General features: G+C 45.1%; 2 protein-coding genes across 15 annotated transcripts; one reads left to right on the top strand and one right to left on the bottom strand.

Annotated features, from left to right (window-relative positions):
- The first annotated feature begins 2015 nt into the window (after window positions 1-2015).
- Window positions 2016-71719, top strand: NRAP (nebulin related anchoring protein). Of its 14 annotated transcripts, none has more exons than XM_082407921.1 (41): window positions 2017-2262; window positions 2579-2673; window positions 3247-3334; window positions 7947-8051; window positions 10489-10593; window positions 11908-12012; window positions 12724-12828; window positions 13609-13716; window positions 14007-14111; window positions 17540-17644; window positions 18616-18732; window positions 20938-21042; window positions 23365-23472; window positions 24821-24925; window positions 29026-29124; window positions 30379-30483; window positions 31854-31961; window positions 32203-32304; window positions 33945-34142; window positions 34750-34854; window positions 37255-37353; window positions 38446-38550; window positions 39700-39807; window positions 41410-41721; window positions 42847-42951; window positions 45051-45149; window positions 46787-46891; window positions 47619-47726; window positions 48246-48359; window positions 50038-50235; window positions 51965-52069; window positions 53331-53429; window positions 55339-55443; window positions 55786-55893; window positions 56742-57053; window positions 62536-62640; window positions 63457-63555; window positions 64837-64941; window positions 68298-68405; window positions 70789-70920; window positions 71467-71719. In XM_082407921.1, the coding sequence occupies exons 1-41, from the start codon at window positions 2191-2193 to the stop codon at window positions 71569-71571; spliced, it is 4881 nt and encodes a 1626-aa protein (XP_082264047.1). In that variant the 5' UTR covers window positions 2017-2190; the 3' UTR covers window positions 71572-71719. The 14 variants fall into 14 exon arrangements, with proteins under 14 accessions (XP_082264046.1, XP_082264047.1, XP_082264041.1 ...); XM_082407915.1 differs by having other exon boundaries at window positions 17537-17644; XM_082407924.1 differs by lacking the exon at window positions 7947-8051 and having other exon boundaries at window positions 17537-17644.
- HABP2 (hyaluronan binding protein 2) lies at window positions 71715-108869 on the bottom strand. The gene is made up of 13 exons (XM_082407976.1): window positions 108712-108869; window positions 96743-96779; window positions 84856-84966; window positions 83302-83409; window positions 81961-82077; window positions 81089-81208; window positions 80421-80592; window positions 79131-79228; window positions 77462-77717; window positions 76913-77055; window positions 76064-76198; window positions 74558-74703; window positions 71715-72320 (listed from the first exon to the last, which is right to left on the bottom strand). Exons 1-13 carry the CDS (start codon window positions 108778-108780, stop codon window positions 72156-72158), a joined length of 1677 nt encoding a protein of 558 aa, XP_082264102.1. The 5' UTR covers window positions 108781-108869; the 3' UTR covers window positions 71715-72155.
- Between the last annotated feature and the right edge of the window lie 2611 nt (window positions 108870-111480).

Genomic DNA, 111480 nt, shown 5'->3' with positions numbered 1-111480 from the left:
GCAGAGTTTCCTCAGAGCCTTTTCTTTAGGCCACAGATCACTAATTGGTAACCTGCCGTCTAAGTACTGCCCATGTTTCTGTTTTATTGTTTTATTCCCAGTGTTTTACAAAAGAGAGAATTTCAGGTGCAGACGCAGATATCTGGCTTTTCTGGAAAAATCATAATATTTGGCAGTGCCGGGTACCGATTGCCTCATGACAAATTGCTGGGGCGGAGGAGTGGTTCAGATGGGGCCTGTGACCTATGGCTTCACCTCTGTCCCCTGTAGGTATTTTGATGTGAGTATTAAGTTGATTTCTTTGACTTGATAAATACTTGTTGAGCACCTTTTCCATATCCGACCTTGTTCTAGGCACTGGGGATACAGAAAGGACAACAAGGACCAAGGATCCTATTTTGATGGAACTCATATTTTGATGGAGGAGACGGATAATTTTAGATATAGTAAGATTTAAGGGGTCAGGTGGTGGCAACCGCTGTGAAGAGCATAAAGCAGGGGGAGGGTCACAGAAGGCAGTGAGCTGAGGAGAGGGACACGTGTGGTGCCATCTTTTGTAAGCTGTTTCTGGAAGGTCTGTTTTAAGTGACATTTAGGTAGATCCCTGAAGGCAATGAGGGGCTTCACAAAGCCAAGAAGAGAGCTTGTCTTCAAGCTGCTCCCTTTCAAGCCTGGAAGGCAAGGACTTCTTGGAACGGTCCAGGATAACATACAGAAGCCGGCATTCAAAGAGTTCTCATCTGTTCTTAGTTTTGCATTCTTGCAGAAGCTACACACGAATTGATATCTTAATAAGTTTGCCGTCCTACTCTTATAAACATCTTTATTTATTTTTTTAAGTTTTATTGAATTATAGTTGATTTACAATGTTATGTTAATATCTGCTGTACAGCAAAGTGACTCAGTTACACATATATATACATATATATTTTTCATATTCTTTTCCTTTATGGTTTGTCCAGGATATTGAATATAGTTCCCTGTGCTATACAGTAGGACCTTGTTTATCCATCCTATATATAATAGTTTGCCTCTGCTAATCCCCAACTTCCAGTCTTTTCCACTCCTACCCCCCTTCCCCTTGGCAACCACAAGTCTATTCTCTATGTCTGAGTCTTTTTTTGTTTCATAGATATGTTCATTTGTGTTGTATTTTAAAGGATTTTAAAAATTTTATTTATTTATTTATTTATTTTTGGCTGTGTTGGGTCTTCGTTTCTGTGCGAGGGCTCTCTCTAGTTGCGGCAAGCGGGGGCCACTCTTCATCGTGGTGCATGGGCCTTTCACTGTCGCAGCCTCTCTTTTTGCAGAGCATAGGCTCCAGACGCGCAGGCTCAGTAGTTGTGGCGCACGGGCCCAGTTGCTCCGCGGCATGTGGGATCTTCCCGGACCAGGGCTCGAACCCGTGTCCCCTGCGTTGGCAGGCGGATTCTCAACCACTGCGCCACCAGGGAAGCCCTGTGTTGTATTTTAGATTCCACATATAAGTGATATCATATGGTATTTATCTTTTTCTTTGTCTTCTTTCACTTATGTGATCATCTCTAGGTCCATCCATGTTGCTGCAAATAGCATTATTTCTTTTTTATGGCTGACTAATAGTAAACATTTTTAGTAGACAAGGCTAAATTTCAAATATGGTATTTACCCTCCTGTGGAGTGAATCAATCCTGTTTTATTTTCTTTTGCGGGGGGAGCTGGACTTTCTGCTTTAGTCACAGGCCTCACAGAGCCAGCTTTCTCATTTGGTCGTTGGATGAGGGTGTGGTGAATGCCTTCGAGTTCTTTTCTTGGGTTATGATCACAGCTAGTGTTAAACGACTACATGCTGCCTGATCATACACGAGGATTCGGTCATCCACATAAACGTGATGCTGGTGTGAGTTCACTTTTCTATTTAGAGAAGCGTGTCAGCTAGGAATACCTCCACCTCATTTCCCAGGCGCATGCGTGCTGAGCAGAGTTGCCAAAATAGCCCTTTGAGTAAGTGGCAGCTTTAAAAACCATCCAGCTGCTGACTTCAAACTAGAAGGTCAGCAAAGGAAAGTGGAAGTTGGATTCTGAACGGTCAGGGTGCCCACAGAAATTTACTAGGGGTCGGGATTTTGGAGACTTGAACAACTAGACTGGGGCTTCTCCTTGGATTTCTTCCTTGTTACCTATCTTTGTCTTCTCTCTTCGGACTTCAAGATGAATGTGCAAGCTTGCTCCAGGTGTGGGTACGGAGTATACCCTGCTGAGAAGATCAGCTGTCTAGACCAGGTCAGTAGACTTTTCTTGGCCTTTGGGAATCATAACAAACATGAGAAATTTATCTTCTCACATATGGACATGTGGGTTTTTTTAAACCACCAAAATAAGACGCTTTCCCCACCTTTCTTCATTTCTACCCATTTCTAGCTACATCTCCTGTATTGCCTCAATTTTTTTTTATTCATTTATGTATCGTAGCCGTGTGTGTGTGTTTTATCACCATTTTATCCCTAAAGCTCATTTTTTTTTACCCTGAAATATATTAAGAATACTGAGTCTGAAAAAAAAAGGTAATTTTGCTAAATCTTTTCTGTTTGACTTCTAGATATGGCACAAAGCATGTTTTCACTGTGAAATTTGCAAGATGATGCTGTCGGTTAATAACTTTGTGAGTCACCAGAAAAAGCCATACTGTCATGCGTAAGTGTTTGACGCTTCTTCCCACCACCTCTTGAGTTGTGTTTATCTTTTTTTTAAACAAGTAGCCAACCAGAGGTTCAAATCACACACTCCAGGGTTAAATCCAAGAAATGCCTTCTCAAAAGTTTTTACTTCCATACAATCATTACAGAGACCTAAGACGGGATTTTATGCAATGGACAGAAAGTTGAAAATTTCAGATTTCTTATAAGTAAAAGATCAAATCTATCCACTACAACCTCATGTCAAAGTATTAAATATTGTGCAGAACAGTGTAATTTCCATGAATATGCATGAAGCTTTAAAACGTTTTCTTTTAAAAAATTTCAGAATCCTTTTTTATTTCTTCAGAAAGTTTTTAAGTGATCATTTCCAGTTAAATTTGGTCTTTAAGTTAAATAGGTTGAATTTATTTGGTTAGCCTTTGTTTTCTTTAGGACGCATTGCCTGGAAAATCTTGAATTTAATTATTAAGTTTTATATTTTTGATAAAAAATGACTCTGCCTTTAAGAATAGTCAGTCATCTTGGATAAAGTACAGTTCTAATTTTGGTTTATATCTACTTTTTGTAGCCATAACCCCAAGAACAACACTTTTACAAGTGTCTGTCACACTCCATTAAATCTAAATGTGAGGAAATCTCCAGAGGCCATTTGTGGGGTAAGTTACTTAATTTTGAATTTCAAAATAGCCTTTAAAGAAGATTTCTTAGCTCAGGAACCTGTTAGGTTTTTAAGTGTCTCTGCCTAGATGTGAACCTGCCCATTTTCTCCACATATACAAGCAAAGTATATTTAAATAACAAATATTGCTATTTGCCCTACCACAACATAGAGGCCAATACACAGGATAATCTAGCTTGAATATCTGAGATCCTTGTATCTATTTTAATCTCTCTGTGTCTGCTAGCTCTGGACACCTTGATGCAATAGGCTGTGCATACACTAGGTGCTTAATACATAAAACAAAGTTTATATAGTTGGAAAGTATTACAAAGGCCTTTCCTTTCTTTCCCCATGATATTTTGGTACAGACATTGAAACTTCTAGTTCCGTACTCTTAAATCTCTCCGAATTCAGTAGTGTTTCAGTTTATTTGCAGTGTTTAAGATCTCTTTCCCTATGGGTAGCGGTAGGTCAAAGATATTTTGATTTGGAACTGATGTTTGGATAGACCAGGAGGCCATATTGATAAACCAAGCTCTTTTGAAAAACCAACAGTAGAGTTTTGTCAAATAACTGTTGATTAAATGCCTGCATTTATTAAAATGATGAGTCATTTCACTTCCCTCCCCCATGCTCCACAACAAGTTGTTTTTTGGGATGGAGCTAGCAGCTTTCTAAAATTAGAAAATGACACATGAGGTGGAAGGCTCTCTAGTAATCTGCCTTCCTCATGTTACCTTACCTCATCCTGACTCTCCGGCCTGCCCAGGCCGTGTCCTCCTCAAGAAAATGGTTTAGATTGAGCTTATCATTATCATGTGGCTCTCTACACAGACTGCCAAGTAGCTTATTTCACTAAATGCTTTGCACCAATTGTGAGTTTATTATTTTTTTTACAAGCTTATATAATATTTACTGTACAGTCAGTTCATTTAATACATTACGTCCAATAAAGTAAATACTATTTTTATCCCATTCTACTGGTGAGGAAACTGAGGCTCAGAGAGTTGTTCATATGTCATTGATTTCTAAGGATTAACAAGCCTTAAGAATTCACAAGCCATCCTAGATTACTGAGAAGGCTAATTCTTTTAGGATTTTGCTTTCATCTCTGTTTGTTTGGTTTTTGTTGTTGTTGTTGTTTGTTTTCATCTCTTTTTGTCTAAGGGCAACTACACAAAATTACAATCAATACTGAATTTAGCTCTCAGTTCGATAGAGTGCCAGACACTCTTTGAGGCCCTTTATCTGTGTGATCTCACTTTTTCTTCACAAGAGCCCTCTGTAATATTATCATATTACAGTTGGGGAGGCTGAGGCTCAGAGAGATTAAGTAACTTGCCCAGTTTTACCCAGCTAGTTCAATGGGCACAAATCCAGGTCTATCTCACTCTGGGACCTGTATCCTAAACTGCTCCATTGGTCTACTCCCATGTACCTAGGGGGTGGCAAACTCTCTAGGAGGAAAAAAAAAAGCACTTACTTATGTTTACAAACATCCAGAGTTTACTGCAGTTCTGGGGCCAGAGTTTGACAGACTGAACACAAGGAGACGTACTTATACATCAGAGTACTATTTGTATTTATTACAAAAAGATCCATAATATCTGTATCTTTCATCCTATGTGAGGTGTCGACTGGCATGTCCCCCTTACGCTCTTACAACAGGTCACAAAGTATTTACCTTTTTTTGAGGTGGTAGTGGATTCACTTTCTTTTGACTTGTATGACAGGCCCGACCTGGAGCAAGATCATTGCTGGCTCTGTTTCCAGCCACAGACAGTGATGTGAGCTTCTCAGGAAGCCTGTGTGTGTGTATTTGTTCGCATCTATGTAAATATATGTGTATGTGTATAAAAATGTATGTGTGCATATGGAGAGTGTATGTATGTGTGTATGTAGGTGTGAATATGTGTACACATGTATACATATGTGTGTACATGGTGCATATGCATGTGTGTATGTATATGTACATGTGTATACATATCTGTGTGCACATCTGTGCATGTGTGTGGTGTGTGTATGTGTGTATGCGTATATGTGTGTTATCTCTGTGTGTATGGTGGATGTGTGTTTACATGCATGTGTATGTACATGCATATGTGTGTACATGCGTATGTGTGTACACGCATATGTGTGGGTGTGTACATGCATATGTGTGCGTGTGTGTGTGTGTACTGAACAATTGACTGCTGAGACCCCTTTCTCCTCCTTTCCCACCAGGGAAAAAATCAAATGGACAACGATGTCCGTTCTAGGCCCCAGATCTTTTTTTTTTTAAATAAATTTACTTACTTATTTATTTTCGGCCACGTCGGGTCTTGTTGCTACATGCGGGTTTTCTCTAGTTGCAGCGAGCGGGGGCGACTCTTCGTTGCGGTGCGAGGGCTTCTCATTGCGGTGGCTTCTCTTGTTGTGGAGCACAGACTACAGGTGCAAGGGCTTCCGTAGTTGTGGCACATGGGCTTATCTGCTCTGCGGCATGTGGGATCTTCCCAGACCAGGGCTCAAACCCATGTCCCCTGCATTGGCAGGCGGATTCTTAACCACTGCACCACCAGGGAAGTCCCCACAGCCCCAGATCTTATAACCATTCTAGGGAGTGTGGTGGATTACTTTCTTACTCCCTTTTCTTCTCTGAGAGACTTTGCCAATTGAATAAAAAAACAGATTCATGGTGCACATGCTAAAAAAAAGGAAAGAAAGGGATGCTTCAGTAATGGTGATGAACGACAAAAGTAAAGATTTTAAGTTGGCATTTGAAGGAGGTTGACATTTTTCTGTATTTTAAATGTCATTCTTTAAAAAGTAAATGAATAAATAAATATTTACTAAGAAAAAATTTCCTGTTTGGTAGGTGTGAATGGAACTTTTAATAGAATAGAACATCTGGGTTCCCTTCTATTTGGAGAATGAACTTTAGCCCTTAATGCTTCCTTACCCCACTATTAACAGTTACGGCTTTTTCTCTCTTCCTGCTTCCTCTGAATAATCACGAGTCCTGTGAAAGGTCTCTGGGGAGGCAGGCACGGCCCCCACCGCCACCCCCCGCCCCATGATGGATTTGTCCTGTGAGACGGGGCAGCAGATATGGCTTCCTGTTTATTTTGGTCATGTGATTCTGATTCCGTAAGTCAATGGCTCTCAAGGAGGGCAGTTTTGCCCCCCAGGTGATGTCTGGGGACTTTTTTTGGGTCAGAACTAGGAAGGTAGGAATACTATTGGCATCTGGTGGATAGAGACCACCTATCCTGGTCAGCGTAGTGCCATGTACTAGACAGTCCCCCCAACAAATAACGAACTGGCCCCAAATATCAGTGGAGCTGCCAACAAGAAACTTTGCCTTGAGTCTGTGTAATGTTTGTGGTAGTTTCTCAAAATCCAAGGGAAAAAACATGTTAAGCTCTCTCAACTTATCTATTTTAAAGTATACGTATTAGTGCAGTGTTAAGCAAGCCCAGACAAAGTGCCCTTGACAGGGAACTAGAATTCCTGGATTGTGAACCTGGCTCTGCTAAATCATTGAATGATTTCAATAAGTTCATTTCTCTTCTCTGAGCTTCTTTCCTCACCTGTAAAATTAATGACTTAAACTTCAACTTGTTAAAGTTGCAGGTTTCTGGGCCCCATCTTGGATCTCATACGTTATGATATCTGGGTTTGGACTTAAGACCTGATTTTTTTCTTTTGTTATTAGTTCTTTTTATGTTCTCCTTAAGAAATCTTTGCCTATTCCAAAGTCATGAAGATATTGTTAGATGTCAGTTCTCCTCAAATTGATCTACACATTCAATGCAATCCCAGCCAAAATCCTGGTGTTTTTCATAGAAATTGACAAACTGATTCTAAAATTGATATGTACATACAATGATTCTAGAGTGGCCAAGAAGTCTTGAAGAGCAAAATCAATGGACTTAGGTTACCAGATTTCTAGACTTACTATAAAAGTAGTAGTAATTCACTCAGCATACTATTGGTGTAAGAATGGACAGACAGACCAGTAGAAAACAATACAACATCCAGAAATAGAGCTGCACATATGTGGTCACTTGAGTTACAACAAAGGCACCACTGCATTTCAATGTAGCAAGAATGATCTTTAAATAAATGGTACCGGAGCGATTGGACACTTGCGTAGAAAAAAATGAACCTTGATATCTTATTCATACATAAAAATTAACTCAAGGTGTGTTATAGATCAAGATGTGAAAGGTGAAATTATAAAGCATAGGAGAACACCTACATGAATCTGGGGAGCCAGCATTTAACAAGCTCCCTGGGTGTTGCACAGGCCAAAGTTAAGAACAACTGCTCTGATGTCTAGTGTTTTCTAAGCTGAACACTTGGTGTTGTGTGATTAGCTCGTAGAGATGTTGCCTTTTTAATTGCACTGCTAAATAGAGCTTTGCACACAGCAGGTGCTTTCTATGTGCCCTTTGGCTGGTGGTACAGATGAAGCTGTGGTGACACTGACAGCTGTGGCTTGTAGTGCAGTTAAGATGCTTTGCAGTTGAGACTTAGGATCCCCGCCCCAGTTTAGCTGTATATCATTTGTTTCCTTTCTCTTTTCTGATGGAAACATTACTGATAATATCTTCATTGTGCAGATCGATGACGAAGACGATGGCAAACGATTTAAATCGGTTTTTCACTGGGACATGAAATCCAAGGATGGGGCGACTGCACCTAACAGGCAACCATTGGTGGATGAGGTGAAGGAAGAGTTATAAATGGCTTTGGAAACAGAGAAAAGAATGACACACTATGCAAATGAAATGTATTATCAGTATTACTTCTAGAGGGCATTGGTTACACTTTCTTTTATCCAGTTTGTAATTCCAGCTGTCTGCAGAAGACCCAGCATCACCCCAGCCAAACCTGCTCCAGTCCAAGCTCACTGACTTCTCCCTTCCAACCACTGTGTTTCTGTCACTGGGATCAGCCACCAGGCTGGAAACCAAGGCTGCCCTTTCTTCTTCTGACCCTTCACTCAGCTCCACCCCTTCCCTCCCATTTCACTCTTCCAGCTCTGAGCCCCATCATCTCCTGCCTGGACCTTTGTGAGGACCTTCCCTCTCCTGGCTTTGCCCCTCTCCAGCCTGTCATGTGACATCGGTCACACACATCTTCCTGCTTGTCTCTGATTTACTCTTCCCATCACCTGAGAATTTGTGGTCATTCTCCATTGACAGCCTCATCATTTCAAAATTCCCCAGCCATTTGTTTTTAACGATCCACATAAAACAGTCCAAACAGTGCAGAGCCAACCCTTTGTCCACTATCTCCAATCCCAGTTCCTTCTGTAGAGGTACCCACTGCTGTCAGTCTTGTGGGTATCCTTCCAGACTCTCTCTCCTCATTTACAGATTAATATCCATATAATTTATTTTTTTGTTACTTACATTTATATATGACTACTGCCACTTATTGAAGGACCTTTAATGAGTTATTTAACCATTCTTTTCTTTGGCTTTCTTTAAGTTCAATTTTTAAGTGAACTTCAAACAGTTCCTGATTCACAGAACTATTGTAAAAATTAAAAGAGTATATAAATGTAAAGATCTTAGAACACTGGTCGGCACAATAAATATCAGCTAGCATTTCTTATGGAAAATTATAGATGTATATTTCTATTGAAATGTATAATTTTGTTTTTCCGTGAAACAATGTGCATTGTTTTACAACTTGCATTTTTCGCTCAACAAATACCCTGGAGATGTTTCTATGTCAGCAACCTTTTAAGCTGTTGTAGGTGGGTAGATCATGGGTGCAATCATTAAGAGAGGATGTATCATGCTTTCTTATTGATGGGCAGGGTTATTCCCATTTTTTTTCTGTTATGAATTTGCAGTGAACACCTTTGTGCAAGACCTCTTTTGGACACAGTGAGTGTTTCTCTAGAATAGATAATGGAAAATGAGGTTGCTAGATCAAGAGTCTGTGCCTTTTTAATTTTCATGGACAAACTGTCAAATTTCTGTCTAAAATGGCTGTACATTTTATATTCCCACAGGCAGAGTATGAGAATACCCGTTTCTCACAGACTCACCAACACTTGGTATTACCAGATAAAAGTTTTAACAACCTGTATTTTGTTGTTTGAATTTAAACTTCCCTGATTGGGAGTGTAGTTGAGCTATTTTCACATGTGAATTATCTGTCTTTCCAGATCGCCAAAAGATGGTCTGTGCAACTTGCCCCACCTCCAGCCCACTTGGTTCCTCATCCTTACTCCCAATTCCAATCAAACCCACCTCCTCATGGTCTTTCACATGAAGCCTATCACTGCCTTCATGCTTTTATTCATGGAAGTTCCCACTCCGAGAATTTATTCAACATATATTTATTGAGTATTATATGCCAGGCATAGTTCCAGGCTACTGGAATACATCAGTGCACAAAACAGATAAAAATCCCTGCCTTCATGGAACTGACCTCCTAGAGTAGATGTTTTTCTTTTTCCCTTTGCATCATCTGTCAACTGACCTTAGCCCTGGAGGACCAGCTCAAATTCCTGTCCAAAACAGGGGCCATCATATACAGATTGCTTTTTCAAGACTCTCACTGTGTTTTATCTTCAATACAGTACATTTAAGCACACAAATGTTCTCTAATAGCTCATTGTTTCATATGTTAGTTTTATCTCCATAGATAGGTTACAAGTATCTTAAAAGAGAAACTTTGATTTCTTCTTCTTTTTTCTTTTTTGATTTTCTTTTCCTAGTGTTAACTGCTTAATCTAATGCTTGGCACGCAACAGGTAGCAGGTTTTTGAAGCTTGGCTGAATAGCGCTGATTAGTCTCAGATGGCCTGTCCACAGCAACTCCCCGCTGCCCATCTTGGTGCAATAATGAGCAAAGAAATGTTAAGTTACATTTGGAACTCTTCTATGATATAAGTGAATCTCAGAAAGTTTGGTTATTTAGGATATTAGGTTATTTTCTAGTTTGAAAAAAAATGAACATTCTGGTTAGGTGAGACCTACCATAAAGCAAGAGGAGTTTATAGCTTTTAGAGAATGTCTATTTTTTCTATCTTATATTGACAATGTATGTGAGTGTTGCCGGGAGGGTGGGGTAGGTAGGGGGATCTTACCAGGCAAATGTGTGGGGTGTGTGTTTGTATACATTTGTGTTTTTCCTCTGTAGAGAGCCTATTGGACTGGATATGGGGAAGGGAAGGCTTGGCGCCCAGGAGCTCTGCCAGACGCTGAAGTCGTAAGGATGGCTAAGGCTCGAAAGTCACTGGGTGAGGTAAGGGTCCTGGAAAGTTACTTTAGCAATTAGTTTGAATATTCCTTTATTTTAAGATTGTGGTAGACAGAATACTGGCCCTCCCCGAAAGATTCTCATGTCCTAATCCCTGGAACCTGTGTATATGCTACTTTGCCTGGCCAAAGGGATGTTACAGATATGATTACGGTAAGGAATTTTCTTTTTTATTGAAGTATAGTTGATTTACAATATTGTGTTAGTTTCTGATGTACAGCAAAGTGATTCAGTTATACATATACATACATTTATATGTATATATATATTCTTTTTCAGATTCTTTTCATTATAATTTATTACAAGATATTGAATATAGTTCCCTGTGCTATACAGTAGGACCTTGTTGTTTATCTATTTTATATGTAGTAGTTTGTATCTGCTAAACCCAAACTCCTAATTAAGGTGAGTATAGGAAGATTATCCTGGATTATTAGGGTGGACCGAATGTAACAAGAGTCCTTATAAGGAGGGAGGCAGGAGGGTCAGAGTCAGAGAAAAGATGATGTGACAACAGAAGCAGAGGTCAAAACTGTTTGGGGCCATAAGCCAAGGAACGTGGACAGCCTCCAGAAGCTGGAAAAGGCAAAGAAATGGATTCTCCACCAGAGCCTCCAAAAAGAATCAGCCCTGATGCCCTATTTTAGATTTCTGACCTGTAGCACCATAAGAGAGATCTTAGTAGGTTTTCATCGTAGAAAAGGCAATCTTAGCCCAGATTATGGAAATCCTTAGTGATCTGCATACAGTACCCTCTAGTCCTCTCCATATACCCAGGGCACCTACCCTTTGAAGAAACCACTCTGGAAAATATTGCTAGTCTTTAGTAACTTTTCTTTAGCAAATGGAAAGAAGACAACAGAAATATAATTGCTAAGGTGGAAAACAGACCATCAGAGATACTCAAAAGTTAGGAGCAAAGAAGAGCAGACATTTCACTTCCAGTGCTGTAGAACTGTCTCTAGTACCAGAAAGTCTTCTGCATAATAATTGCTGCATTATCACACAAGCCTTTGAGTTAAAGGGCATCCCTTGGGTTGTGCCAGGTTCCACATAGTTGAATATAAACATTGAAGGAGAAACCCTTTGACCTGGGAAATATGCTTTCTTCAGCCTTGAAGGTGTTATTTAAATCACCAAGTGAATAACATTTTCAAATTTATTCCAGGTGACTGCAATATTTTCCAAGTATCTTATACAACCAATTGCATTGGTTCTGATGATGCTTGCTGTTGCAGTTTTATTCGTTCTCATTGGATTTCCTATTGGTTCTCATGCTGACGTTGGTCTGACCAACAGGAGTACACAGAAGACTATGAACAACAGCGGGGCAAGGGCAGCTTTCCAGCCATGATCACACCTGCTTATCAAAGGGCCAAGATAGCCAACCAGCTGGCCAGCCAAGTGAGTGTCTTAGTGCTTATTCACCACTGATTACGCTAATGTTTGTCATTAGTCAACCCCTGGGATTCAGATAAAATCCAAAAGGAGAGTGCTTTGGGGCAGTAGGTACCCTTAGTGTGATATTATGGAGAAAACTATGTTCTTATCTTTTCCCTATCATTCACTCTCTGTGCCTTGTTTGGGCCTCATCTATCACATGGAGAGAAGACCCTGTAGCTCACCCTAAGACTGTCCCAAATAATTTCTTGTGGTGGCGTCAGCATTAAGGACACTGATTTTTATTAAGTGGATGGTAGAACCTCCTGAAGAGTAGCACAACTTGTTGGTTAAGAGCTCAGATTTTAGAGCTGGAATGTTGGGATTTGAATCCTGGCTTTCTCACTTAGTACCTGTGGGACCATGAGCAAATTACTTAACCTTTCTGTTCCTCAGCTGCTCTTTTGTAAAATGGGGAAAATCATAGTCCTGCCTTATGTGATTGTTATGGAGATGAATGAATATTTGTTAATGTTTAGAAGTTCCTGGCACTCTCTTGGACTTAACACAAGAGCATTGATGCTTTTTGGAGAGGAGCCCGTAGAACAAACCAGAAAGACTTGCCATATGTTTGCGTTGAGTGTTGCCCGATGGTGTAGCTGCCGGACGGCTGCAAGGAGAGGTCCTATAAAGGCTGTTGGGTGTGACCTTGACTCTATGCTGTCCCCTCACCAGGTGGAGTACAAGAGAGGGCATGACGAACACATCTCCAGGTTCAGCACAGTGGCGGATACCCCTGAGCTTCTCCGGGCCAAGGCGGCAGGACAGCTTCAAAGTGATGTAAGAAATGATGGAGGCCAGATGCAGTGATTCTCGTTTAAGGTTCCCCATTCTTTCCTTATGTGGAGGAGGAGGCAGGGAGAATGCAGGCGGCATCTCAATCCTGTGCGGGGGCCAGGAAGAACTTTCTAAGGTCAAGGAGGGTCAGGTCAGATTTGGCAGCTAGCACAGACCTTGCAAAAACTTTTCCTTAGAGAGGAAAGTTTACACGGTATTAGTAACAAGCCAGGTATATCTGATTAATCTTAAAGAAGTCTCTCCTTGTCACTGCAAATTGTAGAAGATAACTTCTGAAGAATTTCTTCCATTTGCCTTTTCATAGCCCAGTTGCTCCATGGCATACTAAGACTGGGAACTTAGTATTGCTCTGAGTGGGAAGTTTAAGCACGAATCCAGGTTCAGCTTAACAAGTGGCTTCCACTTGACTTGGGTTGAGAAGCCTCTTTCATCCCCCAGACTTGACGGGCAGCTCCTCGAGGGCAGAAGCCTTGTTGCTCTGCCTGGCCTCACCCCTTGGTCCACAGCAGGTGCTCACAAGTATGTGTCGAATTCTACATTGAGCATCTCCACGTATCAGGCAGTGAGCTGGGTATTGGGAATAAAATGGTAAATAAGATACACAGGGTCCATCAAGCTCTAAGCCAACGACACTGCATAAGAGCTGTGACGATGTGAGATGTGCAGGGTGCTATGGGAGCCCTGAGCAGGGCTTCTCCGTCAGATTGCCTGGGAGATGGTGGGATTGTGGCATGTGATTCAAAATTTGTTTTCATTTTCCAGGTGAGATACACAGAGGACTATGAACGACAGAGAGGGAAAGGCAGTTTTCCTGCTATGACCACACCTGCTTATCAGATAGCCAAAAGAGCCAATGAGCTGGCAAGTGATGTAAGTGTCCAGGGCGATGTTTTCATGGGAGGGAAGGAAGCAGGAATTTACCTGGGCCTGGCGAGTCCAACTTCCTGTCTCCTTGTCTCCATTTTTTTGCACCGTGGATACAGGGAGTAGCTTTCCTACATAGTTTTCAATCAGTTTTACCAGGACAATGATGAGGCACTTTTATGTCTAAGACACATTCCCTAGACCCAAGCAGAAAAAGAACATTCCACAAGACATTCATTTTTACTGTTTTGGCCCCTGTGCATAAGAAGCTAAATTTGTCCTTCCCCTTCAAATAGGTGAGGTACCATCAACAATATCAAAGAGAAACGAAGGGAACGGCTGGTCCAGCTGCTGGAGCTGAGGGCGCATTGACAAAGGAGTATGTGGACCAGTATGGCCAGGTATGTGATAAAATGACGTCCTGCGAGACCCTTTTTGATGGTCATTTCTCAGTTTGGCAGCCCTCTAGCCCGTGACACAACCTATGACTATTTAATCAGGGGTTGGGCTGTGATTTTTTCTTTGCCCTATTTATGGAAGGTGGAATTTCCAAGCCAGAAAGTAGCGAACAAACAATTACACAGGGCTCAACTTGACTCACTTAGGAAAACAGACTCTAAGCACTTTTTCTTTCCTTTTTTAAAAATAAAGGACCAATATCAAAATGGTGGGTTTGCCAGGAATAAAGCATCCTCATCTATTCATTGAAGAAAAGTCCCAAGGACTAAGACTGGCTGTGTTTAGCCTGTCACTGCATAGGCACAAAAGGGATCAAAATGCATGTCTTGAAAAATATTGAGCACTTCACTGAGTAGCAGGATTCATTTTCTTAGAAAATGAATTTCTTATCTAGGTTGCTAGATAAAGCAATATGCCAGAGAAAGTAACCCTTTTTCTCAATTTCACTTCTTAAATGAACTACATCTTGGCAGGATGTAAAAACGTTGAGTGACAATTGCAGCTAATTTTATTTGCACATCCCTCTGATTTTCTGATACTAGACAGGTGTTGTAAGGGAAAAAGGGAACATTATTTTTTCATGGTTGTAAGTAAAGAATGTTGGAAGAGCAAGCGTGTGTCCGGAAGGGTACATTCAGTGGGCTTGGGTGATATTTCTTTCTTAATTTGACAGTTGTTTAAATTTTTTGGCACTGGGTAGACTTTACAACATATGTGACATTCAATATACATAATTTATAAAAAGAAACAAATAACTTATTTCTCTTCTTCAGAAAACCTAGTTGCTTATATTGGGGATATATTCATGTGAAACTTAAAATGCACGTGAAGATAGGTTTTGACCCTTTTGCAAATGTCTATCTGAGCAAAAATGTTTGGTTTTGAATTTAAAAGGCCATTTTATTAAATTTCATGATAAGTCAGTTAAATGGTCTCTCAGTGCTTAAAACTCAATGAAAATACATTCTTATTGGTTTCATGTTGTAAATATGTTGTTTAGAATGCTCAGGACAACTTTTTTTTTTTTTTCCCTATTTTTTTTTTTTTTTTTGGTTTTATTTATTTATTTATTTTTATTTATGGCTGTGTTGGGTCTTCGTTTCTGTGCGAGGGCTTTCTCTAGTTGCGGCAAGCGGGGGCCACTCTTCATCACAGTGCGCAGGCCTCTCATTATCGCGGCCTCTCTTGTTGCGGAGCACAGGCTCCAGATGCGCAGGCTCAGTAATTGTGGCTCACGGGTCTAGTTGCTCCGCGGCATGTGGGATCTTCCCAGACCAGGGCTTGAACCTGTGTCCCCTGCATTGGCAGGCTGATTCTCAACCACTGCGCCACCAGGGAAGCCCAGGACAACTTTTAAAAGTCTGTTTAAAAAATATTTGGCTTCCATATTTAGCAAAAAGTATTTTGTTCTAAATTTGGACTATCCTATCTGCCACTAGTTATAACACATGCATATAATTTCATGTGTGTATCTAGACCTGTCTATACACAGTGATGAAATGTAACTTCATAGTATCATAGTGGAACCTTGATTATTAGGACATTTTGATTGAAGTTTCCAATCATGATAATAACAAATACAAGAATCAAAGTGGGTGTCGTTCGATAGCACTGCCAGCAGCTGTCAGTTGAGAGGACTCCATATCCTGTGGCATTTCACCGTGATTGACTGTGACTCACCAGGGCGAGAGTAGGAGGGAGTGATAGAGAAGCAGGCGGACAGTCAGATACACTATAAATATCTGTAGTGCCTAAAAGACCAAACAATTCATTCTTCATTTTTTTTTTTTATAAAATTATTTTATTTATTTATTTTTGGCTGTGTTGGGTCTTCGTTGCTGCGTGCGGGCTTTCTCTAGTTGCGGCGAGCGGGGGCTACTCTTCCTTGCGTTGCACGGGCTTCTCATTGCGGTGGCTTCTCTTGTTGCGGAGCACAGGCTGTAGGCACGCGGGCTTCAGTAGTTGTGGCTCACGGGCTCTAGAGTGCAGGCTCAGTAGTTGTGGTGCACGGGATGTGGGATCCTTCCGGTCCAGGGCTCGAACCCGTGTCCCCTGCGTTGGCAGGTGGATTCTTAACCACTGCACCACCAGGGAAGTCCCCATTCTTCTTTTTAATGAGTAGTTTTTTAAGTTAATGGACTATACCGTGTAATCTGTTATTTGTAACCTGTCAACTCCCCAATAGGATTAAGGGTCTCAAAAAGATTTACATACACAATATATATTCACATAAGCAGAGAAGTTAAAATGAAGCTACAAGCCAACTCCAAACCGTAAAGCAGAATGGGCAAAAGGAGGTTACCAAAGAATTTGAGAGTCTTTGTTGTTATTATTTTTTTCACTTACTACATTTGGCCCAGAACATTCTGGCAGCCAAGCATAAAGGAGCACTCAGGCTAAACAGTTGTCATTATTGGATAAAACGGAAGCCTGGACATTCTAATTTGACCCAACTATTTCATTTAAGAGAGTATGTGTGCTAGACTCTGAGCCATGATGCTGTAGCAGGGCAGGCCCCTGCTTTGGAGGAGGCCAGAGAGAGATGGAGTCATGAGCCCAAGGAGGCACACTAAGGGCTGTTCAAGATTTGTGGGAACACAGATGAAGAAGCGGCTGATTCTGCCTGGGGTGGGGCTGGGAGTGAGGGAGGAGTTCCCTGGAGAGAAGGTAGCATCTGACAGGGTCTTGAAGTACCTCCGGTTGCTGGGGAAGTTTTACACTAGTAACGTGATGACAGTTCCGTGAGAGAGAAGGTTCTCCTTTGTGGGAGAGCCTGGGTGATGTGGGGAGGAGGATGGAAGAAATTAAGACTCAGATTGTAATACTTAGTCTGAAATATACATTTGGTCCCAGCTGAGATCATCTTATTGCAATTTGAAGTCTTTTCAGCCAAATTACAAAAATTCAAATAGTTACATAATATCTCTTTCTTGGTAAATGAAATGAATCCATCACTGGGGGAGACAGTATGTGGAATATCAACGTGTCTTTGCATAGATCTGCTAAGGGGCCTGAGAACGGTGGCATTCGAGACTACTGGAAGACAGAAGGACTTTCCAGGTGTCATTTAAGAAATGAATACTCCAAAATATATGAGCCTAGGAGACTCATAGAGTATCTTGATTTATCTGATGGAAATGATGATGCTAGTGATAACAGTTACCATTTATTTAGTGCTGACTGTGTGCTGGGTCTACCTCTAGTGTCTACCACCTTAACGACCACGTGCTACTGCTCTTAGGGGTGATCACAGGAATTTCCAAGGTGGACGGGCCTCCATGGGAACAGGCTCTAGGAGAGATCATTGCTAATCCCCCACCCATTCCAGGAGTGGAGCATTACTGATTAAACTTTTTGATTGACCCAGCAGGGTTACTCAGAAGAGTATGGCGAGCACAGAGGAAAGGGCAGCTTCCCGGCCATGATCACCCCGGCTTATCAGAATGCCAAGAAAGCCAGCGAACTCGCTAGTGATGTAAGTACCACATCGTGACGACCCACAGAGTCACAGAAGCAGAGGAGAAATGAGACTTTGAAGGCTGTGCTTACTGAAACCTATATACAGTTAAATTTATCAGAGCTGAGTCAAAGCAGAATGTTAGCCCTCAATTCCTATCCAAATTTCTGACATCTGCATTTTTGGCTCATGCTGTTAGGTCACATTTATCTGCTTCAAAGGAGACTGACATGGACAAACCACACAACTTACTTGAAGTCAGCTGAAGCAAGTGCACATACCGGTCCAGCTAGATAAGCTGGGGTTAGGAGAGTCTTTGCAAAATAACCCATCTTAGAAATTGAGCACTTCAGAGGAATAGCTGATTAAAATAAATCGTATGATTATCAAACTCAGTGTAACCCAGTTGATAAAATGATTTTTATTTGCAGAATGTTAGCCAGTTGGCAGTCCTTGAAAGATAAGCTATAATTAAACTTGGTAAAGTGACAAGCACACTGCAGATCTTACACCAACTTGAACTTGATCTATAATCAGAAACCCAGCATTCATTTCATACCCCCTTTGCCCTTCTCCTTTACTTTGTTACTATTCAGTTATTACCCATTTCCTTAGAAGAGTGCACTTTGCCCTGAGAGGGGAAGTAAAAGACACATTCATCACTGGAGGCTGGAAGAGAAATGATTGTTAAAACCAAGAGCAGAATGGGTTTTGGATTATACCTTTAGGTATGATCATTTTGAGACCTTTCTTCATGCAGAATTAGAATGTAAAGTGTAAAAAATGTGAAAGGGGGCAGTAAAATTTTAATATAAAAGGCACTAAGTGGTTTATGGACTTTAGTGGAGGAAAAACCCATGTGATTATTTTTTCCTCCAAAAAATTCTATGAAATAAATGTTGACATTAAATGTGAAGTAAGTGTGGAGTAACTTCTCTCATGGAGCGTGAAAACAACAACTCCAGACGCTCCTTGTGTGCTTCTTTCAGATAAAATACAGGCAGGACTTCAGTAAGATGAAGGGCACTGCACATTATCATTCCCTCCCAGCCCAAGACAACTTGGTTCTTAAGTGGGCTCAGAACGTGAACAAGCTTGTGAGTGAGGTACGTATGGGGACAGTTTCACCTGTGTGCTGTCACCTCCTTTATCTCCGACAGACAGTGAAGGGGCGACCCCAGAATGAAAAGTTCCGTGTAACACCACATAAACTACACATGAGTTACCAGTTCCCAAAGAACGAATAGTCAGTAAAAAGCAATTCACAAGACAGCCTAGAATCAAACCAATTAAATCTTTCTCTGATGGTTCAAAAGTTTCTTCCCAGAATTCTCACAGGGCTGTAGGTATTCCAAAGTTCCCAGCAATAGATTTCTAGTTGCCAGAATACTGGAGGAGACATGCTTTATAACAATATGTCATTCTTATAGAGTGGAAATCAAAGATAGGAGTGTTTTGAACGTGGAACCTCCCTCATTCTCTTATTATTGTAGTCAGGTTTCTGAGAAGTTGTGTGTACCGCCGTATGAATTCCCCTTGCCTTAGAGGCTGACCTGGCTGCCAGAGACTGTGTTTTGTTTGGCCTACCCAGTGGTTACGATTTTTATAATTGCTAGGACTGTTTGGCAAGGAAATCTCCCCTCTGGCTTCCCATATCCTTTTTAAGTCCTGGAGTTTCTTCATAGTAGCTTCTCTGTTTGCATTGCCTATTGGGACCCTGAAGGCATTTGAGTTGTCAGCCTCTTGGCAGGCTATTCATAGGACTCACCTAGCAAGTTATCTGAAACTCAAAAAAGGATATGCAAATTTCCTAAAACATTTTTCTTCTCTAACCCCTAAGAGTCAGTCTTTTACCCCAAAGTGTTCCTTAGCCTGTGGTGCTCTAATTGCTCAGAATCACAAGGGTGACATTTCCTGGGCCTCATCAGCAACCTCAGATACTTTGAAGTAGTAGATGGGTGCCGAGCCCTTGGAACCTGCATTTTAAACAAATATTCCACATGATTCTGATGCTGTAGGCCAGAGGTCAGCAAACTATGGCCTGAGTGCCAAATCCAGCCCAGAGCCTGTTTTTATAAATAAAGTTTTATTGAAACACATCATATTATCTATGGCTGCTTTTGAGCTACAAGAGTTGATATAAAGATGGGATGTCCCACGAAGGGGCAAATATTTACTATCTGGTCATTTACAGAAAAAGTTTGCTGAACCTTGCTTTTGACTCAGAGAACGTTAGATCTAGATGGGATCTTTGCAATCTTAGGCCCTCGCTTTGTCATAGGCCTGGAAAAGTAAAGTGTCTTGTTCTGGTTCAGATAGACTTTTAGGGACAGAACTAGAACCAGACTGCTGATAATGTAGTTCTACCCAAGAATAACATTGTTACCATTTTGACCTCTTTATATGTGAATATATCATAAACTAATATATGAATATAAAAACATACATTTGTAGAATTAGAATTCAACGTATATACAGTTTTGTATACTTTTTAAATTTTATATCATATTGTAAGCATTACAATGCATCTTGCATACTTTAAAAGTCATATTCCCACCAAATGTTTTATAAGATATGATAACAAGTTGTATTTCCTTTGGGAAGCGGTCACAACGGAACCTTCCATTTCTTTTTGCTCTTATGTTTCTCTAGTAAGACAAACCAGCCAGGCCTCTATTAATGGTAATCACCCTTCAGCTGCCTTCTCCAACTACCTGGGATGACTTGCAGTCTATTTAGTAACTATGGCCTCACATCTTATATCTAGCTACCCAGGGGAGCTCAACTAGCCATTTAAAATTAGAAGACACTTTGCATCTATGAGTGGTCTCATTTATTACACTCTTTTGTAAAGTAACTTTTTTGGTTAAATTCTACTTCAGTATACATACAGAGAAGTGCGTATATCATAAGTGTACAACAGGAAGAATTTCCACAAGTGGACACATCTGTGTAATTAGCACCCAGATCAAGAAACAGGACATGACCAGAAGTCCAGACACCTGTCCCCAAGAGTATCCACTGTCTGAATTTCTAAAACCATTTTGCCATTTTTTTGAGCTATATGAAATCTTAAAGTATTTACTCTTGAAAGTGGCTGTATATTTTTAACATTCAGAACCAAACTGATTATTTACTTATCACTATTTGAAAGGAAAAGACATATTGTTAACCTACAGTATCCTATGCCTGGTATTTTAAAATCTTGGGTTGAAAGTTTTCTAAAAATATCCTAAGTCGAGTCCTGGTGACATTTTCAAGAGTGACTTCGGGTTTGGTTCTCTTGTGCATGTGGTGTTTTGGTTTCCAAGGTGGAGTATAAGAAGGATCTGGAAAGTAGTAAAGGTCGTAGTATCAACTACTGTGAAACACCTCAATTCAGGAATGTGAGCAAGATCTCAAAATTCACCAGTGATGTGAGTTTTTAATGCCTACACGTCTGTTTGGGCTTTTTTTTTTAATGACCTTAATTTCTAGGTCTCCTAAGAGACAGTCTACGTGAATGTATCTGGGTGTCTTGGAGAAGCATGGCGTCTTAGGCACAAATACTATGAGTTTTGATAGAGATTGCCTGCTGGGGCTGGTCCATGGAGTGTTAAATCCCCTGGCATGCACTTGACCTTGAGCCCTCAGGGCTGCACTTGTCCTCTTGCATCCTTCGTGTATAGTAGTATCTGGCTCCTACTGGTGAATGCTGGCGAGGGAGCCTGGCTGAGTGTGCAACGTCCCCTCTCAACTTGACTTTGTGCTTCTTAAATTAGTACAAGATCTCAGTTAACCTGCACAGTCACCTAGGGAGCCAGGTGTTATTTCCCCATCTTACAGGTGAGCAGATATATGCTGGAGTGGCATTTGCAGATTTGGAAATTCTCAAAGTCTGGGGATGTATCCTTGAGAACATCAAGGACTAGTTTATATGATTTTACTTCTTTTTGTTGTTGTTGTTGCCCTCATTTTTACTAATTCCAATTTTTTTTTTTACAACTCACACACACACACTGTATTTTATTTTTACAAGAGATAAATAAACTGACACCAAGCATTGTAAATGGATGACCGCAACAAAAGCAACAATGATTGCAATTATCAAACCTGAAACACACTCATACTGTGTCATAATATTGACATTCAGTCCAGTAATCCTCCACTGTAACAGCTCCTTTACTTTGCAGTGAAAATTGATTTGTATATTTTTTGCCTCTGAGTCCTTGTGGGATTTTTTTTTATTCAAACAGAAAGTCACAAAAATTATAATCATCCTCATCAGTTCACTCAGTCCCATGTAATTAAATTTTTTTTTCATCTTGATCTTTTGTTAGCACTTTTATGAATTCATCAGTTTTCCATTAAGGTTCTGAAAATGCTTATTCATTCAGTTCAGCAGAGTATAGTCAGAAACCTGTACTTGTCAGAGTCTTTTCCATGAATTCCTTGAAGATGAAACCCTTTTATAGGAACATTTTTGCAAAAGCATCAGAGTACACCCAGAACTGTCTGTAAATGACAAAAGACTTAAAAATGACCACGGTTAAAGATTTGATGAAAGTTCATAATAATGCAATTGACAAGGAAATTTAGTTATTTCTGAGATATACATTTTAAAGTAATAACTAGAATTATGACTTATAACATTATACCAGAACATATAAGATTTTTAGAAATTTCATGTAATGTCTGAAACATTTATATTAACATATTTCCATACAAATAACCCAAAGAAAGTTTAGTATTAGTTGTTTTTTTTTGTTTGTTTTTTTATACTGCAGGTTCTTATTAGATTTTACTTCCGCTTAGCTGCGTATAATAGTAGAATTTAAAATCACTTGGGACTTCGTGAGGCTCAGTAAGGAATGTCTTCTGCATAAATGTCATGGTTAAGAGCACCAGCTTTGGAGCTGACGAACCTGGCTCCACAATTAGCCAAGTGGCCGACTTTGGGCACGTTTAGTTCTTGGAGCCATTTTGCCCTCTGTAAAATGGGGATGATAATAATTCCTTCCTCCTCATAGAGTGCTTGTGAAGATTAACAGAGATAAGTAGAACTGTGTCTGATGCAGAGTAATAGTATTCTGTTGGAATACTCTCAGTGCCTGGAAACTCCATGGCCTCCCAGGGGAGGTGATTTTAATGTAGCTTCATTAGAAGCTACCCACCTTTTCTTATTTATGACTTCTTGTCCTCTTGTTTTGTTCTTTGTTTGGTAAACTGCATTTGGGACATAACATCGTTATTTCACATGGTTGTGGTAGTGACCAATGTGTCATGTATAAGTCACAGATTTTGGCAAAGCTGAGGTTTTATTCCTCATATATTTAGAAATGGAGATCATAGCATGCAGTGATGTGTACTAACCCCCAGCATGGGGCTTGCGTGCAGCCCCTGTACGATCAGTGGTTGTCCTTGGAAAGCTCCACACCTGTGCAATGGGTTTTCACATTGGAAAAATCTGGTATATTTACAACTGAAGATGTTAAAAAAAAAAAAAAATCAGGTCCGTTTTGTGCTGTCTGGGTGCATCAGATCTTATGTTTGCTTGTGTGCTTGTCTCACCCCAACTTCTTGAATTTTAAGTTATTTTTTTTTAAGTTTGTCTTACTTTTAATTCAGAGACACACTGAATACTTAAATAGGTTCTATTTAATCATTTAGGTTTTGGATTAGTGCATTAAGATGAGTAGTTTATCTTCAACGAGTTGGGGAGAGAATGCTTTTGTTGAAGGCTTTGTGTTCCCGTGTAGAATAAATATAAAGAAAACTACCAGAACCACATGAGAGGCCACTATGAAGGAGTTGGGATGGACAGACGGACGCTGCATGCTCTGAAAGTTGGAAGCCTGGCAAGCAACGTGAGTCCTGTTGTGAAGGGCCTTCAGGTCCTGGGGGTCTGTTGGCGTGGAGAGTGGTGGGGCACAAGGAATTCAGCCAATTCTTTTTCAACCTCCCCTTTTTAAAAAATCAGTGTTTTGTTGTGTAAAGATTGACCCAAAAGAGTTTGTAAATGTTAATCAGTGCAACCAAGGCTAGGTAAAAAATCTTTGAAAAATTTTAAAAGCTTCAATTTAGGGCTTCCCTGGTGGCACAGTGGTTGAGAATCTGCCTGCTAATGCAGGGGACATGGGTTCACGCCCTGGACTGGGAAGATCCCACATGCCGCGGAGCAACTAGGCCCGTGAGCCACAACTACTGAGCCTGCGCGTCTGGAGCCTGTGCTCCGCAACAAGAGAGGCCACAATAGTGAGAGGCCCGCGCACCGCAATGAAGAGTGGCCCCCACTTGCCGCAACTACAGAAAGCCCTAGCACAGAAACGAAGACCCAACATAGCGATCAATCAATCAATCAATAAATAAATCTTTAAAAAAAAAAAAGCTTCAATTTATTAAACTCAACTTTCTCTGCTTTGAAGAGTACTTAGATCTATTGTAATTGATCCAGTGTGAGAAAAACTTTCAGTTTCTGAGAGATAAAGAGAAATGGACGAGCATAATTCTCATTTGAAATGCTTCAAATTTCCAAAGCATTGCAATTTATTTAGAATTGGTTGGTTGATTGGTTCATTCATTCATTCAATCTTAGTGTTCATTGAAGACTTCCTGTATCCAGGCACTGCTCAAGATACTGGCATAACAAAATAGATCAGGACCCTCTTTTCCCAATAGCATGTGATCTATTAATCTCTCTTTGGCTTTGTCAATTCAGTTTACAGGTTTGCAAATGCCAAATTGTAAATCTTGGAGGTAAAGGACACTGAGAAGGAACTGATTTCGTTATTAAAACATACAAACGTCAAATTTCCTGTACTTGAGAATGTCAAATTTGACCTTTAAAAATCTTTTTAAATACTCTGAAGACTCTTGACTTTTCATTTATTTTCTGGGGGTCAGCCAAGAAGCTCTTTTGCTATACACTTGTCTGCAAATGCTTCTTTTTAACAAAAAACTACAAGGGGTTCCATGATTAATAAGAAAGATAAAATAAATGTGCTACAGATGACGTTAACTAATTTTAGATTAATTAAGAAGAAGAATTCAAATTAATTAAAAACAAAAGTGTGAACATAATTTTCCTTGGAGGTGATGAAACTGAATTAATTTTGTTTCTGGTTATTTTTAAAAGATGCTTTTATGACATTCAAACAAGGTCAAAAGAGAGAGGAGACTAATTTCTCTTTTCTTGTTTTTTTCTTTGTGTTTCAGATTGCCTACAAGGCCAGTTACAAACATAATGCTGTCGACTACAACTACCCAGCCACCCTGACTCCTTCCTATCAGACAACAATGAAACTGCTTCCCTTGAAAGATGTATGTCCTTTTCCAATAGTCCTTTCTGCTTTATTCCTGTCACTTGAATGACATTGGCTGCTTTGGGTCTTCATTGCTGTGCACGGGCTTTCTCTAGTTGCGGTGAGCGGGGTCTACTCTTCGTTGTGGTGCACGGGCTTCTCATTGCCGTGGCTTCTCTTGTTGCGGAGCACGGGCTCTAGGCGTTCAAGCGTCAGTAGTTGTGGCTCGCGGGCTCTAGAGCGCAGCCTCAGTAGTTGTGGTGCACAGGCTTAGTTGCTCCGTGGCATGTGGGATCTTCCAGGACCAGGGATCGAATCTGTGTCCCCTTCATTGGCAGGCGGATTCTTAACCACCAGGCCACCAGGGAAGTCCCAGTGGAGTGATTCTTAGGCAGCAAGATGGAAAGAAACAAGATACAACAGTTCATAGGAGATGGAAGGGATTGAGAAAGGGGAACTCTTTTCTGATAGGAAGTCCGTATATACACGTTTGGAAACTCTTAGATTTCCAACATAAGGCGGAGACAACTCTGGTTTCATCTTGAAAATATCCTAAGGTTCCATTTCACCTCTTAGAGTTTGGGGACTATGTCTGCTGCTGAGCACATTAAAGTAATTATTCCCTAACAATGATGATCTTTTTTTTTTAAGTTTTGGAGTGTGGTATGTTTAAGGACCAAAGGGAGTAAACTGAAATAGCTGTAAGTTGAGAGGAAATGGTAACATTGACTTAAATTTTTTCCCCAGGAGTGCTCGGGAAATATGTGTGGAATAATATGTATCACTAATTTATTGCAGCAGTGATTTTATTTATTTATAGTTTGGCTTGTCTCCAATGAAATATGTATAATTAATTACATTTGTTGTTTTCTAATTATAAGAATTTTGCTACATGTTTATTACAGAAAATTTAGATAATACAGAAATGTACAAAGAAAAAAGGTAAAAGTTATCTACTATTTTAAAAAGTACATAAGGTGGTTTAGAACTGAGTTGGTATCATGGTTGTCAGTGAAAGTTATCTCCAATCAATCAAGAATTTAATGTATCATTCGACGTGCTAATTGAATGCTCAGGGCTACTTTCCTTCACATTCCTTTTGGATCAGCACAGTTTCAGCAGCTGACTTGGGCTTTGCTATTGGTAGATCAGTCTTTGCATCTCTTTCCCTTTCGCTCAGAGTAGGAGCAGTGTCAGGTTCAGCTGGGCATCTCCGGTGTCTAACAGTTTACAGGACAAAGAAGGCCAATCATTGGCAAATGATAGTTTGATGGATGAAAGGGGCTTATCAAACGTGTGATAAAGCAAGGGATGGGAAGTAGAAGAATACAAAGGGCCTACATTTTGCTTTTCCTTTTCCCAGAAAGTTTGCCCGAGTTGACTTATTCATTTCACCTTAATGAAATTCAAGGTTAAACTTGGCTACCAAAGCCAAGTTTCTTTTTTGGCTGCACACATTACCTGGGAAACTTGAGGGATCAAGAGCACCTTGTAAAATTTGAATGCCAATTTTCACAGTAGAATTCTAGAAAAAACGCTTCATAGCACAAACAAAACAAGAGAGCGCTCTGCAATTTTGTATTCCCACTATAAAATGACTTGCTGTTACGTTTGTCTGTATAAGACAGTGGATCAAACCAGGCACCTGAAATATAGTCAACTGTCCTGGGGAAGTCGGAGAGGTGAATTAAACTAGACTGGATTAGAAATATTAATTGGAAGCAGAGGTAGGTTCCACACTGGCAACGCATGAGCCAGATCCAGGCTGCAGAGGTATTTTGTTTGGCCACACAGTGTTAAAAAAAAATTGTTTTTGAACCAATATGTAGAAATTGTGAGAGTTCACATAGGAACTGTGGTCCTAGTTCCTGCACGGCAGCAATTGCCTGGGGCTGAGTGGCAGCTGCTTTTATCACCTTCATCTCCTTTATTTTCCTGGCTCCTGTGTGAATTTGAATTTACCACCCTTAATGAAGGGACTTTAGTATTCAGGAAGTTTGGGGAATCCATTTACAAGAAGATTTGTGGTCTCTATTTCTGTCTGGTAGTCTTAAAGGTGGTCAAGTAGCTATGAAATTAAATAAACAAGCACAGGTCCTTAATTAGAGAGCATTCCCTTCAGATGGATTTTATAAACACTGATAGCATTAAAAATGAGACTCTACCCTCAGCAAAGGGACCTTTCAGAAAGTAGACTGAAGCAATGACCAAGCATCCGTGATGTTGCAAAGATATGATTAATCATGCAGAGTGTTAATTATGTCCTGCAGAGGAAAGTAACTGTACTCTGCAACATACTTAACGTAACATTATCAGGAAGGAATGTACCATTTAAAAAGTACAGTTTTGTGACATTTTATCGTGCATAATTCTGAATTCTAATAGACTCTATTATGAGATGATAATTTTCCCTCTGACTTAATGCATTAGGAAGCTACTGTAGTGTAATCTCATTAATGATTAACATTGAAATGACTTCATATTTCCTAGTTTTCTTAAATACCCCATGTCCAAAACTCAGAAAGTGCAAAAACTTTTCTCCTTGAATCATTAACTAAAAAGCTTGAAACAATGCTGTCCTTTTTCTCCAAATCCAACAAAAGAGTCTGTGGCCCAGTATCTGGAACACTCTGCTTTTCCTAGATCTTGTTCTAGAAGCTAATTTGTAAGTCTTTTTCTTTTTTTTCTAATTTGTCAGTCAGAATACATTTCCCTCTCTAAACAAAGTTAGCTCTGGCTATAGGGAACACCTCGTCCATCTGTAAGATAACAAGTAACAGTTCCAAGCACACCAGCTTTGGCAAACCACATTTATAGTGTGTAGGCTGGGAGCCACTTTGGGAGGCCAGCTGCTGGGATTTAAAACCTAACTCTGACACTAGCTGGGTGACCTTGAGCAAGTCACTTCAGGTCTCTGTGCTTCAGTTTTCATGTTGTGAGGTAGGGATAATAACAGTGGTTATTATCTGGAGTGGTTGGGAAGATTAGATGCATCAATATGTGTAAAGCACTTGAAATAGTGCCAGGCACATAGTAAGTACTATTTTTTAGCCATAATTATTATTAGCTGATGTTGGGACAGGCAAGAATGGAGTGAATACAAGGAAGAGATGCAGTATCAACTGGTCCTTGGGTCTGTTTCACTTGGGTCACTGGGTTTTAAAATACTGCACTATTTTCCAGCATTTAAAAAGTGTAAGAATTTATATAATAATATAGATTTCTGGTTTCTTTGGAGTAATTGGACTATCTGTCTACTCTGAACCCCACTTTGATGCAGGATTACCATCTCCTAGAGCTGAGTGGTAGCTGCTGCCCTTCGCCCCAGTCCCCACCACTCCTTACTACTTCCCCAACAATGAGGCCAAACACTGACTAGTGCCAGCCTAGTGCCATCTAGCTAGTGGTCTGTGACTCACTGAGGTGGGCTGTCACCCAGGGAGGTGACAGCAGTCAGATAGAATGGCAAAGACATCAGAGTCTAGTTTAGATAGACAGAAAACGGTAGGAAAGTGCAGTGCTGGCTGTAGTACTACCCCCGTGAGGGCAGAGCCAGCTGCCAGAGGAGTATGGCCAGAGGCAGTAGGTGGAGGTCTGGACAGAGTTGGCAATAGCTAGTGGGGATGCAGGGAAGGGGCATGGAGGTCTTAGGCAGAAGCTAGGCCTAAAGAAGCTGCCACACTGTGTGGGATACTGGGAGAGGCCTTGGGCTTTGGACAATTAGACAGAGGCATGAAGACCATGCATGGGGTGTTTGATGGTGATCCGACTGCTGCAAACAGAGCCAAAGCCTAGTTGACTAAAGGGCCTAGCCAGGAGCCTGTTGGTTTTAAAACACCTTTCTCTGATTTAACGATGTGGATGAACACATTTTCCTCTGTTCACCAGCCATTTAGTTGACCTCTTTTATGAGCTGCCTGTTTAAGTCACTCAGTCTTCAGTGGACTGTTTTTCCATTTGTTGGCCTGGAGTGTCTTTTGGTCTCCAATTGGAATCTGATTCTTTCTCTGCTAATTTGAGAATCATGGCTCTGTAGGGCTGAGCGGGAGGGAGCTAAGTAAATCTTAGAGAAAAGTACAAATGACGTCTTCTTGTGTCTCTTTGCCTCTTTGCACCCAGGTCAACTACAGGCAAAGCATTGACAAGCTGAAGTACAGCTCTGTGACCAACACCCCTCAGATTGTTCAAGCCAAAATCAATGCCCAGCAACTGAGTCATGTAAGTGACCTGCCCCTGCCCAGCGGGATATGGGACACTTGTAATTGCTTTGCAGGGTCTGGATATCTGGTTCCCCAAAGATTTGACTTTCATTGATGGTGACATGTGTCCTATTACAACCATGAGATGACTCTCTTTGATTTAAATGTTTTATTATACAAAATTTCAAATACATTCAAAAGTAGAAAGAAGAGCATAATGAATCACCAGGTTCCCATCACTCAGCTCAACTACTACTAACTCATGGCCAGTCTTGCTTCTATATGCCTATCCACTTCCCCCCTCCATATTATTTTGAAGAAAATCCTAAGTATTGTATAATTAAATCTATAAATATTTTAGTATGAATCTCTAAAAGATAAAAATGATTTAAATTGTATTCATACAATTTTAATATATCACACCAAAAAACTAACAACAATTCTTAACATCACCAACGTCCAGGTGGCATTCAACATTCCAATTGTCTCATAAGGTTATAATTTCTTTTTACAGTTTGTCTGAATCAAGCTCCAAATAAGGTCCACACTTTGTGATTGGTTGATATGTCTTCAAGACTCTTTTCATCTTGAAGTTTTCCCTTTATCACTTTTCTTTTCTTGCAAGTTGTTCGTTGAAGAACTTTAACTGTTTGTCCTATAACGTTTCCCACATCTGAGCTTTGCTGACTGCATACCATTGTGGACTTCATGTATTCCTCTGGCCTCCAAATGCCTGTAACATAGTAGTTGGAGCTATAGGTTTGATCAGGTTCAGGTTTAATTTGGGGGCAAGACTGCTTCTCAGATGATGCTGTGTTCTTCCATTGAGAATCATATAATGTCTGGTTGGCTGTTTTTGTGTGTGATTTAAGATGGCTTTTTTCCAATGGGGGCAGGCATTTGATAATTACTCTTTGAGTATCTACCCTGCACATAGCAAGAGGTTCAGAACTGCAGCAAGTTAAAAAAATAAGTTTCATACCCTCAAGTGCCTCAGAGGACAGTGGGTGAGGTAGCCACAGGGAAATCTTTTGCAAACTCATAACTTTGAGCATGCCTTTGAGTTGTCTGACTTTTCATTTGGTCTTCAATCTGTTAATTTAAAACACTCCTAAAATTACAGGCTTCCTTGTAAAAGGCCTTTTCCGGAAACTCCTTCTGGGCTACGGGCCTACAAAAAGAAAGTGAAAAAGAGAGTGTTCTCTCCAAAGTTCTCCTTCTGCCCATGTAAAAACCATGCACTTACCCTGCAGGTTTGTTTTAAATCCAACAGGTGAATTACCGTGCTGACTATGAGAAAAATAAGTTGAATTACACATTGCCACAGGATGTACCTCAGCTAGTGAAGGCCAGAGCCAATGCCGAATTGTTCAGTGAGGTAAGCAAGCAGCATGGGTGAGAACGTGGTGAGGGTTATGCACAGACGTGAAAATGAAGATGCAAGGATGGTCCAGCAAAACAGGGACCAGGGGCTCTTCTGTCCATGGAGAAGTTCATCAGAGGCACCCATCAGGTTATAATTTTGAATTTTGCTGTCTCATGGCATGTGGTAGTGCACGGGGCTAAATTGATCATAGCAATTGAATTCTCACTGTGTATGCACATGTATGATGTGTGCTGGGACACACACACACACACACACACACACACACACACACACTCACTCATCATCAGTATCATCATCATCATCATCATCATCCTGATGACTTCTAGCTGGTGCTTTGCTGTGTGGGTAAAATTTAAATTTTAAGAAGACCAATCTTAATCACCAGATTCTTCCAGGAGTCACAACTAGGCTATGATTAGGCTTCTCATTCTAGATGGGAATTGTAGGGCAGGAGAATGTAAAAAGGAACTAACCTTGGATGGGGAGAGATCAATTAGGAGTTTGGGATTAACATATATACACTACTATATATAGGATAGGTAAACAGTAGGGACCTACTGTATAGCACAGGGAACTATACTCAATATCTTGTAATAACCCCTAATGGAAAAGAATATATATATACACACACACACACACACACACACATATATATATATATATATATATATATATATATATATATATATATATACATCTAAATCACTTTTCTGTACACTTGAAACTGGCACAACATCGTAAATTAACTATACTTCAATAAAAAAAAATAAATAAGAAGGAATAACCTTTTCCGTATGCTTATTTTGTGCTGGGCACTGGGATAGGCACTTTACATATGGAATTATTCAGTTGTTATAACCCCTTGGAGGCATTTACTACAGAGACACAGTTGGTGGCATGGGCTTCGGTATCAGATAGACAGAGAGAGTCAGGTGTTACTACCATGGCAATAATAATAACTTACATCCGTGTTGCACCTTACGTGCTTAGGTTATCTGTTTTCGTGTATACAATTTATTCTCACAGCCACCCTGAGACAGATAATATAATATTATTTTTTCAAATGGTAAACTGAGGCCCAAAGAGGTAAAGTGATTTGTCCAAGGTCACATGATCAGGAAACAACAGCGCTAGGATGAACCCATGGGTCTTCTCTTTGCCCCCTCCCATTAGCACTGCCCCGCATGACCCTACAGTGAGGGAATCAACTGTATTAATAATTGATGTTATCACTTTGATAACAGCCAAAATTCTGGTCTGTAAACAGAAGAAGACTTTGTTATTGAAAAAACAAAATTCTGTTCAACTTTTGGCAGGACTCTGGATAGTGACTCCCATTCACCTGTGTTCTTATTTGTCAGGTTAAGTACAAAGAAGGCTGGGAGAAGACAAAGGGGAAGGGATTTGAGATGAAGCTGGATGCCATGTCTCTGCTGGCCGCCAAAGCCTCTGGAGAGCTTGCTAGCAACGTAGGTTTTCTCTCATTAACTCAGAAATGCATAAGAAATTGTTTCAGTGAAACGTCAGTGGTCCCGCAGAAAAAAATAATGACTGTTAACACTGTAAACATCGCTATACTTTAATCTTCCACTGGGTTCAAGAAAGACTGGGTGTTGTTTTCTTAGATTTGTTCCCCTTGCACCTGTTAAACCACAGCCCCTTAGATGGCAAAGTTTCTCTCTCACAGTCGACTTTCCTCTTTCTCTCAAGATTAAATACAAAGAAGATTATGAAAAAGCAAAAGGCAAAGTCCTGGGAACTACAGACACGAGGCTTCTGCACTCCCTGCAGGTTGCCAAGATGAGCAGTGAGGTAAACGCTTTTCTACTCCCCAAACCTTCACTTAGCGCTGTGCTGCTCTGAAAGTTTTTCCCTGGCCTGCTTCGCCGGACACTGTTATTTTTTCCACTTCCACTTGTAATTTCTTTCTTGGCTTACATGAGAAGTGTTTTCTCTTTCTTTATTTTGGCAAAGGATACTGTTCTTTTAAAGTAGATGAGAAACATGTGGTCCCTAAGGGTGACCGGCATCTACTGTTCACGGTACAAGATGTTCGGCCACATCTATTCACTCTGCAGATGTTTACTAAACAACTACTCTGCGTGAGGTACTGTGTGAGACACTGGGGCTGTAAGAACAAACAACACATAACTGGTTCCTCCCTAATGGAGCTTAATTCTACTGGGAGAGTTAGACAGGAAGCATCCTGTTTATTGAGGTAATGTCCTGGATGAATCCTCTCGTCCGAACACACGTGATATTCAAAATGTTTAGCCACCAACTGGGGCAACCAGGCTCCAACCACTCAAAATGACACCGCTTGTAAACAACTGTAATGGCTGGAGGTTAACCTTGGTAAATGTCACTTACCAGAAGCCTTTGGGGAAGGAAAGTTCTGCCAGAAGGTCAGACTTGGTTTCTAATTAAGACTTCGTTGTCAATGCCAAACAGGCAAAAAGGAAGCACGGGCATTGGTTTTCTGCTTTACGATGGTCTGCTCTAAGCTGTGAGGTCAGCTTATGCCACTTTGATGATGCAGTCAGATATAATTACCTAATGAGTCATTAAGGACCCAGGGCTTGAAATAGAATAAGAGTGTTGGCATCTGGGTCACCATTTTGGTTGTGCCTACAGAACAAGCCTTATGATGTGCATAGTCATGAAGCATTTGGCTTCAGTTTAGACAGAGAACAAATTGGTATTATTTCCTATTTGCAGTTGGAGCAAATGGGGCCAAAAAAGATGGACTTGCCCAAAGTCATATAGTAGTCAGTGGTAGTGGTGGAGGAGTGGAGAATTAGACCCTAGAACTCTTACTTACTGGCACCATGCTGCTTCTACTGTACTACCTTTCCTCACCATCACACCATCACCATACCACCATCATTATCACCATCATCACCAGAAACACCATCACCACCATCATCACACCATCCATCCTCATTGCCATCCTCATTGCTAACATTTATCAAGTGTTTGCTATATGCCATCCCTGCGCTAAGTGGGTTTGAGCTACTATTTTGTTTACTTATCACAATAGCCCTCCAAGGAAAATGAGCCATTAGAGAGGTAATGTGACTTTCTAGAGGTCATCTAGCTGACAAAGGGCTGATCAGATTTGAACTCAAGCTTGGCTGGCCCTGGAGCCCAAGCTTTGTTATTTTGCCTCTTAAAGTTTCTACAGAAACCATGGGTAGGGTGTTCTCTTCCTGGAGCAACTGGGGAAAAAAGAGTTAGGAGGCATTCCTCCCAGAGACAAAGTAGTGTGAAACCTCAGTTTCCAGGTGCCACCACCTTACAGAGCCAAGACTTGGGTCACATCCTTTGGACAGACAGGTGCCACTGTCCAGAGTGCCAATTCCTCATGGAAACCTGGCCTTCTTTCCTGTGTTTTCACATCACTCCTGCCAAGGCAGGCTTCAAGTAATACAGCGTGTTTTGGTGCATTCAAGGTTGAATACAAGAAAGGCTTCGAAAAGAGTAAGACCCACTTTCACCTGCCCATGGACATGGTCAACATCAGGCATGCTAAGAAGGCCCAAGCTCTGGCCAGTGACCTGGAGTACAGGAAAAAACTGCATGAATACACCGCGCTGCCTGAAGATATGAAGACTTGCTGGGCCAAGAAAGCCTATGGGCTCCAGAGTGAGGTGAGCCCTGGCTCTTCGCCAGTTCTACCCACGCATCTCTTGCAACTGGATACAGTGACAGTTTCAGAGTGATTTAGAAACTGTGCCTGAGTCTATTAGGTGACTCAGAGGACTAAGAAGAATTTCTGGAGATGTGCCAGGCCCAGGGAGGATGGATGGGGAGGTAGCGATAGAGAGTGAGTCAAGACAGTGGAGACTAGAGGGTGGAGGACTGGGGCTCAGAGCTATTGCGAAAGTCAAGATGTTGCTGGCCATGGGATGAGCAAAGAGGAAGCAAGTGTTGAAAATGGTAAATCTGGTAAGTGTTAAAAAGTAAATCTGGGAAGTGTAGCAGGTTGGCAGATGAGATCCTTAGGCAAGAAGTCTGAAAAGCCCTCTTTTTGGTAAGGCGGTGGTGTTTCAGAGTTAAGGTAGAAGAGCCTCTTCTGAGTACAAGGTGAGCCAGTGGCTTTACCCCCAAGCAGAGTTCTGCTGCCCGACTATAACAGAATGGAGAGCAGCTCTTGCACGGAGACAAATACAGGATCGAGGGCTTTCCTAACTCTCCCGTTAACTTTGCCCCATCCGCATCCATGTGTCTGATTAGAGCGTGGTTTTTCTCTCGCAGCTGCAGTACAAGGCCGACCTCTCGTGGATGAAAGGAGTTGGGTGGCTGACGGAAGGCAGTCTCAATCTGGAGCAGGCCAAGAAGGCTGGACAGCTGGTCAGCGAGGTAACCTGAGCCCAGGCCCCCCAGCCTCTAATCCTTCTCAGCCCAAGTCACCACCGAGAGCCATCTTTCCCTCTGATTCCTCCCCCATCCCCAGGCTTACTTTGAGTGAGACTCAGAAGAGAACTTCTTCATTTTGCACGCATAGCACACCCTGAACTAACTTTCATACCCTTAAGCTTCCCAGGGAGGTATTTGTAAGAAGCCAACTAAGAGCAGTAGTTGGATCCAAAGCCTCGTTCAGAACAGTTGTGGTATACAATTAGTCACGGAGGAAACATGTTTGTTGTGTAAGAAGTGTGTGATTCCTTCTGAATCAGAGGATCTGGTGTTTGGAGGTCAGCGTTCTCATTGTGCGCGTGCCTTAAACTCACTGCAGACTTCGGGCAAGTCACTCAACCCTTCCGATCCTCTTTCTCTTATAAAAATGAGAAAGTCGGAAAGGATACTCTACAAAGTCCCTGTGGCTCCAAGCCTGTGCTTCTCTTTATACCGTGTAGAGCTGGCATGGGCAACAGGCAGAGGAGGACTTTTGAAGGACATTTCATTTGGAAATGGGACTATTTCGGGAGCTCTGTTTGGGATCTCCAAAGGGGTTTCTTATTTCGGTGCCAGGAAGGCTGAGTTGGCATTTCTCTTTCATATGGTAATAATAGTGATGATAACAGCTGCCATTTATGGACTGATACTAATTATGTAACCACTGCTATCATTCATGGATGACTTTGAGTGTATTACATACCTATTGATCATTTATTGCTCACATTTATTATCGCTATGTGACTAGACACTAGTAGTATTCTATTAATATCCCCATTTTACATTTGCGAAAGGTGAGAGACAAAATCACATTTCAGTAAGTGGCAGAGCTGGGATCTGTACCCAGTATTTTGGTCCAATGCCCCAGCTCCGGACTATTAAACAAAATTGAATCCCCAAAGCACGTTTTGTAATTTATTCTCGTTTTTCAACTGTACTCATCCTTCTCTCAGATACAGACACATTGAAAGTTAGAGTGCATAAATAAGGAGGGTTCTCATTACTTAACTTCTGTGAGACCAACTGAAATCCAGGTGGAGCAAGCCGAACCCCGTTTGACTTGGATGGGGTGCAGTAAGGGGACCTTCTGCCTTAGGAATGCCCGTTCCTGTCTCACTTCCTGTACTGACTAATTTTCAAGCTCCTCAAGGGGCAAGAAGGTATCATTTCCTTTGCCTTTTTCATATCCCTGCTCTGCCCTGGGCAGGGTGGGTTCTTGGCTCCTCCCTACACACTTATGATTTGACCAATGCAGAGGCTGGGATGCCATGGAAGGGGCAACGTGACTTCCTTCAATTACGTAGTGAAGGAGTTTTCCCATTCAACACACTGGAATGAGAAAGAAAAAGTACAAGTCTCTTTGGAATTTTTTTTCTAGATTTTTTTTTTCCCGAAGGGAGGAAATTTTGGAGTTTTCCATATTCCAATTCCAATCCCTATTTTGGGTTCGACTGGCATCGACAACCCTCTTGCTGACAGCACTGGGGGCTCTGCTCACCTCTGATCTCCCCACCACGTGAAGTTTTGCTTCCATAAGCCATTCTCAGCAGCTTCCTTTCCCATCAACTTTGCCAACTCCAATGGAAAAGACAGAGGAACCAACCTCCGGGAAGGACAAGAAGTCCCCGTGGGGGGACAGAATTAACACATTCGAAGTTGCATTGTGGCCATGAGATGGCAACATGATGAAGACAAGCCCAGTGATCTGGAACACGGAGAGCTGGGAGGGCAAATACCACCTTGCCACCCACCTTCTGAATGTGACTCTTGGCGTTGCCCTTCATTAGAGCTGATACTTCCTGGATCATCCTGATGGCACCGTGAATAACAGTGATGGCGAGCTTAGTGAACACTTACTCTGCCCAAGGACTCCACTCGTGGGAAGTGTGGCATTGAAGCCTCCGCACCACCCTCAGTGAAGCAGCTTCTATTGTTTTCCACATTGTACAGTCCAAGCCCGAGGGGCTCAGGTGATCCAGTGATGTGCCCAAGGCCGTGAAGCCGAAAATAGGTAGAGGGGAGATTTGGACCTTGGGATTCATGGTTGTAAAGTCCAAGTTCCCTCCACCTCGCTCTCCTATGTCAGATCTAGGTTTATAAAATGGATCCATCCCAGGGCTCATGGTAACATACAGGGTTCACTGAAGGGAAAATTCAAGTCCCCATTCAGTAGTAGCAACTAAAACAAGCTCACCAGGGCTGGAAGTCTCAGGTCTGCATGGTCCTCTTTAAGCTATAGGACCAGCTGGAGCATCCCCCCTGGGGAAATGCTTGGGTCAAAGAAGGTATGCATGTGTGTGCATGTGTGTGATGGTGGGGACAGCCCGATCCTAATGCTATGGGGTCCCTTTTCTTTGGAAACAGAAAAACTACAGGCAGAGGGTGGACGAGCTGAAGTTTACCAGCGTGGCCGACAGTGCCCAGATGAAGCACGCCAAGACGAGCCAGGAGCTGCAGAGCGGGGTGAGTCCCAGGCTGCCCTCTCTCCACCGGGCTGCTGTGTCACGGGCCTGGGAACCTCTGGGGACAACAGCAGGTGCTGCCCATGCACGATCCAGGGACCGAAGAGCCTTTCCTTTAAATAGGCCGGACCCGGCTTTCTATGGGCTTCCAGGCCTCCCTGCCTCACCCACTACACTTCTCCTCTGGTTGTTAAGGACAGATGTCAACTGACATTATTCCTTCTCAGCTTTCAGTCTTTCCTAGTTCCTTCTTTCTTTCTCCTTCTTTTCTCTCTTCTCAAAGACTCCATAATTCTGGAGCCAGGAGAGAGGAGGAAAACATTTGCTTGCAGGATGTGTGCATTTCATGCCCACTTGAGCTCAAATGTGGAAGGTGGGACAACGAAACACCACATATGCTATTTACATTTTAGTGGTCAACAGCCAAACGGGTGTAGTTGCTACCATCTGGCCAGGACGTTCCTACCTTTCCTTCCTAAAGGTCCAGGTACACCTGCCAGAAAGCATGCAATCAACATAATTCAGAATCAGCAGAAAGCCACTGCATGGAAACTCAAGCTGGGGAGTGGGAGAGGGCGGAAGAGAGAAAGAGCGGGAGGGACATGGTTTCCATAGAGAAGATGTGCCCTCATGTTGCCTTTTGGGTTACCGTTCACTCTCCAGGTGTCAGTACCTGTGGAAACATTAGGTCTGGTTATGGGGTGCAGGTGACAGGGGATGCTTCTTATTTTTCCCACCTGGAGAGCCTGTGCTCATCTGAGCCCTCAGGTGGGTTATTTTTTGTGGCCATGGACACTGTGGATGGGAACAGCTTGGGGAAGTCGACGCCTCCTCAAGGGAAAGGTGTGAGCGCGAAAACCGTAGAGGGGTTCTCAGGTTGGCCCCCTGGCTACATTCTCCTCCCCGCTCCTCACTGCTGCTGCTTCTTCCTGCATCACCTCTCCTGCTTTAAGCCTCGTTTCCTGCACGCTGCCAGCAGCATCTGGTCTGGGTGGCCTGGTGACGGACTTTCCACGTAAGACACAGAGAGCTGAGCAGCCAGCCACCCTCCTCCCTTGCCTCCTGCTCCTGACCCGGTGCTCTCTCCCAACAGGTGGCCTACAAGGCAGGGCACGAGCAGTCTGTCCATCAGTACAGCATCAGCAAAGACGAGCCTCTCTTCCTACAGGCCCAAGCCAACGCTGCCAATCTCAGTGAGGTACAGCCAGAGGGAGTGAGCAGCCCAGGGCTCTGCTTCCCTGCGTGTAGGCGCCTGGTCCACAAAACCCACCGGCCGTGTTGGTGTGTCTGTGTCACTTGAGGCTGCATACATCTGGTCATTGTAAACAGCTCGTGAGCAGTATTTTAGGGGGAGGGAAGGCCAGCCTTTGGTAGGAATGAGCTGGTGGGAGATTTGAACCACTGACTATATGATGGGGTAGGAGGAAGTGGTTATTCCGGGACTGGAGTTAAAACAGCGTAAGAGGGGAGTAAATAAGAGCTCAGACGTTAGCTTCAAACTGCCTGGGTTTGATCCTTGTTTCTAACACTTACTAGGTGTGCAACCTTAACCAATTTCTTTGCTCTCGGTTGTCCCGTTGGTAAATGAGGGCACTCCTAGTCCCCTCCACATTAGGTTGCCTTGAGGCTTCAACGAGCTGATATATGGAAAACACTCAGAGGAGTGTTCACAGGGCAGTTATTCCTTAGATGCGAAAGCTTGCACAGTTCCAACTTTCCTTCTCTGTCTTCTAAGGAGGGGCCTTTCTTGGCTCTTCTGCTTGGCTCCCAGGTCTTTAGGGCCCTGATCCGAGGAATGGGTAGAGGGGAGAATTAGAAGGAGCAACAGAAGCTAAACTGATTCACATGCAGAAATGGAGGGAGCCTTCCAGAAGAAAGAACTTGAAATCTGGAAGTGGGGGGCGGGACAGAAAAATGGGAGGAGCAAAGAAAAGACCCACATGGACTAGGGGCTGGGCTTGGAAAGAAAAAGGGCTGCAGCTGGAGCAGCTGCTGGGCTGGTGGGGTGTGTGGACAGAGACGGAGAACGGAATTTTCAGAAATGCTGCTGTGTGCTGTGCAATGTTATTCCACCCGTGACAAGTCATTAAGACTTCCATGAAGACGCCTAGTATTTTCCAAGTCTTCTGGAGTTCAATTTCTGCCTCTTTTGGCCGAAGCCCTATGTGGCAAGAGGCCTTAAGGCAGGAACAAGAAGGCCTGGTTGTACTCAAGTTACAGGTTTCTCTGGCTCTCAGGGTTTCTATGGAAGGATGTAATAGGTGTTTCCCTCTTGGAGAGGTCATTAAAGAGTCTAATTGAAGCCCTCTCACATGAGGATGATCTCTTTTCTCCCGAATCCCCTTAGAAACTGTATAAGAGCAGCTGGGAAAAGCAGAAGGCGAAAGGGTTTGAGCTGCGTCTTGACTCCTTGGCCTTCCTGGCAGCCAAAGCCAAGAGGGACCTGGCCAGTGAGGTAAGCCAGTCCCCAACTCGTACTCGACACCACGAATCCCGACATTTACATCTGGGAGAGTCTGAAAGTGTCCTGGCAGGTTTTTATAGTCTCTCTGAGCCTCAGGGTTCTAGTGTGTAAAATGGAGATAAATATGACCACCTTGCAGGGAGATAATCGTGTAACTGTCTAGCACACTGCCTGCTGCACACTGGTTTTTGGTAAGTCGTGACTGTTATTATGAGCGGTAGTAGTGTGAGTGGTAATCCAAATCACTCATTTTACAGATAAACTGATGCCCAGAGACATTCCGTGACTTTCTAAGGTTGTAGAGGCCTGCTGATGGTTAAGAGTACAGGCTCTGGTGTTGGATAGACTTGGCATAAAATCCCAACTCCGTCACCTACTAGTTTGCGATTTGGGGCAGATTGTTTAACCTTTCAAAATCTCAGTTAACTCATGGGTAAATTGGTAATTGCAAAATGGTTATGAGGAAATGAAATGAATTGATGTATGTTAAGTGTTCTGTAGTCCAGTGCTGTCTGTTATGAGTCTGATGTGAGATAAGGAGCCTAGGACAGAATGTAAGTCAAACTCTGCTTCCCTCATCGAGAAAGTCTTGCTTCCAAAAAAAACCCCCAATATATATACATGTATATATATTCTGTATCTATTGTGTATATATATATATATATAGTACATATATATACAGAAAATATATCTGTAAATGTATATAGATATCAGCTGAGCTAAACAGTGGCTTGGCAATGTGGTTGATTTCCGTTATGACACAAGCCCCTTATCTTATCAACTGGTAACATTTTACAAACCAGCACTTGTCTTCAGATGCACTTTGAGTGACACAGATTTATACCACGCCTGGCTCATTGTAAGTGTTCAATAAATTGTGGCAGATATTGATACCGTTGTTCTTGCTGGCAGATTTGAGAGTAGAGCCCAAGTCTCCTGATGGCCACGGTAATGATGATGTTGAAATGATGCCACACACCAGTATTCTGTTACAGTTTTCAAAGCATTTCTATATTTATTCTTTTTTTGGATCCTCATTACTTTTTGCCTAGTGCTTTTTCAAGCCAATGTGCTCCCTTTTGCTCCCTGTAACTGCTAAATATTTATATGTACCTCAGTTGTCTTTGAGCTTCTTTCTGAAACAGCAGTTGTATTTTAGATACTCTGTGTCTTTTTCATTTTGTGATAACTTTCTATTTATAATATTCTCACTGTTATCAAAAAAGATTATAAAATGGCTTTCATGAAAGCAACAGGCCACTTAAAAATAAACCCAGAAAGAGTAATCTCAAATAATATAGAGACAAGATAGAATTTCACCAGGAAATTGAAAAGACTGTTCTATAGCTGAACTTTCAGTTTAGCTCTGAGCTTTCTGGCAGTCCAGGTGTAAAAGGAAATAATGAGTAGTAATAATTTTTTTCACTGTTTGATCAAAGGAAGTACATCAGTTGTTCTAAGGAGGCAAGCTTTTTATGACACTAATTCTGATAGGATTCTGCTGTATGGCTTTGTTTTAACTTTCTTGCATGGCTTGATACTTAATTCCTTTAGGAGATGCTAATGTACCGCTGCTCTCTTCCTCTCATTTAGGTGAAGTACAAGGAGAATTATGAAAAGTCCAGAGGGAAACTCATTGGGGCTAAGGGTGCCCAGGGGGATTCGCAAATGAGCCACTCGCTGCAAATGTCCAAGCTGCAGAGTGACCTGGAGTACAAGAAGGGATTCGAGGACACCAAATCCCAGTGCCACGTCCCCCTGGACATGATCCACCTCGTGCACGCCCGCCAGGCTCAGCACTTAGCCACAGACATAGGCTACAAGACGGCATCCCATCACTTTACAGCTTTGCCCACAGACATGAAGGTGGAATGGGCGAAGAAGGCTTACGGTTTGCAGAGTGATGTAAGCTCTGTGTGTGCGTTTATGTGTGTGTGTGTGCTGGTGTTGGCGCCAGGGTTTTCCCAAACCCTCCAGGACATCGTTTATTCTCTGAGATACCTGTTTCTGGATCCCTAAGTGGAAACATTTTAGCTTCCTAGTGCTTTAACTTTTACTCAGACTATGCCCATTTTAGATTCTATACTACCAAAGAAAATCATACAGCTACTCCTTTCTTCTTGGAATTCTGATGTACATACGTTTTCCGTATTTCTGTTTCTTGCAGGGCGGTGGCGACGGTGGGGCGGGAGGCATGTATTTGTGACCTTCTTAACTGTGGCCTGCTCTGGGAGAGCATCCCTGGCACTCATTCTAACGTTGGTAGTCCCATTTTTAGAAAGGGCACCTTGCTAATCGTCAACAACCCTCTCCCCTTTCTCGTTATATTCTTTCATCTTCGGTTGACTCTTGCAAGAGAAAGTGGGTGAACTGATCAGGCAGGTCAGTTGCAACCAGACTGGCACACGTGGGCGTGGGGTGGAGGCAGCACAGACACACCCTTCCAGGTAGAGCTCTTTCAGGATCGAGAGGTGATACGCTAGTTTTAGAGACGTGTCCATTTAAATGGCTTTCCCTTAAAAGTACTCCTTCAATGGCAAGGAGAAAAATGAGAAAGACCCCCCGCCCCGCACCGAGCTTCCTAAGAAGGAATTGGCACCGTGGGAAGCCTCGAATGTCTTGTGATATTCCCTCAAATAGCTCCCCACCTGGGTTCTGTTGTGAATTCTCATTTTCTTCTCCCCTGCATGTCATTTTAAACAAGAAACCAGGGAAAGCAGACAATGAGGACGGGCTCCTTCCGGAGGTCTACGTGGCCTGTAATGAGGGATGCGGCTGATTTGGCTCCACCCCCAATAGTGTCGGGCGGGGCCAAAGCCGCTGTCAGCAGGTCGGCTCCAATTAAGTGGGAAATTAATTTACATTTTGGAGCCCTACCTGTGACTGTGCAGAAATAGATAAGACAAAAGTGGCATCTAATTCGACTCAGCTGGCACCAAGGCGACATTGGGGAGCTGTTAACAGCCCTTTAAATGTCCGCACACCAACAATGGCCTGCCTTTTTTTTTTCTTTCCTTTCTCCTTTGTCAGAACCAATACAGGGCAGATGTGAAGTGGATGAAAGGCACGGGCTGGGTCGCCACCGGGTCATTAAATGTGGAGCAGGCGAAGAAGGCAGGAGAACTCATTAGCGAGGTGAGATTCCCTGACAGCGTGCAGCAGGCCTGGCTGCATTAGGCGTGCGGCATTTCTGTATAAAATTAAAATAATTTCCACTCAAAAGGCAAAGAAAAAGGCAAAGCTACATGAAAGGCCTCAAAACCCAGACTAAGGCTGGTAATTAGAGGGAAACCACATACCAAACACACCCCAGTAGGGGCCCAGAGAGCCCTGGCAAAAACAAAGTGGGTGACAAATGATATTATGAATAATAATGGCAATCAAACAGAGCTCAATTGCTACCCACCAACTTACCTTTTTAATGAAGCAACATGGGACAGATGATAAAAAGATACATTTATTGCACCTAGAAAGCCCTTTTGTGACTTAAGGCACATTTTCTCCCTCTTTCTTTCCGCAGCAGGCAGTGTATACACTTTTTGAATATTCATGTGGTGTCGAACATGTGACATGGTTCTGGTTCTTTTTTGTTGGAGGGTCTCACTTCTATTTGAATCTCACTCCTGTCTACTTGCAGCCACCCTCGCTGGACCCGAAGGCTTATGAAAGGAGCCCTTTCCTCGCATTTTAGGGCAGTATCCTTGAGCAGATCTTTTAAAGATTAGATCAGGGTTTCTCAACCTTGGCCCTGTGGACATTTTGATAATTCTGTGCTGTGGGGCTGTCCTGGGCCTTGTAGGATGTTGGGCAGCGTCCCTGGCCTCTACGCACTAGATGCTAATGGTACCGTTTCCCATTATACACATCACTTAGACTTCGAGATGATTCCTTCATGCATCGAAGTCTGGTATCCAAGGGATCTTTTTGGAACCATTTTTCCCACGGTGGTCTTAATCTTCTACCACATTTTGCAAACTTATTCAACAGATTTGCTTATCTTCCGTGCTTTATACTAGTCCTCAAACTTCAGGAAGGCAAGACATCTTTCAGCAACTTTTCCCAACCATCTCATTCCAGTTTGGCACATTTCCAGTTTAGTGTCAAATTGGATTGGCCTCTAAATTTTCAGACAGAATGCCAGGCACCGTGAAAGAGCCACAAATGCACACACACCTGTCATTTAAAGCAGGAGTTAGCAAACCTTTTTTTGTAAAGGACCTGATGGTAAATATTTTTCGTTTTGTGGGCCACACTGCTTCTGTTGTAACTGCTCACCTCTACCATTGTAGCATGATGCAGCCATAGACGATACGTAAATGAACGAGCACGACTGTGTTTTAATAAAACTTTATTTACAAAAACAACTGATGGGTCAAATTCAGCTGGATATTGAACTGTCTTCTTAAGACAACCCAGTATACAAATATCTAACCCAATAAATAAGGAAGTGTTTCTAAAATAATTGTTTGATTGGAGAAAAGATATACTTCATAATTCCATTAAGATAGCAACTGTTTTCAGTCTACTGGAACTGTAGTTTAATTAAAAAAAAAAAACAACAGGAATGAATTGAAGCATAATTTTCAGAATACTTCAAAATTGGGTATCTAGGACTTTGTTAGCATTTGAATTTCTTGTAATTTTTTTTTTCTCAGTGTCTTTCAAACTGTATGATGACTCCTTTCAATAATAGCACCCTTTTTCTTATAACATTTATAGAATTATTGTGTATGTTAACTGAACCGGTTTCTAAAGTGATTAGATAATGTACAGTCACTGACTTAAATGCAAGGGTTTTGACTCTGGTAATCTCTGCCCAATTCTTTTGTGGAGGGAAAATAGAAAGCTTCAACTGATAAATGTAACTGTGAGTGTTCTTTCTTGCTTGGGAGACCCGAACTAAAATATGTAAACAACTGCAAAACAGTATTTGAAGGCTATATAAAAAAATCCTTTACTAAGTGTGTATCCTCTAGTATTTTACTGGTATGACCTAATTTTGAGATGTTTTCTTTGCACCAGGTAGAAATACTTTAATGTTAATTGACATGAGGTTATTCTTAAATTGAAACAAATATTAACCTGAAGGCACCTAGGATATAAAGATGGAGGAAGCCGAATAATAATTATGTTCACAAATTCACTCTAATCTCAAGCAACCTATGATTTTCTCTTTCAAATGGCATGAAAGAACAGCACAAAATTCACAGCTTTGATCTTTTTCTGCTCAACAGAAGAAGTACCGTCAGCATCCAGATGCTTTGAAGTTTACCAGTATTAAAGACACTCCGGAGATGGTCCAGGCCAGAATTAGTTACACCCAAGCAGTGGATGTAAGCGATAATGTATATACATTATGACTCTAAGAGTGGGCTCTTCTTTCAACCCTGCGATTGAAGCCGAGGGGTTCTTGGCTTGCTCCTTCTGTTGTTCTAAGGATGAAGGAGCTTCTTATCCTTTGCTGAGGCTCACCTTAGTGGCGGTGCTTCCTCATCAGGATGTAGGCGGGGTGTTACCACTGCTCTTAGGATGCCAAGGAAGGCTCCACCACCCCACAGCCCCATGCTTTCACTTCTTCCCATTTGCATGTCTCCAGGATTTGTCTGTGGTCGAGGTCTTTTCCCCTCTCCTTTTGTTTTGAAGCATTGTTTTCAGAAATGGGACTTTTGGGCGAAATTCTTGGTAATTATAACACCTAGGAATTAGAATGCTTAGGGCTTCTTGGGACGCACGGCAGGAATTCTTGCTTTCCGAATTCTCCCAAAGACTTTGAAAAGGATTTGGGTCTGGTTTATGTACATTAGACTAACTTTCAAGCCATTTCCCATATTCCCTTTATAAAGTGAAGCCAAGATCTGGCCTTTTGCCCTCTCTCAGCGCAGGGTTCCTTGTAAACTAGACGGAATGATGAGGTCCTCTAAAAATTCATGTTAAGACATGGATTAGCCCTGGTCGGCTGATTCTACTGAGAGGGGCCCCCAGGTCATTGCGCAGGGTGGACATGCCTTTTAAATATCTTCAGACCATTTAAGTTGCCATGAGGGAAATTGACAAAACTTGGTGGGGAGGGGTTTCAAAATGTCTCCCTTGCTTCCCAGTTGAACAAATTATTCCTGTTGTGCCTTATTCGACAGGCATTCTGAGATGGCTTGAGTGCCTGTCAGAGTATGTTATGGGATGATTTACAAACTTATGGGTTTAGAAATGTATAATTTCTTGACAATCACCCCTTCAGAAGCAAATTTAATTCTGAGAAACATAGATGGTCAAACAAGAACTTTTGTATGGAAAAAAAAAAAAAAAGCTGCTTTTTCCCTTATCCTAACCAACTCTAGGGGGCACTGCTGTGATACGTAGAAACTTGGACACATCTAATAAGATTTGGGATGGAAAAGCCCGGTTTAGAAACTTTCTCTGGTGGCAGATGCCAACTCCATGTGTCATTGCTAACTACTAGAATTATCATAAGCCCAGATAAGAGTTCTAGATGAATAGCGCCCCAGACCTACCCAGGAAACGTTTATTAGCACAAGACTCCTTGAGATGGCGGGAGGGGAGGAGGGTAGAAGTAGGTCCAGGGAAAATTTCGCCTGTGGAAGAGCCATTTTCTCTTGTGCCTGCTGAATTTTGATGTCCTCTCCTAGCTTATAGTTAATAACGAAATTACTAGATGTTAACCAGCCATCATTTTCTCATTTGACACCCATCTCAGCAGTATGCTACAAGTGGAGTATTAACTGAGAGGAAAGTTTCAGCCTGTCATGTTCTGGGCTGGGAACTAGAACTCCGGAGGGAATGAAGTACATGTCACCTCGCTTAGCCGTGCGAGCCAGGGAGAGGCAGGGCGCCCAAGATCTCGTCTCTATGGGGAGGTGGCAGCTGCAGTGCCCTTGTCTCCTGGAGTGTAACTGGCTGATGGCTGTGTGGGGGAGGCTTCTGGGTTTAATGCAAAACCTCTCTGCATCCACAGAGGTTATACAGGGAACAAGGAGAGAACATAAAGCATCATTACACACAGACAGCGGATCTCCCTGAAGTCCTGCTGGCCAAGCTGAATGCCATGAATATCAGCGAGGTGAGGCTGATGGAGGGGGGGGCTGGTTTTAATTACTGGAGGTCCAGAGACCTGCACAGTTGTACTGCATCGCATACTCAGAAGCGTCCTGTTCTTCCACACTTGGTTTAATGCTCTGCTGTCACCATGTTGAAATTTGTTAAGATTCCTGAACAAGGGGCCCTATGTTTTCCTTTGCATTGGGCCCTGCAAATTATGTAGCTGGTCCTGCAGAAGAGTCAAGCTCATTGATAAGGATGAGACTAGGAATACTTCCTTAGTGCAAAGGACATTTGTACGGAGGGGCTGGAATATGGGAGCATCAGAATATAGGTGAAGACATCCAGCCAAAGAGAAACTTGGGAGACTTAACTCTTCCCTTCCATCATCCCTATCAGCACCCGCTTTCCTCTTCTTCAGTAGAGACAGTCGTTCCTCTTTATTCTGCATCAAGAGCTGTGCACACACAGCCTCATGCCTTCTTCTTCCCATCAACTGCTGCTCAGAGCGATCTGGTTCTGACTCCAAAGCTCTTGCTTTTTAAATCCCACTCCCCACCCCCGTGGCTCTCCCCTCCAAGGGTGGACATAAGGCAGGATCCAACTCTTTGTTGGTTTTTGCTAAGCCACAGTGATCTCTCACTGGGGGAAAAAACTCCACGAGAAACCAGATTCTCATTTTGATAATGGGAGTTCAGGAAGCCACCAGGCCACAGGAGGGTCTTTATTGGTGCACATCTTCTCGACAGACACGCTACAAGGAATCCTGGAGCAAACTTCGAGACGGTGGCTATAAACTGAGATTGGATGCCATTCCGTTCCAGGCAGCAAAGGCTTCTGGTGAAATCATAAGTGATGTAAGCCTCCACCTCCATTCCTAGGACAATGTTTAATACTCACCAATTTTTATTCCCTTTGCCCCTAACCCCTGCCTTCTTTTGCCTGTGGATAATATCCTCTGCTCTCCCAACTGACTGTGAGAAAGAACATGCCTTACAACAACAGCAAAAATCCCCCAGCCAGGGTACAAAGCTGATGCTGGACTGTAAATATGGACCCCTGGCAGATGAAATGCACCCTCCACCAAGCGCTTGCCTAAAGCAAGTCCACGTGAAGAGACTGTTAACAATGTACCCACCTTCCTCCGGTGTGGGCGGCCCAAGCGCTCTCATGTCCTGCCATTTCATATCCCAGCCCTTTAGTCATTGGGAGTCTTGCATATGAAAGAATAGGCCTTTTGACGACTCCCGCGCCTTTTCTTTTAACTCACCCAGTTACTGTCAAAAGAACAAAACATTTTCACCCAATACCCACCTCTTCCATTCCGTGTCCCTTGTCCCCGAGCTGTTACTCTCTCCCGCTCTCTTTCCCTTTAGTACAAATACAAAGAGGCATTTGAGAAAATGAAAGGGCAGATGCTCGGCTCCCGGAGCTTGGAAGGTGATATCAGCCTCGCGCATTCAGTGTACGCGAGCTCTCTGCAGAGCCAAGTAAGTGGGAGAGAACGCAGTGGAGCTGGGGGCCCCCCACCTAATGACGCGCAGCCGACAGATGTCCTGTGTCCTTCTGGTTGAGGGTATTGGCTCTGTCCTAGCTAGCTAGGTGGTGTGGGCAGGTCCCTTGGCCCCTCTGGGCTTCAGGTTCTTCCTCAGTCAAGTGAGGGATAGGACTAGTTGACCCCTTAGCTCCCTTCCAGGCTGGACATTCTATGGTTTTGACCAGTGGCCACACATGGGGGCCTGTGGGCTGGATTTGCACTGCAGAGGCGTTCTGTTGAGTCTGCAGAGCGAATTAATTGCAAACCTTGCAAAACGGAAAACTTCACATAAAAGTTTTAGACTTCTGTACAGAAGCCAGACCTGGATTCCTCAAGGCTCCTGTTGAAGTTGATTGCTGAGAGCCCCACTTCGAAGGGATCTGTACTCTCCTAGTCATGCAGACAGCCCCTCCTCCCCCCCTTCCTCCTTCACTCATTTATGCTACCTGTCTGGCCTCTGGTGGCATCTGAGTTTGTACCCCTTGATTTGATCCCCTGGATGCTGGCACATGTGTGTATACAGTATCTCCTTGCCCACATGTGAGTTGGCTAATGGCTGTGATGAAATCGAATATGTGTCCAACATGTAGCAGAGGACTAAACATTTTACATGCAGTGTCTCATTTAATCATCAACTTATTTCTAGGAGCGTCACTTGTTCATCCTGGTTACTGATAAGGAAACCTAGACTCTGAGGGTCTCAATCCCTCGCCCAAGGTCAGCTTGCAAGGGGCAGACTAGAACGTGCAGCCAGCTCTCCATCGCGTGCTCTTTCCACAGTTTCACACGTTCTCGTCTCTTTTGTTCTCTGCCTCAGTTTCCCTATTTCTAACACTTCTCTCTGCTTTCGGTACTGGGGTGGGATTGGACATGAATTGTCCTTGGCTGTATGCTAGGGGTGGGGAGGGTGCGTGGAGGTGGGGGTGGGAGGTTAGGGAGGAGCGGCTGGAGGTTGGAGGGCAACGGGAAGGGTGGAGGAAGAGGTGGCGACTGCACCTGACTCCCCAGAAGCCCAGAGTGAGCTTTGTGGACCTTCAAGCAGCTCCTCCGAGGACTGGGGCGGAGCTTGAGGTCTGGAAATGGGCCTCTCCCTTCCTCCCTCAGGATGCATGTTGGGCTCTTGGGAATACCCATCCCTCAGAACTGGCTTTTCAAGCATCTGCCCACTGCTCCTGGCTCCCAGATTTACTAGGATGTCCTCTGATGTTTGAAGAAGCTCTCCGTTACCTAGCGTGAGAGGAGAACCCCTGGTGTCTCAGTCTGAACTTGAGAGGGTGACGGGGAGAAACTGTGTGGTGCAGGAGGCGGCTTAGCCATGTGTCTTCTTGCCTCTGGAAAATGGGAAGATCTAAAGACTTGAGCAAGGGAACCACTGCCATTATATCTGTCCCTCGAACTTCTGTATTTTCCCCAAGTAGGGGAACCATGGGCCTTGATCATCCAAGAGCTGGAGGTGGTGAGTGGCAGGACCTGGAGACGAGTCCTGCTTGTTAAGCAAGAAAGGAGCACTGGCCCTGCCAGGAAAGCCTCCTGGGCTCACCTGGGACAGTCACGTCGCATTGCTCTCCCTCATGGTCCTGATGCAAATGGCGGCTTTGAAATAGCTGCTATTGATCTGTCTGCCCATCTAGGTGAATTACAGGAAAGGCTTTGAGCACTCAAAGGCACAGTTCCATCTGCCATTGGACATGGTAACCCTGGTGCATGCCAAGAAGGCTCAGACCCTGGCCAGCGACCAGGACTACAGACACCCACTCCCCCAGTATACCTCCTTGGCCGAGGACCTGAGGCTCAGCTGTGCCAAGAAAGCTCACAAGTTGCAGAGTGAGGTAAGGGGACCTGGCCTCTCTCTCCAGGCTCTTTTCCTCTTAAATGTGACTGTGAGGCAGTGACCCACAAACTCCTGGTGGCTCCGTGGGGCTTCCAGAGATGAGGAATCCCGTACCTGGGGTTTCTTTTAAAGCACTGCCCTGGTTGTTCCTGCCTTGCTCTTCATAAGCACAATTGCACAGATCTATTAACAACAACAACAGCAGTTTATTGAGTACTTCTGCTGAATTCCAAGCATTGTGTTTTCAGGCATTATCTCATTTAATCCTCCAAATAACCCTATATCGATAGTCTTTATCTCCATTTTATGGAGAAACTATAGTGAGTCTCAAAGAAGTTAAATAGCTCGTGCAAGATCATAAAACTATAAATGAGAAAGTGGGTGCTGGGACTTGGATGGTGTCCAAGGAAGATGCTTTCAAGGCTCATGGTTTTGCACGTTCAAGACTCGCCAACGGTGTTGCCTCTGGCCCCAGCTTGAGCTGGGGGTTCTTCTTGGTGCATCATATGTTCCCGGGCCACCCAACTTCTGAAGAGGCCTGAGATCTGCTCTGAGAGTTGCTCAGAGCCCCTTTGGAACTGACCCACTTCAGGCAGAGGAGAGGGAAATAAGGGCCCAGAGACCCTTCCTGAGTCCTCCCAAGGAGTCTTGGAGGCCTTCACGCCCCCTTGCCCCCACTGAGGGCATTTCTAGCTCATGCCGCCTGTTTTCTGAAGCAGGCGGGCCCGGGAGCGGTGGGGAGCAGTGGGGAGCGGTGGGAAGCGTTGGGGAGCGGTGGGAAGCGGTGGGGAGCGTTGGAGGATTGCCTCACTCCCAAGAAGATCCAGAATGTGTCTTCCCAACAGGCAGCAGCATCCTTTTTGGTACTCACCTCATCTCCCAGCTCGCCACGTTTCCGTGCCGGGAGATTTGCAAGTAACGGGCCTCTGCTGGAAAATAAAACAACCCTCCCAAAACCCGCTTTCTGGTTTGGCAGAGCCTGAGAGCTGAGCAGTGCTCGCATCCGGGTTTCTGTTGTCCACTGGAACTTTCCGCCTGTACAGCGTTTACTAAGTGACATAACTGTCAGGAACCCAACAGCAGGTGGAGGAACGAGGGAGCCGCCACGCTCAGCTCAGGGGCCCGTTTGTCACTTGAGCAGAGCCCTGGCTTCCCCTGCCTCTCGTTGCCATGGCAATTGGAAGGCGGCACGCACGGGGGCGCCTCGGTGGCCGGAGGGGAGTGAACTTGGGGCCCCCTTTAAACTGTCAGCCCAAACCCCTCAGGTACACACACCGCCTCCACCCACACAGACTCAGGCCTTTGCCAGATTATTCTGGATTCATTTATTAGTTCTTTCTTAACCCATGATTAATTAATGCCGCCTTCTGCTGCTGGGTTTTGTTTTGAAGACCCATTAAACCATTTCCACATTTGCCCCAAGACAGCTGACTTTCTAACCACAATCCGCTCCAGCGTTTATTTTTGATAGCCCACATTAAAATAAAAATCCGCCAAGCATCCCTCTGACAGCTACGGAGACAAGTGACAGCAGAATTATTTTCTTCTGACCTACATTTTTGTTTCCCTAATGAGCATTTAAGTAAGAAGCGTGTTTGTGTTTGCTGAGTGTGATGTATCTGGAGAGACTGCCTTGGCCTTGAGTTCTAATTATGATGCTGTCTGTCGTGGGTCCTTCCTCATTCTGCGAGCTTGGCTTTTCTGATTCCTCGTGTCGTTCCTTGTAGAATTTGTACCGGTCGGACCTGAACTTCATGCGAGGCGTTGCCTGTGTCATTCCAGGCACGTTAGACATTGAAGAGAGAAAGAGAGCATCTGAACTCATCAGTGAGGTAACCAGGGACCCAGGACGGGTTGGGGGTGTCAAGTATATTCCACGGTAGAGGTTACACAACCATCTGTTTGTTTCTTACTAAAGCCAGTTAGATGCTACACTGTTAGCAGTGGCAACTCACCCAGCCTCTCTCCTTACTCCCTTCTCCATTCAGACTGGATGCCGTTTAAGACAGCTTTGCAGATCTCGAGCCAGTTCCTATATTAACATATAAGAATTATTTGCTGGATCCTAAAATGTACTTTCCTAGGGTCCCTTTGAAGAGTGGCTTGTGGTACAATGAAAAGAGGGCGGGCTTTGGAGACACATGTGGTGACTGAAATTCCAGGCCAGTACTCATTTGCTGTGTGACCTCAAGCCAGTCACCTGCCCTCTCTGAGACTCAACCTCCTAATCAGTCAAATGGGAATCCTCAGACCTCTCTCATTTAGTTTTTGTGAGGATCAGTGCTAATGTAAGCACTGTGCTTCTCTGGGGGCTGTATATGAAATGGTTGCTATAAGCTTGGTGATAACTTCTTGGTAAATTACAGAAGTCTGGAATTCTAAGCTCTTTGAACTCCTGAGGAATCTTGCCCACCCCTGGGAGGGCTCTGGGATTTCCATTCACGGTAGATGGGCATAATGGAAGGCACTGCAAGCAAAAGGCGGTCAGCATCCAGCCTGGGTGCCTCAGAATGGCTTACGCATTGATTAGAAGCTCTGAGCAAGCAGAATTGACCGCACTGTGGGAGTTGAGATTTAATTTTGTGCTTTGCTTTTCCAGTGAAATCTCTAAAGCGAGTGGTTTCTAAACCTCATGGTGCATCAGAATCCCCTTTGGAACTTAAAAAAAGTACAGAGCCCACTGACGATTTACTGAATCCCATCCCCTGGGGTGGTGTGCAGGCATGTGGATTATTTTAAGCTGCACGGTTGTTTCTGGTACACCCCCAAAGCTGAGGAGCCTAGGGTTTCCAGCGAGCAAAGGAAATTTGGGAGCAAAACGTGAATTTCTATAGTCGCGTTCACATTCGTAGCAAAGGACTAGATCTCCCTTTCCCATTGATAAGTATCTGATTCCATCCGTCCTCTCCTCCTCTCTGCTTCTTCATCCCACTGGGTTCTGAGGTCACAAGAGCAGGGGACGGACTGGATTCTGGGCCACAGACTAGCAGCCTTTGCAAAACGAGGGTTTATAGCTAGTGCTTAATGAGCTGGTTCTTCTGCTGGTTTTGCATCTTACCTTGTCTTCTTATCGCCTCTTATGTGTGAGCTCAGAGTAAATATCGTCAGCATCCCCAGTCATTCAAGTACACGGCCGTGACAGACACTCCCAGCCTCACTCATGCAAAACTCAGCAACCAGATTACAAACGAGGTAAAATCTTCGGATGGCTTTGGGATGGGCTTTTTAAAAATTGCTAGATTGTTAAAAAATATGTGTGAATATTTGTGGGATTGGCGGGGGTGGGGGGAAGGATGGGTGTTTGCATGGAAAGAAAAGGATGTTGTTAGACAGAGCCTCAACAGTTTCCAGAAGGAAAAAAGGCCCAGGAGGAAATTCAGTTTAGTCTGTCGTCTCGCTCCCCAGATGTGGTCACAGACCGACAGCATCAGCATCCCCTGGGAGCTTGTTAGAAATACCAGACCTCAGGCCCCACCCCAGACCCACCGAATCCACACGGTCATTTAACAAGATCCTCACAGGTTTCCTTTGCACGTTAAAGTTGGAGACGTGCTGGTCTCTCGTTCGTCTGTTCTAGCTGGGCAGATATTGCCTAATCATTTCTCCACTGTCATTCTGATGATGACATTGGGAAGGATTTGTGGTTGTCCGGGGACAGTGACACAGTGTGATGTTTGCCAAGCTTCTTGGTTCTCTGCCTCCTCATCTTCTCACTCACACCACTTACCCAATTATCACTTTAATATTCTAGCAGAGGGGGCCCAGGGGAAAGAATCTCACTCCATAAAATCATCATTCCAGCTCTACTTCTTCTTAATGGCCCTCTGACAAGTTTGAAATATCGAGTGAGCTTGGCAGAGAATGAAACTTCGTTTTTAAAATTCTCCTTCTGACTCTAACTTTTCGAAGTCAGTTGAGATTTGGGTATTTATAGATTAGTTCCATCCAAGCTTGGGATAAGAAAATCCAAAGGGCTGTGTAGCGTGACATGATCCAGTTAAAATTCCCACTGAACCCTTCTTGCCTGCTTTGTGATCGGGGTGCTGAGGGGTAACAATGCCTCCTGCAGTGGCCTCTGGCCCTGGAGAACTCAGCAACCACAGACCCAGTTCTAATCACGAGAGCAGATGTTTTCACGACGGCCGAGTGCTCCCATGCAGCTCAGCTCTGGTGTGAGTCTGCCCACGGGAGGGTCCCGGGATTTTAGTAAAGGATGCAGACTGGGGTTTGGGGACCTCCCTTCCAACCAGTAGAGCTTCTCCTAGATGTCCCAGATCTTAATATTGTCTTTACACTGTGTCCTCAGCAAAAAAAAGTCTGCAATGGGAAGAACCACGATAGTCTTCTTAAAGGTGTTTTTCTTCCCTCGGCCTATTATTGAGCAAAGTATAGGGAAGGGAAAAAATATCTTTTCTTTTACCCATCTTAGGCTCTCGGCTGGGGCTCTGTAACAAAAGATAGATTAACAAGAGAAAAGCATACAAATTTATGTAATGTAAGCTTTAGGTGGTGCAGGAGTCTTCATAAGGAAACGGAGACCAGGAGGGAGGGACGGTTAAACCTGAGCGTTTTTATTCTAGGTTTGATGAAGAGTGGACAGTCGTGGGAAAATGTGTAGGACAAAAGGGGGTGAGCGAAGGGCAGGAAACTGGGGGACACTTAGCGAGGTCTGTTTGTTCAACTGCCTCTCGGTCCTGCCGATGTCAGAGATGAGCTTGAACCTTCCCTGTGTCAGAGGGAGGGCAGCTCCCACAGGAGGGGAGAAGGTCAGAGAGAGGTCTTCCACCTCCTGCTGCTTCCAAATTCCTTCAGCTGAAAATATGCACGATGCCAAGGTACCATATTTTGGGGTAACATGTCCTGAACCCCATCACAAGCAACTTGCAGTTTCTTCCACATTCCTTTCACAGCACTCAATTTGACTCATGAAGGACTATCTCTATTGAAAAAAAAAAACATCTTCTCCAGGCTGAAGGTGTACCCATGACACAGCGAATGGCCTTTTACAAACGTATTTCCCAATTGCAAAGGAGGGAACTCCAGCCCTGCAGAAGTGCACAGCACTTACCTTCTTGCCTTTTCTTTTTTTTTTCCTGCCCAGCGCCTCTATAAAGCAGCAGGCGAGGACGCGAGACACCACTACACAATGACCCTGGGCCTGCCCGAGTTTGTCCGAGCGAAAACAAATGCAGCCAACCTGAGTGATGTAAGCCTTTCCCGTTGCTGAGGTTGAGATGTGCTCCAAGGCCACATATGTCTGTGTCTGTGATGGGAGCTAACAGTGACCCTGGTGACTTTCACAGAAACGTTAAACAATGTATCTTGTAGACACTCATGTTAAATATACCTTACACAGATGTGTTGATACCTACGTGTCAGAGCCCACTTCCGAGAGGGTGCTAATGAGATTTTCTTTGCAAAATCGAAAGCTTTTGCTTGTCAGGAATTGATTCTGGAACACCACACTACAAATAAAAGGGAGTAGCATTTGTTCTTTGAGTCATGTAATTTTTTTTTTAAAGAAGATCTACATGTGTTCCTACCGTAGGCAAAATACAAGGAGTCTTGGCGGAATCTCCGTGTTCAAGGCTACAAGCTGACAATAGACGCGCTCCCCTTCCAGGCGGCTCGGGTCTCTGGAGATATAGCCAGTGATGTGAGTTGAATGATATGACCTTCCATCCGGCCTAATTTCTGTTAACTTCATGTAAAACAATGTCTACGGCTGATTTTCCTGAATTAAAGCAAATCTATCACCATGTGAGACAGGATGTCACCTGCAGAATATATTAGTTATGAATGAGATTCTTTGACGGAGAGAGGGAAAGAAAGGCCCTGTTAATCAGAAGCTAAATGCAGGCAAAAGTCTCTAGCAGGAAGAAGATTACGATTTATTTCTAATTGCGGTGTCTAGGCAATGATCTCCCCGTAATGTGTGAACTGTCTGTTTTCTAACTCCACCCAGAATTAGAAAGAACTCGCAGTAGAAATTGTAACTCGGCTCTCTGTAGTTTCCCGCGTCGGCGGTAGGATTTTCAGCTGTGTTTCAGGCACTCTGTTGATAACATCCATAGCTTTGGGACATGAAGGTGACTTTCTGTTTCCCACAAACAAATCGCAGAAAATGTAGACTTCAAATAAATGGATCCTGTCTTTTGGGTTTGATGTTTTGCCAAGTGCAAGGGGATAAAGCACAAGTTTCTCTTTTACCCTTTTTGATAAATTCCTTTCGGGCACAGGACAAGTAAGGGGAGTGGGCCCCTCACTTTGGTTCTAAGGATCTGGTTTTAATTAGATGGGAGGAAGGGAGCAGTGTTTCCACTGTTCCTCCCCCAGGGAGGAAGCATGCTCTCAGGCCAGCCTCACTGTGGTTTTTCTTATAATCATCTCCTCCTAGTGTAAGAACAGGTGATTTTCTTAGAGTCTGCAAGGAAAACGCATAGATGGAATGTAAGCGTCCCAAATGCCAGCCCCTGACCGCCTGGTCCCCCCCCCCCCTTCCAGTTTCTCTACAGGAACGACTTTGTGAAGGAGCGAGGGAGGCTGATCGGGGCCCAGAGTGTGAGAGACGACCCCCGGCTCCAGCACTGCCAGCGGATGGGCCGGCTGCAGAGTGAGCTTCAGTACAGGAGGGAGGCGGCGGGCAACAGAGCCCAGTGCCACCTGCCCATGGACATGGTGCCCCTGGTCCACGCCCGGAAGGCCCAGGCCCTGGCCAGCGACCGCGACTACAGGACACGGTGCCACGAGTTCACGGCACTGCCCGAGGACCTGAAGATGGCCTGGGCCAAGAAGGCTCACGCCCTGCAGAGTGAGGTAGGGGGGGTCCGTAGATCACACATCAGTCCCCGACCTTCCTCCTCCCGCCAGGCCTGCGTGTAAATCTCTGCTTCTTCCTTAGCCTTTCGGATCCCCCAAACGATTTGCTTGGTCTGTGCCATCTAGGTTGGAATTATTCAATCCATCAACAACTATTTGTTGAGCACCTACTATGTAGCAGGCATCCCTCAAGGCCCTGGGGATACAGCAGTCAACAAAAGAGTCTAAAAATACAGCAGTCAACAAAAGAGTCTAAAAACTCCCGGGGTCGTGGAGCTTCTGTTCTGTGGGAGGGAGAGAAAGTATAAGTGAGACGTGTAGTATGCCAGATGGAGACAAACAGAGCAGGGAAGTTGGGTAAGAGGGTGTGAGTGTGTGTGCAACTTAAAATGGGGGTGAGGGTAGTTCTCAAAAGTGCAAAAGTGACATTTGAACAAAGCCCCTGAGTGGCAGCAGCCTCAGCATATCTGAGGCTGGAGCGAAGCAAGTGTGTGGGTGGGTGAAGAGGATGTCGCAGGGGTTGGGGATGGGGTCCAAGACAGAGGCTCAGGGCTGGACTGTGTGTGGTGAGGCGAGGAGAAGAATTGCCCCCAGAGCTGACGCTCACTGACTGCTTTGCCAGTACCGGCACCCTCGCTACCGCACTTCGGGGTGGGGGCCATTGCTGCTCCTGTTTCACAGACGAGGTCACGTGGGGGGGGCCGAGGCAGGACTGGCTCCGGAGCCCATCCTCCCAACCCTCCCGCCATCCGGGACAAGGGGAGTCACGCTTCCTAGGATGCAGGTGTGGACGCTGAGGCCCAGAGAGAGGCCCACGCAAGATCATCAAGCCTGTAGGTGGGTAGCGCCAGCCACTGCCCCCGTAGTGGAAGCCTCTGGAGTCAGTCCCAGGCCCCTCCAAGCCTCGGCTCCCTCAGCCGGGCCGGGGCCGCGATGAAAATGTGGTCACGGTCGGCACTTACAGGGCGCATGCACGTCGCATGCTCTGCACCACGCGGGCGCCCGTGCGTCGTCTCCCCAGCCCCGCGGCTCCCCTAGGAGGAAGGCGCTCTCATGTTAGAGCAGAGCTCATGGCACTGTTGTCACCTCAGTCCTTATCACCCACATCAGGGTTTCCCAGCTCAGGCGCGTTTGACATTTTGGGCTGGATGCTTGGTCGTGGGGGCCTGTCCTGTGCACTGCAGTGTCCCTGGCCTCTACCCTCTACATCCCACAGCACCCGCTTAGCGTGGCAATCAAAATGTCTCCAAATATTGCCAGATGCACCGGGGGACAAATCTGCACCCGACTGAGAACCCATTTCTCAGTTGAGGGCTGGTCTGTATGATGCACTGAGCATGGTGCCTTCTCTGTAGGAGCACGCCAGTGGGTGTGAGCAGTTCGGACTATGTTCTCCACCAAGCCTTCCGATTCTGGTGGCCTTCAGGGCAGTGGCTGCTTCTAGTTTAGTTATCTTGCCCAGGCAGAGTGTTGTAAACACCTAATGGATGATTAATTGTGACAACGATGATGTGATTTAATGAACGTCAGGATCATCTAATTATGCATCGAGATTTGCTGGAACTGCAGTATCGTGTTGGGCACCAGCCAGCAGAGCGTAGAGCAGGATGAGTTTATCGGGCCCCACTCAGGGCACGTGGTCACTGAAGCACAGCCCAGGACCCACTCAGAAAGCCTTCCACTTGCTAGAAGGCCACCCTGAGGTCCAAGAAGAACTCATAGCATGACTTGGTGCCCAGCCCGGGACCCTCTTGTCGGTGGCCTATTCCTGGGGAGACGAGAAACCTCCTGGGACAGGACAGGTGCTGAGGAAGTTACAGAGGCCACCGGGGAGAGGTCGGGGGCCAAGCTGGAAGCCCAGCTTCGTCACTCACTGGCAGTCCTCCTGCGGCCCCTTGGCTTTCTAGGCCTCCGTGTCTCCACTGGAAAAGCAAAGAGGTTTGATTTAATTGGTGATCTCAGATTTCAGGATTCATAGATTAATGTTTTTTAAAATGCCGGCATCAACATAATGTCAGACTATTTAACTAAGTGAGGAACGATACCAAAAACCAAATCCTACCTCAGACTACCATTTATATCACTGTTACTTCTGAAAAGAAAGGATATTTTAACACTAAAAAAAAAAAAAAAAAAGCCGAAGAGGAAGAACAAACTAAGACAGAGGGTCCTTCCCAAGAAACGCTAGTTGGCAATCTTAGACTGACATTTTACCAAATGGGATATGTATTAGAATGTTGTGTGCTGAGAAATTATTGCCTAATTGAAAAATGACCGTGTTGTGCTTCATGCATTGTTTTGAAACTTCAGGTTTGTTAAACTGGGGGGGTCTTGGACTCTAAGTTGCTGTGAATGGTAGACCCGCACAGTGTCCACAGATGGTTCTGAGGCTTCAGTCTTCTCAGAGTCATCCCTGAAAATCCAATTCCAAGTGGTTACCTTATAGCGAAAAGGAGACAAAGGCTCAATATGAGCTCACTCAGTTCAGCAGAATCTAGGGTAGGAACAGTAGCCCTCAGTAGCCTTCAGCCATTTCTCCTGTCCTCTTCCACCCAGGCCAGAAAGAATGCTGTGGGACTAGGTGCCCGCCCCTGGGGAGAAGGTCCTCAAGGCCGTGATTGCTCAAGTCGTGCTAACCTCAGGGATGTACCTGAGACATGTGCTCCGCCCAGGCCACGCTCCACCACGAATCGGTGCTGGTTCGGTCACCTCTCAGTCTTTCCCAATGTGCCAGTCCACACTCCCCTCCGTGATGTCACGCGGGAGCTGCAGGACATCCTGCAAAGCACGTGCAGGGACAGTCCTGGCCCCGCCCTTTATGGCTACCCGGCCTCAGGAGACTCCTTAAGCTCTCCTAGCTTCAGTTTCCCCACCATCACAAATAACAACAACAATAACAATACCTAAAAAGTATGGAATGCTTATCCTGGGTCAGGCATTTGTTTAAATATCTTGCGCGAACCATGTCACGTAGTATCTAGGTAAGTACTGGCATTACTCCCGTTTTTACAGTTGCGGTAACTCAGGCACCTGTAACCTTCAGTAACTTGCTTAGGGTCATAAGCTGGCAGGGAAATGACTTGCTCAAGACCATACGGCTAGTAAGAGGCAAAGTGAGGCTCTGGGCTCCCGACTCTGGGTTCAGTGCTCTCTGGCTCCCCCTGGTGGCTAGATTAGGAACCCAGGTGCCCTGGCTCCTGAGTGTTCTCTTAAGGACCACCCACGTGCAGCATCCCCACGGGACCGGGACCGCAGCTGGTGACTCTTCTGGGAATCCAAACAAACATTTAAACCCCGACATTGTTCTGTAGATGGGAATAAGAGCTCGTGCTTTGAGAATGGCGCAAGGACTGAATGAGATAACGAGTCTAAAGCAAACCACACCCTATGCAAGGTAGCAAGGTAGTGGTTATGGTGATTCTTATTAATATGACAAATATACCCCTTCCCCTGGCCACCTCCTGGGTGCATCTGCTTATGTCATTCCTGTTAGAACTCAGGGGCTGAAAGCTGCAGCTCCTGCGTCTGCCACACTGTGCTCCAGGATAGGGGTACCAGGAAACCCCACGTGTGACTCTGAAGGTGACTTCTAGGCCTTCGTATATACAAGGGCAAATAGCGAGGCTGCCATGTGGGGAAGCCAAATTCAGCTGGGCATCCTGAGAAGGTCTCTTATTATCTTAGAATTCTTCTTTGAAACCATCTTTGGGCCGATTCTCCTCGACTCCCCTCCTCTCTCTCCCTGTTTTATCGTGAAGTCTGGGGCAGGCGTGTTGTTTTTAGGGTCTGCGTGAATAGTCAAAGCTGGGCTGGGAGCAGAAATATCAATAGACAATTCATTTATAAGAGAGTCTAAGGCGCAGTCAGATCTTTGGGGAACCTGCATCTTGCCTTCTGACTCACCTGCGCTCGCACTGTTCAGCTCCACAAAAGGCAAGTTGAAAGCGTGCTCCCCCGCTTCATCTCACTTATGAAAGGAGCAAGGCCTGGCTGTGAAGAGGCCCTGTAGGATGATTCTCTCTAACTTAGAAATTTATCCAATTTTCTCTGTTCTTTATCAGAGTGGAAGGCAAAAGCTTTGCCGGTGTATACTGAAAGATCGCGGTATAAAAAGCAATCTCACTGACATGGGGTTTTGAAACGTGCTCTGGGACCTGAGTGATGTCTCCTTGCACCAGTTGGAAGGCAGAGTGGAATTTGCACAGGGGCCTTAACCAGCAGACAGTAGATCAGAAACGGACCCTCTTTGAGGCCAGCTGTGAGGAGCGCTGTGATTCCTGAAATGAAAGAAAACTAAAAAGGCCGAAAAGGCTGATTTCAGGAGTGGGTATTTTGCGTTACAGCAGAGCTTATATCTAAATTAGAGAAAGGCTAGCAACTTCGTTTAGATCCAAATTTCAGATTTCCTTAGAGAGTCTTTTCCCACCTTTAAAAATGCCTAATTTCCATACGGAGAGGAAGAAAAGCAACTGTCTCATCATAGGTAATGGTGGGCAGATCAAAGAATGGTAATTAGATTTAACATTTTAGGAGACGCCTAAGCAGACCCACTGCCTTTTGTTTTGTTTTGAAAATGTCAAAACTGAGTTGATTTGCTGCCTTAAGTTTCCCTTTTATATAAACAGGTGTTAAAGGCTGCAAGTTACATGTTCAGTACCTACTACGGACCCATTGTCTTAAAACAGCACTTACGATTTTCTCCCCAGAATTGATGCTGTACTCCTGATCTTCTGAGTCCTTAAAAGGAAGAAGGTGGATAAAGCTTAAGCCCATTTGTGCAATATAAGCAAATCATGAGTAGAAGTAGGAGGGGTAAACCGAGGCACAGAAAGATTAAAATGGCTTGCACACCATTCGCCAGGTGTAGCCAGGTTTGTTCCAGTTTTGAGAGTCCTGCTATAATCGTCTTCCCTTCCCCCCACCACCGCAAGAAAAAAACAAATCTAACACATAGAGTGGCTTTTACCCCTCAGGACTCTCAGGTGTTTTCATGAGAACAGAGGGGTTGTCATGACCTTCAGGTATCACAGAGAGAAACTGAGTCACATTTTGGTACAGTGATTTGCTCCGAGTCACAGCAGGTTTGATCCAGAGCTCAAAGCCCTTTGATCAACTGAGAGTGTATAAAAACGTTTCTGTTTAGGCAGGAGGTCAATCGCCTCACTGCCAGAATGAAACAAAATGATGGGGGCTGATGTGTGGGCTGGGGTGTATATCTCAGGTCGTTCTTAGGGATCATTCCCGCAGGTCAGTACCTTCTGCTTCAAATCCAGCCAGTTTACGGGTGGAGCCTTCCTGTATCGTACACTGGACCCGTTATTTGATTCTGGACAGAGTGCACAAACTCAAACAGTTTGACTCGATGACATGCAGAACGCACCTGAATGACGATGTTGAAATGTTGCGATGAAGCATTTTTACAAATGCCCCACAGTCTTCGACCCTCTCCTGATAAAAGCCAATGATTTTCTTCCTGCAGTTGCACTACAGATCAGACCTGATGGGCATGAAGGGGATAGGATGGCTGGCGCTGAGTTCCCCACAGATAGAGAGTGCAAAGAAAGCCGGAGAGCTCATCAGCGAGGTACCATTAATCTGACTCTACCACAGACGCAACCTGGCGTTTATTTCCTCCTGATGAGGGAAACTGCAGATGGACTGGAGATCCCAAAGGGCCCCATGGCCACTGGACTCCTGATATTTCTCTGGGGCCATTTGCAACCAAATCCCAAGACAGAACAAGATTTCCCTCCCAGTGAATTCACTTGCTGGGGAGTTAAAGGCATGTTCCAGTCAGGCAGTGAAAGAAGGGTGATGCATTAGAAGATTCTCAAGAGAGGCGTTAATGTACAATTGTGATCTAAGCTGGCCCATTATTTTTGGGGAGGCAGGGAGAGGGTTTGCCACCCATCTCCTGAGTTTACTCAGAGAGTCCAGTGTCTGGGGGTTGTCTGACTTCAGAGGCTGTTAAAAGTTGCACAGAGATGGTTACGTTCACTGAACTCCCCACCATATTGATGACCTAGAGATTCTTGCCCTGGGAGCTGGTTGAGGGTGCCACTGCTTTCTTCAGTTCCTTAATAATGGAACCTACTTTTATAGGGTCTGAGCAGGGCCACCTTGTTGCTGGATCCTTCCCTCTACTGAATTCCTTTATTGTGATGAGCTATGGCATTTTGCAGCCTCTCTTTTCAAGAATGTAAATACCTGGGAAATGTTCCTTATCACAGAGGCAGCTTGGATCTCTTCCGTATGCTGGTGAGGTGCCCACCAAGAAGAGAGACTTGTTTTCCAATCACGTCATTGGTACATTTGGTACTGAGTAGATGGGGTGAAGCTGCACTCAGAAAAGTGCATGGTGTTTGATTGTTTCATGAGAATCTTGGTCCTTCTCTTATAGACCAAATACCGTAAAAAACCAGACACTATCAAATTCACCACGGTGGTTGACTCTCCAGACCTAGTTCATGCCAAGAACAGCTACATGCATTGCAATGAGGTGGGTGTTTTCTCTTCACTCATCCCAGGCCCAGGAGTGGCTAGTGCTGTGCAGTGGTCAGTGCTTAAGATGTGAGGGCAAACCTTTTGTCCCTTCCCTGGGTGATCTTGGGTCAGTTTTCTAATGTCTTCTAACCCTGGTTCCCTTATTTGAAAGGAGGGTAATGATAGCAACCATTTCATAAGATTGAGTGAATTAAATGAGGATTAAATAAATAAAAGTACGTGAAGCTTTTAGCAAGTATCAGAACAGAGCAAGTCCTCAATAAATGTCCCTAGTTTGACTCATAATCATAACAATAATAATACTAAGTATCATTGATGATCCCTTACCAAACACTAGGTCAGATACATCTTAATTGTTGATAAATGATAATGGAATTAAAAGCTTAACATAAGCCAATTAGAAAAAAAACAAAAACTGCTATATCAAAAGCTTCTTTCTGCTTTTACTCTCTATATGATTTAGCCCCATTTCCTCTCTCCTGTATTAATTTCGAAGAATAGGAAGTTACATATATATTTTTTTCTCTGAAATTGTCCAGGGATTGGATTTTGCACACTCACCAAGCTGCCCCGTGCTCACAGAGTCCAAATGTTGTACTGACCAGTTCACATTTGCAAAACCCAAATTGAATTTGGGAAAGGGTTGGAATATTAAATATTATATTTCCTCTCTAAAACTGGATGAGACTCAACCACTTCCTAAAATTGTTTGCAATTCTTAGATCACCGCCCTAAAAATAGCAACTAAGATAAAGCTTGAGTTTTAAAATTGTGTCTTCTTGGGACACAGGTTGGACCGTGAAAACTTCACATTTCTGAACAGATATTAAGGCATTTAAGACTTTTTAGCTGTTGTGTCTTTTTATTATTACTATTAGCGTTAAGTAGTAAAGGTATGGAGGCATCTTGTTACTAGTAAAAAGCTTGAGCAATGCCCAGTTGCAAAGATTCTCTGAAATATCCACCCACTTTTACTGTTTGTGAAATACACAGGTACAGCCAACCAGGGTGATGGTTTGTGACCCTTTTGGAGCAAATCTTGATGAATATTTTAAGCAGAGTTTATTTAAAACCAGCCCCGCCACCGCCTGACCCTGGCCACATGGGCCCCTCCCTTCCTGGGTGGCTTCTGGAGGGATGCTCTCCACGGGCTTCTGTGCCCTGGGGTGAGGGTATGGGGTCACTCGAGTGGGAGGGGCAGGAACGGGAATCGGCCCCTTCACCTTGGCTGCAGCAAGTGCGGTTTCCCATTTACTGTGAGCCTTCTTCCCCGCAGCGCCTGTACCGGTCAGGGGATGCCGAATCCCGGCACAGATACACCCTGGTCCCCGACCACCCCGATTTCACCAGAGCCCGCCTCAACGCACTGCATCTGAGCGATGTAAGTGAACCAGCGGTTCATGTGTGGTATGTGCCTGTTTCTGTAAAATGATCTGTGCCCAAATGGGATTTTATTTGTTAAAAAAAAAAGAAAAGAAGGTCCTAGGAAGGGGGGCTGGGAGTGGAAAGAACCGTGGATTGAGAGTGGGACAAATGACATGTGTGACTTTGAGCCAGTTTCCTCCCTGGGCCTCAGTTTCCCAGCTGTAAAATGGGGATGGAGCTGTGCTAGCCAATGCCTGTGGTCCTTCTAGCTCTCAAATCCTAATGCTGGGCATGGCTCCAAAGACCTCGGTCAGGTGCTGGGTTACGGCCAGAGGAGTGGTGCCCTGGCCCCGCGGGTGTAGACACCTGCTCTGTTTGTTCTTTGGACACCTCTCCTTAGCCATTCAGAGCAGTGTAAGTTTGGAGACAAAGTGGCGCTTTCTCTGCTTTCTGCAGTTTAGAAAGATGCTGCAATTGTAGTCTATCTGGTCCAAACACAATCCGCTCCTTTGTGTGTGAGGCTGTAGACCCCAACACGTCTGTTTCCCTTGGATGTGTGCCCTTTGCATGCATCACTAAGATGCTGTTTCCTAAACCCAGGCTTGTTGGCAGGGGTTGGAGGCCCCTGGTTGTAATAGAATAGGCGGCCGCTCTTCCAGCAAAGCTGTGATCCTGGGATAACAGGTATCGAGGCGGCAGAATCAAAAGATGCTGTCAGATCAGAATAACACAGGCTGAGTGTGTCGGCCTGGGGCAGCGCGGGGCCTCCCAGAGTCTGGCCATTCTTCCCGCCCTGGCCCGGCCATTGTGTCCTGGGGCTCCGTGAAGATCAACAGCTGCTGCCGTTCACCCTAGAGATGGCTGCCTCGTAGGGGTTGGCGAGAGGCGCCTGCTAGTTAGCGTGTGTATTAGTTTGTTGCGTTTGTAAAGCCCTGTGGGATCCCACACAGTGAATGTGATGGTGCTTTGTAAATATGAGTTATTATGACCATTTGATGCTTTTGAGGGCTGTGCGCGGGATAATTTTAGAACAGCAGCTCTGGTGGGCTGACCTCCATCTGGGGAAGCGGGACCTCCCCCTCAGCGGAGCTTGGACAAAACATCCGTCTCATTAATGCTGCAAGGATGTGGGAAGGCAAGGCCTCCGTTAGAGGAACTATTGGAGGCCCATTGCCCTGGAAACTGGGATAAAACCGCCCGTCCATTTGGGGCCCAGCTTAAGGAGAACAGCCACCCCAGGCTGGTGGCAGAAGCATCTTTCCTCCCACGAGGGATGCCAGTCTGCAGAGTTCCGGAGCTGAAATTAGCCGCCAGGGCACGCGGGTATGGAGAACTCATGGACCTCTTTTGAAAGAGCACTTCTTCGGGGGCGTGTAGGATACGCACAATTGGATCAAGTGCTCTGTGAGGATGATGTGGAGGGAAGGTGACCTTCCTGGGCAAAGAAAGCCATTGAGATGTGTAAGGCAGCCGAAATAACTAAAGAATCAAATGACTCTAATGTGTGAGGATGAGGGCAAAGCTGTGCCCACTGTGATAAAGAAGAGGAGCACCCAGGGTTCCAAATCAAAGAGCCTGCGAAATCTAAAGGCTCCCAGTGGCAAGGCGAGAACCTCAACAGAATAAAAAAAAACTCGGGGAGGAAGTGATGATAATCAAGCAAATAGTTAGTATACAGGGAGAAGTGGCCGGGAGACGGGGATCCAGCACCTCGGGGGGAACCCCAATTTGGGCCGTGCCCTGGAGTTGACCCTCAGTTACAGAGCCTCAGAGGCTGGGATGCATCGAACACCAGAGTGGGGTGACCTCGGAGTTTGATGCTGTGGATAGATCGGTGTCATTTCCTAGCCCAGATCTGGTATGGAGGCTCTTATTAGGAAGGCACCGCAACAGACCCCTTTCCAGGGAATGATAAGGTTTTGGACTCTATTTGCTAGTCTAACATTTGCGGGACCGTCAGAACAGGAAGCGTCATGCTAGAAGGGTGGTTGGTCTGTCATTGTCTGAATGCTCCTCCCCTTCCTCATACCTCTCGGTCCTGCCCGCTAAACTCAGTGGTGACCCAGGAAATCTAATCCTTTGGGCCCTGATTGTGACCTGTCAGTTAGGTGATTACCCCAGCGGTGATGGGTTCTGTACTTCTCGCTGCTTGAACAGAACAGGCGTTTGGCTCCTGGTTTGTGATGTTGGAGGTGGAGGCGGTGATGAAGGTGAAGGTGACAACGGGCAGCAGGACCGAAAAACGATGAGCTCCACCGTGCTTGGCTCGAGCTTTCCGTGGTCCCCTCTAGTTCCAGGCCCGGTTGTGGGGTGGCGTGAGGGCACTTTGCTTTTTTCTGCCACTTTTCCTGTGCTTAATCCCCCGAATCCCCTGTAGAACAGAGCCTCAGCCTTGACCTCTATTTCCAAGTGACAAAAGTAAGGTCCTTAAGGGCCCCCTCACCTGCCGTGGCTCTGGGAATGAGTGAGAGACCGACACGGTCCGGGGCTGTCACTTTGTCATCTGTTGGTGATGTGCCTCGCCTGCTGTCTCCCTTCTCTGTGGCGGAATAAAGAACAGCCTTCTGCTGGGATCCCCAGGTGACTCCTTTCGTGGAGACGTTCCCTTATCTTGAAAAAAAAATATTAGCTACATGAAGGCACGGGAGATTTTGATGCCTCCATCGGTGATGTGGGTCTACCTGAGGACTGAGAGGATGTGATTACAGACTCCCCGAGGGTGTGTGAGAACAACTTGAAAAGGGAAAAAAATGAAAGAGGAAGATGTGAAATACGGGGGTCAGGAACTCGGGCAGGTTCCTGACAATCAATTTAATTCAGGGGAAGGCTCTCCCCTCAGTGCAGGCACCAGGGGTGCATGTGGGATGCAGCATGCTTCATAGGGATGCTGTGACATGGCATCAGAGGTAGCCCAGGGGCCCCCAGGAAGTCAGTGGAGCCAGTGAACATGTGGGTGCCAGGACCTAAGGAATAGAACCTTCGGCAGGTGGGAGGAAACAGGGTTCTTGAACTTTTGAGTTCTGGCATCTAGAAGCTGCAAACCTGAAACGCTGAAAGTAAAAGCAAAGACAGAAAGAAGGTGGTCAGGGGCATCTGGTACCAGTGGGATGTAGCAAATGAGCCAGACCCACAGACCCCAAGACCCACAGGAGCAGGGCCTGATGCTCAGGCTGGGGGCTGAGAGCTGAAGCCCTTTGTGGCCAGAGCTGGGGGAGGTCCTCAGGATGGATGTGGGACCACGGGCTCTGCCATTCTGGGCACCAGCAAGACAGAGGGTACATATTTAGGAACCACTCCCACTGAGAACCAGCAACATTCCAGACATGGAGCTACTCACTCCCCGCTCACTCATTTCTGTGTTTCCCCGACTAGAAAGTCTACAGAAACTCTTGGGAACAGACCCGGGATGGTGGCTACGACTTCAGGCTGGATGCCATCCCGTTCCAGACCGCCCTGGCATCCAGGGAGATTGCCAGTGACGTAAGACCTCACGTTCTCGCCCTCCTCTCTCTCTCTCACTGATAGGTTTTGCTCTGGTTTTCCCAGATCTGTTGAAAGGCAAACCACCGGGAACCAAAACTGAACAAATATTTCAAATGAAAGAAAAAAGTTGGCCTTATTTTTTAGCATCTTAGCCAGAAATTTGGAATTGGGGAGGGTCGTATTCCCACTCCCTCTGTTTTAAGAGAGGCACTCTTAAAAGTTGACGCATGTGGACAGTACCTAGAAGTCAATTAACATACGATTGATTTGTTGACCTTCAATTGAGGGACTATTTTTTTTCAGCTGAAGTGCACTGTGGTGGGATAGAAAGAGATTGGGTTTCCCCCCTAGATTGACTTGAGTTCAAATCCTGGCTCAGTCACTTAGGAATTGGCTCTGTGGTCTTGGGCAAGTTGCTTAAATTCTCTGAACTCAACTATCTCCATCTATGAAATAGACATCTAATACTGGCCTCCTAGGATTGACGTAGGGATGAAACCAAAGTGGTTCATAGTGTCATGCACAGAACATGACAAAACACGGCAGCTTCTATTATTGAATAGGAAGATATCATTAACTAGATACGTCATCATTCTTGAGTGGCTTGTCACTGGTCCAAAGTGAGATAAGTACAGAAATCAAGAGCAAGCATTCAGGAACATTCTTAGCAGTTAGACATTATGACCTCCAAGCCTGTGTGACTGGTGGACTCCTCTGGCTGAGCAGAGTAGAGGCCAGTTTTTGTGTGTTATCAAATGTACCTGGTACCACTACATACTAATCACAGGCAGGAGGACCACATATTGGACTTTGACAGATTGGAAAGTTTAAAAAGCAAAACAAAATGAATCCTGTCCTTCACTATAGATGGTTTGAGGAGCACTGGACTGGGTCCCTGAAAGCTGGAAAGAATCAAAGGATGAGTGGCTACTGAGAGAATGGACACATTTTTCTTGCTGTTGGATTATTAACTATTACAGCAGCGATAATACCAGCAGCCAACACTCGGCGGGCATGAGCCTGTGCCAGACATGAAGCTCAGCCCCCACGGAATCCTCTCAACGTCCCATGGGGTGGAGGTTCATGCTCCCATTTTATCAGGTGGGGAAACCAAGAAACCAGAGAGACTCAGTAACTGACCCAAGGCCACACAGCTAGTAGGCAACAGAGGGAGATCCAGGTCCCAGGTCTACTTGAATCCAAAGCTGTGCCCTTAACCCACTGTTGAACTTCCTGCTGAGATCCTGAGGACTGGTCCTAGAAGGGAGGTGGGCGCCCATGACCCCCCTCTGCATCTCTGACCTGCAGTTCCGGTACAGAGAGGCCTTCCTGCGGGACCGGGGCCTGCAGACTGGGTACCGCAGCATCCACGACGACCCGAGGATGAAGCATTTCCTCAGTGTCAGCAAACTCCAGGGTGACAATGAGTACGGGAAGGACTTCGCTAAGAGTCAGTCCCAGTTCCACAGCCGCCCAGACCAGCCTGGCTTCCTCCAAGCCAAGAGGAGCCAGCAGCTGGCCAGCAGTGTGTGCTACAGGCAGCCCCTGCCCCAGCCCACCTGCGACCCAGAGCAGCTGGGCCTGAACCATGCCCAGAAGGCCCACCAGCTGCAGAGCGATGTGGGCTGCCCTCACTCCCTGGCCGAGGCCCGGCCTCTGGGGCCTCTTCGTAAGAGATGGCCAGAATCCCACGTCCCCTGTTACCTTCAGGGAGGACCTGGGCTGAGATAGAACCCAGGAGACCTAACTCAATAGTGCCAGAAGAAATGACAAGAATTGCAATGTACTGAGTCCTTCCTGTGGGCCAGGCTCTGTGCCGAATGCTTTCTGAGCGTCGTGCCACGGAGCTCTCACAACCACCCCACCACTGCCCCAGTTTACAGATGGGGAACCTGAGTCTTAGAGAGGTGAAGTAACAAACTCAAGATCACATGGCAAATAAGTGGCAGGCCTGGGATCTGAGCCCCATTTGGTTTGATGTGAGAGCACAAGCTCTTGATTGCCGTGCCATACTCTTTCCAAGGGATCTTAGTAGTTGCCTAGACCGTGACCTTTCTCTGGGAGGCAACTGAAGCCCAAAAAAGGGAAATGACTTCCATAAGGCCACAGAGCAAGTCAAGATGGGAGCTCAGCCTTGAACCAGGTCTCTGACCCTCCACCCCCATTACAGCCCCATCACTTGAATGGAAAGATGCAGAGGGCAGCGTTATGCTGGCCCAGCCCCCAGCACAGAGGGTCCTCAATGCCGGGGAGCTCCTGCTTAAGATGAATTGGCTCACTTGACCTGGCTTCACTGACAGCATATTCTCCAGGGCAGGCTTTTTAAGCCTCCCCCCAAACCCTGCTGACCTATTCCTCTTGCCTCCCTCCTTCCCCCAAGGTTAAGTACAAATCAGACTTGAACCTGACCAGAGGTATTGGCTGGACACCTCCTGGCTCCTACAAAGTGGAAATGGCTCGGCGGGCTGCAGAGCTGGCCAACGCGAGGGGCCTGAGTCTCCGGGGAGCTTACGTGAGTAGTGGGCTGGCTTGCAAGGCCATGGGGGAAAGGCAAACTCATTGTTTCTTTTCAAACTTTATTTTTGGCCAAAGGTCAGCTGGCTCTAAAGACGTGTGAAATGCAGCTCACGCAAGGCGCCTAATTTCATGGGTCTGAGGTGACCAGGAGGGTGACACCCGGGTTAAACTTCCTGCAGGGTTTTCTCTGAAGTCACAGCCATTAGTTCTTCGGAGACAAACATGCCGGGGCTACATCAATCGCAGCCGCGGCAGCCCAGGCTGTGCTGACTGCTTGCTCGTTACATTCATGGAAGGGGTCAGGGACTTGCTGGCTACAACAGTCTGGGTTTTGAACCCTACTTTGTTCGGAAGAAAGATGCCACGTCTAAATGAGAGATTGGCTTTACTTCTTTCTCTTTCTTGCCTTGAGGATCCTTCTTCTTGGGGAGGATGGAGGAGGGAAAAAGGAAGGGGAGGGCGAGCGTTTTAGACAGCTTGTCCTATGGGAGCAGGGCAGGAGGTTCATCTTAACTCAGGGAGCTGTGTTTGATTTCTGCAGGGGGGGCAGGAGGCTGTAGAGACCGGAGATGATCAGAGGGGGCATGTGAACCCAGATGCCACCGAGATTCTTCACGTCAAAAGGAGGAAGGCCCTGCCGTTGTGAGTGGGCGGCGTCCACCTGGGATTCTTGGGAGAGGAGCTGGAGAGGAAATTTGCACGCCAGAGACATGGCTTCAGTTGCGGCCAACTGTGAAAACAGCACCCCAGCCCATGCTCCGATCCTCCTTTATTAAAATAACAACTCTCTGAAAGTGGGCGGAGAATGTTGTATTTTGGTCCCCTGTCGGATGCCTAGAAGTGGGGTGGCCCTGTTGCGTGCCTTGAGTGTCTGGGATGAGGGATAAAGATGTGAAGGTGACCCCCACCGACGCTAAGCCGTCTGAAATCTCACATTTGCAAATGTCCGAGGTGAAGGCAGTCGATGAACACTGATTTTCTAGAAGCTACAATTGTTGGAAGGGAAGCAAACGTCATATACTTCAGGTTGATTCTCTCTTTTCTGGGTTTCCCAGGAGGGAGCCTGAGGCAGTGGTGGCCATGCTGGTCCAGGGCACCCCAGGCTGGGCAGCAGTGGTCTCTGCTTAGAGCCTGGACACTCGGAGGCTTCCGGGGCTGTCCACGGCCGCCCGTGAGGCCTCGCCTTGGCCGGGTGCTGAGGAGGATGGGCTGTGAGCTTTGGAAGACACCTCAAAAGCTAGCCTCCCTTTCCATGGTGGCGTTGATCCAAGTCAGGAATTTGGTCACTTGGGTGTAGACTCCTGGCTTCTTCCCACACTCCAGGCCCCAGCTCACGATCCCATAGACGTAGTAGGTACCGTCCTTCTCACAGGTCAGAGGGCCTCCAGAGTCACCCTAGGGGAAAAAGACGCAGGAGTCAGCCTTGTGAATAGGAATGCATTCAGAGACAGCCCCACCCTCCGTGAGGGGGTGCCGGGGTGGGGGAGGGGTGAGACTGCTGGCGGGTCCTGGGGAAAGTAGCAACAAGGCTCTTCCAATGCCTCACGTGACGCAGTGCTCTGAAGGGAGAGAAACAAATACCAACCTACGTCCTGAGTCAGTGAGGGCTTCCTGAGTCAGAGAAGCCACGGGGCCGGGGCCCAGTGCCGGACCCAGCCCTACTTCCTGACCCGCCATGACTCTTAGTGATACAGGTATTACAAGGGGCCCTCAACTTCTCATTCCGGCAGGGATCTGGCAGAGGCTGAGAGGTGCCCTGTTTGGATAGAGCCCTTCCAGGGCCCACAAGGGCACACACATGGCAAGGAGGATGGGGCTCAGAGGCAGCATGGCCTTGATGTTTAACATGGTCCATGGAGTTAGATCTGCTGGGCTCCAAACCAGGCTTACCGCCTGCTGGCCAGCGGGGCCTCGGGTTCTCACACTGTAAACCGTGGGTAGCAACAGAACCCCTGCCCCACGCTGAGGGTCTTGTGAGGACTAATGTTTGTAAAGCACATAGAACAGTGCCTGGTTCATATTAAGCCCCCAGTTAAGGTGGAGGGGATGAAGATGGTGAGGAGGAGAGGAATGAGGACGTCTCTCACACACACACACACACACACACACACACACACACACACACACACACACACACTGTTGCTTACGCACCACAACTGGTAGGCTTTTTAATGAATTGTCTCTTTCAATCTTAGCCACAATCTGCTGATTTTATGGATACACTATTTCCGTTTTACAGATTAGACACCTGAGGTTGGAGAATTATTTCGGTGCAGTGGGTTGAATGTTTATGTCCCCCTGCCCCCAAATTCATATGCTGAAGCCTCATCCTCACTGGGGTGTTATTAGGAGGTGGGACTTTGGGGAAGTGATTAGGTCATGAGGGTGGAGGCTTCATGCATGGTATTAGTGCCCTTATAGAGGAGACCCTAGAGAACTAGCTTTCTCTCTCCACTATGTGAGGACACAATGAGAAGTTGGCAGTCTGCAACCTGGAAGAGGGTCCTCACCAGAACCTGCCCATGCCGGCACCTGATTTCAGACTTCCAGCCTCCAGGACTGTGAGAAATAAATGTCTGTTGTTTAAGCCAGCCACCAAGTCTAAGGTAATTTGTTATAGGGGCCCGAGCTGACTAAGCCATTCAGTGATTGATAAAGGTCACAAAGTAAAGGATAGAAGCAGGTTTCAAACCCATGACCATCGGCTTTTAAAGCCTGCAAGGGAAGCCCTTGAAATATCTAGGGAATTGAACAATCTATTTTCTTATTCGTCTTCTAGGGACTTAGGGAAAATCACTCCCATCTGCCCACACACCTCCTTTGAGTAGGTGGATATCTGTGGCTCCTTGGGCAGGGGCAGAGGGTCACAGTAGAGCCACAAACCCTGGGGAGAGTGACCGTGATTTCCCATCCCAAAGGGGGCTCAAGGCTGGGAGATCATTGTTGGGTCCCTTTGTAGGGAGAAGCTCAGATTTGAATGTGCCCATGCTGGTCCCCCAAAGTCCTATATGGGGGCAGGTGTCAGGCAGGTTCTAAATTGGCTCTGGCCACAGAGAAGCCACTCAGCCAATTAGTTTATTAGGGTTAAATAGCCCTCCCCCTTCACACACACACACACACACACACACACACACACACACACACACACACATTTAAATCCTAATGGTTAGTCAATATTGTTGTGAATTCTCTGGCGTCTCATCTTTCTCCTTCCAACCACTGGTCTTTGGGACTCTTCCCTGCTTATTGGGATTTGCAGACAAGCTGCCCAGTGCTGAGGCCATTTAAACACAGTGGAGCAAATTCCTGCTCTGCCACTTGCCACCCAGGTGCTATAGGCCAAGATGGTTTCTCTAAGCATCTGTACAACGGTGATAATGACATCCCCTTCACCAGATGGTTGTGAGAATTAAGTTGGACAATGTGGGCAAAGTGACAGCTATGGTTATTATGCTGAGTCGTCCTGGTTTGATGTGGATTCAGATTTGCCAGAGGACAGACATGTCCCCCTTAGCTTAATGGCAGGTGGGTCTCTGAACCCGCCTCCCAGCCCAGGGTTCTAAGGGCCCTCTGTGCCCGGTGTAAGGTCCTGTCAGCCCCTCCTTTTTCAAGTACCACTTGGAGTCTCTGACCTGGCAGGAGTCTTGCCCAGGCTTCTGGAGGTTTCCTGCACAAATCATACTGTCGTCGATCATGTGGTCATAGAGTTGGCGGGAGTTGCACACGGTGTTGCTGATCAGCTTGACTTTGGCATCCAGGAGCTGGTGGGACCCTTCTCCTGCGGGGCGGAGAAAAGAGGTTGCCACTGTACAGACCAGGCTGGAACCTGCCCCACCAGAAGCCAGCAGCAGTCAGAAGAGGGCCACCAGACCTGAGCTCGGCAGGAAGGGTTCTTCCAGGAGATGGGCAGAGTAGCCTCATCTTTCAGGGCTGGGGGCTCTTTGCTTTCAGCCTTTGCGATGGTTCTACAGACATTCAATGCTGTGTTTATCACATGGAGCAGAATCATTTATGCCCTCCTCTGTCTCCCCAACTAGACGGTGAGGTTGGGCAAGCAGGGATGGTGTCTTAAACCCATTTTTAATTTCCCATGCCTGGCAGAGGGCTGCACGTAGTAGAGCCTTCACGACGCATGAAGTGCCCTGGTTGATCACCTAGAGTACCTGCTTCCCAGAGCAGACATTTCCTTGCCTAAAGAACCTCTGTTCTGCTCAATCTGCTCTCGTCAGCACGATGATGCTGAAAGGTTTAGATGGACTCCAATGACGTTAGCTACAAAAAGGTTTCCTGGTTAACCCTAAATCTAATTATCGATCAGAAATCTTTCCCAGAAGCCTTCTGACAAATTTATGTATTACACTTCACTTTCTTCCTCAATATGGGCCTATTTAAAGTGATTCTTGCTTTCCATGATTAAGAACTAGATTTGGGGGGGAAGAGAAATCTATTTTGAGTATTTGAGAGAGACTTGATATATACTTCTGAATTTCATATATGAGAGGATGTAATCTTGTCAGTACTATAAGGAAAGTAGCCCTTTGGTTACTTTTTAAGATCAGACCAAATCCTAGAGATAAATCAATAGCTTGATTTAACAAAAATTTATAGAATGCTACTATGTAGAGAGCCTTGACCAAAGCACCGTAGGAGAGTCAAAGGTGAATGAAACCTGACCCCTGCCCTCCAGGGGCTGACTTAATGAATATCTCTGGAGAATTCTATCATCTCCTGATTCCAAACCTAGGATGTTATTGGGAAACTGAAACTCAGCTGTCCAAGTGACAAAGCCAAGAACCTAATACAAGTCTGTCTGACTCCAAAATCCATCTTCTTTCTAATTTATCCTCTTTCCAATGTACCTAGGAAAGGAAAAAGTTCTCCATGGATACAGGATCAATGCTTGGTGAAAGTCAAAGATCTAAGGGTTGGGGCCAAGGACAGATATGGAGATCAGAGAAGACTCCTTGAAGGTGATGAGATTTAACTGGAGCTTGAGAGATGGGGCAACCTCTTTCTTTTGTTTATACATTTTGAATATAACACTGATATCTAGTTCAGGAGGGCAGTTGAGTGTAACCCTTTCTTGTCTGGTGGATGTAACTCACCTGGGCCTCAGGAGAATGCATGGCCAGCCTCACCTGTTTCTGTAACACCCCAGCCGGAGATGTGACACTCAGTCCCAGGGGGAAAGGGACCATCAGGCAAACATACAGTTTTCACATATTTGGATTCCAGAGCACACTGACCATCCACTGGTTTTAGCTTGAGCAAAGCTAGGTAGAGAAAGGGGAAACAGGCAGTGATATCCTCTCTGTCAAAGAAGCATCAGCTTCAGCTTGATTGGAAGGTGGACCTAGCAAAGCCCCATTCCCGATACCTAAAAGAACTCTCCCTTGGTCATTTCATTCTTTTAACTTTCAATTCGGAGGAGTAATAACACTTTGGGCTGAGTTTTAAATTACTTCGAATCCTTTTTTAAAAAACAGGCTTTAAGGGGGAAAAAAAGATATTGAGGAAGCAGAAAGAGTGAGAGGTCTGTGAATGGAGAAATAGGGGGTAGAGCTAAGCAGCAGGCAGATTAAGTCCATCATTGCCTACCAGGTGCCAGATGTGCATGGGGGTACATGAGCATCACATCACTTAGCACATAGGAAGTGGAGACTTGTACGTCAGTGTCTCCGTTCTACAGAAGAGGGAATTGCAGCTTAGAGAGGTGAGCCAGCTGTTAATTCAAGGCTGAGCTCTCTCCACAACGCAATATTCCTCACATCTCTTCCCCTCAATTTAAGAACTTGTGCACATTTATCTGCGACACTAACACAGACCTTTAAGAACTAAAAAGCTCTGGAATAAATGCTCTACCTTACAGGGTCTATGAGGGACCAAAAAGACAAGAGCACTTTCTAGAACCAAACCTCAGCTTTCCATCAGTAGAGAAACCCACCCAGGACAAGACCCACGGGAGAGCCACGATAGAAGAGACTTGCCAATGTCGTTGTAGGGAATGTCGTCTCTTTCGTCATAGTGGCTGTACTTGAATATCTTCTCCACCCCAAAGCTCTGCTCGTGGAATTCTGTCTTCTTCAGGTCCTGGTCCCCTAGCACCACTTTTAGATATTTGGCTTTTAAGCTACAAGGGAAAGTAAGATGATCAGGAACTAGCCCTGGAATTTGAGAGACTGGATCCACACCCTGGCTCTGCTCCTGGTGAGCTGTGTGACCTTTGACAGATGACCTGACCTTCTCGCGCCTCAGCATCCTCATCTGTAATCATGGTCTTGCTAAAGATCTCTCCTGCTTGTCTTTAAGTAGCTAGTTTGGAGGCTTGCATGTCATAACACATGTAATGCACATGGTGAGCATTCTACACATGGGAGCTCTCTTCTATCTGGTTGTAAGGAAACATCCTTTCGCCCTTGGAGCAAGATCCAACCCCCAGGTCCTGCCAGAGTTACCAAGATGCTGCTCAGATGGGAAGAGAAGAACCCCCCTGGAGATTGCAGCCACCCTAACCTCTGCTCCCAGCAGGCACCTACTCGGTGCAGTGGGCGGCAGTCAGCACCCAGCAGGGGTGGATCAGTGTCCCCCCACAGAAATGGCCCTGGGGCATGGAGATGGTCAGTCGCAACGAGGTCTGCAGGGACGCCTGCCATGGGTGCTTGCCCGCTGTGCTCTTAAAGCCGCCGTAGATCCTCTTGACCTTCCTCTCTGCTATCTCAGTCCTCCCGCATGAGTCAAACTCGGGAAGTTTGGTCAGGGGCTCCGTGAGGCTTCCCTCTGGGTTGGCAACATCTGTGAAGCACAAGAAAAATAAATCACCCTTCTCACCCTCCCTCCAGATCCTCAGAGGGACCTTGTCAGAGGCATGGCTCTGCATCCCGAAGCTTAAATAGTGTCCAGAGCTAAGAGACTATACTGGTGCGTATAGGATAGGCACGTGTGCAGTTAGCATTTGTTGAATACATTGATTAATACAAAGCGAGTCTATAGAATTAATGGTGAAGATGTTGCCTTTTCCTTCTTATTTTGACATGTACACAGACACATAAAAAATGTTTGTCACTTATATGTGGAATCTAAAAATTACAACAAATTAGTGAATATGACCAAAAAAAGAAGCAGACTCACAGATATAGAGAACAAATTAGTGGTTAGCAGTGGGGAGACAGAAGGAGGGAGGGGCAAGACAGGGGTAGGGATTAAGAGGTATGAACTATTAGGTATAAAATAAGCTACAGGGATATATTGTACAATGGGGGAATATAGCCAATATTTTATAACTATAAATGTAGTACAACCTTTAAAAATTGTGAATCACTGTAGTGTACACCTGTAACTTACATAATATTGTACAGCAAATATACTTCAATAAAAAATGTGTGTATAAATATATAAATCCATCTCTGGGTATGCATTTAACTATGTGTTAATGCACACATATATTTTGGAGGCTTTTTTGGTGCCTAGGGGAAGATATTCAGATGAAGTAGAGTGGGGGAGAGAAGCCATTTGCACATATAACTGTCATGCAAAGGAGAGAGCAACAGGTGTTGCATGGATGGTGCCCAATCTATTCCATGGGGTTTGTAAGAAGGGAGAGAGAGTATTTCACTTGGTAAATCATGGAGGACTTCCTGGAGGAGTGGCTACTTGGGTTGATTCTCAAAGAATGGTTGGATATGAACAAGAGTGGGTATGGGCAGAGTATTACAGACAGAGGTGACCATAAGAGCAAAGGCACAGAAATGAAACTGTCCAGGGAAGTAATTCCATTGAGCAGAGGGAGGGTGCATTGCTTCAGACGTGGGTAGAGAGGTGGGCTAAGGCAGCGTGGCAGGAAGACTGTGAGGCTGGAATTCAGTCCATGCTGTATCCTGAGAGGCTGTGGAGACCCGGCCACTGTTTGATCACCACTGTACACTGAAGGCCTGGCATAGCGCCTGGCATCCAGCAAGCAATCGATCAATATTTGCTGAGTGCACTGATTGGGAGTCAGGAAGCCTGAGTTTACAAAGGTATCCAAGTCTGCTCGACCTCCCGAGAGGGGAGCAGAGGATTGGGCAGTTGGGTTGCCACTGGGATGGCAAATGGTAAAGCAGGTGTTGTGGAAGGACAGGGGTAGGACAGAGAGGGAGTTCCAGGAACATCTGTCTATGGCTCTGCAACCTCCCCACTACCCAGGCCTCCAGACAGCCACAGTCTTACCTAGTTCTGAGCAGGCGGGGACATCACAGTACTCCCATTTCACCTTTGCATTGTTTACTTTAAAGAAACACCAGGGCTTTTTGTCTCCATCTGGGTTTCTAAAATAAAAAAACAAACTAAGCTGGAGCCAAGGCTTGGTGAACCCGCTGGACCTCATTAAAAGTCCTTTGAGTAAGAGAGTACCAAGCTCTTGCATCCCCCTGGGACCACATTCCATTCCATTCCTCCAACGGGTTAGCAAACCTTGACATATAAGAGTGGTTATAGTTTTGGGGCCAAATCTTAACTTCCAGAGGAGAATCTCAATAACCAGGAAGTAGTTCACGAGCTTTGTGCCAGATCCACGGGACATATTACATTGTGTGTAGGAAAATAAATGAGATCCCTGTCGAAGATCCTTCTTTGTCAGGAAAGTGAAATAACTACAGAAACATGGTGAGAGTAGGGCTCCTCTGCCCGAACCTTCAAATTCTGTGCATGGGAATTCTCTGAGAGAGGCTGCTGGGGTTCACCCCGAAGACAGTCCCATGGAGGGAACAGCTCAAGGTAAGTGAAAGTAGAAGGAAACTTGTGTTTTGTGCTAGGGAAATCCTCTTGCTTAATGGAACCAGTTTAAAGCCATACAAAAAAATCTCTGTTTCTATATGCAGACCATGCATGTCCTTGGCCTTGGTTAGACAATGAGCAGTGGGAGGAAGCCAACAGAACGGTCAGGAAGACGGGGAAGAAGGTAAGTAGTCATCACCAGGGATAGAAATGGCTTTATTCTTATTTGGGAAAACCTGCACATCCTTGTGTCAGAGACCGTAATGCTAACCAAACATTCCATTTCCTCCTTTGAAGTTCCATTTATCCCTTGACGTTATGTGGGACTATATGACCATTTCTGGCCAATGAAATATGTGTGCTAAGATGACGTGTCACTTCTAGGCTGACGTAGTAAAAATCTCATGCTCCATGTTCCAGCCCTTCCTGTGTATCTGAGTAACTAAGTGAAGCTAAGATTACCCCCTACCTCCACACCCAACCTACATGACACACATAGCATTAATGAGAAATAAACATGGATGTATTCAGGCCACTGGGATTTGGGGGTTGTTCATTACAGCAGCATAATCTAACCTATCCTGAGTTGGAAAATCTTCCTAGAAAGAAAGCTGATGAGTTTCAGTGCTCTGTTCCAAAATTTCGAAGCTGGCCCAGGAAAACTAGGAGCAGGGGGAAGGGACAAACAAATCCTTACATTGACAAGGGGCCAAGACGGAGCATAGGGAGGAGGGTAAGTTTTACCTGCAGAAGTTGTGCTCCCCAATCCCATGGGCCTCAGCATCCTCCATAAACGTGTTGTAATTCTCCTTCAAGAGGAGGTGGGAGTTCCAGTAAAGGCATGAGTGCTGGTTGACTGTCTTACTCACTTTCCCTCGGTAAGAGTAGCCATCACCAACATAGCAGTCATCAGAACCTTGGAGAGAGCAGTTGGGAATGTGAGAACTGAGACCAGCTGGTGTGCCATGCCTGGAAAGGACTTGACAGGTATGTCAGGTGGTGAGAGGATTGGGCCTGAGTATTGATCACCCTGAGGTTTCACTACGAGTTCCCAGAAATAAGGTGGTTTGAATGCTCCACATTCAACCCAGCTTAAAAACATGGACTATCATGGGGGTGGGGGTGAGAGCTGAGTTCTTTAATTTTGGCTCAAGCAAGAACCAGTGGTAGGTAAGCTGAGGCCCAAGGATACCCAGGAGTGTGTGACTTGCCGGCACTCTATCCCAGTTTATTTCTTCCTCTACATGGAGTCAGACATATCCTACACCCTTAGGTTGGAAGGCTGAGGCAATAGCAGAGCTTGGGAATTGACTTGAACCCTGTTCTGGCAACCAAATGCAAACAGATAAAGGATTCCAGAGGCCTCACATGTGTCCCTGAGTTTCTGATGAAGTGGTGGTATAGACCCATACCTATTTCACAGAATCTCCCTTTGAACTGGTCAGGACAGGTACAGGTGAACTTGTATCTCCGCCTATGCCGGGAGCAGGTGCCGCCATTTTGACAGGGATTTGGCCTGCATGCAGGAACCACTGTGAACACAGGAAGTGGGTCCAGGAAGGCTCTTTAGAAGGAGTTGCAGCTACATCTGAGCTGGTGAGGAGATATTGGTGGCACTTTTCTGGTGTCCATCCTTTCACAAAAATGGGTCACCAAAGGGGAAAGAGAGACCCACTGACATGCAAGAAAACGTACACACAAACCTTAAGAACATAAGCAAACATGGATGAAACAATATGATGGAGGCCAGCAGAAAAGAGTATATAAGTAGATGGGTCGCTCAGTAAGGAAAAACAAGGTGCATAGACTGAGCAGGAATTTGGGGGCCAGTCTGAACTAGGTCGAAACTTAGCTCTGCCTCTTGACAGCTGTGTGACCATAAGCAAGTTAGCTAACCTCTCTGAACTTCAATTTCTTCATCTGTAAAACTGTTTCTTGTAGTGTTTTGGGGACAATGTGAGAGAGAATGTAAATATCCTGGGACAATGCCTGACTCATAGCAGTGAATAAATATACATGGTCCATTCTAGGAAAAGACCAGGGCTTACTTCCTAGATGAAGTGAGTTTCAAGATGATTTTTTTTGTTAGAAAGAGACACAGACAAGTCAATTCTCACTGGACTTTCCAGGGATAATGAATCTTAAAAAACACTAGTTAAAAGGGCCATTTTGGATGCCACCGAAACATTGGATGTATCTGGACTTCCACACAGGAGGATATCGACATCCCAGGCACAAGCCACGGTAGAGAGAGCTTTGCATAGAAGAGGCCTCCAGCACTTACCTGTGGAGCAGTCTGCACCCCTGTAAGGGTGTTTACAGGCACAGCGGTAGTAAGGAGAACTCTGAGTAATGAGACAGTCTCCTCGGCCACATGGGTTATTCTTGCATTTGTTTTGCACTGTAAGAGATCAATAGAGAAGTAGGGACAAAGTACAGGACATTATTTGGGGCACATTTTACTTTGAGAGGTACCTGTACAGTACAGTGTTTGGGAGGGGAGTGTGGGGGCGTGGGGAGAGGTGGTATTGGTGACTGATAGAGCATGTGCCCCCTGTCCATGGTACTGAAAAATCATGCTACCTTCCTAGACAAGGCTTCTCTCTTATCCTTGGGTCATGGATGATTGCTTCCCAGTTCCTTATGAGTTCCTAGGGCTCATAGTCTTTATTATGCTATTTTTATAAACACCTTGATAATTTTTACACCTTCAAAAAAATAGAGCTGCAATTTGAGTTTCTCCATTGTATAGCTGATTTTATATTCCATTTACAATTTTGTCATTCTTCCAAGAAGTTGAGGGATAAACCCAGTAACTATGTTTGTGCCTGATACCCCAAACCATCCTGAAAAATTTATTGAAAGACTTTGTAGGATTGAAAATGGTAGGAATAACTGAAGAGGGCACAGAGAAAAGAAGTCAACCATAAAACCCTCACTTCCTCCCCCACCCCACTTAGATGGTTGCTAGATGCGACAGAATCCAGGTTCTCTCTAGGGGTGCAATTAGCCCGTAAGAATTCTATTCCCAATACCTTATCACATAGCCTCATGTTATGCCCACAAGAGGTCACTAAAAGTGGACACACATTTTATCAGAGTCTCCACGAGTGAGGATGGCAGGAAGAGAGAGCGCAGGGCTGGGAGTTAGGCACCAGGTCTCTAATTTCTGCTCTTCTCTTAATTAGCTGTGTGACCACGAGCAAGTCCCCTGTACACTCTGGGCTCCCTTTCTCTAACAAGGTTGAGCCTTATGTGCCCTGAGAGCTTTCCTGCTCTTGTATATGAGAACAACATTTCTCTGTTGAAGTTGGTCTAAACACTCTAAACAACAAGTCCTGAGTTTAGAACACATCTTGGTCAGAACCCAGCTATTATCTCCTCTTACCCTCAATGTTCTCATCTGTGGAATGGACATACTAGTCCTAGCTAAAATGTAAGGGTGAGGACTCAGTGAGATGCTGCCTGTGACCAAGCTGAGGAATCTATTATGCACAATATAATATGTGTGATCATCAGCCTTTTCACGGGATTGCTGAACCCTTCTTTACCCCCTAGAATTGGAGGAGAAACTGCCTCTTGTTCAACATGGAGGGAAGATTGGATCCAGTGAAGATCCACTCACCATTCTGACACCTGTTTCCAGAGAAAGGGGCTGGACAGCTGCAGGTGAATGTGGCCCCGCTGATGCGGCAGTCCCCACCATGTGCACAGGGGTTGGACAGGCACGGATCTAAAACACGTGGGCGGAAGTCAATGTTGCAATGAACAGCAGGCAAGAAGCCCCCTGTCTCTTCATTGAATTTCCATCTCCTGCCCCAAATGAGAGAGGAACTGCATAGCCAGTGATCGGGGAAAGGGGGAAACACGCATTGACCTTAAAGAGCCAGGAAAACTGCCATCACAAGACCAGAGGGAGGGATTCAGGTTAGTAAGAGGAGAGGCAAGAAGGAATCGTGACTGTCTCCCTCAGCCTGGCTTTGGATGGGGCCTTTCTCGTTGAGTAACTCCCCTTTCCCGTCATCAGTGTCTCTCTCCTCCCAGTCTCGCTGGGAGTGCCACGGGGTCTGTCTCTGATGCCGAAGGCATTTCACAAGCCTGAAGACCTCCCCTACTCCCAGTGCCCAGGGGTGGAGGTCAGGAGTGGGGAATGAAAACCCACCCCTAATGAAACACAAGCTTTCTGAACATCAGGAAAGAAGACCAAAGGCAAGAGGGGGACAGAAGAATTGACGGCGAGGAGGAAATGACCCAGTGGCCTTCATCTTTCTTCAACTACTTGTTCAGTTAGATTTTGTCATATTTCATCTGTGCCTTTGGCTTTTCATGGTTGTCTGAATGGATCTTCCCTTGGGGAATTCTTTATCCTTCTGTTCACACACATTGTTCTTTGGTTCAGGAACTAGGATCCCTGGGCCTGGCTCTTGTTTTGATGGTCCCTTCTGATGTTCCCCTGATGCCCCGTATCTTGGCCCTGCCTTCCAGGCCACTTCGCAGTTACACAGCTTTTATTCCAGCTGCTAAGTGCTTTCCATTACTTCTACTGATTTAGTCACATGGCTTTGCTTAGGCCCAGCTTCTCATTTTCCTTTCTGTCTCAAGAAGCCACAAAAACAAAAACAAATGTGGCCGAAGCACACCTGTGTGAGCACGCACACACACACACACACACACACACAACATAACAACTGTGCAAATCTTCTGAAGAGTGAAAAGAGAAAAAAAAAAAAAAAAACACAGCACAGCACAATGCCAAATTTGTGAATGCTCCAGTTCGATGCCTAATGCTAAGACGACTCTTCTGCATAATTAGGACTACCTGTCATGAAAGCTCTGGGATGATTTTGAACATGACTCTAACCCACAGTGTCGGGAGAGCTGGATGACGATGTACTAACTTGCTGCGTGACCTTGGCTAAGTCAGCTCCTCTCTTGGCCTCACTTGCTTCACCTGTCATTTGAAAGTGGGAGAGATGGTCTCTAAGAACCCCCCCAGTATTCATAGTATGTAATTCTAACTGAAAAAAAAGCCAGTCTAAATAATTTTTTAATACCTATTTTATGATGCTGGTCAGAGAGGAAGAGAAGAGAGAGCCCTTGCATGTGGTCACACATAAACTCCCCTTCAGGTGTGCTGCTCTCCCCCCAGGAGGGCCCCCCAAACAGCTTTGGTACCGACCGTCCTCTGCGTAGTACCAGTCAGGGTTCTCGGGATGGGCAAGAGCACTGCTGGCGTTCTCTTCCTGGTCATAATACTCTTGGCTGTACTCATAGTGGTCGAGAGTCCAATCTACAGATGTGGGAACAAGACAGAAGAAACCCTCATCATCAGACCTAAAGAAGTCACCATTTTATTTCACTGAAAACCCCCTTTCCCAAAGATTTCTAGGTCCTGAAGGAGGGTTCATGTGTCTTTCCAGCTCCTGACACTGACGGGGCAGATAGAAGGGGTCAGGCATCGTGAGCTTTCATTTGAGGGGGCTGTTGTGACCCAGTGAGCCAGCCCTGGCATTTGGCAAGGTCAAGAGCACGTGATTGGAAATGGGGAGAAGACAACAAGTTCTGGCTTTTCACTAACCGTGACCTTGGACAAGCCAATTGTATTCTCCGTGCCTCAGTTTTCTCACCTGTAAATAGCAGGAAGATGACTGGGGCGCAAGAAGTCTCCAAGGTCCTGTATGAGATCTGCCCAGGGTCAGATCCAGTGGCACTTGAGTGCCTTGTTGGGTGGTTCTGTGAATGAAATTTCTCAGTGGGACTTTATCAGTCACCTTAGCTGAATAAAGTCAAAGAAACTTGTCACTTTTCTTTCAGCTTCAGCATCAAACTACTCCCGAGTTATTTATATAGAATCATCGTAACTGTTAATATTTACTGAGTCTTTACTACGTACCAGACTCTGGACTAAGCATTTTACATGAACCACCCCATTTCATTCTCATAAAAATCTAGATGTATTATTATCTCTACTTTAAGCTTAGAAACCTGAGGCTAAAAGAGGTTAAGTAACTTGTCCAAGGTCACATAGCTAATAAATGACAGCATATGAACTAAGGCAGTTTATCTCCATATATCCCTTAAATTGCACTCTCTCAACTGCTTCAGCAGGTCTCTCATACTGCCTCAGATAATTCACACTTACCCTTGGGAAAGGGGTCCTATCATTCCCATTGCGTATCCAGCCTGCTAATTAGGAATTGCCCAAGGACAGCCTTGAGAAGGTTCACGGATCTTGCCTACTGAAAGGAAGGGCAGTATATGGCGTTGCCCATGGTTGTAAACCTTACACTAGACCAGTCCACTAGGAAGAGCAGGTGTGTGTAAGCCTCAAGCTCTTTGTTGTCTGGGGCCTTGGAAGATGCTGATAGCTCTGTGGCTGATGGAGAGGAGTTTGGGATTTGAAGAAAGTTGGGTTGACTTTGCTCTCTCCAGCTGGCAGGAGTACGGCAAGTCAGCAAGTCGAAGCTGTAAGGAAGCTGTCCAGAGATGCATATGATAATGAGGCAGGAGCAAATGCAGATAACCGACTTGAAAAGGCACTCCCACGGAGCCAGCCAGCGATGGCCCGGAGGATGGCACTTTACCTAAGCCCGATTATCAACCACATTATCTTATTCGTCTCTCAGTCATTCCCTTAGAGTCTTTATCTCTTTGGCTTTTGAAAAATCGACTTTTGCACAATGGCTGTTTTATATTTCTCATTAAAATGGAACTATCTTTTTATTTCCTTTTTGAATATGCCAACTCTGGTTCCTTGCCAAAGTTTCACCTCATTTATCACAGTGTCAAGTCAAGACTCCCTTTGCTTCCTCATTATTTCTCCAGAGCTGCTTTTCCCCACTATGAAAATGCTCTCAGAGGAGGCCAACTTTCCAGGCATGAGGATCTAGGTTGAAGATAAGGCCATTGTCTTCCTGGAGCAAATAAAGTTTCTTTCCATCTAGCGTGATAAAGCAGAGAAAGGGTGAGAAAGTAAGGGGAAAAAAATGTTTTTCTGAGTTTGACATGAAAGATTTCAAACTGACATTTGGAAGAGACAATGAGTTTGGTAATGAGATGATTGCCCCATTTCTTTCTTTCTTTTTTCTTTGGAGAATTGATTTTTGTTTTTCCAACAGGTGTTTATAGATAAGCGCCTTCGAATTGCTCCTGTAATTTCTCCCATCACTCCCACAAGTCGAGGTTCAGACTGGATAATCTTGGTTAGACCATTAAGAATCATTTCTTTTGCAGATATTCGGAAATGAGGGAAGGTTTTACATAAAGATGGAATGGTATGATTTTTCCAGATGACGGAGGATGGGTGAAATGTCTGTTGGAGGGTTTTGATTTGAATCCAGCCCTATTTACAAGGTCTGTTCACCTCTCAGTGAAGCTAAGGAGGGAATAAAACACATAGACTTTGAGTTACATTCCTGCTAAGTGAGGCATTAAGTCCCTGCTATTCTCCAGGGTCCAGGGTCCTTGGCTGAGGTGGGATAGAAGCAGCAGAGGCTCAGTGGCCCCAGATTGCCAGAAGCCATCCAGTTGGAAGACTGCAAGGGAAGGCACCAAGATCCTTGACATTTGGGGTGGGTTGCAACATGTTTTGAAAATGCTTTTTAGAAGAATCACCTGGGAGGGTTTCTCTACCTCCAAACTTAAAGCTTATTTTGTCTTTTCTATTCTATTGGTACTTCATCCCATTGCCCATGTAAGAAACATGTATTGTGCACCTACAGTGGGACAAGTATTATGCCAGGTGCAGGAAGGCTTTGGGAACAATGGAGAATTATACAAAAAAGAGTGGGATGCTGCCTCCAGTCAAAGGAGCCTCGAGTCCGGGGTGGATGGGGGAAGAAAGCCAGCTAAGGAAGGAGATGAAAGGGTAGTGAAGAGGCAGGGGAGCTGGATGTGGCCAAGTCTAGCTGATAGCCTCAAGTTCCACATTGGCACTCTGGTGTGGTATGAGCCAATCTGATGAAATAAAAGGGACTGATTCTTCACCTCTCCCTGTGGCCATGCTTTTTGCAATGTGCCTTTGCAGTTCCTCCCACCAAAAGATGGAGTCACAAATCAATAAAATTAGAAATGAAAAAGGAGAAGTTACAACAGACACCGCAGAAATACAAAGCATCCTAAGAGACTACTACAAGCAATTCTATGCCAATAAAATGGACAACCTGGAAGAAATGGACAAATTCTTGGAAAAGTATAACCTTCCAAGACTGAACCAGGAAGAAATAGAAAATACAAACAGACCAACCAATCACAAGTAATGAAATTGAAACTGTGATTAAAAATCTTCCAACAAACAAAAGTCCAGGACCAGATGGCTTCACAGGTGAATTCTATCAAACATTTAGAAAAGAGCTAACACCCATCCTTCTCAAACTCTTCCCAAAAATTGCAGAGGAAGGAACACTCCCAAACTTATTCTATGATGTCACCATCACCCTGATACCAAAACCAGATAAAGATATTACAACAAAAGAAAATTACAGACCAATATCACTGATGAATATAGATGCAAAAATCCTCAACAAAATACTAGCAAACAGAATCCAACAAAACATTAAAAGGATCATACACCATGATCAAGTGGGATTTATCCCAGGGATGCAAGGATTCTTCAATATACGCAAATCAATCAATGTGATACACCATATTAACAAATTGAAGGAGAAAAACCATATGATCATCTCAATAGATGCAGAAAAAGCTTTTGACAAAATTCAACACCCATTTATGATAAAAACTCTCCAGGAAATGGGCATAGAGGGAACCTACATCAACATAATAAAGTCCATATACGACAAACCCACAGCCAACATCATTCTCAATGGTGAAAAACTGAAAGCATTTCCTTTAAGATCAGGAACAAGACAAGGATGTCCACTCTTGCCACTATTATTCAACATAGTTTTGGAAGTTCTAGCCACGGCAATCAGAGAAGAAAAAGAAATAAAAGGAATACAAATTGGAAAAGAAGAAGTAAAACTGTCACTGTTTGCAGATGACATGATACTATACACAGAGAATCCTAAAGATGCCACCAGAAAACTACTAGAGTTAATCAATGAATTTGGTAAAGTTGCAGGATACAAAATTAATGCACACACAAAAAATTAATGCACAGAAATCTCTTGCATTCCTATACGCTAATGATGAAAAATCTGAAAGAGAAATTAAGGAAACACTCCCATTTACCACTGCAACAAAAAGAATAAAATACCTAGGAATAAGCCTACCTAGGGAGACAAAAGACCTGTATGCAGAAAACTATAAGACACTGATGAAAGAAATTAAACATGATATCAACAGATGGAGAGATATACCATGTTCTTGGATTGGAAGAATCAATATTGTGAAAATGACTATACTACCCAAAGCAATCTACAGATTCAATGCAATCCCTATCAAATTACCAATGGCATTTTTCACAGAACTAGAACAAAAAAATCTTAAAATTTGTGTGGATACATAAAAGACCCCAAATAGCCAAAGCAGTCTTGAGGGAAAAAAACAGAGCTGGAGGAGTCAGACTCCCTGACTTCAGACTATACTACAAAGCTACAGTAATCAAGACAATATGGTACTGGCACAAAAACAGAAATACAGATCAACAGAACAGGATAGAAAGCCCAGAGATAAACCCACACACCTATGGTCAACTAATCTATGACTAAGGAGGCAAGGATATACAATGCAGAAAAGACAGCCTCTTCAATAAGTGGTGTTGGGAAAACTGGACAGCTACACGTAAAAGAATGAAATTAGAACACTCCCTAACACCATACACAAAAATAAACTCAAAATGGATTAGAGACCTAAATGTAAGACTGGACACTATAAAACTCTTACAGGAAAACATAAGAAGAACACTCTTTGACATAAATCACAGCAAGATCTTTTTTGATCCACCTCCTAGAGTAATGGAAATAAAAACAAAAATAAACAAATGGGACCTAATGAAACTTCAAAGCTTTTGCAAAGCAAAGGAAACTGCAAACAAGACGAAAAGACAACCCTCAGAATGGGAGAAAATATTTGCAAATGAATCAATGGACAAAGGATTAATCTCCAAAATATATAAACAGCTCATTCAGCTCAATATTAAAGAAACAAACAACCCAGTCCAAAACTGGGCAGAAGACCTAAATACACATTTCTCCAAAGAAGATATACAGATTGCCAACAAACACATGAAAGAATGCTCAACATCACTAATTATTAGAGAAATGCAAATCAAAACTACAATGAGGTATCACCTCACACCAGTCAGAATGGCCATCTTCAAAAAATCTACAAACAGTAAATGCTGGAGAGGGTGTGGAGAAAAGGGAACCCTCTTGCACTGTTGGTGGGAATGTAAATTGATACAGCCACTATGGAGAACGGTATGGAGGTTCCTTAAAAAACTAAAAATAGAATTACCATATGACCCAGCAATCCCACTACTGGGCATATACCCAGAGAAAACCATAATTCAAAAAGACATATGTACCCCAGTGTTCATTGCAGCACTATTTACAATAGCCAGGTCATGGAAGCAACATAAATGCCCATCGACAGACGAATGGATAAAGAAGAGGTGGTACGTATATACAATGGAATATTACTCAGCCATAAAAGGAACTAAATTGGGTCATGTGCAGAGACGTGGATGAATCTAGAGACTGTCATACAGAGTGAAGTAAGTCAGAGGGAGAAAAACAAATATCGTATATTAACGCATATATATGGAATGTAGAAAAATGGTACAGATGAACCAGTTTGCAGGGCAGAAATAGAGAGACAGATGTAGAGAACAAACATATGGACACCAAGGGGGGAAAGTGGTGGTGGCGGTGGGATGAATTGGGAGATTGGGATTGACATGTATACACTGATATGTATAAAATAGATAACTAATAAGAACCTGCTGTATAATAAAGTAAATAAAATAAAGTTCAAAAAAAAGAAAAAGATGGAGTCAGTTTCTCCATCCCTTGGGTCTGGCTGGCCTTGGGACTTGCTTTGCCAATAGGTTCTAGTGGAAGCATTGTGTGCCAGCTCCAAGCTTCTCTTTCTCTCTCTCAGGGACCCCTGTGACTGCCGTGTGAACAAGTTTGGGCTCTTCTAAGTAGGATAATGGAACATGTGAGGCAGTCCTAGGCCCCAGCCAAGGTCTCAAACATGTAAGAAAGTCCAGCTAATCTCCTAGCTGACTACAGACACATGAGGAAGCCCAGTCAAGATCAGCTGACCCTGTCTAGGCTAGAGGAACTGCCCAGCTGAACCCAGTCCAAATTGCCAACGAACACAGTTTGAACTGCACACATAGGTCCACTTATATGTGGATTTTTTTTTTCAGTAGACACATAAGTACATGCACTGTAAATGTATTTTCTCTTCCTTATGGTTTTCTTGCTAACATTTTCTTTTCTCTGGCTTACTTGTAAGAATACAGTATATAATACATATAACATACAAAATTGTGTTAATCGACTGTTTATGTTATCAGTAAGGCTTCCAGCCAAGAGTAGACTCTTAGTAGTTAAGCTTGGGGGGAGTCAAAATGGATTTTTTACTACATGGGGAGGTCAGGACCCCCAACCCTTGAATTGTTCAAGAGTCAACCATATCATGTAGTAATAACAAATGAACACACATGGCTTAATATTGAGTTGCTGGTGGGATACGAATTTTAGATACTAGAATTCCTCAGTGGCCAGGTGGTTGCAGAATTTTAGGTTTCACGGCTGGATCTCAGAGGGCACGTCTCTTGAGTTTTGTATTTAACTTGGTCTATCTGATTTCTTTCCTTCAACTAGACAGTTGGTTTCTTAAGAGAAAGGGCCATGTCCATTCCTCTTTCTACCCCACAGTGCCCAGCACAGAGCCCTATATGCTGTTAATATATGTGTTGGACAGATCAAGCTTTCCCTCTATGGCCAAGCCTCCCTTCCTTCTGATTGGCTGGCACACAGTGGGCACATAGCTCTGCCAGTGAAGATGGTGTCTGCCTGGTGCAGAGTAAATAGGGAATTCAGGAAAAAAACTATTTGAGATTTGGGTCATAGATATTTGGTGAAGAAAATACCTGATGAGCTCAATAGGAGGATAGAAATTTGTCCAAGGACTTTCCTGGGGAGACAGGGAATGCATGCAGCCTGACATGAAGTTCGGTTCCATTGGTAGTTTTTTTTTTTTAATCAGTCATCAATTTTATACATATCACTGTATACATGTCAATCCCAATCGCCCAATTCAGCACACCACCATCCCCACCCCACCGCAGTTTCCCCCCCTTGGTGTCCATATGTCCATTCTCTACATCTGTGTCTCAACTTCTGCCCTGCAAACTGGCTCATCTGTACCATTTTTCTAGGTTCCACATACATGCGTTAATATACGATATTTGTTTTTCTCTTTCTGACTTACTTCACTCTGTATGACAGTCTCTAGATCCATCCACGTCTCAACAAATGACTCAATTTCGTTCCTTTTTATGGCTGAGTAATATTCCATTGTATATATGTACCACCTCTTCTTTATCCATTCGTCTGTCGATGGGCATTTAGGTTGCTTCCATGACCTGGCTATTGTAAATAGTGCTGCAATGAACATTGGGGTGCATGTGTCTTTTTGAATTATGGTTTTCTCTGGGTATATGCCCAGTAGTGGGATTGCTGGGTCATATGGTAATTCTATTTTTAGTTTTTTAAGGAACCTCCATATTGTTCTCCATAGTGGCTGTATCAATTTACATTCCCACCAACAGTGCAAGAGGGTTCCCTTTTCTCCACACCCTCTCCAGCATTTGTTGTTTGTAGATTTTCTGATGATGCCCATTCTAACTGGTGTGAGGTGATACCTCATTGTAGTTTTGATTTGCATTTCTCTAATAATTAGTGATGTTGAGCATCTTTTCATGTGCTTCGTGGCCGTCTGTATGTCTTCTTTGGAGAAATGTGTATTTAGGTCTTCTGCCCATTTTTGGATTGGGGTGTTTGTTTCTTTAATATTGAGCTGAATGAGCTGTTTATATATTTTGGAGATTAATCCTTTGTCCGTTGATTCGTTTGCAAATATTTTCTCCCATTCTGAGGGTTGTCTTTTCGTCTTGTTTATGGTTTCCTTTGCTGTGCAAAAGCTTTGAAGTTTCATTAGGTCCCATTTGTTTATTTTTGTTTTTATTTCCATTACTCTAGGAGGTGGATCAAAAAAGATCTTGCTGTGATTTATGTCAAAGAGTGTTCTTCCTATGTTTTCCTCTAAGAGTTTTATAGTGTCCGGTCTTACATTTAGGTCTCTAATCCATTTTGAGTTTATTTTTGTGTATGGTGTTAGGGAGTGTTCTAATTTCATTCTTTTACGTGTAGCTGCCCAGTTTTCCCAGCACCACTTATTGAAGAGGCTGTCTTTTCTGCATTGTATATCCTTGCCTCCTTAGTCATAGATTAGTTGACCATAGGTGTGTGGGTTTATCTCTGGGCTTTCTATCTTGTTCCATTGATCTATGTTTCTGTTTTTAGATTTTTAAAAAAGTATTCCAGGTTCCAATACAGATTATTTGAGATTTTCTCTAGGCTATAGAGAAGGAGAAAGCTTTGCGGGAAGAACGGGGAAGCTGTCAGAAGCATTTCATATCAGGTATAAAAAGAAACCCTTGTGGATTTGTCTAATTATAAGAGTCTGTTTTTAGAATTTATCAGGAAGAATGGTAAAGAGTATCCTGAGTTAACTCAAATATTCCAAATAATAGGTTATTATGTACTGAGTATCTTCTATGTATTGGTGACTTTACAAAATAAACGTGGTCGCACACAACCTTATTTAACTTTTAAAAAACCTCTATAGCATAGGTATTATTATACCCATTTTACAGAAAAGGAAAAACTAAGGCAGAAGGAGATGGTATCAGAACCCAGGTCTACCTAAGTCCAAGTCTTGTTTGCTATTTTATGAGCCCCGGAGCCTCTTGTGGGTTTGTGTTTCCGGAAACTCCATGGGTTTTGGCTTCCAGGAAGTAACACCATTGGGAAATTTCTTTTGTCACATCCTCCAGGTCCCTCAACCAGGATTATCATGGTCCATACATGGGGTCTCTCAGAAAAACTCAAGAGTTCCTGGGATGGGGTTTTGCAGCTGCTTGGGTTAAAGAGCTTGCCAGATGTGTGGAACAGAATAAAAATCCCTGGAATGCCGTCCCTGTTGGCACCATCCATCACTGTGGCACAGACGGTTCCTCTGAGGGCCTTCCCCAAACCCCAACCCTGTCAGCCTGCATTTGACGCTTGCAATCTGGCTGACAGGGCAAGCCCAGCAGAGACCCTCGCTGGCAGGCGTCAGGACAGCTGATGGATAGGCTCAGCCTGTGTTGCTGGGCAGAGTCTAGCTGGCTTTGAAGAGGCATTTCTGCAGGCCTGTGGGCTGTCATGTCACCTGCTTTGGGGAGATGGGCAGAGTCTGTGTTGTTTGATGGTCACCTCCTCTGCCACCCGTTGGGGACTGTGGCCCAGGCCCATCTGCTCCAGCCAGGCCCTCACAATGTACTGTCTCCAGCAAGACCAACTACAGTAGCAGCTTGCCGGTGGACAGGTGCACAGCGTTTCCCTGGCCACACTGTTGTCAAAGCCGGCGGGGAATCTGACAAATTCCATCAAAGTACAACCCTCAGGTGAAATTAAATCAGACACGAACAGGGGTGTTTTTAGAACCTAACCTGTTCTTTGCAGAAAGACCCAGCCACTACATCTCACCCTGTTCCACAGCCAGAGGCTGGCAGAACACCTCGAGGTGGACTTGGGAACATGCAGGTGGCCTGTTCCAGGGTCCCTTCATCTACTTAACCAAACGATCAGAAGCCCTTGGCAGAGTTCTTATAAAGCCCAGAATCTCAGTATGTTAAATCCCACACTTTCCACTCCTTACTAAGTGGCTTTTCAGCCTGTGCTCGAATACCACCAGTGATGGAGAACTCACTACCACCCAAGAGCCCAAAAGCCCATTCAGATTTTTTTTTTTTAATTTTTTTTTATTTATTTATGGCTGTGTTGGGTCTTCATTTCTGTGCGAGGGCTTTCTCCAGTTGTGGCAAGCGGGGTGCCACCCTTCATCGCGGTGTGCTGACCTCTCACTATCGCGGCCTCTCGTTGCGGAGCACAGGCTCCAGACGCGCAGGCTCAGTAATTGTGGCTCACGGGCTAGTTGCTCCGCGGCATGTGGGATCTTCCCAGACCAGGGCTCGAACCCGTGTCCCCTGCATTAGCAGGCAGATTCTCAACCACTGCGCCACCAGGGAAGCCCCCCATTCAGATTTTTTGACAACTATGTTGGTGAGGAAGTTCTTCCTGTTTGCAGATCAAATCTGACCCTATAGTTTCCAACCTATTTGATTAAAGCTGAAGGCCTTATGGACACAGAGAATGTATCCACTCCCTTTTCTGTGATGTCTGTTCAGTAGGGCCACTGCATACATTTGTTCGTGTTGTTCACTGCACGATCCAGGGTGTCATAAACTCATAGTCATTGTAGATGTCTTTTGCAACTTTCTGGCAGGTGGCTGTAAAGTTTCTTGACGTAAATACTCCTTTTAACTCCCACAAAGACCACCTCTTGGACTAGGGGTGGGGCTGCTTTTCAAACACTTGAAGAGAGTGAGGTCCCTTGGGTGTTAGATGTCCTGTTTCTTCCTCTGTGCAAGCCCACAGTTCCGAAGCTCTGTCTCGTGGGCACCCAGACCAAAGCAGCCCCTTCAGTGGTGCCATTTTTATTTTTGACACCACTGGAGAAGAAGTTCGCGCTGAAGGCTGGGGAGGGGGCAGCTCTTCCCACCTCTTGGCCTTGGACCCTCCCTGGATTCCATGTACGGCTGCTGGTCTGGCCAGCTGGGGGAGCCCCCTGAAGTATGATTCGCCCAAGCAATTGAATTATATGTTGTTGAATTCAACACTCTCCTTTGCTTTGGGGAAAGACACAGATCCTTTCCCAGTCCCCACACCACGCTCACGTACATTTCTATCCAATTCCACAAACATTCCCTGAGCATGCAGGGCAGGACAAGGTCCAAGCATCGCTTGCCTTGAGCCGGCACAAATCTGTCTGCCCATCCAGGGCTTTGCTGCCAGAGAATATTGACTGTCAAGCTGAATTTGACCCAGTTATTGCCTTCTTTGCTCCAAAGAGACCCTTGATCCAATGTTTAGATGTGACTGTAATCTCCATGTGCCTGGCTCTTGTCCTCTGTGGGTGATCAACACAGGTCGCTACCGGTGGGGGATGTGTCCTCTGCCCCAGTGAAATAATCAGTGGAGTTTTCTCCCTGGAGCCTCAAAGCAGCAAAGGGAGACTCAGACCCAGAGACAGAGACTGAGAGATGGACGATGTGGCAGGAAAAAGCAGCTCTGCTCAGCCCAGGCCCGGCTGAGAGCACCAGGCAGAGGAAAGGGAACAGGGAGCAGGTGAGAGGTGGCAGGTGTGCCTGTGAGAGAAGAGCCTGTGTGAAAGAACATCGAGGAGACACACCGGGTGGAGGAGCAACCCAGTGGGGCTGCTGGTGAGAGGCCATCAGCAGCGGGGGGCCAGCCGGGGGCTGCCTGCACAGCACCACCTTCTCAGCACAGAGGGGCTGGTTCCCCACCGAAGGGGTGGAGAGAGTGGGGTAGCACAGGGCTGGCCTTCCTGGAGCCATTGTTCAAGACACCCTCACTTTGCCTTGGCCTTTTGGTCTCATTTCAGACACTGATGGGCTGTGTGACCTCAGGCAGGATGCTTCCCCTCTCTGGGCCTCAGTTTCCTTCTGTATAAAAGGAAGGGGTTTAACGGCTTCAGCAATTTTTCCCTTGGGGTCATGAGACTGGACATCAGGGATGTCCACAGGCAACTCAAAATTGTGTAAAGCACTGTGTGTGTGTGTGTGTGTGTGGACACACAAATACCCAGGAATGTATTTCTCTGGGAAGATCCTCAAAGCGGTCCGTGCCACTTCTGAACCATTGGAACCCTGAGGTCACATCCACACTCACATGTACAGGCCCCCTTTTCTCCATCCCAGAACCAGCCTGTGGGGTTGGCAGCCCCAGGGGGGTCCGCACACTCACCTGGGTCCAGGTCGGTGAGTAAAGACAGGAGGGAGAACTGAAAAACAAAATGACACAGAGCAGAGCAAGGTTGAGTCCTCTGAGCAGGCTGGGTGCTTTCCTGAGCTCCTGCGAGCTGAAAGGAGCCTTCTCGGAGTCATAGCTAGGGCACAGGAGCACGGGGTACTCTCTGATGGCTGGAGGGGTGGTGTCGTGGATTGGAGAGAGAGGGGCTGGGACCTATTTGACGATGTGCCCCACTCACTCTCCCTGTGCTGGCTGAGCATCCAAAACATCCCTCCTTCTCCCCAGTGTGGAAGACTAGTGCTTGCACTTACCTGTTCCCATGCTGGAACCTGGCCGCCCAGGTACTGACCGTCTTGTCAGTTACAGCGATCAGCATGTATTGTGCACCGCCTCCGCCTGACCACACATCGCTGCATTTAACTCTTATAACAACCCCATGAAGAGGCTTTATTAGCCTGTTTACAGATGAGAAAATTGAGGCTCAGAGGTCACACAGCTGTGATAGGATTCGGATTCATGCCCAAGTCTAGTGATTGTCTCAGGTGACAGTTCCTTAAGGTTGGAGATGGACAGATGCTTAAACTCTCCAACTACTTCCCATTGTTCTTGGAATAAAATACAAACACCAACTCTGACCTGTAAACCTCCTCCCATACCCCTCTCTCCTGCTACTCTTTACTAATCTCCAGCCACACCTAGGTTCAAAATGGCACTAGCCAAGCTCTTTCCACCTCAGGGCGTTTGCAATTGCTGTTCCCTCTGCCTAGAAAGCTCTCCACCCCACCCCTCCAATGACCATCACTAGGTCTCAGCTTAAATATCATCTTCCCCGACTCCCCTATCAGTATGACATGCCCCCATTGTTTTGTCTCTGCACCCATTCATTTCCTCCATGGTCCCCATTACAGCTTGTAGTTTTGTATGTTTACTTGCACGTTATCTGTCTCTCACATCAAACTCTGCTCTCACAAGAAAGTCGAGCCTCTTGTCTGTTTCATCACTGATGTATTTACCCAATATTGAGCATGGTGCTTGGCACATGGCATGCCTCAAAAAGTTTTGCTGAAAAAATAAATAATGATAGGAATAGTGTTTTTTGGTGGTGGTGGTAGTGTGTTTTTGTTTTTTGTTTTTTTACAATGCAGTACTTACCAGAAAAAGAAAGTTTTACTTATTTAATAGCTGGAATATTTTCTTTCACTTACATCAGATGTCAGCAAACAAAGGTCCTTGAGCCGAACCCAGCAGTTGTGTTTTTGCCAATAAAGTTTGATTGCAACATGGCCACGCCCACCTCCTTACACATTGCCTGTGTCTGCCTTTGTGCTGCAACTGCAGGGCGTTTGTTGACACAGAGAGTATAGTCCCAAATATTTCCTATTGGGTACTTTACAGATCAAGCTTGCTGACCTCTGACTTGGAAAACAAGAGTTCTATCTCCTGACAGGGTTCCCCTTGGGTGGGTCTCGGTGATCAGGAAGCTGCCATCAGGGTGATGCATCTTCCTTGTACCCAGTCTAGGCAGTTTGGTATATTTGCTTCCTCTACCCTCAGCAGAAGTTTTAATTTTCTGTTTTACTGTAGCCTCTTCAGTCATTTTTGGGTAAAATGGTAAAAAGAAAGAATGCATCCCGACGTGATGTACGCACAATAGGGCACAACATCAACTTGTAGCATTCTGGACAAAAATGCTTATCCTAAATCTACTCACGAGGAACATGACAGGCTCAAATTGTGGGCTTTCTACAAAATAACTAGCCTCGACTCTGCAAGATTGTCAGTGTCATAAAAGGCAAAAAAGATGGGAAGTCTGTTCTTTATTAAATGAGGCTAGAGAGACCTGACAACTAAATGCAGTGTGGGTCCTTGATTGGATCCTAGATTTAAAAAAAAAAAAAAAGCCCTAAAGGATATTATTGGGAAAATTGGGAAATCTGAATATAGACTTATGTTAGTATTATTTCGTTAGTGTTGGATTTCTTGAGAGTGATAATGGTAGTGTGGTTTTGTAGGGAAATGTCCTTATTCTTAGAGGATGCTGAAGTAGGGAGGGAGATGTCTGCAATTTAGGTGCAAATGATTCAGCAAACCAACCAACCAAACAAACAAACAAACAAAACATGTATATATCGGGTTGTCCAAAAAGTTCGTTTGGGTTTTTCCCCAATGCATAAGAGATCATGGCAGAAAGCAACTACGGCAAAGGTTCTGTGTTGCATCTATCTGGGTGAATGATATTCAGTGAATTATTCTTTCCACTTTTCTGGAGGTCTGACAAATTACAAAATAAAAAGTTGGGGGGAGAAAGTCATGCAAAGAAAGGGAGAGAAGCCACTTGTGGTCTGGACAGTGCCTATTTAAATGCATCACTATTGCCCTGCCCTGTTTCTGCAGGAAGTAGACAAGGGGTGGGGATTTTGTTTGGTGGGGGATTGGTAGTGGCGGGTGGGGTTGGCAGAGGAAGGGCAGGTTCAGGTCTCAGGGTGTTTCTGGGCCTGGGGTGCTTGAACAGGGAGCAGCTGACATTGACATCTCTGGGCATGAGTGGCAGGCAGGTGACAGAGAAGAGGCATGAGGGGTCCCTGAGGACAAATGTTACCCCTCCTTCAGTCTCACCCTCGTCACAGCCAGTCAATGCAGCCTTGGTCCCGGTCCTTTGCCTGCCTCACCCTCCCTCCGTAAAGCTTGTGTGGAGGTCAGGGCCCGTCACTCTCTACCTGTTTTCATCCAGCCCTTTAGGACCTGAGCCAGAGTGAGAGCCCCAAATCTTAGCTGGAAACTGGAGCTTGAGGGAGAGTCAGGTGCTGCGCTGCCTACAGCCAGCAGGTGGCAGACGTGCCCTTCCCAGGAGTTGGAGCTGGAGCTGGAGCTGGGGCTCAGACGGAAAGCAAACAAAAAGAAAGCAGGACCTTCCTGGCCTGGGGGCACCTTCAGATCCCACGTGCTCTCAGGGGGTCTGAAGCAGCTGCCGCCCAGCTGTGCAGCCTGGGCTGCATGTCAGGGTGTCCCAGGGGTCCGAAGCAGACCCACTCATTTTGTGGATCAATGGATCCGCCCTCAGAAAGAGGCTGTGGTGAAATGTGGACACTGGCAGCCCAAACACCAGGCTGGATATTGGGGGACAAAACTGGAAAGGTTAGGACAGTAGCCAGTGATTTATGCCATATACCTGGATCCTGAAACTAACCTGGATGATGGCGGGGGGCTGAGGGGAATGGATAGACACAATATTTGCCTCCTTTCATCCCATTATTCCATTCCATTTTTCAAAAGAGACAAGGAAATAAGAACTCCTATGCCTGGGACTTGCAAATCTAAAGAGGAAGGTCATCGATGCAAAAGAAGTAGGAAGAGGAGCAGGAGGGGACAGCTATGATCTCAGCTCACATTTATTAAGACCTGACAGTTGCCAAGGACTGTGCTAAATGATTTATGTGCATTTTGTCTCTTTTATTGCACAGAATTCTTGATAATTGAAGTACTATAATTATGCCCATTTTAGAGGCGAGAAAACACGTTTGCAGAGATTAAGTTGCCCAAAATTACTCAGCTAGTAATTGATAGAGCCAGGCCAGAAAAGAGCCAGTCTAACACCAGAGCCATTGCTGTGAGGGATGAGGGACCCACAGCCTGCAAACATGGTGTTGAAAAGATGGAGAAGGAAGTGGGAGAGCTACTTAACCCTAAGAGGAGCAGGGCATTGAGCCCGGTGAAGAGATTGGGTCCTTATTCTTGGAAACCTTTGTGAAAATCTTGTCCAGAGTTGCCAGGCCTGGCAGACACAGAGAGAGCCACTAGGTCCCATGGACATCTGGGGAAGGGACAAAAGTCATCTGCAGCCTCAGCCATTCCACTGTGACAAACAAATCTCAGCAAACATCTTCACGCAGATCAAAAGGCACACAAGCCACTGCCTGCTTCTTCCACCACATTTATTCCCAGTCTCACCAGGGATGAGTGGTCACAACTGCCTCAGCTCCTCTTAGAGGGCTGGGAATAGCTGCTTCTTGCAAGTGGAAAGGTAGCTGCTTTGCAATAGATTCAGAGAGACCTCTCTAGATCAAATTGCTGGTCCATCTACATTTGGGCTTTCACAATGGACCCGTGGCTCAGGACTTTGACCTTCCCCAGTTAGAAGCAAATTATTAGCAATGTTAATATCCCACCCCCCAGCCCAGTCACCGGGGAGCATGTCTCATGATCTGGTGTCTTCTAGGCTCAGGATGGTTGGTGGGGAAGGCAGGGAGGGGCAGAGAGAAGGATCCTGCTTCAGAATCTTATTGATTTACTACAGTGTAATCTCCTTGAGGGTGGAGGGAGTTGAGGTCTAATCTCTTCTGTCCTATCTTTAATCTAGTAATTATTTCAACTCAGGTTCTTCCTCTACCTTTCACAATTCTAGACCTTCTTGGAAACAAAACAAAAAGGCAGAGGCTAAAAGTCTGCCTTGATGGGTTCCAGGAATTAACTGATAGGAAATACGCTCAGAGGACTGGGAAGCAGTAGAGGGGAGAGGTGGGGCTAGACCTGACCTTCGGGGCTAGAAGCTTGACTTAGAATGAACCAATAGCAGAAAAATCTTTCACCTGGTAAGTAAGAGATTGGGACTCAAATGCCAGCCATCTCTTTCTCTGCAGTTGTTCTACCATGACCGGGTGGTAGACCAGATGTCACTGCACACCAGGAAAGGATTTGTGTTGCTCCTAAAGGTAGCTGGGGAGGAGAGAACTCTGCACTGTGGCCAGGTGAGGGTGAGGCTGCTGGGCTGGAAGGCAAGCCAGGGACAGGAGTGCACAGCTCAGCAGGGCCAGTCCCCACTGCTGGACACAGAGCTCAAGGTTAGGGTAAGAGGCGGAGGTGACAGAGGACAGGGGTTGCCAGAATCCCAGGCACCATCCCAACTGCTGCCTCACAACATCCTCCCACTCTGGCCCCTCCTGCAAAAAGCTATGTCATGAGATAAACAACTGTGCAAAGCCTCAGTCATTTTTTTTTAATTGTAAAATATATACTACATGATATTTTTCATTTTAACCATTTTTAAGTATACCATTCAGTGGCATTAATTACATTCACAATGTTATGTAACCATTACCACCATCTATAGCCAAAACTTTTTCATCATCCCCAGCATAAAGTCTGTACCTATTAAACAATGACTCTCTTCCTTCCTCTTCCAAGCCCGTAGTAAGCTCTATTCCACTTTGTCTCTATGAATTTGCCTGTTCTAGGTACCTCATGTAAGTGGAGTCATACATTATGTGTCCTTCTGTGACTGGCTTTACTTCACTATGAATAATGTTTTCAAGGTTTGTCCATGTTGTAGCATATCTCAAAAATGTGTTCCTTTTCATGGCTAAATAATATTCCATTATATATCACAATTTGTTTATCCATTCATCTGTTGGTGGAAACTTGGGTTGTTTCTATCTTTTGGCTATATGAATAAGACTGCTATGAACATTGATGTACAGATATCTGTTTGATTCCCTGGTTTCCATTCTTTTGGGCCAGTACCAGAAGTAGAATTGCTGGGTCATATGGTAATACTGTGTTTAACTTTTTAAGAAACCACCATACTGTTTTCCACAGTGGCTACACCATTTTACATTCCCACCAGCAGTAAATGAGGGTTCTGCTTTTTCCACATTCTCACCAATACTTGTTATTTTCCGTTTTTAAAAGGTTCTAGGCATCCTAACAGGTATGAAGTGGTGGCACTCAGTCTCCTTCGTAGTCACAAGGAATCTCATCCTTGCTTTAGCACACAAGCTGTGCAACGCTGTCCCAGGATCGGCAGCTTCCCTGTGGCTTTGCTTTAATCTGAAGCTCAGGGTGAGGAGGGACGGCTCTAACGGGGAAATCCAGAGGCCAAAGGAGAAGGCACCAGCCAGTGGTCCCTGTGGGTGGTTTCCTTCCTGAGGGCCTGCATGAAGCCGTTCACAGGACCACAGCGATGAGCCAGGAGGCACTGTGAAGAGGAGCTGGCCTAGACCCTTTATGTGCAAAGGAGGAAGACCAGGTCCAACAGGGTGACGTGGCTCCTGTAAGGACGCGAGTGGGTTGGGCCAGGGAGGAATTCAAGGCCGGGTCGCCTCACCGTGAGGCTGATCACCTATGCCTGGCTCAAAGCCACCTGTACAGACCTCTGCCCAGTTAACTGGAGGCTGGACTGTAGCTTCACGTGGCGAGCAGGGCTGGGGCAGGGCAGAGAGGAGAGTCCCGTTTGTAGATCCTGGGAATTACCATTTTTATCTGGGGAGCTTTTGATAAGAATTCAGATCCCTGGGCCCCACTTGCAGAGTTGTGCTTCCATGGGCCTGGAGCGGGCCCAGAACATACATTTTCAATCAGCCCCCAGCTCACTCTGCCCTTGGCCACACTTCGATTTTACCTCTCTTAGGCCTGAAGCTCCTGGCCAAGGAGATGGGTGAGTCTATCTTTGCTCCTGTGCAAATTGTTGAATCTCTTTGTGCCTCGTTTCCCCAGTGATAAAAGAAAGAATTCCCTTACCCACCCTGATGTTTGACTCAGGGGGATTTGTCTGCTCAGGGAGAGCACAGCATTTGCAGTGGGTTACTATTCAGGTAAGCACTTAGCGAGAAATATTGGTACGAATGGCTCATCCCAGGACTTGTAGGGAGGGGGCTGAAGGATTGGTGGTGAGACCATCCAGGATAAGGAGACTGGATAAAAACAAACGCTCATTTCTGGATGTGACCATGCACTTCGGAACCCTTTGAAAAGGCAGGTGTACAAAAAAATAAAAAACAGAAGAGCCGGTGGGGGTGGAGTCTGAGGCCCACCACATGGGCACAAGCCCCCATATTCACCTCCTTGGCCAGTCGGTTCTCAGGAAAAGCCCAGGGGTTCTCAGGAAAGTAACTTCCCATTGATGGGAACCAACTCCACCCCTGAAGCCGTCTTTACTTCTGTGCTTTCTCTGTTGTGGGACATGAACCGCTGGTGGTACCCAAGCTGATCTGGGTGGTGCCTGGCCAGGGAGAGACACCACATCAAAACACAGCGTGAGAGAGTCATTCCCTTCTCAGTTTTACTGTCATCTCTTCCAATCCCATCACAAAGACAGACTGGGGTGGCGCTGGTAAGTCCCTCCCCTCTACCTCTTGCTAGTCTTCCCTCCTAACAAGGAGAAAGCAGGCGTCAGCCCTGTGTTTTAGCGTGACAGCCGCAGCCAGTTAGAACTCAGTGGCATTGTTTCATTTTCTTTGATTTTCCCATTTATAGTAGTGATGGTTTCCTTTATAAATATACCTATCTAGGTAGACAAAAAGTGAGTCTATTCAACAAAAGTATTAAGAAACTAGTCTGGGCTTTGGCAAAATTTCTAAAGATGGATTCATTCATGACTAAAGTTTTGAAAGCACTGAGCTAATGGGTTAGCCATCTAGCAAGACTTGATCATTCTGGTGTTGGAAAGAAAAGCTTCGGGGATTGTTGAAGGAGCCTCCAGATGGAAGTGGCTTTTCCTCCTGCCTGAAACTGGAGTCTGAGGCCACTGTCCCTCTGGACACGTTCCATTCCACATTGAAAGTCCCAGTCGTTTCGGGGTAGTGCCTGGCATGGCAACCTCTAACAAAGTGGTTATGAGCATGGAACTGGCATCAGGCAGACCTGGGTTTGAATCCCAGCTCTGTAACCTCACAGGGGGGCCATTTGCACAGATTACTTAATTTCTGTAAAGCTTAGTTTCTTATCTGTAAAATGAGGATAACAGTGGTCCTTAACTCATAGGGCTGTTGGGAAGCTTTACATGAGATAATAAACATAAAGTACACAATACCTGACATATGGTAAAGACTTGATAAACTTAATAAATACTTGCTGCTATGATTATGATTATGATAATTAGCCACTGTTGTCAATGAGTTTGAATTTTTTTTTTTTTCAGATTATTAAGTGATTGAGGGGAGCTCACTCAGCACAAACTCTTCCTCGAATTTGTTCATCAGGTCACAAGCACGTCACACCAACCCCCTCCCCTCATTTTTCCTGGGATCTTTGCCAAGTCCTAAGCCAGGAAACCTTGTTATATTAATTATGAAGAAAAAGCATGTTTTATTTAAAATCCCGGCTGCCGAATATTCTGCCATGCTGTTTCTCTGTGACAGCAGAATTGCTTTTGCATTTAGGAAACTCTAATGAATTGAAAATATAAATATATCTGTGCCTACATACACATGTGATTTCCTGCGACCTGATTTCCCTAAATACCAGTGTACACTGCCAAAGCTAATGAGTTGGACTTGTGCTTAGGATCAGGTTTTTTAAAAATCTATAAGAACCTGCAGTGCAACTCAGTCCCTCTCTTTTCCATAAGACTCTGAATGGGTTACAGCAAGAGGAAGTGATGTCTCCTAGGCCTGAAAGAGACTCTGACATTCTGGAGCATCGACGCTTTGAAAAAGGTGGTTCGTGTTATCCCATCCAAGGCCTTGTTTGGTCCTGGGGGCCGGCTAGATTTGGATGCTTGAATTAATCAGACACTGAGCCCTGTTATCTGACCATCCAAAATTGGCTCTAATACCTCAGCATCCACAGTGTTTCTAAACAATAACCAGACAAGCAGGCTCTCCCTCCATTTCTTTCTCTTTTTGCCTCTCTTTCCAAGGTAGAACGAGGTAGATAATGTACACCTATCAAGCAGAGAGGGTGTCAAAAAGAGAGAGTGCTGGGGCCTGTGGGATCTGGAAGGCTTCAGCTTCTAATATCAGAAGCAGTAGTTCCTTCTCCCCTTGGTGCCATGCAAGAATGGGAGCCTGTGTTACTAGAATGCCTGATTTTCAAGAAAAGCTGGGGACCTGTATTGTTATGTGAAATGTTCTGATTCTCAGATGTCACCAAGCAATTGAAAGGAAATGAAAATACTCTTCAGGCTGAACTTCTACCCACCAAATAAAACTCGGGCTGTGAGTAGAATGTACCCCAAGCTGCCAATTTGCAAACTCTGGTCTATGCAGACATTTTTGTGACTCTCTATCTAGGAGAATTCTGGAGTTCTAGAGTTCTTGACTCCAAACTCTAAACTCTAGGGTTTAAAAAGCTTAGAAATGGGAGCAAACATGCATTTTAATTGTAAGGCCCACTGTTGCAGATGGGCTGAGATAAGCAGGGCAGGCCTGACAAGCTTATCCTCTGGCTTATGACCCTAGAAGAGGTCAAATTACATCATGGCTGAGGCCAGTGGCACCGCAAATCACCCTAAGAACCACAGCAAGAAGAGATGTCTAAGCTCTGGGGACGGGGCACATACAGTTGAGCGGGCCTCCTGTGATGGGCGAGGAATTGGACAGAGCTGGGTCTCTGTCCTGGCTGGGAAGTTAGTTCAACATCTTTGGGCTTGTTTCTCCTTCATAAAACGGGAATAACAATACAAGACCATGCTGGGGACAGGTGTTCAAAACTGACAGGTAAGGAAAAACAAATCTAGACCAGACCAGGAAGGCACTAAGAAGGATTCCCTGGAATCCATGGCAACTATATTTGACTGCATCTTTTTTGGATCGTAGATATCTGAATAAAAACCTAAGTTAGAGACGAGCCTACAGAGAAGTCTTCATATTTTATGTTGCATGATCTGAACTCGTGGGAGGGTCTCCAGGCATCTTTCCAATGGGCAGCAATCAGAGACCCTTTGCTTTAAAGTTTCAGAGGCACATGAGTCTGTTACGCTCCAACCAGCAAAGAGGCCCCTGGTCTAAGAGCCTCCCACCCCTACAGGAAGGACCATGCCCTGAAGCTATATGGACCAAAGAAAGCTCATCCTCAGCCAGGGTCCCAGGCAAGAGACCTTATCCAGACAGATGGACACCAGCCATAGTCTAGGACTCAGCTCTGCCACCTCCCAGCTTTGTGACTTGAGGACATGTTACCCAGCTGCTGATCTGTAAACTGAGATCAATAACAGTACCTATTTCTTAGGGTCCTTCCGGAGGACCCAAAGACCAATGCATCAAAAGCACAGAGCCTGGCACACAGGATTTTTCATTAAATGGTAGCAGTTGGTTATTATTTTTAGCTACATGGGGCAGAAGAGGCCACCCTATCCATTGGGCTATGTGGCCCCTTCCTTCCTGCTGATGCCTCAAACTCTCTAGACATCTGAGTGAGTTGGCCACTTTCCCCTGGATGTCTGTGTACTGGCCTATGGGACACAAGCTGCCCTCCCAACCACCTGTCTGGCACACATCTGGAGTAAGAAAACATTCCAAAGCCCTGAATCCCCTTTTTGGAATTGACTAATCTCATTGCCCAAAGGCTATCTCTCGTATTTTGTCGTTTATCCATTATTGACTTATATTTTCATCCCTAACCCTAAAAAGTCACTGGGGCTTGCAAAAAAGGGATTTGGGGGAAGCATTATCTTTTGGTGAATTTCAAACAGACTACATCCACTCTCTTCCTTGCCTGCAAACTTTAGGATCTAATTCTTTCTGACTGGTCCTTTCTCCGGGCCCCTTGTGAACCTCTGTTAGTTTCCATCGCTTTTCTCTAGACTTGCGGTATTTCTGCAGGATCTTGGCCCCAGACATCCAACAACAATCAGTGATGTAGGGGGTTTGATAACAACCGGTCATTGTAGCCACACCACACACACACACACACACACACACACACACACACACACACACGCGCAGGTCATCACTGGAAAAGAAAACTCTTCCAGAGGTGAGTCATTGGCAGCTTAATATGGAACTAAGGTAGATGTCTGAGTACAGTTTACCGAAAGGGGAGGAGAAGCTCTTGTTTTTAAAGCGTGCTAATCAGAAAACCTGGAATTTAATCTGCTTCCTGCAGGAAAATCTCTATGGAGTGAAATGGGAAATAAGATGCAAAGGTATTTAATGAGATAAATAGGTTATGACTGTTATTTCAGTTCTCACCCCTTTCTTGTTCTCTATTCAAACCCCCTCCACTCCAACAAAGGGGCGCATTCTCTGATTTTTATAGAGAGCTCGTATTCACTTTGGAAATCTCAAGGGAAAAGAGCTCACATTTATTGAAAGCCACATGCATTGCCCCATTTAATCGGTCTCGACCCTCCCCAAATCTGTGGGAGATTATCACTAGGTTTGCAGTAGAGGAAGCTGAGGCTCACAGAGAGGGTGTTACTTGTTACTTGTTCCGCAGCTAGAAGGCGGCAAAGCTGAGATTCAAACCCTGGCTCCCAAGCCCACACTCATGCCTCCAACCCATCCAAGAGGTGCGATGTCTGGTGAAGGCCCTCTCTCACATGTCCACAGAGACCCAGCTAACACTCTTGGACCACAACGGCGCACAGCAGGAGCCGACACCTCCACAACTCACCTGCTCCCGAATGTCTTGAGTCCCCCATGTGAGAGCCCCTGATGTCCCTTTCCTTCCATTCTCACCACGACCTCCCTGGGGCCCTCCTCTCTGCCCCATTCACTACAGCCATGGTTACAGGGTGATGGGAGAAAAAGTGCTGCCCACAAAGCTTCTCTCCAAATCTAATCCATCTAAGTAGACGTGTTGCCAGCGGGATTCTCCTCTAGAGCCAAAGCACAGGGATTCTTACCCTAGTGTCACCTGTAATAGCTGGAGAACGTGGTATGTGTGTTGGCATGTACAGAGAGAGAGTTTGTAGCTTTCAGCAGCTTCCCAGAGGGATCTCTGAGATCCATGCCAGATCACAGCACACTGCCTTGGCAGATTTTCTTGCTCTGATCTCCTTAGTTGGAAGGTGTTCATGGAGACTCTGCTCCAAGGGGGCTCAAGTCAATCGCATGGCTTCATGGAACTGGCCCCTTAACAGCAACCAACATGACAGGCCTGCATGAGCCCTTGAAATCAGGACATATTCGACCTGGCAACACCAGCCTTTCACAACTAGAGTTTCTCAGCACTCCTGGCCCAGCTGGTTTGGTCCTCCTAATAACCTCAGATTCTCTCAACTACAGATATTTGAAAAGAACACTTACCCCGAAGGCTGTCTTTCCCGCCAGAAACATTAACAGCAGAACATGGAGATCAGACATTCTGGCAAACATCTTTGTAGTTTAAGAACTCTTGTTTTGCTCTAAAAACAATTCCTTTTGTTGTCTATGCCTTTAGGGGGGAAAGTGTCAGTCTCCAAGGATTCAGGAGCAAATGAAGAGGATGCAAATTATTAACTAGGCATCAAATACTGTTTAATGTTTAATGTTTTGCAAACCAACTATCTTGATTAAACAAATGGTAACTTTGGGGCTGGGCTGAGTCATGGGGGTGGTTTCTTTTCTGGAGAGAAAGCAGCAAAGTGCCCCTGGCTGCTGGGGTTGGGGGTGAGGGGGCGGCTGCTGAGGGTTCAGCACAGAAGGCCCGATGGTCCACTAGCATCCCAGCCGCTGGGTGAGAGCCCTAATAGCGTGAGACTCCTGCCACAGGCCTCGGACATCGCTGATTTGAACAGAATGTTAATAGAGCTCGGATTCACCAAATCTCACACAGAATTAAGGCATGGATGGGCTCCTAATAACATCACGCTTTATATTCATGAAAAATAAATTAAAGGATGCAAAACTGCTATTGACAAACATTGATTCTGGGCCCTTTGAAGCATTGCCCATGGTTGCTTGTTGGCTTCAAAAGTTTTCTTTTAAATTTCATTACATAAGGTTTTAACTTTTTAATTAGTTTTTTTTTTCCCCTTTCATTGGAGTCTTTCTTTGATCAAGAGGGGGGAAAAAAACCCATGGTGCTCATATTTGGGGCCAATTGTTTCCTACGTTCTTTTTATAGCTGCACTGGTTACAGGTAGCACTATGTAGAGCAACAGTTACCTATGAAGCGTGGGTGCTGGTGGATACAACTGACCTCTTTAATAGGCATCACTGTGAGCTCCTGCAAACACCTCACTGCCCGCAATAATCTATGCAAGGGCTCCAGGAATCCTCTCACCTGAGTCCTAAATCCAGGTTCTGAAACCCTGCTGCCGACCGAGGCGGGGGCTCACCTGGGCCTCCTGTTCACCCATTTACCATCCCTACTTGGCACGTGTACTTGGACTCCTCAGTGGCTGCTTCCACCTTTGGAGGCCAGGTTGCTGGTCATGGAGGGCCCCAAAGGTACCAGCCCAGGAGAAGGCCAAAGTCAGTGCCCCAGCCACCAGATAGACAACCTTGAAGGACAAACCAAGTCCTGCCACCTTACTTCCTAAATTACCCCCAATTTGTCCTTTGTTCTCTATTTTTTTTTGTCTCCACCCTCATTTAGGCAGCCGTCAACTCACTCCTGGTCAACGTCCATCTGATCCCTATAATACATGCACACTTTTCTGGAAAAGATCCTCTCTAACCTTCCTCTATTCTTCCCCTAATCCTTATTCCACCCCTAACTCTGTTCCTAACTCTAACCCCGATCACTCTTTAGCAAGTTCATTTAGATAGCCACCTGGTTCATCCATCTTTCGGATTTCAACCCAAACATTACTTCCTCAGAAGCCCTGCATGAGTTTTTCCTTCATGGCACTTATCAGGGTCGTAATTGCATACCTGTATAGCTCTTCCATTAATATTTGTTTCCCCACTGCCCCCGATGGACCAAAAGTTCATGAGATGGGCACTCTGTTTCGCTCACCATTGAATTCCTGGCAGGGAGGCCTGGCACATGGCTGGCTCATGACAGGTGTTCAATAAATACATCGTGAATGAATGAGCAAAGGAATAACCACTGTCTTACAGTGATAGTTGGATACTTTGTAACCTGGGCGCCTTAGATAGCATAGCCAACTCAACTTGAAAAGGAAAACTGGGTATGGAAAGCTAAAGTATTTGTGCACTTGTAAACACCCTTCAATTTATTCATGGACACTACATGAATATTGATTGATTATCCACTGATGATCTGCTGTGAGCCTGGCATTGGCAACACCAGGATAGAGGAGGTGAGGTGAACTTTGCTCTTAAGGAACATGCATTCTGGTCGACGGGGAGTTAGGCGGACCATGAAAGAGTAAAGAAGTTAATTTTAGTTAGTGATAAGTCTGAAAAAGAATGAAGCAAGGTGATGGAACAGAAATCCTTGTGAGTGGGAGGCTTCCGTAGACTAGGAGGTGGCAAAGGTGGGGATAGTGGCTAAGTGGGTCCTTGGTGGGGCGTTGACACCGTTGCTGGTTATCTGGTCATAGAGCAAGGGTCAAAGAGGCAGCGTGCACGAAGAGGTTGCTATTTTCCAGGTTCAAAGCTGGAGCCCTTGTAGCATCGGCTCAGGCTGTAAAAAGTGGAAATGGAAATTCCAGGCAAGTCAAATCACTGAATCACCCATGTGACTTAGGCGTCTCTTTTAGCTTCCACAGCCTTGTGTGAACTAGTGACTGTCTAACTTTGTGGAGAGATTCCCAGAAAACAAACCAGAAGCTTTTCTTCCTGTGTGAACAGGAAGTGACCCAGTGAGTTTGTTGTTCACCTTTAGAATCCGGATTCATTTCCCTGACATGTAATCTTCCCTTTATCTCTAGCAAAAAGTGAACAATTGTGCTCTTTGTGTAGTAGCCACAGGCCTCTCACATATTGTCTTATGTCCCTAAGGTTTTATTATCATGACAATGTGCAACTGAATAAACGTCTGCACGTAGCCCGAAAAGAGAGAATTCTCTAAAAGATGCTTAATCCTTTTAATTTGGAAGGACAAAAGACTAGTTTATCATGTGATATGATTTTATCTGGGGAGTTGGAACAAACCTACCTGGGATCTCTGTTTTTTAAAGCCAA

The sequence above is a fragment of the Balaenoptera borealis genome (assembly GCF_965194805.1).
Source record: "Balaenoptera borealis genome assembly, chromosome: 10".
Lineage (NCBI taxonomy): Eukaryota > Metazoa > Chordata > Mammalia > Artiodactyla > Balaenopteridae > Balaenoptera > Balaenoptera borealis.
The sequence above is the reverse complement of the archived record's forward strand: the minus strand, read 5'-3'. Positions and strand labels throughout refer to the sequence as shown.

What these genes read in the sequence shown, in the direction of transcription:
- NRAP (XM_082407915.1), top strand. Translation starts at nt 2,191, where the DNA reads ATGAATGTGCAAGCTTGCTCCAGGTGTGGGTACGGAGTATACCCTGCT. An exon ending in ATGTGGACCAGTATGGCCAG is followed by an intron (nt 14,112 to 17,536) that starts GTATGTGATAAA and finishes TGATTGACCCAG; the next exon opens with CAGGGTTACTCAGAAGAGTA. An exon ending in CGAGCTCTCTGCAGAGCCAA is followed by an intron (nt 48,360 to 50,037) that starts GTAAGTGGGAGA and finishes CTGCCCATCTAG; the next exon opens with GTGAATTACAGGAAAGGCTT.
- HABP2 (XM_082407976.1), bottom strand. Translation starts at nt 108,780, where the DNA reads ATGTTTGCCAGAATGTCTGATCTCCATGTTCTGCTGTTAATGTTTCTG. An exon ending in ACTCACCGACCTGGACCCAG is followed by an intron (nt 84,967 to 96,742) that starts GTGAGTGTGCGG and finishes CCACATCTGTAG; the next exon opens with ATTGGACTCTCGACCACTAT. An exon ending in TGGAAACAGGTGTCAGAATG is followed by an intron (nt 82,078 to 83,301) that starts GTGAGTGGATCT and finishes GATCTCTTACAG; the next exon opens with TGCAAAACAAATGCAAGAAT.